We start from the raw sequence: 139,870 nt of genomic DNA on the forward strand, positions 1-139,870 counted from the left end.
TCCTCCGACCAGGCTGGCCGCTGCTTTTGGTGCACCGGCAATGCGAAGACCATCCCCTTCTGCTGCTCGGCTGTGTTCTAATATTTTGACTACGGAGCTAAATGTGGTTTTGGAAAAAGCAAGCAAGCATTCTGGGTATGCATACATACGCTGCTCAGAGTGGGCTCGCATGTTTGATCTTTATCTTCTTCTGCAACAGATCAAGCAGAAGAAATGCATAAAACGTACATTTCTAATTCAGCACATTTTGGAATAGAGCAGCATTTACATGTGGCGAGCCCCAGTGATTTTCTGCTTTCACTTGCTTTGTAAAATCCATGCTGGCATTGCTGTATGGACATCACAGTAATTGGATGACTCTAGGAGCTTCATGCATTTTTAATTTTCTTCTTTTAATTCCTTTTATCTAAAATTAAGTTCATTAAACATGAGATTTTCTTTCGAAGGGAGAAACCAGGGGACATATTAAAAAAAAATCTGTTCATAATTACGATAAGTTCAAAAGCAAAAAACAGCACCCCAATTAAACTCTGCTGCAAAGCAGGACTGCATCTTTGAATACAGGCACCAATCTTTGGACCCAGTCCATCAAAAACAATTTTAAAATGGTAACAATATTCAATTTAATAAAAAGAGCCTGTAGTCTGAGACAAGCTCGAGAATATGAAATAAAGGCTCGCAGAAGGCTTGAAAATGAGAAGAAACCCTTAGTACAGATGTCTGCTGGCTCGCTTAATCTCCCGGTTTTCAGTCTTGACGCTGGCAAGGTGCAGCGTTGAATGCTCCAACAGTTGGAAAATCAGCTGCACGAAGGACGGAGCGGGGTGAGTGCGTGAGCAGGGCTGATGTCATGTCAGACAGCTGGACTCGACTAAAGGACTAGAGCTGGGCTTCACTGAAGGCTTTAATGTCCTTCCCCCACTGTGCCGGGGTTTCTGTGCCCGTTCGACCGCAGGCTATTTTGGATTAAGGCTCCTGCGATCCCTCCCTTCAGAGGCTGGCAAGCTGATACAGCCTTGGCCAGAAAAAAAGCAAAGATCCCTCTGCCCTTCCCAATTTTTACCACGCTGGCTCCCCGTGTCCTGTGGGACCACTGTCCCGCAGAGAAGCCCCTGTGCTGTGTGATGGGCAATTTAGTCAAGGGATTGGAGGTGTGCTGAGAGGAGAAGGCAGCCCACGGGGACAACAGGAGGTCCCCGGCTTCCCAAAGCAGCAATTCCCACGTGCCAGGCGATGGCGGGGGCCGTGCCGGGCTGCCGGAGAGGGTGGCGCAGCTCCCAGCTCTTCATTGCTATGGCCAACCTCAGTCAGCGCTTGGATATCAAAGCCTCGGGGCAGGGGGGGTGCGGGAAATCGCAGGACTGTCCTGCAAATCGTGACAACTTGAAAACAAACTCTGCAATGTGACAGCAATACGACCAGAAGGGCTAGCACCCCGTCATGCTGCTGCTCTTGGGGGACCACCAGGTAGGTCGAGGGGCTTCTCGGTAGTCTTCTCCTAGCAGCATGTTGGAGGCTTATCGTCCTGTGGGGACTGCAGGCTCAGTGTCACCCAGGAGACCTGTATCGGAACCAATGTCTGCACCCACCATCCGAGGGCTGGTGCCTGGGTCATCGCTCCTTGCTGCTTTTTTCTGGGTCATCGCTCCTTGCTGCTTTTTTCTGATCATCCCTAAGCCGTGGTAATTCATTCCTGATGGTGCTGGCTATCTGCTAAACGTAAGCCCACCAGTACGTCACGCCACAGACAGACTATTGCTGCGTGATTTTTCAGCGGATGTCAGACCAAGGCTCGTCTGGAAAAACTCTCTCTAGCAGCCTGCGCTGCTAAGTAACATTGCATCAAATCCGCAGCGCCTTTGTAGTTTTAAGCTCTTCCTGAGTGATTCCGGGTTCTTGATGTCAGCCCGCTTTATATCTCCCTGCATGATACACGGCGCCCATCACCAGTCTTTGGTGCTTTCCATTCCCTCAGCCCAGCTCAGCCACAGACAGGCAACTCGTGACAGGTGACAGATGCCTTCGGGAGCTTCTGCTAAGGCAGTATCTCTCTTTTGGTGTTTAAGCGATAGCCGAGTTCCTCCGGAGCGTTATTTATTATACTCTTATTGTGCACAGACTCATTAGATGCAAACATTCTGCCAGTCAACTTTATTCTGCTCCTTCACAGCTGTCATACTGGCAGCCCGAAGACGATGACAGATGATGGTGATGGACAGGGGGACTGTAATCAATACAGCCTTAACAGATTTAAATCAGCATGCCACTCATCTATGGAAAATACTGTAACGAAAAGTCTTCATGTATTCCTGCTGTGTATGTGCGACGCCTTGGCGCTGCGTTTTTTTTCGCGTGTCACGTGCGCGCAGTTGCGAGGCGAAACTTCGGCTCGTGCCCCTGTACGTCCGCTGACAAAAAAATGACGAGCGCCGTTACCTGGCGAGCCGAAATGGGAGTCTGCGTGGGCAGGCAGCCCTGACTCCGAGACCCCGCAGAGAGAAGCCGAGACGGAGCGGCGGTCGCTTCCCAGGAGAGAAGGTCGCGCCGAGAGAGGAGCTCATCCCCGCTCCAAATAGGACGTTAGGCAGAAACTGCTGTTTGGGTTTTGTTGTTGTGGGTTTGGGGTTTTTTTTTTCGCAAAATATAGATTGACCTTTCAAGGAAATGTTTGTTGCAGTATTAATTTTTTCAGCGCTTGTTTACGCAAGTAATTATAAGATAAGATGATCATATTTCATTTGCATTTGCTAGTGCCGCTGTCTTCTGTTTTCTTTAGCATTATCAGAAAAACAACCGATTGCCCATCAATACAAACAAAATGTTAATACTAAGCTGTCTTACTCTATACTAAATTCCAGGAGGAGAAGCACTACAATAGGAAACTTCAATCAGGGTACATTTTGCAAGGAACAGATAAAGGACAATCTTTAGCTGATACCACAGACGTGGTGCCAATAGAAAGTTGCTGGGGAAATTTATTCAAGTCACAGATTGTATTAAGAGGAGCAACAACAGAAAACGGTTTAACAACAGCTAAGTGAGGCTAAGAATAATGAGAAATACAGTATTGGGTTAATTGGTTCTACAGCAAATTAGCAAGGTATCAAAGTTCCTCCCCCCTCCCCAAATCAGCGGCATTGACTCCATAAGCACTGCTGAGATTTTGTTATTTTTGTTAATGATTCCCAGGCTGCTTTTTCATGTCCTCGCCCCCATCACTGCCCTCCTAATGAAGTTTGTGTACAGTGACAGGACACAGCGGAGCACAAAACCTTCCCCGTGTTAATCCCGCTTAATACCTGAAGGTTTAATTCCATTTCAACATCGTCAAACGGCTAACTTAATCATATTTGCTTATGCAACGGGCAAAGCGATGGGACGGGGTTTCTTTACGCTGCCTCTTGCGACTGTCACCCATCGCACCCATTTTACACGCGCTGCTTCTGGCAACGTCCCCTCAGCTTCTGCTGCTCTTCTGCCCTCCTGCCGCTGCCCCAACCGCTGCCAACAGCTCCCTCTCTCCTTCCGAAGGGGAAAAGGCCTCTTCCAGAGCCTCACCCTTCAGTCTGATCTCCTTATTGCTGAGGCAGGCTCACCAGAACTGAAAACAGCCCCACATCATTAACTTTGACTAAACTAGTGCTGTCACTGTTGTCATGTGTCTTCTGCCTAAACCATCCCACGATGGCAAGCTACTTCTCTTTTTTTTTTTTTTTCAAAACAAGGCTGTTAATCGAGGGCAAGTTTTCACACAGAGCCTTGTCTGAGAGCAAGGCCGGCACGCGGCGCCGCCTCACACGTCCGCCTGGCCTCAGGCTTTTCCTTTCTGCCGGCTCTTCCCTTCTGCCTGTCATCTTTGTGCCTACGGAGCTTCACCCACGGACAAATTTCGGGCCGCGGTGACGCCGCGGGCCCCTCAGGCAGGGGCGAGCCCGGACCGCCGTCGCCCGCCTCAGCTCTTCCCTCAGCCCGCCATCGCCGCCCTCAGCCCGCCATCGCCGCCCTCAGCCCCGCGCCTGCGCACTCTGGCGCGCCCGCCTCTAAGATGGCGGCCCCCGCCGCGTGCGCCTCACGTGACCTCCCCACACGCGCGCGCGCGCGCGCACATACCCACCCCCCCCCTCCCTCCCTCCCTCCTCCCCGCCGCCGTGGGCGGGCGCGCGCGCTCCCCCATGGTGCTCCGCGCTGCCCTTTGCCCCCGGAAGCGCTGTTCGCCGCCTCACCCGGCGCCGCCGCTGCCGAGAGCCGCGGTCCGGCCGCTCCGCCATGGGAGTCCCGGCCTTCTTCCGCTGGCTCAGCCGCAAGTACCCCTCCATCATCGTCAACTGCGTGGAGGAGAAGGTGAGGCGGGCCGTCGTCATCCCCCCCCTTCCCCCGGCCTCCTGTCCCGGGACGGGCCCTCTGACGGCCGCCCCTCACGGGGCTCAAGGAGCGCTGTGGGTCGGGGGGAGGCTGAGGGGGCTCAGGGCGGTCTGGGAAGCATTACCTGCCGGTACTTAGCGCCTGCCCGTACTGTGCTGCCTCCAGCCCCTCTTTGCTCTCTCGGGCGCTCCGGGTGCCTTTTCAACGGGTTTTGGGGTTTTTTTGTTTGTTTGTTTGTTTTTTGGACTGGGTGCTTTTAATGTCGGTGAAAGCGGCCGGTTGTCGCGGAGAAGTTACCGCGCCTGCTTGGTTTTCGCTCGCGTGCGTGAGCGGTTCAGCGGCTTGGGAGGAACGGGGTTTTGGAGCGGGGAATTGGGTTTCTCCTAGGATTTTCTGGTCTTCAGGCGGTTCATTGAAATGCGAGCCCTTCCCGGCGTGGTTGGCCTCTGCCTTTGGGTTGCTTCGGGGGGAAAAAAAAAAAAAGTGGGGTTTATGAAAGTGTTTGGCAAAACTTACGGTGAATAGTGAGTAGTGGGGATGCTTCGTGCTGCTTCTTGTTTTGTTTCTGTGTGGGTTCTTCATAGTGCCTGCTTTTCAACGACTTTTTTTGTAAATCACAAGCTGCAGCAAGCTTTAGGACTTGTTGAAAACACACGTGAAGCTGCCTGTCTTGAAAAGAGTAAGGAAATGCAAGCGTAAATGGTTAAACGTAGCTTGTGGGTCTGGAAACTCATCTGTCTCCATGAGACCACCCTGTTTTCAAGCGGATCAGTTCCATCATCCTGCTTGTGATGTGGGCTCAGGAAAGCCGGTGCCAGCACAAGAGTGAGGGCAGGAATGAGGCGTTTGAGAAGAAAGTGGGCTGTCTTATTTATAGCTGCACAGGTTTTATGTGAGATTAAAACAATATCTTGGTGTATGTATGGTCATACACTTCCTTGGGCTCTCATTCTCCTAGCATTTGAATACTTCACAATTGTATCATTATTAATTATTTTTGTCAGTATTTTCTTTCACATATTAGTCTTTCTGCAGCTTCCTACTTTGTTCTGATATTTATGTGTTTTTTTAATGCGTCCACCAACACAGGATATCGTGCTTGAACCCAAGACTTAAGTCTGTAGTTGTACTCTTTAACTTTGAGCAGCTTCAGCTTTTTTCTTGTCTCATTGCTGGTATTTTCTAGTATAGGAGAAGTATCTCCTGCCCAAACAGGGAGTTGATTTTTCCAAACGCATCCTCTAAAAATCTGGCTTTTCAGAGCAACAGGAGATGCTTTTTGGTGAAGACTTAGTCCCAACCTAGCTGCTGGACTCCACAGGTGGTCTTCACTTTACCTGCAACTCGTAGTAGGTACGGTGTGTTGATTGCTTTAAGCTGGCTGGTCACTGCCTTCAGCTGATGGCTTGTGTGTGTCCTCTCCCTTGCACCTCACGGAGGTCGGTATGGTTATCTGGGGAGCGCTTTCTGGGAAGTAACGCAGCTGAAATAACGTTTGTTTATATGTTTTTGCTAGGCAGGTTCTCAGATAGGCTGGTTCCTTTGTGAGCCTCACTGCGGCCACGTGAATGCTTGTGCCATCCTAAGGGACACGGTAGGAGGTGGAAGGTGACGGGGAGGATGGGGTGGCTCCCCTCAGCGACAGCACAGACTTGCATTGGATTTGAATAGCTGCACTGTGGTAGCTTTAGGGTGCAGTGGACACAGCAAGTTATTCTCTTCAGGGCTAACTTAGCCAAAGTGTTTCTGAGAAGACGAACTCTTCAGTTCATGCTTCCCCAACCGTTTTTCCTGTACGCTTTTCCAAATTGCATCGTCTTTTGTCAGGCTGTACTAGCTGCGTTCTGCTCTTCTTCGTAATACTGTGTTTGAAAGTTCACGTCCCTGCTGCTGAGCGTGTGCTGTGGCTTCTGCCCTTTGGCTACCTCCTATCCTTCCCTGGGAAAGAGGTGCCTCACATTTGGGAAACACTGTACTGTGAAGGAGATAGAAATGTGTGGACGAGGTAGAGAAGATAAGGGAAAAGAGAGTAAAGTGATTGAATTATGTATTGACGCTGGGTTTTTTTGACTGCATGTGTTACCTGCAAGATTTCAGTGTATGCGAATGACAGGCAGATCAGTTTTAGTATTCAGTTCTTGTTACAGTCAAGGTGTTTCTGCATTGAGATTCAGGCAGTGAAACAGAATCATAGATTTGGATTAATCAAATGTTGCACAGTTAAAACTGTGAGTTACTCTTTTGTTTTTATTACAATTGTGGTTTCAGTTAGCGCCTCTCAGTATGATGTGTGAAGTTTATTTTGCCTGTAGCTGCAGGAAGTGGATTTTTTACTCCAGTGGATAGGTAAGATTTTGAGGATTTGTCTGCCTGGGGGAACTATTGTAGAAAAAGGTGCTTTGTGGGTTTACAAGTATAGCTTAATAGCCGCGCATATGAGTGCTTACTCTGGAATAAGCTGTTGGCAGCTAGCAGTGGTTGTTCTGGTTGCGTTACCAAACTCTTGGTTTTTGTGTCATCTCGGATGTGATCTTTTCTGAGGATCTGGGTAACCCTCAGTTTAGAGGGCTGTCAGGTACATGTGTCCTGTTGTGTGTGCTGGAGAAAAGTGGGTGGCAAGGGGAATTGGGGGGAATTGGAGAACGATGTGTCTCTACCAGCTACACCTATCGAGCATATGACTGTTGACATGGCATTCGCTTTCTCCCAGCTGGGGCTGTGGGTCTTTGGAGTACTAACATCTGAACTAGCTAATGTCGTAACTAACACTAACATACTAACACCACACGTACGTGTGTGTGTGTATCCTACTTGTTGTCTTCAACTCACGCTGGTTGATTTGCTTTCCCCTTTTCACCAAAGCGGGGAACTCACAAAGGTGAACAGTTTGTTCTTTTGCTTAGTCAGCACCACAGCTGGCTGTACAGTCCAAGCCTTTCATTCACCAAATCCCCCTTTCCTTCATTACGTCGAAAGTTCACTTGCGTGAATGAACACCCATTTCAGCAGTAAAGTTAGACTGCGGAGACAGCAGCTTTAATAGTTATCTGTCGTATTTATAACCATGCTGGCAAGATAGCCTCGGCGCTCGGTAACCACGAGGTGAAGTTTTGTTGTGATGTTTTGAAGCAGCGTCCTTCTGATCAAGAGGATGCGGATAGAGGTTTGACAAGATAAAGTAGATTCTTTTACAGGTTTGTCTTTACTACGAATGGGTGTTTTATGTTTTTGCCTTACAAGCTTGTCCAGCTGTTTCTGGATAATGCTTTAAGATCTGTGTATTTAAAAGCAGTCACAATTTAAACAGCAAATATATCTGCAATCTGTAACAATTAAGTACAGTTTTCTCTAAGAGCAGAAGACTTATCTTTTTCATCACATTTGTAAACATTTAGATTAATCTTTATGTAATCAGAACTGCTCTAATATTTAGGTAAAGTGAAGGTTTGTATAGTCTTGGTTTTACTGAGTTTGTGATTGTATGTCCTGTTTTTTTGTCTTTAATAATTGAGCTTGTAACAGCAAATGTTCTTTATTAAAAGAAATGGAAAGGTACGACAAATTCCATTGGGCCAAGTTAGATTTACCATAACTGAAGTGTCAGATCTTGATGTCCTCATCCATGTTGCTTTGTTGCAACTTAAGAGCACGTTGCAATTACAGTAAGGACAGCACATGGATAAATCATATTAGTTAAATTTTTTTATATTCAAATCTGGTCATAAATTTGAGAGCGGACTAGGACAGTAGTGAGAAGCTGTAGTTTGTCTTACTGTAGATTAATTTAAACTTCTCTTACGATGTAATCAGCTCTATGTGTATTTTAGGATTGCTATAAATCTCTCTAATCAGAAATTTTGTATCTCCCGGTAGCTTGTCTCTTTGAAATATTAAAAAAGTTGATCCTTGTTCTCTTACCTTGCTAGATTATTTCTTTTTCTTCAATCTGATTAATCTTCTTCTTAAGCTGAGCAGGAAGAATAAGAGGAAGATCTTGAAGATAATGTAAAATTCAGGAGAGAATATTCTTAATCAAATTCATACGAATTAATAAAGCTGCAACTAAAGTATCATATTTGAAGATCCATTTTCAATGGTTTCAAAAGAGGCTGTAGATTAAAAGTGAACAGTTTAGTTATATCACAAGAGATATCACTCCCAGATACTTAAACCTTTTACAAGGCTGTTGCATTAAAAATCTGATAGGTTTATGAGGATGTAAGGGTAAAGTTGCTGACATAGCAGTATGCAGATGAAAACTGAATGGCTTTCGAAACCTTCTGAAAGAGATCATACTTATTTTGCTTTACCTTCAAGACTGAAAATAAGATCTGTGACAGGGGCAATTTTATTTTCCATATCACATAGCTGTAAGCCTTTGATATCTTCTGAGTTACAGTTAGCTCTGGCAAGAGGTTTGATGAAAGATCAAGTAGAACACAAGGCAAGCTTCTCGTCCCATTATCTGATGTAAACCAGAATGAATACTCTTCTTTTAAAATTGTAGGTCTTGGTTGCCCAGAGTAACTTTATTAGAACTGCAAGCTACAGTACGGTGTTTGCACCTGACAATTAGTTTCTGCTAAAACCATGTGACTTTTGTGCGTACGTTCTAGAAAGTTCAGTAAAGGAAGCAAACAGTGGTCTAGATTTCATCTGTTAGGATTTGACTAGTTTGGATGAATAGTATAAGGAAGATGTGAATTAGCAGAAATTTCACCTGTTTTAAAGAAGTGAAATGGAGGGACTTGGTGTTCAGTTATTTAAAAATGACTTCACAAAATTGCCCTGAAAGAATTCCATACACTTATAACTTGAAAAATATAAATGCCGAATAAATACTTATTTTGCTTTAGAGGTTTTAATTTTTGCCTTTTAAGACTGGCATAAGTTCAGCTAGTTCTGCTGCTACTCTAACCAGGAAAACTGTAATAAGGTCGATGGTGTGATCTGTAAGTTGTTTTTTTTTGTTTTTTGGTTGGTGGGTTTTTTTTTTCCTTTTGACTCTGATAGTTTGAGCTCTGTATTAGAGAAGTGGGAAACTCATTTAATGAGTAGCGGGCAGCAAGTCTGCAAATAGAAGTTCAGAGAAGTGCTTGATGTTGGTTCATCAGCTACCGATAAGTATCACGTGAATGAGAGAACCAGCAGTACCACATTCTTCCCTCCTGTCTCATGCAATCCTGTGATCATAGCCTTTAAGTAATAACACAACGTTCACTTTTTTAATTTCGCTTTATGCCAAGCTATTCAAGAGTACACTTCATTCCAACTTTGCGATACGTTATAATCCTTTCCAGTCATCATTTCTCTGAAAATCCTTTGACTTGTTCTTGATCAGCTCACGTGTCTTCCATCACTGATGCTATTGGTGTTTAATTCAGTGGTTTACATGTTTGGCTGGTGGTACTGCTTTGAAAGGGAGAATGCTGAGTTGCTCACAATCGCTGTGAGAGTGTTGCTGATTGCCTTTTGACCAAACTAAAAAAAAAAAAAAACAACCAAACCCAACAACAAAAGCCCAAACAGAACAAACAAAAAACCCCAAACATGGTGAGGAAACAAAATTGGACATGGTTGCTGATCCACCTTGTAGAGGAGCCACTCTTTGAAACACTCACCAGTGTTTCAGAACTGCTTGCTTTGACAGCTTGGGAGAAGGGGATGGGGTTTTTTATGTAGGTGTTATAGTGCCAACTCCAGTCTCTGCTCTGGGGCTGATTAGAGAGACTGTTTTCTTCACCTAGATAGTTACTTGTCACTGACATGACAGCATATGCAAAATAACGTGGGATTACTTATTACTTACAATTCAGCTGAGATTTGTTTGCTTTATACTTCTGGGCTTACCTTGTGTAGCTTGTTGTAAGTGTTCGAGAACATCGGAGTAGTAGAGGAGCATAGGTGGCTATAGGTAGTTTCGGGCGATTGTAAGTTTGCATCAAGCTTACCATCTGCACGGTGGCCTGAGCTTCATCTTCATTAGGCAGCAGCCTGGCAGTAGAAAAAGCACTGATGTAGAGGAAGTGAAGCATTAGAGTCAAAAGTTTACCTGTTTTCGGAAGTGGAAGGGTAGGGACTGGATTTTATTTAGCTTTTCAAATATATCCACAGACAAGCTCAGAGGCAGGAGTTGAAGAGTTCAGGGGTTTGAGCATTTCGGGGCATTTGATAGTCATGAGGTAAAGTTAGACATATATACCCAAAGTGGAGATGTGGCTGGTGGGATCTGAAAGGATCTCCTTTCTTTGTGTAGAGGAATCTGGGAAAAGTCCTCTTTCTAGTTAAATCTCACCATCCTTTGCTCACCAGGATGTGCTGATATACTTTGGGAAGCTTGTCATGTCATCAGCTGGGCTCCAATATGTCATCAGCCATAGGTGAATCACTTCTACTGCCCTGCCTCCCCCAGTTGTGTGTGTGACTTAAATATTGGATTGCAGTGAGAAAAGGCAGAGGTGCAAGTTTGTTTGGGTGTGTCAATCTGGGGAGCTAAGTGTTTAAAGTAGAAAGATTTTGATTCTTCTTGGTTATCGTGTTAAAGTTATAACATCATATCATAAACCTTGAAGTCCCTTTGCTAAATTTTGAGGGACTCAGTATGGTCCTGGCAGTAAAAGGAATTGATTTCTTGAATAATGAGAGATATGGAAACTTCTTGTTTATAATACATGCCGATCAGCAGAAATGAACCAACTCTGCTGTAACACATCATAATATCTTCTAGTTGTGCTAGTTTATAAACATCTTTTAAAAAACAGAAGCAGCACTGTTTTAATAGTGTAAGCACGCATCTTCAGGTGATTATGTGGGTAGCTTGCTGCTATCTTTTTTTCCTACTGCCCTTGAAAAAAATAAACTTTTATGAGTCTGTACATTAATACATCTGTTGGTTATTTGTGATACTTCTCTGATCAAGTACTGAAATATTTGTTTCAACTGCATTCACAGGCTAAAGAGTGCAATGGCGTCAAGGCTCCCATTGATACAAGCAAACCTAACCCTAATGAGGTGGAGTTTGATAACCTGTATTTGGATATGAATGGTATAATTCACCCTTGTACACACCCAGAAGACAAGTAAGGCAATTTTTTGTCTCTTTACAAATAGGATTTATTGATAGCATTTCAGATGTTAAATTCAATACTCTACGTTTTAGGCCAGCGCCCAAAAATGAAGATGAAATGATGGTTGCGATTTTTGAGTATATTGACAGGATCTTCAACATTGTAAGACCAAGGCGACTTCTATACATGGCTATAGATGGAGTAGTAAGTATTGATATACTTATCTCCCAGTAATGGCTGTTTGTAAAATTAGGGTAGATGCCATCTGCTCTCGTAAGGTCCTTTGGGAAATAGTTTTCTAGCATGAAAAACTACAGGTAAAATATACTGTTAATTTAATTTTGGTGAGGGTAATTTAAAGTATTCATGGGTTTTGTTGTCCACGAGGTTGTATGCGCTGGCTAATGTAGTCTACTGCAGTCTGAACTTGGCTTCTGAAAAGCAGGAAACTTCTGTAAGACAGTATAACACTCTGAAACTACTTATGCTCTTCCATTCTGTGGCTTTAGTAATAACTTACGCCGCAGGCTGGGAAAGACCAGAAAACCATGTAAGCAGATGCACTTAAAATGGGCGGTGACTTAGTTGTGGTCTGGAATATTTCTCAGGCTAGCCTCAAGGGACCCTTGAGGCTGAAAGCTTGTCTTTCTCCATACCTGATACCTGGTACATCAGTTGGTCTAATGAAAGATACCACCTTTTCTTAATAACTTTGCTTTACTGAGTATTTTTCTATCCAGATTGCATAGTCTCACTTCAAGATGCCAAAATGGCCTGGCAGAGACTGCTGGTAGGCCTCTTAAGCTTTGGCTGTTTTTCTAGGCTTTTCAGTTTCTCAAAGGCAAAATAAGTGTCATTAAGTAAAAAGATTTTTAACCTGAATTCAAGTGCAGGAATTCCTAACGGACGTGTGTATATAGAAGTAATCCCAACTAAATGTAGCCTTTTAAAAACCCCAACATACCTGCCATAAGTAGTAGCTAACTACTGTCTGCCATAGTCTTTTATTTTCAAGAGAGTTACAAATAGAATTGTAGGAGTTTCTTGTTGGAGAAAGGGTATGTAATAAATAATGGTTTCAGATAGACGTCGCTGTAAGTTTCATTTATTTGGCAAGGGAAACTTTGAATCCTTGAGCATTGTGGATTTCTGAGATGGGGGTACAGCTGTGCATGCTGCTGGCTTACCTCACGGAGAAGCTTAAGAGACCTGTTCAGAAACGTGTCCAGCTCCCTGTGCTGCCCTAGGAGAGCTAGTGGTGACGCGAGGGAGGGACAACAGAAATCCCTGTTTCAGTTACAGTTTAGACTGATGTCTTGTTAAATGCTTGTATAATTACAGACTGGCCAATTTCGAAAGACTTGTCTTGGCTACCAAAAACAACTAGCAGAAAGGAAGCGATTGTCCAGATGCAATAACTGAACCAAGCATTATGATACCTTTTTTAGGCTCCACGTGCAAAAATGAATCAACAGCGGTCAAGAAGATTCAGAGCATCAAAGGAGGGCATGGAAGCTGCTGAAGAGAAGCAAAAAATAAGACAAGAAATTCTGGCAAAAGGTAGAACATTTTTGGTGACCGTATCTGAGGTTTTTCAAGTGAGAGTCACCTTGTTTGTTTTGAACACTTCAGTAAGGTTTAGAAAAGGGTTATCTTGCTTAGTGGATATTTGTGTGTGCATTAAGGAGGGGATAGCAAGCCTACAGAAGGATGGATCTGTGTTTTCCAAAGTTAAGAACTAAGATAAAACAAAATGTCACTCTTCTCTTCTTCTGTCTCCTGCCTGAAATGGATTTGTGTTGAGTACTCTTAATTCCTTTAGAAAAAAATTGAACAGAAGAGCAGGGATAAATGTAATAGTGGGAAACTAACCAAAACTCTTATGGAAGGAAGTACAAATTTGTAGGGCTTGAGGAAAGGAGAGTTGAGGCTTAAAAGCAGGGATCAAATGAAAATACTACTGCACAGGAATAATGAACTGCGAGCAAGGGTAGTTACTTGACAGTGGAAACTCTAAACTCAGTGAGGAAACAAAGTCAGTGCAACTTTCTAAGGGCGACAGTGACATGACTTGAGTGAAAGGAGTGTGTGTAGCTGAAGCATGCTGTCTGGGCTGGAGCAATTAATTCAGGTGACTGTGTAGCAGGAATGAATGCTGTAGCCCAAGTGAGAGGGCCATTGTGTAACCTAGTTAGAGATTAAAAGAGGGAGGACAAAGACTTTTTTAACATTTCTTCCTGTAGCATTTCTAGACTGTGAAGACCCTTTATGAAGCTCAGAGATGAGAGAAGTTGGTGTAACCCTGTGTTTGAGCCCAAGTGAATAGATAGTGGAAACATAGGGGAGAATATGTAAGAAAATAATTATTTCCTAATGTTTTATCTCATTTAGAAAGCTTAGTTTCTTTGAGATTTCTTTCTCAGTCTTTTGACAGAATAGGTAGTGAAATCACTTTTCTGAAGTAACAACATTTGTAAATGTACTAACACCTTATTTTAAGATGGAGATAATATAATGGTAAGAGCAGTTTTAGTTTTGTTATTTTGGGTTTGGGTTTTTTTAACAAACTAATTTTTAGTAAGTGTTAATTGTTATCAGGGGAACCATCTGGGGTTTTATCATGCAAAAATGGTTTTAATGTTCCATTTTGATTTACTTCTGTTGAATGTTTTTATTGCTCTAGGTGGCATTCTTCCTCCAGAAGAAGTGAAAGAGAGATTTGACAGCAACTGTATTACCCCGGTAAGTAATCTTGCACTTTAACCAGCAATTGCCGGTGTCTGAATGAAGGCTCAATTTATTTTCTTCCGTCACTTTTTAGGGAACTGAGTTTATGGACAATCTTGCTAAATGTCTCCGCTATTACATTGCTGACCGTTTGAACAGTGACCCAGGGTGGAAAAATTTGACAGTAAGTTTCACAGTTTCATACTTCAGGAAAATTAAGGTGATCTGCTAGGCTGGGTTGAGATATGATTGAAGAGTATAAATTTAACAGATTTGTCTCATCTTCTGGCACTGTGCTGTCATTAATAATGGACCGACTTGCACGTTCTGCTGGGACTTCAGAGATACATTTCATCCTAATAACACAATCTAACAGCACCATTTGTTTTGACTTCATTTAAGAGCAATGAGAAGATTTGATAGTAGAAGCCACAATTTGATATAATGGGAGACAGGGTTTTAGGAATACTTTTTCTTCTTTTGGGGAGAAGTGTCAAGATACATTGTATATGTATTCTTTTCACTATTTCTTTTTTAACTCGTTTGCTACCTCAGGTAGGCTGCATTTTCTCCGTTACTCTGATGATGGATGACGATAGATGACAGGCAACGAAAATAATACGTATCAGCTTTCTTGCCTTTCTGGACTTTGAAATTTCTCTCCTCCTGTACCTCAACCACTCCACTCCCACTGAGTTTTGTTTCTGACAACCCTGTGTTTGCTCTGTACAAGAGGGCAGAATAGTCAGTCTTCTCAGATGCAGCTGCCTGTTTTATTTTCCATAAGTTGACTGTTAAAGTGGTCTAATTGGAGGGCAGTTGACTCTGCTTAATTCCCTCCATCAGACATGAGTTTTAGAAACGCTAATGCTCATCTGGACATCGGTGTAAGGAAGTGTATAATGTGATAATGTATCAGTGTATCTACGAGTTTAGAAGATCTAAAGGGAAGCGGGCATATGTCTGCTTTATCTGTTAGTTCTCTAGTGCGTATTTTGATTGCCCTGATAATTTATCAGGAAACTTCAAATATGTTAGTTAATGACGTGATAATTTCAGTGGTATTTGAATCAATATGTCAGCTTCATCCTACAATTAGTAGAGAAAAATGAAAATCTACTCATTGGTTCCAGACTCTTAAATAATTTAATTTTGAATCATAATATTTTAGTTAAAACTACAAATTAGAATTTCAAGTATTCATAAGTCAGATTCAGTATTCAGTAAATGAACTACCTAAGTTGTTGTTTTTTTTAATGTGGCGGCATAAATTGTTTACATAATTTAAATGTTTCACAGGTTATTTTGTCTGATGCTAGTGCTCCTGGTGAAGGTGAACACAAAATCATGGATTACATTAGAAGACAAAGAGGTATAATTCAAATAAATGTGGACGTTTTGTTTTAAATTAAGGTATGGTCAGTAATAACTTATTTTACGTGACTTTGCTTGACTAAATGTAACTTTCTTTTGTATAGCTCAACCAAACCATGACCCAAACACTCATCATTGTCTGTGTGGGGCTGATGGTGAGTTCTTTTTTGCTAACAATATGACCTGTTAAGTTTTCTTGTGCTGTTTTGTGATTGAGTTGGGCTGTAGTTTTTAGGCTTTCACTTGTATTTGTGTAAATAATCCAGTGTATTTGTTAGTTTTTGAAAGCTCTGTGTAATATATGGGGAAAGATCTAGCACTGTCCATAGCTGAAGGGCTAACTTTCACTTAGTTGTGCTGTCTGGGTAGTTTGTGGGTAAGCACATCTGTGTGTTCACACTTGCTTAAGGTAGAATGTACTTCGCTTTTAAACTTTTTTTTTTTTTAAAAAAGCTTAATAATGTTTATCCTTCATTACGTTTTATTCTTCTCTTTTGATTGGTAGCTGATCTGATTATGCTTGGGTTAGCTACACATGAACCAAACTTCACTATAATTAGGGAAGAGTTTAAACCAAATAAACCCAAGCCATGTGCTCTTTGTAACCAGATGGGTCATGAGGTTAAGGATTGCCAAGGTTTGCCCAGAGAAAAACAAGGCAAGGTAAGAATTTTTGCTATTTCTAGAAATTCTTTTTACCTATAAGCTCATTTATGTTTTAATGAGATGCTCAAATTGTTCTTGCAGTTGGTTTTGGCTGCAACGTAATGCAAATTATATTATTGGAAATACCTAGCTTTCCTCTTAAATTAATAAGTAAAAATTGTACTTCCATAGCACAAAAATATTATGCCAAACCTAATGTCCTCATTTGTGGTGTTTTGTTGATTTATGTTTTTTTTCACTGGTGAGAGAAAATGATCAGTAACTTAACAGACATGCAAAGTAGCAAAATGCATGCTTGGCATAAGAACTTGAGAAACTGTACTTATATACCTCTTAACTCCTCTCAAAGTAAGCCTTTAAAATTAAGCTGGAGAAACATTATGGTGAGCTTGGATGTCATGCAACTCTTTCCTTTTATTTTAGCACGATCAGTTCGCAGACTGTCTTCCTGTCGCTGAACAAGAATTTATCTTCATCCGATTATGTGTTTTGCGAGAGGTATGTTGAAGCAGTTACTGTATCTGCTTTATATAAATAATATTTTTAAACTCCATACACAGTGTTTTCTAATGTCCCTTTTTCTTTTGTGTGTGTGTTGCAGTATTTGGAAAGAGAACTCACTATGGCCAGTTTGCCTTTCACTTTTGATTTTGAAAGAAGTGTTGATGACTGGGTCTTTATGTGCTTCTTTGTGGGAAATGACTTTCTTCCTCATCTGCCATCTTTGGAGATCAGGTAGATGAGAATATATGTTTTCTTCTCTTGCAAGTATACCTACTGTGGTTTTAAATGATAAGAATCTCGTGCTTTTGTTTGTTTTTAGGGAGGGAGCAATCGATCGCTTGGTTAACATATATAAAAATGTGGTGCACAAAACTGGGGTAAATATTTTTGCTTTTTCTTTAAAAATATCTGGGTGTTCGCTACAAAAATAGGCTTGTTTTTCAACTATATTATTTTCTAATTTGCAGGGGTACCTCACAGAAAGTGGTTTTGTCAACCTACAGCGGGTCCAGATGATCATGTTAGCTGTTGGAGAAGTTGAAGATAGTATTTTCAAAAAGAGAAAAGATGACGATGTAATTTTTTTTGTTACATTCTTGGAGTTTGGTTTTAATCACGTGTTACTGTTAGACTGTGACATTCCTTTAACAGAATAAGAGAAAAAAAACAAACTTTGTATTTTTTTTGTTATAATCTCTAGTGAATTCCTCCATGCTCAAAAAAGAATTGCATGCTTCCAGTTGGTTGTCTTTTCCTGGACTGCAAGGCCTGTTTTTCTGATTGTTATCCCAAGTAACAGCAAAATGAAGACTGTATGTGAATTCTGTTACTGCCTGCAGCTTTTGGAATAGCTGCTATGAAAACTGAAGAAGGAATTCTTTTGTAATTTGCCGCAACCTGTGGAAGTGCAAGCCATGAGCAGGGGTGAAATACTAAATTTGGATTCCAAGTGCATTCTTGCCTCGCCGTACCTCCTGCCATTTGAAATATGTCCATAAATCGTTGTTCTTTTGGTCTGTCTCTGCAGTTTGTGCAGTTTTTTGCAGACGTATTCCAGTTTATTCATTAAGTACAGGCGATAAAACTCCCTGTGAATGAAAGAGCAGAATTGTATTTACTTTCCAGTCAAAAAATACTGTGCCAGTGCTGGCAAAATGTTTTGTTTATAATTGCCCCAGCCTGCACCTCTCTTGAAGTGGAAATACCAATTTGATGTTCAAGTTTTCGGTTTCCATGGCCCAACAATAAGAAATATCTTTCCCTGAGCCTCTTCTTTTCCTGTTTCTAGGACTTTAATGCCTCTCCTACTTTTTTTTTTTTTTGGCGGCTGTTCCAGTGCCGGCAAGGAGCTTGTGTCCTTTGACACTGCTGTCACCTTGAAGTAAGGCTATAGCTAAACTTAGTGGATGATATAAGCCATTACCAAAATTGTGGGGCTTTGAATACACAGCTACTTTTTTCCCCACAGGTTTTCAGGGTAGGGTAGAAAATTCTATCCCATTTCCGTTGGATTTTCAGACACAAGAATTGGCCTGTGTCTTATTCAGAACATTATGTAAAAACCTTATGGCCTTCTGGTCAGTAGAGGATTATAACAAAGTATTTTTCCAAGAAATCTGTATGCTTGACTGACTTTATTTCTCTTTATTCTCTATTTAGGATAACTTTAAAAGACGGCAAAAAGAAAAAAGAAAAAGAATGAAGGTAAATTAATTCCTTTCACAGTGCAAAAACTAGCAAGAATTAAAATGTATGCTATAGCTTTCAGCAGATATGTTGGTTGAAACTGCGGTTGTAATAACGGTATATTCTGGCCTGCGTGTAAACTACTTTAAAGGGTTCTTTCATGGCTTTTTGTAGACTGGAGCTTTGAAAGAAGGAATTGCATATTAAAGGTTTCTTAAAAGAGAAAGGAGGGAGAGTGTTGAATGCGCTGGATGATAGCTGTGTGTTGTGTCCTTCAAATCTACACAAATCTGCACTTTAATGATTATTTAGTGATGCTTCAGCATGGTCACTGTACAGGAATTGCTTTTCCATGCATTGACACAAGTCTTCACAGCAATTGTATTGCTGAGGGCAACGGAGTTTAGCATAAGAGTTTAGGTTTAAATATGAATATCAGTTTGCATTAAATGGATTTGCTTGATTAGAGGCATGTTCTAAAAAAGCAAGGAAGGCTTACCCCAAACTATAGTTATCTCGCATTCTGCCTGCAAGCAAGTCAGTGTTGCCAAATAGCTCTCAAATGTAATAGAGAAGCATTAGCCGTTGTGGGAACGTGTTTGCCCTTTCTGATCCATGTAAGCCGAATTCTTTAAAATTATGTTACTGGAACGATATTGAGTTTTCTTCTGTTCACAAAATATTCTGATATTTTAAAAGTGGGCTCTTGTATGTTCATTCCAGCATAGCTTTGTTCTTGGTTAGGACATTCAGGTAAGTGTAGCTTCTGAAACTTTCAGGGCATATGATATCCCCACTCTGAGTACTATCTAGATCTTGTGTTTATTTTTTAAATTACGTATTTTCTGACTATCCCTATTAGAGTGGAAGAGGTTATTCACTTTGCTTACAAAGAATACGTTCTTCCCGGTAAATTAGGTGAACTCTCAGTTCCCCAAAAAACTGCCTTTCAACCCACGTAGAAAGAACATGGGTACAAAATGCAGAGTTTGGTTGGATTTTTTTTTAAAAGAGCTTAATAAATTATAGGAATATAAGGGTCTCACTTGCAAGTGTCATCTTATGTCTGGCTGAGATTGCTAAACGTAACTAATTTAGGCTGAACTGAGTGAGTGAGTAAATTATGTGTGTTTTATATGACATGTTAATCTGGAAATTGTGAGAGCGCATCATCACACTGCTGTGGAGATTACACAGCTTTTTCAGTATACTTGTATATATTTATCTTTTAGAGGGATCAGCCTTCTTTTATTCCTGGTGGACAGTTTTCCCCTCAAGCTCTGGGAAATCGATCTAGTCCTCAGGCAATCAGTAACCCTAGACAAGCCGCCTTTGAGATGAGAATGCATGACAGACAGAATTCTGTAAGTAGATGTTAAAAGGTATTTACACATAGAAGGGGAAATAATGACATCCTGTGTTACTCCGGACACCTTTTTCTCTACTCCATCAAGCTTTCTTGAAAAGCAGACACCAAAAAATATATTTTTCAAGGAAGTGGCTTTTAATAACCAATTTTTGTGAGACTACTTGAATAAAATTGTGTTCTTTATTTTAATGTTCGGTATGATACTGCTTGTTAAATAGCTCTGGGAGGGCAAGTGTGAGGTGAATGCATCCGAGTCAAATACAGTGGCTCTTCTCCTCAAACTTGTTTGGCACTTGTGGAGTCAAACCTCCTTGTGAGTACCGGTTTAGGAACTTCCTCGGTAGGTTTGTGAGACAGACAAACCGAATACCTGAGCTGGAGGTCTTTTAATATTTTTTTTTTGGAATCTGTATACACACAGACATAGATATCTGTATTTTGGAAATTAGTGATTTGCATAGCTACGTGTTTGTCAGCTGCTTTTACTTTCCAAAGCATTGCTTTTCACTGGGAAGAGGAGAAACTTAGATGAAGCTTTTGGAAAGGTATTAGAAAGTGGGGGAAAACTGGAAATAAATTGAGTGCTCTGTTAGAAGTCTTGATTGTTAACTTTAAGTAACAAGTATGACAAATACTTTCTTTTTGGGCATAAATCTTCATCCAAACAGTGAACTAATTAAAGGTCTTTTTCAGCGTAAAGATGTGTGTTCTCTTAAGTCTAAATAAATACAATATGCTTTTTCAAAGTATAATTTCTGCTATTCTTCCCTTTTAATCTTGAAACTTTTGCACAGGGGTTAAGCAAATCAGTTCCTTTATGGAATGGGAGAAGTTTATTTTAGACTCTCTAATATTAAAACAGATAAATTTGAAAGGAGTTTAAAAGATCAGTTGTGAAGAAACTTAGAGTATTTCTGCCAGTTCTGAATTACATGCAGCATTTTTACGGTAGTCTGCATATGCGTTTTTCACTGTTGCTGTAAAATGAAGTTGTAACATAAGCAGTAGCACTAGAGAAAACAGTTGTATTCCAAAATTGGAATATATAAAAAATGGCATGTTTTATCAATTTATACTGTCTTGTTTATTGCATCTTTTTCTTTCTCAAATACAATGAACTTTTTGCCTGTATGTATCCCTGCCTGCCTTTTAATACAAAGATGTGTTCTTCTTTTCTTTTGCTACTTGACTTAATAGCTTAAGGATTGTGTAGCTTTTTGAGTTTTTGGGGAGCTAAAAATAATGTATGTGATTATCACAAAGCTGTTAAAATTAACTTGAATTTAAAATGCCTAATAAATCCTTCCCCCCCCCTCCCCATTTATCTGTAATAATTCTGACCCTAGACAACTTCGTCATCTCCAAATACCAGCCTCACTTCTGATGGCAGCCCATCCCTGGCAGGAGGAATTAAGCGAAAAGCTGAAGACAGTGACAGTGAACCTGAGCCAGAGGATAATATCAGGTGAAGCCATTTTTTGTAGCACTTTGTTAGCAAATTGCTGAAATAGATGCAGTCTAATTAATGCCATTTAGCTTAGAGCAGCAGTGCCTTCAGATGCTTTTCTATGATCTCTTTATCCACCGGTAATTAATGTGGAGGGTTAGAATATTCAGTAAATTCCAGTGAGATGTGTAAGCTATAGCTGTTAAATCTAAGTATCTAGATTAGTATGCGTGCAGGTTTTCATCCTCCAAGCCACTACTCCCTTTGAGACCAAGCACTAGATTGGCTAGACATTCACTGTTCAGCTTTGATTATGTGAGCTGAATGCCGCTGTTTTACAGTTGAATTTTTGAGCTATTTAACCCATAAAATTCAGTTACATTCACGTGTGCAGCATTATTTATCTTGACTATCACAATATGTTTTCCTCCGTCTTTGATTTGTAGCAGGCCCTGTTTTGTCTATGGCGAGTTCTTTAAATGTCTTAGGACGGCTGATCCCTAGATGATTAAGGGATAGGAATTTTATGAGAATTAACTGACAGTGAATTACCAGTGAGTCTGCATTTATCAAAGGTTTAAATCAAGCTATCGCCCTTTGAAGTCGAGGGTGAAGGCTCTTATAATTTTTTGTTAAAGGTTCTGCCCTGATAAATGCAACAAGTAGGTTTTTGTTTTCTGTAGAGTCAGAGGATGTAGGTGGACATGGGAAAACAATAAGGGTTACTTCATTGTGAAGTAATGATCACTGGTGTCCAGCGCTGTTGTTGTGACATATTTGTGACATCTAGCCCATCAGATCTTCCAGTGTCAGATATTCTAGCTCTCATTCTTATTTTCTTTCCTGTGTGTGCAGATCTGAATGGATTGATTTTCTTTTTTTTAATCGAGCAAGCAGAATTTTTATCTAAAATCAGGTTAAATTTTAATGTTGCTTTCCATTTGAATTTTAGCAGAGCTTCTAAAAGAAGCTTTAACAGTTTTATAGCAACTAATGTGAATGAACCGTAGTGATTTATGAGTAGCAATAGTTTTGACGGGGTTGGTATTGTCAAGCAAAAGGATATGCTACATTCGTCTGCAGTTATTTAAGCTCTTTTGTAGCTCAGAATATTTATTCAGATCCTTTTCTGAGTGGAAAATAATTCTGTGCTTCTCATTGTAAGTAAAAACAACTGCATAAATGTACTAGATGCAACAAAATTGTTTGCGAAAATATATTTTGTATTTAGAATGACTTTAAAACTAGAACAAATAGTTTAGTCAGCTAGCAGATGGGTTTTTGTTATCTTACAGAAAAGGTTTTTGAAATTTATGCAAGTGTCTAGCTGCCAGGGAGCTCCTAGAGTCAGATGCTCATAGACTGCAGATGTTCTTGACTCTGTCCTTCAAGACTTTAGCGCAAGTAGCTCTGTCCTTGCTCACCTGGCTTTCTTAAAGTCTTGAAAACCTCTCTTGGTTTCTCTACCTCCTCATCAGTTTGAATCATCTTTGAACTAGCTCAGGTCAGATGTTAAAAAGTATCCCTGTACTGGGCAACTAACTTGAAACAGAAGCAAGGGAAGATCCTTTTTGCAAAACCAAAAGGATATGCATCATGTAAAAAAGCATAAATTGATCTTTGCTCTCTCTTAAAGCCCTAATATGCTATATTTATTGCTCTGTGAGATTCTGACAAGTGTAAGTTTGAGTTGACCTCGCAGGTTACTTGTGTGCTTCAGATTCTGTATGTAACTTAAAGTGGTCACAGCCTTTGTGGAAAGGGATCTTGCATGATGGTTTTCAGATGTGATAATCAATGCCAAGTTTTGAATTGCTGAGAATAAAATTCTGTTTAAAAAAAAAAAATCATTATGAAGGGATTATCTGATTTAACAGTTTCTAAATCAGATTTGTAATTTGCTTTACTCTAGTTCGCTTGAATACCAAAATTCATGTGAACTTTGAGATACGTGTGTGTAAAATGCACGCGCTATGGTGAATAATAGGTTTAAATTAAAAGAAAAACCAACAACAAAACAAACAAAAAAAGCCCAAAAAACAACCCACATAGTTTTGTGAGGGAGGCCAGTTCTGAAGCGTGATATCATGATTGAACCAAATGTTAACTAGAGCTTAATCTTCCCATTATTTAAACTGCCTTTTTAGATGGCAGTCGCTGAATTGAACCGTAATTTCCCCCAAGATTACATCGTGTCTGTTAGGACTAAGAACTTCAAGTTTTATGTGCATGTTAATATATGGCTTGCTTGTGGCACAACTGTTCTCTCAAAATTGACACGTCATGTATTGAATGACAGGGAACACAGCAGATGTAGTGAGCGGATAAAATGTCCGAGGAAGAAAAGCTCTGGAGTCTGTAGGCAGTGATTCCTGTTGCTGCCCATGCCCACTGCAGCTGTATTCCCCCTGCCTTTTCAGTTTTTCGAGGAGCCTATGGTCTGTGCTTACTGTTAATCTTCACAGAATATTCTTGCTTGAAATGTGGCACAATATAGCACATTATTCACTTTTTTCCGAACATTATACAGTAGAGCTGAGGGATTCAGATGCTTGTCTGTCAAAGATGAGCAAGTGGTTGTTTTCCCCTGCCCCATCTGTAGACAGACATAAGGGGGAGCTGTGTGAAGTAAGGATAAATGGTGTCTGAGACTGCTCTTCTGACTCCAATATCCATCTCCGGCATGAAAGATTGAAAATCCCTGTCTAAAAGGGAATTTGTCTGATGTGAGTCAGCAAGCATGGGATTCCTGAGTTGCAGATAATTCTGCTGGTAATCATAGCTTGTCTGAACAGCAATAGAATGTAAAAATCAAGCTGCTGCTGCTTCTTATTATTTATTTGTTTACTTTTTATTTTGAGTAGCAGGGAAATTGTATCACTTTTCTGCTTGAGAGGGGCATTAAGAATAGAGGAATGAACTTGATGTGAGAAGATAATCCAGTAAGATAAAGATTTTGGCCTAGGGTAGATTAAACAAAATAAGGAAGAGGAAGAGTTTGTTCTCTTTCTAGTGGTTGGAAGAGTTAAAGAACAAAGTTCAAATGGCAGTTTTGGTAGTAGATTCCTGATAAGAAAGATGAAATTGCCAGCTAGGAGCAATACTGTTCTGAAAAATCCTGACAGCAGCAGGCACGTGTTTGAAAATCTACCCTGGTCCTAACAAGTACTTTGAAGACATGTTTATCAGGATGGTAGCTTCAGAATTTCATCTGGATTTTCTGTGATGCCAACCATCAAATTTTATTCTCTTGCTGTTGAGTGTCAGTTTTTATGCCTTCATTTAAACTGTATAAAAATGGGAATTGAAGTAGCAAGTGACTTTGGCTTATATTTTAATTCAGACATGTAAATGTGCATATATTAACATGTATTGACATCTATTTGTGTGTGTTATGCAGGTTATGGGAAACTGGTTGGAAACAGCGCTACTATAAAAACAAATTTGATGTTGATGCATCTGATGAGAAATTCCGTCGTAAAGTTGTACAGTCCTATGTGGAAGGGCTTTGCTGGGTTCTCAGATATTATTATCAGGTACTTAAAAATTTCTTCTCTGAAACTTCAGTTTTCTTTTGTGTCTGCACCCTATTTCTTTTCAGGAAATAATAATTATCCATTGCTCATTTTTGAAAAGCAGTGCTTTTTTTTGAAGATATAAAATAAGTGGGTGCCCATTCTATTTGACGCTCAAGATATGAATGCAGTTTTTGTTTCTCACATACAGTAACGGCACTTGTTAGTTTATTAAGGACTGATGCATATTTTTCCTTTGCAATACATAGCCATGCATAGTGACATTGCAGATGACTAAATGAGTGAACAAAGGACAAAGCCTGTGAAATGCTAGTAAGAATTTGAAAGGAACAGAGTTGTCAGTCTCCTCCATAGATTGTAATGATGTTCTATGAAGTGTATTGTGATTGAGGTAATCTGTATTTGATTTAAATCTTTTGATAATTGAGATGTCAGATTGGCAAGAGATTAGTTAGACATATTGGGGTTTGTTGTACCGATGGTTAATAACTAGCTTCGTGCCCTGAAGACAAAGTAAGTTACATTTTGCGTGTGACCTGGGAACAGAATGTGTTCGAGCCGATGGAGTTTATCTGTCTCAGCAGGGCTTTGTAGCTTGAATGCAGTGCCACGTTGATAAAACTGCACGTTTCTCATAGGTGGCTCACACCTGTCCAACGTAGAGCACAGGCAGGGCAAATACCTCGCATGCCTGCAAAAAACTGTGCAGTCTTAAAATTAGTTTATTTTAACGTGTACTCCTCCCCCTTGGAACAAAAAGGGAGTGTGTTCCCTTCCCTTGCACTATATTAATTAGTTGAGTTTGGGCTCCAACTTGCATGTTATGGTGGATGAAAATCATAGAGTTTAAGGTTTGCAAGTCTGTTGTAGTTGATCTGCAGGAGAGCTGAGTTCTCCACTTGCTTGAGTAGCTCCGTTTGCAAAGGACAAATGTCACCTTTATAGGCAGAAATTCCCATGATCCGGCACACAGTTAAGGTCTGCTGCAAGCAAACCGTGTTCCTGTTAACCGTGGCAAGATATATTCCTAGAGCTCTATACGTGCCCATATGTCTCCAAAGTGTGTAAATGGATCTTCAGATTAGCTGTAGGTGTGTACTTGCTGGAAAACTGTCGGTGTGACCTTCAGTGATGCAGTGGTACAAAACCACTGCACAAGGCAGTCTGGATTTTAAGGGACCCTGAGGGGCTTAGAGGAAGGGAGTATACGGCAAAACTGAGATAATATTTGAGGTGACTGAAATATTTATACTCGTTTGAAGACTGTAAAATTAAGTTTGTTTTATTCAAAGAACTGTGCATGGGGTGTGCGTTCATTGCTTTGTGATCAGTGGCCATGGCTTGTGCAGACGTCATCGTATGCTTTTATAACTGTTCAAACCGGGGTTGCATTTGCATGTGCACTGTTGAGAGACTTGTGGCTTTAAATGTATAGGAGCTGGAAGACAGGCGTATACCAAACTTAAAACAATATGGGCAAGTCCCTATGCAACACTCGCTAGTTTAGCTTATAGAACCAATTCACTTATTGAGATGTATGTAGGTGACTCCTTGTCCTTCTGAGTTTGTAAATGTTCTGGCTGAAGTGACTGATGCATATAAAAGTGATAGATGATTACAGTTGCAAAGAAAATAAATCAGCGAGGTTGACAACAACTTCAGACTTCAGGCAGGACCATAGTGCCCTCAAGAAAATTGAGAAGGAGTGCCAGTAAGACCTCAAGGAAGAGTAACTGTGCAGAAAATATTATCTGGTTTAGAAATGTTCCAAAGGAAAACTTGATGAAAGTACGCCAGTGTTCAGGGCTTTGTTTTTGCTGTTTTGCTTTGTACTCAGATGACTCAAAAAGAAGGGAAGTCTCTCTCTAGACTTTATAAAAATTACATTGCAGGCTTAAAATAGTGCAGCAATGAAATACTTGGTGTGCTGCTGTTTGTACTTGCATAACAGAACTGTGTAGGCAAGATACTGTAACCTGCTGTACATGGGCAGTCTGTTGGATCGGTATGGAGCAGCAGTCACATCGCTTTCTGCCCATATGGAAGTTAGGTTAGGAAGCTGTTGGACTGGGGGAATGTCAAAACAGGTTTGCTTGAGGGTTTTTGTTTGTTTTTTTTCTTTTTACCATAATAAGAATTGCTTCCAATAACTACTGCTCATTGTCCATAAAACTTCTGACAGAATACATTACATGCTTTTCTATTCTTATAAAAAGCTAATAATGCAGAGCATGTTACACTAGCGGGAACATCTGTTTGGAGAGAAAAAAAAAGAAAAGAAAAGAAAGAAACCAATCCACCTGGCTTTTGAAACATACTGAAACCATCTGAAGAATTGCATCTAATAATTATAGTCTGTAATTTTATACCAAAAATATTGCTGGAGGAGCCTCATTGACATTTACTTATTCAGAATTGGAAGTCAAAATAGTAGGCTTTTGTTTCAAGTGGTACTGCTAAGAAAAATAGCTGAGGAGGGGAAAACTTGACTTAGACCTTATAGAGCCACGTTTCCTTTACAAAGTGCATTGTGTTCTGATGTGTTTTGAGTTTACTTTATTTTCTCTTTTTTGAGGATTGTTTTGCCTCTTTCAAGTGAATCCATCTTATATTTCCCAGAATTCAAGACAGAAGAATGAGGGGAAAAACAAAATGTTACTCAAAGTCTGTATTAGTGCTTGTACTGAATAGAAAAGTAACAGTTAAAAGCAGAATACTTTTCAACCTGCAACAAATATTGTTCACATTTTCACACCTTGTAGAGTGTATCATATCAGGGTTCTTTGGTCCACCATATTCCCAAGTTAGCGGTGGGATTTTGCATTGAAAAACAGTAGTGCAAACTGTGTGCTGCCAGAAAAACACTTCTTCCATTCTTGTTGAGACCTCTGTAATGGCTTTCTGACTGGCACGGTTCTGCCGTTTATACAATTACAGAGAACTTTGGAAATTCCTCCTCTGTGTCATCTGCGTGTATTTCCCTGTTCGAGATGTGGTAGCAACTCTACGCAAGTTGAAAATGTGTCCAGTTGTTACAGGCTCCTCAGCTTAGCCCCAGGGACTGGTTAACTGTACGGATAGACTGTGATTTCCTACTCTTTGCAAGAAACTTTTGCGCTTGGCTTTATTGGACTTCGTGCACGTGCTCGTGTGTTTTTTCTCGAGGGGGAGGAAAAAGGCATGAGGTACATTACAGTGTCCTGAAGCTAAGGTTAAGATTCTGCTGTAAGGTCTTTTGTGTCGTTCTGGTGCTAGGTCCTGTCTCTTTGGCTGTCTCCCTTAGTGACTCAAACCTAGCACATAGCAAGAGTACTTTGGCATAGAAGTCTATCTGCTGTTCTGTGCTGCCGAGGAAATGCCCGAGGTCTCCATTCACTGTCCAGTGAACTCACTCGCTCTAGTCTGGCTATGAAAATTTAAGTCCCAACCTGAAGTCCAGAGTACCTTTAGAGGCAAGAGCTCTTTCTTTTCTAATCATGGGGACTCCTCTTTCTCCTGGTTGATGCTGGGCTAAACTTTGTCATCTTTAGTGACTGGGCTACGTGATTTTTATTTTTTTTCTTTAACTTTTCTGATTTGTCTGATTTTGTTTCTCTGTCCTAGGGCTGTGCATCCTGGAACTGGTATTACCCTTTTCACTATGCTCCGTTTGCTTCTGACTTTGAGGGTATTGCAGACATGCCTTCAGATTTTGAGAAAGGCTCAAAACCGGTAGGGCATCTTTATTTATTTACTTCTGATTTAACAGCTCATTAGAAGTGTCCTACATCTGCTTGTTTAATTTCAACAGTTTAAGCCTCTCGAACAACTTATGGGAGTATTTCCAGCTGCAAGTGGAAATTTTCTGCCACCAACGTGGAGGAAGCTCATGACAGACCCGGTAAGAATCCTTGTTGTATTCCTCTCTGCAAGGTTATGTCATCTTGCAGTTGTGTGAGCATGACTTGCTGCTTCTTACTTCAGGCAGAAGAGTAATGGAGACCAGGAGGGAACTTTTTTGGTAGGCTGCAGAGATTCTTCAAAGATTCTTAACAGTGATTCTTTGAATTCAGATGTTTCAATGAGAAAAATTATTTCCTGACTCTTTTACACTTTAGTAAGATTGTTTACTTTCTTATAGAAACCTTGCAAAACTTAATTGGGGAGCAGATACCTTAACCCGGTTATCTAGAATTATTCTATCCTGCTTAGTTTCTTGTTTTGATACTCGAAGTAGTGGAAGTGTCCTACCACACTTCATGTTTAAATGGCATTTAATAAAAGATGTTTCTGTTAGTCAAAGTTCTTGGCATCCTCCTTAGCTTTGTGTTTGCTCACCCTCTGCGAAGTACATACTAGACAGCATTCTGAATCAATTTCATAATTGGCTTTAATGATTGTTTTATTTTCTCAAATACAGGAATCAAGCATAATTGACTTCTACCCTGAAGATTTTGCTATTGACTTAAATGGGAAGAAATACGCTTGGCAAGGTGAAATTTCAACTTTTTTTTTTTTTTGAGCTATAGTGTACTGACCTTAGTTTTAAGAAGCTATGTAAAAATAGGAAGAAAACGGAAAATTATCTTAGTGAGATAATAACGCACCAAGTCACACAGGTAACTTGTGTTACTTGGCGGGGGGGGAAGTATTTTGCAGCAGGTATATTTTTGAAAAGAAATTACCATGAAGAACAAATTATGGTTCAGTAACTGATTTAGGATTGGCAATGATTATTAGTAATTTCAGCAGTCATTCTAGATTTGTTAATTTGTCCTGAACTAGATTAATCATATTTCTATTTTTATCAGCCTTACTATGTAATTGTCTTTTGTCTCTTTTGCATTTAATTAATGGATCTTGTTCTGTTCAATCAGTGGCTCATTAGTACTTTGCAAAAAATGCTTTGGGGAATATAGAAATATTTGGATGCATACAAAGAATGAAAAAACAGCTACAGTATTTAATGCAGCTTCTTCTTTCTTTAGAGAATATTAATTTTAAAGGTCTGCCAAATTTTGTGGCTGGTTACGCTACTCAGCCAATAGTGTGACATCTCAATTATAGGTATAAATAATTATTTGGGCGCAAAATGAAACACATGAAATTCCACCTGAGCATAAGAAAGCACATTTTTACTCCGAGGCTGGTCAGACACTGGAACACTTACCCAGAGAGGTTGTGGAGTCTCCGTCCTTGGAGATATTCCAAACCCAGCTGGACATGGTCCAGGGCAACCTGAGCAGCCCATGACCATGCTGGAGCAGAGGAGGTGGACTAGATGATCTCCAGAGGTTCCTGCTGACATCAATGGTTCTGCGATTCTTCCCCCAAGGCAGCTCACTTATGTTTTGAAATAGCCATGGTTAGACACACGAGTATCTTACTCAGGACAGTGTTCCAAAATTGAAGAGAATATTCCTGGGTATTATGAGAAGTGCTGCATAGCAGGTTTTCCCTCTAACTTGAAGCCCTTTCTTACCCCTGTCGTAATTCTGGCAACTTTCTGTAGTCCTTTTGTGTCCAGTTATCAAATCTACAGTCTAAAACAGTAATGTTTTAAGTAGCTCCCACATGCTTTCTGCAGCCTGTAACATTACTTTTGATTCATTTAATGCTTAATTGCATTATAAACTCTCTGTTCTGGATTAACATCTGAGAATTCTCAGATGTTGAAGAGGCAGTTGTGAAACAATAAATATTTTCCAAGCTGGAAGTACAAACTGTCTCGGTTAAAAAGCATCTAGTATACCTTGTCCTCTTAATGAAATGTTTGAAGATCTTCCTTTTAGAGATGTGATTATGCTTCTGAAAGCTCAGCATTGATCCTTTTTGCAATCTCCTGGGTTACGAACATTTCCCATTTTGTTGTCATTCCACCAGTGTGCTGTGAAGGTGAAAATAAATTGTTTTCCAGGATAGGCTTATCACTGTTTCCCTTCACAAGTAGTTATGTTCCAGCTGAAATTTGAACATGGCTGAGGTCTGGTGCTGTCTTGTCCGGTCTTGTCTGGTGCTTTCCTTTTCAACTTGCACTACCCCTGAACTATTTTTCTCTAAACAGCCTGCAGGGTCACAACCTCTGAAAACGTAGGGTTTTCTTTTGTGACTGATGCAACAGTTGTTTCTTGGGTAAAGAATCTATTGGAGCTTTCCATGCTAGTGGTTTTTTTGTTTGGTTTGGTTTGGTGTTTTTTTCCCCCCAGCAAGTGTGAAAAAATAATGTTTTGGTTTTACTAGGTGTTGCGTTATTGCCGTTTGTTGATGAGCGACGCCTTAGAGCAGCCCTGGAAGAAGTCTACCCTGACCTCACTCCTGAAGAAAGTAAGAATTGTGATATTTTGTTACAACTTGTTGTTACTACTGTGTTTCACCCTAAATGAGCAAGGTATAATAGATGTTTGGTTGGATTGAACTACAGCAGGCTGTAGCCGCCTCTTCATGGATGGTGCTGGTAATTAGAATGATCCTCAATGGGTTTGTTTTTGCAGCTTTCGCTTACTTTTCTTGTACTCAAGTAGACCTGCATAAGACTTAACCTGAAAATTAGATGGCAGCTTAATCATATGAAAAGCTTCTACCGGTATACACTGTCAAAGTACTTGTTAGATGAGTATGTTGCAATCAAAAGAATAAACTCTGTTTCCAAGGTTAGAGTTGATGGTAAAACTTGATAGGTGTATTGGCTGTTCTGACCAGTAGGCTGGCTGTGTCCAGTGACGATATGTGAAGCTTCGTGTACGTTTGCCTACACACGCTGAACGTGTTACTTTCTCCATTGTACAAAAATAATAGCTGGTTCTTGTAGGTAAACTGCTTGGGAGGTATGGGGGGTTTGGGGGGTTTTTGGTTTGTTTTGGTTTTTTTTACGCAGCCTCTCTGTGTCTTCAACATTACTCTGTTCTAATTTCAACATGCCTCCCATTGAACGTGAGATTCCCGTTGTTTTACTGTCTGCCAACTACCCTTGTGACCAGAGACATCCTGTTCTGGGCAGAGACACTGTCTTTCCAACACTCTCAAGGAATGTTCAAAGCTTTCTCCTAAATCACAATGAAGCTTTCCTTTTGCGGAGATGTCAACGGGACGGTGTGCTGGTCTGCTGTGTTCCTTCGTTCCCTCTTTGCTCTGAACTCTTATCCCATTCTTTTAATCTTTTCTAGGCAGAAGAAATAGCCTTGGTGGTGATGTTCTTTTTGTTGGAAAACACCATCCGCTTTGTGACTTTATTGTAGAACAGTACAAGACCAAAAATACAGAGGTAGGTTGCGCTTGTTCTTAAGGGATTGTGTAAATGGTGAGGTGGAGGTCTAACCAAGTGCTTCAGCTGAAAAATTTTTTTTTCCATAGCCGGTGGATATGCCCCCAGAGCTGTGCCATGGAATCCAGGGAAAACTTACACTGAATGAAAATGCTGTTCTTCCAGATCAGTGAGTATGGCTTTTGGTATGGGTTGTTTGATGCTAAAGGACACTTCCTTCAGTTATGTCTGCATTTAAATAAAAATGTCTTTGTGCCCACAATGAGAAACCTAAAACTCCTGAGAAGGCAATGCATTTAGTTCTGAGGCTAAACATGCTTTCCGCTAGGTTTCATACTAGGTGTGTATTATCAGCATGTAAAAAAAAAAAAAGGCAAGTAAAACTTTCATTCTACGATCCTATTTTGTTTTAATTTCAGAACTAGGCTTTTAAAGCAGCATCAGAAATCTTTAAAGCAGTCTGTGTGTGTTTAATTGCTGATGAATCTTTTATTTTTGTTGTTTGTCATTTCATCTGTGGAAGACTGATTTTTATGTATTTAGTACTGTTTGAACTTTAATAGGTAAACAGGGCCTACATAATAAAAGTAGTAGTGATCAGCGGCCTTATGCAGTAAGGTCATGTTGTTTTGGCCTCTTTGCTTTTGTATGAATGTTAATTTAACGCAGTCTGATGTAACTTCCAATAGTGCATGCTGTTTAAAAAAAAAAAAAAAAACAACTCCTCTGCTTTTTATATGCTAATCTCAATTGCATTAAACAAAAATCCAGATAGAGCGATATTGGATATATTTCGCTGGTTTCCATTTAGGCTATAGTACTAAATTCAGGACTGTTACCAGCTACACATACAAAAAATGCTAATATTTTTTGTTTTCTAGATAATGCATTTAGTTTGAGAAATTATCAGTGTAATCTTTGCATTGTAGGATATGCATTCATTTATCTAACTTTGCTTAGAGGCATAAGCAGGTGTTCAGTAACTCATTTGCATTAAATGCACAAACACTCTGATTTTGTTGGACAGATAATGTATCCTAGGTCACACTCACTAATATACATTTCTCTATTCTTGTCATGGCTTGTGAAGAATACGAGCAAGTCGGAGCTGTTCTTGGAGGGAATAGCAAAGCAGGAGAAAGAAAACTCTTCTGGCATTGTCTGCCCTAGATAGGGCGTGAGAAATGGGTGGTTTTTTACCTAGAGAAGTAGTTTGCTAGGAATTCTGTGAAGATGAGCAGGCTTTTATATTGCCACTTCAAAATAGACTTATTTTGCTAAAAAGATTTGGATCAAATTCAGCCAGCATGTGTGCGGTTTGTGACCTCTGTGTGTAACATGGGTCTGTGACGGTTGTGCGCAGTAGGGTGAACAAAGAAATCTGGTTTCTGATGGGTAAGAGTAATTTTCTCGAGCGTGTTGTTTGTCTGCTTGAATTGAAAGGGTAAAGTTTTCTGGAGGAAAGAAGGAAAAGGTTAAGATGCAACTGCATGTCAGCCTATTAAATCTCAGTTAGAAAAGAGACTCTTTAAGTGCTGTGTAAAACAGCTGCTAAAATTTTTTTTTTTTTTTACTTCAATGCCTTTTTCTTCCTAGTGAAGCAGATTTGTGTCTTCGTGGTGTCTGCGTGTGTGTCTGTCTCCCTGGCCGCCTTCTGCCCTCTTAGAACCTGTTGGCTTGTAATAATCAAACCCTAGCAGTACAGGGAGGTTTCCAAGGTGCAGAATAGTACTAAAGTTTGTAAACGGGCTGCTGGGTAGTGGGAAGTCTGTGAACCCACTGTTAGACACTGGAGAATCCACACAGATCAGCTGCAAAAGTAATGACATTAAGAAATAAGGATTCAGTAATTCCATTGCTTATAGAGGTATTTGATTTAGGGGAAAGGCAAGTTAACTTTGAAATCCCTTTCATGTGTCGCAGGCTTAATTGACAGAGGAACGGGAATGGTAGCAACAGAGAAAGCGGAGCAAATGGTGAGAAATGTGTTACATGGCGTTTTGACAGAGGTTTTTCTCTTTACCAGGACAGTGGAGTCTCCTGTTCCAATGCTGCGTGATCTTGCACAAAATTCTGCAGTCAGGTAAGTAAACTCTGGGCTTTAATGCAATGGTGTACAAAATACAGCAATCAAAACTCATTTTATTCTGGTGTTTTGTGTTGTTGAATTTGCAACAGAATTCATCTCTTAATAAAATTGAAGCTTTTACTTTAAACGCTTCTGGTTTTCTGTGAGAATCGAATCCAAGATACTACGTTGTAACACAGCGGGCTTGGGTTAGGGTGGTTAAGCAGAGTGTGTGTCGTGGCATGCCCTGCAGGGATGTCCAAAATAGTCGTTTCTCCGCACATCAAACCCAGTGTGTTTCGTCCCTTCAGAAATACCTCATCTTTCCTGCTGTTGCTTTTCTGCTTGCTCTCTGTTGGGACTTCTGGGTCTTTGGCAAGCAAAGAGCAACACCTACAGAACTTGATAGTCTGTATCAAGCCTTTTAAATTAAAGAAAACCAAACGTTCATGAGAGCAAGCCTCCGAGACAGAATTGGGTATTGATTGAAAGCCCTCCAGCTGTTGATTTTTGCCTCTTGGGTTTTTATTCATTTTTCTTCCTAGCAATTCCCAGGGGATGCCTGAGAATATAAGCTTCATGTCTTTAAGAAGTAAAGGATTAATACTAACTTTGCCTGAATGTGATGTTTGGGAGAATAATCAGAAACTTCATAATGAATGAAAAACAATGCAGAGTTTCCAAGAGTAAATCTTGTGGTCGCAGAAGATTTTAATTACTCTCGCACTTGACAGCAAATTTCTGTAGGTCTAGTGTGTTGTATGTCATTCTCACTTAATTTGGCACAGTATAATAGGTAGGTAATGCTTGAGCCTATAACCTTTCACTTGAGCCACATAAGATACTTGAGACACTGAAAATCACTTGTGATCTGTCTGCATAATTTTTTTTCCTCCAAGGAGGCATAACTTGGTTCAACTAGAACAACTATCTACAGGCAGTAAGAAATGCTAAGTTGTGGCTTGTCAGGATATTGTAGAAAGGATGTTCTGAAATGGGGATTTAGTTACTTTGAGTAATGAGTTAAAGGTAGGTTTTGGCTTTCCATCTGCCACTGTCAGGAGGTTTGAATTGCTTTACGCTTCTGTCCATTCCTCTATTGCAAGGATTTTTCTTCCTGTCTTTTGAGATAGTATGAGCAGTCATGATTCTGCTCTTCAGTTCTTGTGACTTTGGCCGAATTTTCCAAGGGACCATTATTCTCTTTCCTTCGAGTCTCATTCATTCTCTGTGCTGAAAAACAGATGTATTTCAGCTGGAAGAGTGAGATTATTCTGCTTAGTTGTTTGCTTTTATCTTTCTTGGCATCCCGAGCATTCTTCTTTATCAAATGGTAGGTAGCGAGAGAGCAGGAAGCAGGTTGGTGCCGTGTACTTCAAACACGTCCCTGGTGGGACCTACCTGAGGCCTGGATACTTACACCAGGAGACTGGAACTACTAGGAGCGTGGATGAATTTTCCTAGAGCAAACCCAAACTGCTATATAATGCATTGTACCAGCAGAAATTAAGCTGTCAGCCACTTTTTGCTCTATTACTATTTAGTTTGTCTAATGCTAGACAGCTCAAAATGCAGGGTCTGTGAGATGTCACTGAAAATAGGTGTATATCCCTCCACGGGAACTGCATGCAACTGCAAAGCCGCCTTTCAGCATAAAAACTCCTTGGCCCAGGAAATCCCACTTGAAGTTTTGTACACTTTTGACTAGACTGCATAGCAAGCTGATACCCTTCCTGTCTATACTGTGGCAGCCTTTGAACTTAATCAAGTACAATCGGTGCTTTGACTAGAGGATATGTACTCAAGGGTCTGCAGAAGATACTTTCATTACCGTACATAGGACTAACTGTTTTTTAGACATTAAACTTTCTTTTGGGCTGGCTACTGATACAGGGGAGGAAAAAGGTCACCCTGTGGAAAATAATGGAGACATCCAAGTCCAATATAGTCAGTATATCCATGTGCAAGAATTGCACTTTGCAGTTTGTTGTGGGTTCTTGAATCTTTTCTGTTGTGTGCATCACTGTTAATAAAGCAGCAGTTACTTTTTAATCTTGCTTGTCTTAATTATCAAGGAAACCTAATCCTCAAATACTTTCTCCTAGTATCTCTTTCAAAGATCCACAATTTGATGAAGACTTTGTTTTCAAGGCTATAGTGTTACCTGGTGCAAAGTAAGTATCAGTTGTCAGTTTTCAAATAATTCCGTTTTGTTTTCATTAATCTGAGCATTTGCTCTGATAAGTATTTATGGAACTATTTTTAATATTAAGGAAACCTGCTCCAGTTCTGAAGCCAGGAGACTGGGAAAAAACCAACAATGATGGCAGGCCTTGGAGACCGCAGCTTGGTTTTAACCGAGACAGAAAACCAGTCCATTTGGACCAGTCAGCGTTTAGAACTTTAGGGTAAGATTGGCGGCATTGTTATCGACTGCCTTGCTGAAACAACTATACTCGTGTATTGCTTTTTTAATTTAAAAAAAAAAAAGAAAAAACAGAAACAAAGGGGGTGGGGATGGTCTGTCGGAGATTAGGTGCTGGTGTTCCATGTTGGAAACTTTGGCATATTTGGTGATATTTAAATTCAGTATTGATGAAAACTGTATATTACTATAATTTTGCAGTAATGCATTGCATTCTTCTTGATTTGGGGAGAGGTTCTACTAAATATTTCTAACTAGCTTTCCCACTGTTATTTTTCAACTTGTTTGGTGGTTACTTGCTTGAAGTACAGAAGGTACAGTGAGAATATTGCACACAAGTGATAATTAAGACTATTATGAAGACAGGAATGTCTTTTATGCTTTTAAAAATGAAGAAGTTTTAAAACCCCTTGTATGAAGCATATGTTACACCGTACAATCCGTTTGATTGTTACTTTTCAAGGCATTGCCACTGTCAGTTTTTATTAGTTCTCCAAAAGTCCAAGTAACTTTCTCAGGTGCTGCAGTGTAGTACGAGAATGCTTCTGAGTGCAGGATGAGAGAATGAGCTGGGGTTATGTATTACAGATAAAATGAAATGTTTCTCCTTACTGGGGAGTGCAAGGAGCCATACGTTTATCAGGGCCAGAAAAGAGAATGTTTTAAAGGAGACTGTATTACTAGCAAATAAAAGTAACCTCTGAGCAACTGAACATGAGTTTCTCTTTAGGAAGAGAAAATACTTTCTTCTTCATCTTATGGCTCTGGAGGAGCTGGAAGGAGAAAAAGCAACACCCTTCCCTTCATTCGTGTGTTGGAAAGCATAATTGTTCCAGTGCTACACTTGTGAACAGTCTTCTGTTTTTCCATGTCATAGTTATAAAAAAAAAAAGTATAGCTGTGTTATTGATTGCATACGATGTCTCATTAAACTGCTGCCCAGGGTGGCAGACACCACAAGCATCAAAGTCTTAATGTGAATGTAGTTCCGTACAGGAAAAACACCAAAGGCCTGGCAAACATTGACGCACCAATGTTTGCAGATCCCTCGTCTCTATGAACTCTCACTTCTTAGGAAACATGACAGCAGTTCAGTTTTGCTGAACTCTTACACAGTTTGCAGGAAATACACGTTTTTCTGCTTATTGTGGCTTGCTATAGAAACTTCAGAATTTTTGCTGGGACCAGCTCACAAAACATGTGCTTTGGTGGTGGCGTGCCTGGGACCCTGATCTGTAAGCGAGTCATCTGTAAGCAGCTGTAAGCATGTTTCTGCACATCTCCAGTGACGCACTGGAGAGAGCTGGGGTGTTTGATGGGCTGGGTAGCAGCTGTGCTGTGAGGTGGCGTTCAAAAAAAAATCTTATTCTTTTTCCTTTCCATTTCTTACACGTAATAGCCATACGATGCCAAGGGAAAGAGGGATGCCAGGAATGTATGCCAATGCAGTACCTCTTGGAACTTACGGGAGCCCATACACCAGGCCGCTTCTGAGTGGGCAGCAGCAGATTCCTAAATTGTTGTCAAGTAAGTGGGTTCTGCTTTCTACATTTCCGAGTTTGAAAAATATTTCGGTTTCGTTTTGGTCTGTTGCACTATTACAAAGAAAAAATGGATTCAGGCATCTGTCTTCATTAACCTTGTGTTTCTCTTCTCTATTTCTCTTCCTTTATGGAATTGCTGTAGTGAAATGTACTAAAATGTAATTATGTGCCTGTAAGCGGGATCCCATTTTTAATACTGCGCCCTGTATTCAAATGCAAGAGGAAAAATAGCACTTTGTCTACTAAGGGTTCCCAGTGTTTGTTATCCGGAACGTTTTCAGTATGCGGCTGAATCTCAACATCACCAGCATCAGCAGACTTAGTAGAAGCTTGGTGCTTTGTGTCTGAAGAGAAGAACAAGAGGAGGATGCTGGCCACAGAAAATAATTAACGCACAAGGAATGGTGGCTGATCAGGAGAGACTGTAGGACTGACAGAAGAGCTGTGATTGGTGCTGAGATGCCAAACTGAACCGAAATTGCTAATTCACAGTCCTGTATTGGCTTCTGCCTGCCTGCAGTAGGTGTTGCAACTTCTGGCAAAGAGGTGGTAGGAGATGGTCAGGAGGTCAGGGATGCCACTGCTGTTGGCTTGGTGAACAAGTGGGTCACTGGAAGTGGTAAGATAAATCCTGTGTGGCCTAAAGTGGAGTTCTTCATCCTGGGAAGGAATTGCTTGTGCAAAGGGCTCCCAAAAAGCACACTAGTTAAGAGTCCTGTCTCTTCGCCTGTGATCAAGAGCTGCGTTTCTGTAACGATGGGATTGAGACAGGAGGAAGCTTGGCTAAACTGCCTAAAAAGGTGCTTTAAAGTAAGAAGTTCTCACTGTTCAGCTGAATTCTTGCAATATTGAATTATGCAAGTGTTTGAAGTTTAAACAGCTGACACAGATAAAGTTTGAACTCCAACATTTTGTCACATACAGAAGACCAGATTACTGCATAGTGAAGCTGTCAGCCTTTTTATGCTTGACTTGCATTTTTGCTGCACTTGAAACAGAGAATAAATAATATTGATGGCCATTCTGAATTAAACTTATTGTCCAGTCCCAAAGTAGATGAAGTGTAGTTGAGTAGTGGGTGCAGAAGCTTTCTTGTGCGAGGAGTCAGGTTGGCTTAAGTGGAGAGACGGATTGAATATGAGATCCTGCAGCTATTAACTTTGATTAAAGGAAAACAAGTGATTTTTATTTTTTTTTTTTAAACAAACAAGAAATATGATCTAAAAAGAAGAGTGGGGAATGGGGAGGCAGAACTAACAGACAGGCATCACATTTTTGTATTAATCTCCAAAAAGAGAAAGTCTGTGTGGTTTTGGGGAGAGAGAAAGTATTCGTGAGCCCATCAGTCCCTATACTGCTGTTCAAGTCTTCTGAAGTTTGAGTCTTAACGCTTTGTGGGAAATACTTGTTTCAAAGCAGTTTTCTCTTCCTTACGTACGTGGAGCTGATCTTGCCAATCAGGTACTTAGAAAACTCTTATCCTCGTGGCGTCTGAGCACCTTGCGTTGTATAGGAAGCACTCCACATGCAAATATGCCCCGATGCCATCATTCTCTCAAATTGAGGAGGCTTGAATCCACTGATCGATATGAAATCCCAGTCCATCTGTTGGCCTCGGAAAAACTGGTGGCTTTCTTTCACGCATCCCTTCCTCTCCTCATCTGCCCCTTTCTGCAGGTGTGCCTGGCAAATCTGAAAGCAAGGCTTTCTTTTTTTTTTTTGGCTGGTTTTTTTTTTTTTTCCCTCCTTTCTCTCATTGTGCCACTCTTCTTAACGCTGCTTTTTCCATTAGGCAGAGGTTGATCTCGTGCTTTCCTGTTGGTGCAGCAAAAAGAGATGCCAGGTCAACCTGCTGGTCCCTCCAGCCGCCGTTGTGGCGCGCTGCTCCGCACGCTGCCAGCAGTCGTCATACAAAGGCTTTTTCACAAAGCAGGGGTTGTGCGCCTGCCGTTGCTCTCCGAGGCTCTTCATCCCAGAGTCGAGAAGCTGGTTCCTGGCACTCTCTGTTTTCGTGGGAGACCGCAGTGCAACATGCTGCAAAAGTATTCTTTGTCAGTTCATTTTGTTGTGTTTCTCCTCCTCTTCTACTAATGATACCAAGCTGTCCTAGGAGATTAGTCTTAAACTCTAATTAACTTCTGATTTAAACTGACTGCAATGTGAAGTCTTTACAACTAACTACAGCAGCAGTTGACTTAATTGAAGCCAAGTGGCCGCATGTGTCTTAACTCCTCCTTTACTGGATAGAGACCCTGCTAAAAGGGTTAAACCCTTGCTTAAAGCCTTCTTAGAAGAATACCTCCAAGTGTCATAGCCCAAAATTTCTGCTGAGATCAGTCTTTTTCACATTCACACTGAAGGATGCTTTTGCAAATGGGACCACACCCGGACACCGTAACACATCCTGGATTATGGATTGTGTGGGTTGAGTGTGAAGCAAACCCGTCAAGATGGGAGCGTGTCAGCAACTCTCTGAACCTCACTGCAGTAGGTGGTGGTCATCTTATTGAACAGGAACAGTCTGCATGGACAGTGTGTTTGCTCCGATGGAAATTTGTGGTCAGAATTGAGCACACGGGCCAATGTCACCCAGGCGGCCTTCTGTCTAGGAGTACCAAAAGGTGTTCCTAGAGCTGACAGCACAGCTATCTTCTTGCCTTTTGCAGTCGCCCCCTTCAGTTCAAGCACAAATGTCTCTGTCAAAGCACAGGTATCTTCAACTAGAAAATCAAATTAGAAGGAATGGGAAGGCATATGCTGAGTTTTCTTAATGGGGCAGGTTATCTCTTGTGTCAAAGTTGTGTTCATCAGCTATGTAATTGTGAGAGAACAGCTGTATGTTGTGGCATAATTGGATTGGGAAGCATCCAGAACCCACATGTTCCTGAAAAACTGGAGCTGATGTGGTTAAAACTCCCACATTTTGTGGGATTGATGCCGAGCAACTTTTCATTTTATGTATTATGTTTTTATATGTATGATGAAGTAAAATTAGACTCTAGAAGGGCAATGCGGTCAACCAAAGTGCCATCTCTTCCTCAAGAGCCTGCTGTGGGTGTTCCTTACTGTTGTTCTCTGATTTGACTTTGATGTGCCAATTTTCGGTTGATGAATAATTGTCTGTGCTGATAACTTGGGGAGTCAAGTGCAGTATGGCAGTACCCTGTGAATGGCATATTTGGTTTCTGCAGCACAGGATATCTGATTTATGACTTTCATTTCAGTCAGTAAACTTGTCAATTAGCTGCATTTGAAAAGTGATTTTGATTAGTGCAATCAGTAAACACAAAATCTCGTCTTTGATTGCCACACTGATTAGATAAATTGTTACTTGAGGAGCTGCTAGAGAAGGCAGTTTATTTGGCCTTATAGCTCTAGGAAATGCCTAAGTTTTGAAGACCAAAGAAAATATTAATTGTCATTTCTTCTCCAATTTTGTACCTTTTTGAAGTGCGATTCACTGCTCCAAGCTTTTTCCCTCAAAGATTGTTCTCTGTCAGAGCCATAGAAATGAATAGTAATAAGGTGGCTTTAAATGTTTTTATGATGATTTCATTAAACTCTTTCTTAAACTGTTCCCTAGAGCTGCAAAAAAAAATCTGGTTACAGCAGAAGAGCTGGGTCCTTTATTTTTCAGGTGGGGGGGAAAAAGCGATTAAATAGGACACATGTTTTTAACTAGCCCTTAAGCAGGGGTCTGTATGAATGGGAAACACTGTACCAGGGCGAGACCAGCATCATCTCACTGGGTTTCTCACTAGAGCACCATTTGACCCTGGCAGTGGAATGGAAAACGTGTTAATAAACGTCAATTAAAATGTGAAGTTCTGACCAGGGAGGGTCAGGGAGGGAGAGACTGTATCCGTCTGTAAAATTGTCTGGATACTTGGCAGGGGGAAACATGGCCATTATTCTTCCTGGAATATAGAGGGGGTTTTTTTCTGGAAGTTTGTGTCTCCCAGCAAGCCACAGGAGAACTGAGCCAGGCCTAGGAGACCTGCAGGTCTGGTTGTGGTGATGGAGCCAAAACCTAGCCCTCATCCTGGCGGCTGCAGGCGAAGAACTACTGGTGTTAGTAATGACAGATAAGGAGGGGTTTGTACATCTGAAAACATTTGTAGCAGAACTCAGTTCTTTTGTATTGCATGTATTTCTGTGGTGCTGGTGTCTGAAACTTTGAAATTGTTAGAACTGAAGTCTTCTTACGATAATTTTTTTATTGAAAACAATGACACTCTTGGGCTTTACCAAATTTTTTTAAATTTTAAAATGTTTTTCTTTTTAGCAATTTCATCTTTGTACTTTTTTTTTTATTTTAAAGCTTCAGTTTAACGTTGTGTCTTAATTGCTCATTTCCCCCAAAGTAGCTGAAGACAGCATTACGGGCCTGGGTTTTCTTGTGTTGCGCTAATCTTGTATTCAAAAGCAAACACAGCATCACTAAAGCATCGTGTTAGCACAGCCTGTTTATGCATGTAAAAGTCCTTGTAATTCACAGGCTGATCAGTATAAAAGTGCCACATATCCCTCTTTAGACCTTGTGATGCTTTAGACTGGTTTGGTTACACTGTATATGGAATAACCAATTATACCTGATCATGAGCATCAGTTGGTAACAGTATATATGTGTCTCTGTGTGTGTGTGTATATATATATAAAAAGACAGAGAGGTTTATATATTGGTTGGGGCGGGGGGGGGGTGTATACATGTAATGTTTAATAAATAAATAAAATATAGTGTGTACCCCTCTGCAGCTCAGGCCGTTGCTGGGTTGGGTGGGCTGGATTAGCTCTGCCCAGAGGAGGCCCAGGCGGGAACAGCGGAGCTGCTGGGGATCAGAATTTATTTCCCCTGACGAAGCTGTGTTTATCTTCAACGGGGACTGCCCGCACCCTCCCCTGCGTGCTCGAGTGCTGCCGTGAAAGGTTTCTGTCCGGGTCAGACTATTACAGCCTGCTGACAATCCAGCCAGAGTTAGGAGAGAGGTGCAGATTTTCCTTCTGTCCTTTTGGGTTTTTTCCCCCCTTTTCTTTCAAATTATTGCAAAGCTTTAGCGTACCTGAATATTGGTAGCTTAACAGGGCGTTGCTGTCCCATCGCAGTACGTCCATTAGACAGCTTCTGGAGCCAGCTGTTGAAATTAGGTCACACTTAAACACCATTGAAAATAATCAAAGGTGTCACTGAAACTGAAGCTTTTGATTGATGCACAATTTGAGTGTTGTGGACTGACCGGGGAGCTATTGATTAGCTGTTTCTTTTATCCTGTTTACTGACCAGTTTATTTAGAAGAACAGCAAGCGTTTAATTGCATGTCCTGTTAAAGCGATGTTGTTACTGCTACGTCTTTGTAAAGAGTTAGTTTGGGTAGAAGAAACAATTGAGAAGTGGGTGGTCTTTTTCCACTGCAGTTTCTTATAACTGCAGTGCTAGGTCTCTGGCCAAGTTTTTACCCGAAAAGGTTTAATTCAGTCTGATTACATTATCTGAGAGATCATTAATAGATTTTTATTATTATATTATCATTGTCTAGGTTAACTTTTAAATATATTTTTACTATCTTTAAATATATCCTAAATATAACTATAGTATATATATTTAAACGTGAATAAAGTGGAACTGTTAGCTTTATTACATGCTCTAGTCATTCTTTTAGTTTGCTTTATAGAATAACTTAGCCTAATCAGAGGGAAACTTGCACATATTTTGAGTATTAAGTATTTGTTGCTCACAAACATAGTGTGTTGTGATGATGACACAGCGGTGTGCGTATGTGTATATCTGTATTTTTTCATATAGTGTAGCGATGAATGTACTTGTAAGAAATGTAAACGTTAAATGAAGTCTCCCGTTGTTACGGTAACAGACATGGGTTTGCATTTTTAAAAATTCAAGAGAAGATACCTGTGAAGTGTCCAAGCACTAACCAATGCTACTTCTAGCAATTAAAATTCATTCTTCTTATAACTTGGAGCTTATTGGACATATTTAAAAAAAAAAAGTTGCCTTTAATTAATACTGAGCTTGCCACTGATGGACATAAGGGCTCTATCAAAATCAGCAATAGTAGCCAACGACTTAGTGGAATGTATTTGGTGGTATATCCAGTTTGAGCTTTTCTGTTTGACTTTCAAAAACAAGTTCTTGGGCACGTGTGAGAGTAAGTGGAGCACAGTTCTTTAAGTATACTTGCTCTTTTTTATTTTAACACTTTGTTTTACCCTCTAGATCTAAGACCCCAGGAGTCTTGGCGAGGTCCTACGCCCTTGTTTCAACAGACACCACAAAGGTAAGGCGAAGGGATTGAAGTTTTGTAAAATGTGGCCAGGAGGATGTACTTGGTTCTGCCAGGCTTCGCAGCTTTTTTTTTTCCTCTTTGTTTTGAACTTTGTGGCTTAAATTTGTTGAAATCATGCTGTACAGCAGGTTTTTTAAGTTAATTAATGTCCATGATTTATTTATATTTTGTGAGTGCACTATGTGGTGTTCATCCTTTAAAAGGCTCGAGTACTTTGTATTAAAAAAAGAAGGCAAAAACACTTTCCATTAAAACTCAGACTTCAAAATTAACTTTACTGTTGGTGCTTTGGTACCGTTCTTGGTTCTTTGGCCTTTATCTTATTGAAGCTTTTGAGATACTATGAAATTGAACACAGAGAGCTTAAAACTGCATTAGATTTTGGACAGGCTAAACAAATTTCTTTTTAGGAGGGCTGTGGAGCTTAATGAGGCATAACTAATGGTGTTCCACTTTTATCATTTCTGTGCCGCAGCCGCAGCATTAGTACAGACTAGCCATTGATTCTTGCTACAAACCTCTTGAAGTCCTAATCAGCTTCTTTGGTACAAGTTTTTCAGGCCTGACAAGCCTATTGTAGGGCAGTGTCACTGTAGGTCAGTAGTTATTAGTTGCCACTGAAAACAGTTTCTTTAACTACTTAAGACTGAACTGAATTAAATGCAGAAGGGACTCAGGGAAGGATTATGGAATCTGCAGTGCAATAAGTGCCATCGAATAGAAGGAATGTGACATGGTTTGATAATAAGGGATGTTTTACATGCGTTCCTTCATTGATAGGTTGTATGTCCTTAAGTCAGATGGACTTTATAAACTCCAGCGTACCTGTGAAAGCTATGAATAATGATAGTTATTTATATTTATGGAGGAATGAGAGCATATGTGAGATCTTTGAAGTTTCTGCTCTGAGGCACAACTTTTTTTTTTTTCCCCATGGTTTTATTTGCAAATGTTAACCATTGAAAATATGAGCTTTGGGAGAATTTATTGAGCTCTCTGCAATCACGCTTTCCATGGCAACCATTTTGATCCCTATTGAAATAAGTCCGGCTCCCTTGTCCTGTGCCACATCAATGTGGAATATTGCATTATAAATGAATCTTGCATTACAAACTTTAATATTAACTTTGTCCATGGGAGTTGCTATTCCCACACCTTAATTAAATCCAATTTATATAGGACCATTTTGTGAAATATTGCTACAGGTCTGTAACTTGTCGTTACTTTTACAATGCTATACTTTTATCATTTTACCAGGCTGTTTATTTTTGCAAAGTGGAAGAGTTTATCAATTCACATATAAACAACTTCTTTCAACCAGAAATTCTGTTTGTTTCTCACTTGAAATACACATTTTTATTACAATTGTAATAATCGACTGTCTCTCTAATCAGAATCCTATCAGAAGGTTACTGAGCTTGGTTTGTTCTAATATTTTTAGAAGCGACTGCACACCGCCCAGGTACTTCCGAGCATTTTTGCAGATAGACGGTGTTCGTGGTTCGATCTGCTAACTTGTCCAGCATGCTTCTAGTGTTGCAGTATTGACCTCACTATTCAGTTCCCAAACTTGAGGAAACTGGTGTCCTCTGAGGTGACTTTAAATTGAAGATGTATCATCTTCACCTGGAAAATAAGCTTTAGAGAAGCTTGGAGAATGCCGTTCTAGCTTTCAAGTGACAACAGGATATTTACAATGCTTTCCCTCCCTGATGGTGCTTTGTTATACCTCTGATGGTTCATGAAAGTCTCTAACTTGCCAGTTTCAGTGCTGAGGAGAAGTAATTTTGCCATGTTCTTGGAAGGTGTTTGATTTGGGAAACAAGTCAAACAGATGCTTAGGGCTGATGTTGAGTTAGTTGCCATACAGAGATATGCATGGAGACTTAAGCAAAAGTTTCACCAGAAACGTAAAGATAGATAGGCTTGGTGCAGGAAAAAATGGCTGAACCTGTTGAACTGAAACCCTCCCCAGAGGTTTTCAATTTCCCAATTAATTCCCTGGGAGCTGCCAGTTTCCCGTACTGCTAGCCCCAAGGCTGTCCCCGCTTGCTGCTGCGGCTTCAGGTGCTCCAGGAGCAACAAGGTGCCGCCGGGGAGAGCAGCGAGGAATTTCTGTTCTCCGTCACCTCTGCTCCCAGGAAGAAAGTAATCGAGGGAGAGGCCAGCCCCTGCTCCAGCCTTTTCAGATGAAGTGGGTTGGCAGGAGGCTACGGTATCCTTGATTTGTGACGTCAAGCAAGGGATAAGCAAGGAGCCCTGTCCCTGCCAGGAAAGCTTTGAGCCTTTGTGCCATTTCGGGGACAGAGTATTGCAGTGGGGGCTAAAGTAGCTCTTGCTTCACTGGCCTGGGTGGAAAAAACCCAGTAGTGTAAAGCTGCATGTTCATAGTCCAGATGATCTTGTCTCCTGCGTAAGATTTCTTACTTATAAATTTAGTGATGCAATTCAGCGTGCAGCAAGTAAACTAAAATTGGTGAGTTGCCATTGAACAGGACACCTTTCAGCGTGTCCTGTTCAGGCCCTGGTCTGACTGGGCTGCGTTACTGGAGATTGCAGAAGATTATTTCGTGCTCTTATCTTCAGTGCTGGTGATCTGATATGTTTCAGAGGTTATATATGTATTTGCTACCTGGTTTCCTGGCTGATGGAAATTTGTAATCTGGTTAAGCAAAAGGATTTGCTTAACCTGCTGATAGAAGAGATTTCCAAAGAAGCTGAGGTTGGAACACACAAATGCTTTACTGTATAAAGTTTCCTGAAGTTGTGTTTTAGCTATCCTGTATGTATATGCTTTAGTTTAATCGTAAGTTGACTTAACTCTGGATAGTGGATTTGAGTAACTCTGCCAATGTGAACTCATGTGATATTCCAAGTGGCACAATTCTTTTTTTGTTACCCGTGAGGCACAGCTTTGTTGCATACAAATCTCCACCCTCAGCTAATTTGAATCGCCAATTAATACATCCACTAGACGAACATGAAGTCAAGTGCTGCGAGGACTATAATTTCCTGATTTCTGTTTACCGGATGAAAATCTAAAATCTTGTTTTTTTTAAAAATAGTACATAGTTCTGTGAATTAAGAGCAGCAAAAGGTGTAAGCTGCTTTTCTGGCTTTAAGATCAGAAAATGCATTGCAGCTTTTTTCTTTTCCTACTGGATTTGTCCTCTAGAATATGTAGTGTTTCTAACTGAAAATCACCAATGTCACTCTTTGAGATGGCCTCGAAGCAAAAATGCCCCAACATAATAGTGATGTTAGTGTTAATGTGTTTCATTTGTTAAATATCCCAACTTTTCACTAAGCAGCACTTCATTGAAATAAAAAGTTTAAACTCTGTGCCAAATACATATTAAAGTCAAATGAAATTTGTGTCAAACTTTCCCGTTCCAGGCATGTAACAAGTGTTGGCCTGTGATCATCAGTCGCTGAGGGTATTTATCACAAGCACGTTAGCAAAGTTGTGGAGACAGAGTGACTGTTGATGAAAGCCCTAGAGCTGGGGCTGTATAGGTAATTCCCTGTAGTTTTCCCTAAGGCTGGGCAGTGTATTCTTCCTGGAGAGTCTGCTGTTTTCTAGGAATAATGGGGGGGAAAAAAAGTTAGTACTCAAAACACTTAATGAAAAGGAATATCAGACTTAGAATACTGATTTTGAGTGTTTAGCCCCTGAAAGTGTAATGTGCTATTAACTTTAAATACAATATTGCTCCTCCTAATGAATGATTCAGATAACATTGTGCATTTCTAGACATACCTCTGAAGCTAAAAATAAAACCGCACAGTTCGGTGTTACCACTTAGCTTTTGTGTGTTCATTTTTACTACATGTATTGCACATCATATTTATCAATTGCGTATTTATCAGGTAAGACTCATACGTTTATAAACAGGAATCAAGTTGTTTATTTGTGGTGATGGTAGGAGTTTCTCTTGCCTTTCTAAAATTCAGGCAGGTCTTAATCTGACCAGGTGGAGCAGCTCTCATGCAGGCTTTAGTGCGAAACCAAAAGCAATTTGCATCCAAAAGCAGAAAGCCTTCACGTCCAAAATTCCTGTTTTCATTTCTTTTAATCTTACGTTTACCTGTCTTGATTCCAACTTTGCCTCTGTTCCGGTGGGTGAAATGTGTGTTTAAAAGCCCTTCCTCTCCCAGCATCGCTTCCTCAGTCGCTCAAAACTCAGTTTGCCCAACATTGTACAGCTGGCTGTGAATCCTCCCTTGGTCATGAAAGTCATACCTCCTCCCTGAACTGCATGGGCGTTTGAAAGAATCTGTCAGCCTCTGGGTAGGGTTACTCCTCCAAGGCTGAAGTCCTGCCAATTTAATCCAGCAAATCTAGGCAGAGGCTCTTTGAAGACGTACAGAGTAACTTTCGGTTCAGCGGTGCGGCAGGTAAATAGGAAACGCAGTGCTCATGCTCTCTGCTATTCCTGCCTGTCTCTCTCAGCAGGCTGGCTGCGCACTGTTCAACTGACTCTCTCTTAAACAGGGGTCAGAAAAGATTAACTGTCTCGACTATCCAATGTTTTTCCTTTTACAGCAACATATTGTACTGCAAAACATAACTGCCATGAATTCCGTAAGGAATTGTACCCTTACCAGTGCTCAGCTTTAAAGACAATATCATGGCTATATCATTTTTCTAAATATTTTTAATCAAACAATGATTTGATGTATTATACCTGTTGCTTTATAATTGTAATGTTAGAATAGGTACTTGAAGGCAATTAAAACATTTCTTGCTGTTAGTAATCTAGGGTGGCAAACTAGGTTATAATGGATGTTAAATTTGCGTTCCCATATAAACTGTACACCAAATGTCAGTCAGTCCATGCCAATTAGTGCTTATGTTGCTAGGTCACCGTGGTCAATTGAAAACGACATCAATAGAACTTGAAAAGGTTTCTTCCCGATCAGACCTTCTGACATATTGAGCAGAATAATGGATGGGAAAAAGCAGCCAAGGCCCCTACCCTAGATTCAGAATACTCGCAGTAAGAATTCATTTGCAACCTGCAATTAACTAGAAAGAATGGACTCCCAGAAAGAGTCTGGACATTTAGAAAAGAAAGCCTCATTCTCCTGTATCGCACATGTTTACTCTTTGGATGGTGTGTTACATTTAGCTAGCTTGGTGATATCTGGGTTTTAATCTACGTTCAAGATCGGTGTGGATGAATTGGCAAATTTGCCCCTAAAATAAAAGATGGACAGAATCCTTCCAAGGAATTTGAAAAATCTCTGATCTGTAAAACGGAATTTGCTGCTTGTGGTAGTACCTGGTTCTGTAGCTTTCAAGCTGTGATGAAGGAAGCAGTAAGCAAACGTGGCCTTTTGGTAGGAGAATCTTGGAAGATATTCCCCCCTCCCCGATTTATCTCTAACGACTTGGCCGTCTGCAGTACCACTGCAGGCATAGCTGGATGTGACGGTGTTTAACTCTGAGACAAATCGAATCATTTATGATACGAGACTATAGAAACTTGGATTTTGTGGTGTGAAACTCTCTCTAGGAGCTAAGTTCATGCTGCAGTGTGTTTCTTCTTTACACAGAACTGCTGGGGCTGCTCCTCTTCTTGCCTGGAACCGCATGCTGCAATCTCAAAATCAGTACCAGCCAAGTCAGTACCAGGGGCTGGGCGGACCAATGAGTTACCCACAGAGACCTGAAGATCGGATGGACAGGGGAAGACAGGTATGAAGACGTTGCCCCTTTTTTGCGCGTTTTGTTCTCTTCCCGAGTAAGGCTTCCTCCATGTGTGGCTGTGGAGAGTGAATGCAGCATGGGTAGGCATTCCTGAGCTGGTTTTAGCCCAGTAGCTGTGTCACCAGTGAAAGCACTGACAGGTAAGCTTCCCAGCCTTGTCCAGCCCCTCCGTGTGTACCCCCTGGCAAAAGGCCCATGACATGCCTATGCTGCCACTGCTTTTCATTAAAAGTAGATCCAACCTGCTACCAAGTCACACACTTGTAGCCTGAGAAAACATAATCTGAAGGCAAGCGTTTCAATCAGAGTCTTCCTCTTCTGTAAGGAAATCTGTCAGCTACACATTTTGCGGATAGAAGGGTTTCTCCCCAGTATGTTTAAAACGTAGCTTCTTACGACTTCATTATTTTTTCCCCTCGAATGTTTATTGGCTTTCTCTTAGCTGAAAAACTACTTAAATGCAAACGTTAGATTCTAGTAGCCAGAGAAATAAACGTGTCTGTGAAAGTACACGTGAAAATAGCTTTGTGTGGTTAAATGAAAACAAGTGAACGTGATAGGAGAACCTCATCCAAAATTATAGGTGACTTTGTCATCAGTTTATGAAAATGCCACAGAATGAAAATGCTTCTTGAAAGCAGCAGGTGACTTTGCTTATGTGATATTTTTTTTCTGTGTGTGTTCCCAGTAAAAACATAATCTGCATATACTCTTGTACTAGAAATTTGAGTATTTACAATGCTGTATGCTAGTTTAATATAGATACCTGAAATTTTATTTTAAAGTTTAAGCTCTGTTGCTGTTTTGGTAAGTCAGAACTATTACTCAGCTGTGGGAAGGTTACTGACCGGTAATGGGGAAAGAGGAGGAAGAGTGCTCAGCTGCTTGGTAACAGCACTGTTTCCCAATCCTTTATATGGAAACTAAGGCACAAACTGTTTGAAATTTGCCTTCTGTTGGGACCTGGTTCAGCTGCCTCTCAGAAACGTGCTCAAGATAAGTCACTTCTTAGTGTATGCTCTTAGTTTTTCTTTTCTTCCCAGTCTGCCCATCTCCCCAGTACGCAAACAGTTGTGTTACACGGTACAGCACCAACACAGTCAGATTTGGTGTTTGATTTCTGGGACTGTTTCTCCATGCTATTGGCAGCATGTAGTCATTTTCACGTAGATACAAATTCTGTCCTGCAGTGTGTGTATTGGATAATATCCCAGTCTCCTTTGCTTAGACAGCAGGGACTGCAAGTACAACCCATTTAAATTGTAATGTCCTACAGCGTATGTGAAAGTCTTCTTACAGCATTTTTACCACTTCTCTGATTCTTTGTCTGCTCTATGTTTTTCTTTTCTGTTGTGGTTGGGAGACTCAGGTAGCGCTATCTACCACAACCCCTTTTGCACCATGACGTTGTTATGGTGTGGGGGTTTTGAGGCAGCTAATACAATAAAAACAGGTACTGTCAAACCAAGTTTGTAAGAGAAGAGCCTTTGGCCTTTGCTGGGGAAGCTTTTTGCAGAGTGCCGTGTGCTTCTCCGTCTGGTTCAGCTTGTCAGGACCGAAGCCCAGCAGAAACAGCCTGTGAGCTGCTAATACCGTCCTCAGCATTGTCTGCCGGCTGCAGGATTACATGGTGCTGCTGAAAAGATCTATAGCCAGCAAGCAGTCTGCCCCAGCGCTCCCAACTCTTAAACTCTTGTTCAGCTGAACCCTTGTTAGCAGCAGTGAGACTCCCTTCTCCACACACAGCCCACACCCCCCCCCAACTCCTACCCTGAAGCATTTTTAGTACGGAGGTGGCTTTTAAGTCTGGAGTAAGAATTGTCTTTAGCTCATTCAGTTGCCTTATTGGTGTTGCAGCAAGAAACAGGGGAAAAAGAGAGGCAAGTATGCCACCGTGCACTCTTGCTCCAAGTACAGCGGGGAGGCATTACCAGTACAAATCCTTCCAGGACTGGTTTTGGCTATAAGCAAAACTAGACAGCGTGGGTTATGATCACATTGGGCTTAATGGGGAAACGGTGGGGCTTGAATCCTGGCTGTGCTGCCCAACTAGTCCCCAATGGTTTTTAAGTATATTTCAAATTTGGGTGAGGTGTATGATAGGATCAGTTTTCAAAAATCTTTCATTTTGTGTTAACACAGGTTTACCCAAAACACTGGAGACAAAGGAATAAATGTGGGATTGCACTAATCCGTAACAGGGGCTGCTGTAATAATGTAGAAAAATCAGTGGCGGATTTTGATGCTGGTGGAGTCTGGGTGGTATTTAATTAGGGCTGGAAAAGAGATACTTGAAAAAAGTCTGTCTGCTACGCCATACTCTGCCCTACCCTTTACCCTGGGTAGCATAGGTGGATAAATTTGCAAAAGGAATCGGTGCTTAAACTAGTTCGTTCCCGACCTTAAATCTTCATGCATAACAGCTACAGCTGGAATCACAAAGGTGAACAGGAATTGTCTTCCAGAAGTGGTTGCAGTGTGGGCTCAGGGAGGGCATCCCCTGCTAGTTCACGTTTGGAAAGCTCTCTCGTAACTGTGGGGTCTCCGAGCATCGTGGACATCTGCAGCCTGGCAGCGGCAGAAAACCTCTGCCCTCGCCGCTCTCCAGCTGTTTGCCACCTGAGTGATTAAATAGGAGGCATATTGCTGCTTGGTAATATTGCAGTCTTGCCCAAAAGGTAAATCACCTGTCACTAGCACGGGACGTGCCTGCTGGATCATGAAATCACGTTTAAACTGGGTGGTGACAACGGTTTTATTTGTATTCACGTACGTGATGGTTATTAAGGACAAATCTTTCAGCTCAAGTAAATTTGCTTCCTGAAAAAATTTCCTTTGCAGTTGTATCGCTTTCTGACTGGTTTTTATCTCCTTGTAAATTTTTGTTGCCTTTTTGCCTTTTTTCCCTTTTTTTTTTTTTTGTTATTTTAAAATGAACTTTCAGATTTCATTATTTCCTCAGGGCTGACAGCACTGGAGTAAAATTAGAAGCTACCTTAAAGGGTTTAGGGTGCAAAACCAATAATTGAATCCTAGCATTGCTGCCTGTAAATTTCAAAGCTTTAAAGCCTTGAAAAGGGATTCAAGTGGAAGTGGTGACACATAGCAGCATAAATAATTATCTTTGGTCCCTTTCACCTCTGAATTCTTTTTTTACAGCATACAGAACATGGTCTGAAGAGGTTAATAAATGTGCTGCTACAAAGTGCTTACAAAATTAATGCAACTGCCATGGATATGGGTTGCGCTGTGGTAGTGGGTATTTGTTGGTGCCTTCCAGCTGTTCCAGACAACTAAAGAATCAACTTGATCGTGTTGTGCAGGTGTTTTGACACTTTTATTGTAGCCTGTAGTAATACACAGCTGAATGTCCAGATAAACGTCTTGGTGCAGCTCTTACAAGACCTCTAAATTGTAGTTGTGTAGCAAGATTGCTGCTGCTTCTGTAACTGGCAGGATTGTTTTGAGGGATATAGTCAACTTGTTTCTTTTTTTTACTTGATGGCAATCAAAACCGAAAACAAACGTAAAACCTTCCCGATAGCGGAAACAGTGTATTCTGCACGTCGCTTTCAGAGTCCTTTAACAACGGGGTGTAGCAAATCGGGTTTCTGTTCAGAAAGTCTTTTTTTGATTGCCTGACACAAGCTGGCTGAAGCGCACCTCCCCTCTCACAGGTTCGCTCGCTGTCTCTCTTCCGTTTCAGCCCTTGTCTCTGAGCCCCCGTAGGACAGGGTAAAGATGGATTTCTCTTTTAAAGAAATGAAAGGAAGCCCCTCTTCCCCTACCCACCAAAAAAGAAAAACCCAAAACAAAACCCTCCAAGTAAGAAACAAACAAAGCCCTATAGCTGTCGTTAGTGCATCACATTTAATTAACCTTCTGGTCTCTGCGGTCTGCCAGGCTTTGAAATAATTTTAAATGTTTCAAGGGGACTTCTTATGAAATTTTCCAACAGATTTTTCACTGGATAGTTGATGTACAGCATGCCTCATCTAAATTTAAATACAAAAATATGTCTAATTTGGAGTGATTTCCAAGGTGGGGATTTAGGCATCTTTCACCTATTAATTAAAATGAATGAGTGCTGGAAAATGCTGCTTCTGTAACAAATACAATTTTTCCCCCCCCCCCCTTAAAATACATATCTGTAAAAATGTCTGCCTTGCTTTAGCTTAAGATTCTTACAGCTAAAACAGAAAGCTGGTAGTTGAGGGAATTTTTTTTTTTTCCTCTGAAAAAATAAACCTGGCTAATCCTGCTAACAGCATACAGGCATCGCGCATCTCAAATTGATACTTTAGTCCACAAAAATGACATTTATGTCATTACTCTGTGTAAAGCGTAAACGTACAGCCCACGTTTCGGTAGGAATTAAAAATCGGCGTTTCGGATCTGCCCATCAGGTGTGCGCGTGTGAATGTGTGTATGTGTGTGGCTTTAACGGTTTGCGCTCTCTGCTTCCAGCACTGCTGAAAGCAAAGAACGTGCGGAGGTCTTGGAGGTAACTTGTCCTCAGTGCCGTCTTTTGGCCAATTTGTCTCTGGTTTAGAAGCGTCGCTCCTCCACGGCGCGGCTGGAAGCTGAGGCCGGTGCTGTACGGAACCGCTCTCCCGTGGTGGAAGTTTTTAAAGCTTGTGTTTTCAGGAGAGCATCTGCGAGAGGCGTTCGGCTCTGCCTGCGGTACCTTTCTGTGCGAAGGATGTATTGTTTCATTTTTGTGTGGCGCCCGAAGCTCGCCTAGCTTGTTTACTGTGATGTTAATCCAAAAAATAAATGCTTGCTTTTGTTTGTTTGTAGGCATATGGCCCCGGGAGGCCCTACCCGCTACCACCTCCCTCAGGAAGATACAGCTGGAATTAGCTCTTGACTTTTTTTTTTTTTTTTTTAAAGTATAGAAAATGTCCGGGTTTTTTGTTTTTGTTCTTTTATTATTTGGGAGGGGAAAAATGGAATCCTTAAGAAACATCCCTGTAGTTTTTAAACTATGATACTTATTTTAAATGTGCACATTTCTTACTGAACTGATTTTTTTTGGGGGGGTGGGTGGGCTATGTCGCTTGGAAATAGCGTCTTGCAAATTACGAGTAAACTAGACTTGCTAATTTGCCTGTGAGACATTTGATGAGGTAGGAGTGCTGTTTTGTCTTTATTACATATACAAGCTGTGCTTAGCTGTGCCTGTCAATCTGAACTCCAAACATCCTTTACTTCACACATAAGAGCCTGAAAACAGACACGGAGTTTTAAAGAATGCATAGAAATCGGATTTTATGAACTCTTGGGGAAGACACAGCAGGCAGCCTGCGGAGCACGGTGTTTAAAGACACGTCTGTCGGTATTCCTTGTCAGATGCTTCCTTGAATTTCTCACAAAGAGAGGAGATTTTTTTCCGACTTTGGAGCTAAACATTTCAACTTTTACAACTTGTGCCTGTTTTTGACTTTGTTATTGTAACATAAACAAGCACGGAAGGTGTATTTGTCTGTTTTGATATATAATTTAAAATAGCTGCCAAGTACAGAGTTTCCATTCATTTTTAGCACTCTTTCTAGGGATTTCTCCGTGTGAGTGTACCAAATCCAGTAAATATTTTTATTTGCTTTATAAAGTGGCTTTTGAAATTCTGAGCAGTATCGAGTGGTTTATTTCCAACCCCCTCCTGAACACATTTGTGTCTTTTATCTATACCTGTGTGCACACATTTATATTAACTTCTTGGAAAATAATTCCACACAGCCTCTACGCTAGCCTTTAAAATCCTTGTTTAATCAAAAAAAGGCGAGAGCATCCAGTTAAATGAGCAGCATTAATGCGAACGTAACATCTTTCTGTTGTGCCACGCGTGGACTTTTCCATTAAAGACATCTATCAGATACATCAGTAAACTTCAAAGCTTTGCTGTCGCCCCTACGCAAGGTTGCAAGGCACGGTGCTCCCGGGAGTAGTGTTTTCAGCCCCTTCCTTCGAGGGCCCAGATGTTAATCACCAGCAACGAGGAAAAAGACCGGACCAATGTAACCTTGGGAGGAAGAAATCATGAAACCGGATTCATTATTTTCAAGTGATTGAGGGTGGAGCAGAATCCTTCATTGTAATGCAAAGAGTTGCCATCCTGCCCGGAGCTGGGAAACGCCGTCGGCCTTCACCAATGGCCGTCTCCCTCAGCCGGGAAAATATTTGGGTCTCAAAAAAGTAATTTTGCTTTTTCGAGCAGAACAAAACCAGCAGCGAACGTGAATTTTCATGCAAATGCGGCGGTTGAGTGCAAGGCTGGAGGAAGGAGCCGGGTGCCTCATCCTCGGAGGTGCCCCCCTCCTCCCGGGGATGAACCCGGGTGTGAGTGGGCTTTTGTCCCTCGCTCCCCGTGTTTGGAGGGCGGGGGGGGGGGTACGAAAATGGGGTGGGATTAAATATTCTAGGGGGCCGCTTCGGGAAGGGCTTGTCCCTGCGGGTTCCCCCTTACCCAGCTCTTCACCCCGAGTCTCAAAGCCGGCTGACGTTCCCAAGCGGAGCCTCCCCTCGGCCCTAGGAGATGCGGTGCCCGCCCGGACCCTCGGCGCGGTGCTTGGAGCGACGCCTTGGCCGGGGGCTTCGGTTCCTCTGCTCCATCACGCAGGGGTGGGATGCAGGGCCTGACGCTGGAGCATCCCCCCTCCTCTGACTCTTTGCTTCGGCTGCCTGTGCATCCCCCTGCCCAGGTGTGTGGCCCTGCTGCATCCCAGCGTTCTCCGGGATCCGGAGCTGCTGGGGTATTTGGGGATGGCCCTTAGGGACAGGATCCCCGGGGCAGTCCTGAAGCTGTTTTACTTTTCTATATATAATGTTTTCCAAGCTGGAGCAGAGCCTGATGCCAACCCCTTTAGCAGGGTGGGGAGGGGGGGGCTCACCCCACCAGGCTCAGACCCATCCCATTCCCAAAGGTCATCCCGGCTGCTCCCAGCCACATCCTGCAAGCTGTCCCATGTGGGAGCCAGCAGGGAGAAACCCTGGCTGGAAGCAGGGGGGGGGAGAGAGCTGTGGGGGTCCCTGCGCATCGCCCCGTCCCCCGAGGGAGCGATCCCGTGCAGCGGCCGCCGAGAGGGGAAAGGGAGGGGGGGGATCCCCGCCGTTCCCCACCCGGGTGGGGAACGGCGGGGATCCCCCCCTCCCTTTCCCCTCCCGGCCCCCGGGATAGCGCTCGGAAAAAGGACCGGGAGTCGGTCCGTGGGCTCGCAGAGACCGAAATCCCTATTTTCCGCCCCAAAATCGTTCCTTCACGGCGCAGCCCCGGCGGTCCCCGAGGCTGGGGAACACCCCGCGCCCCCCGAGGATGGCAGAGGCGGGGGGAGCGCGGAACGAAATCGTCTTCGCGGCTGAGAAAAACGGGGCGGGGGGGAGTTTGGGGTTGTCCAGGGGCGGTCAAACCGCATCCGTCGGTACGCCGAGAACGAAGCAGCCAACTCTTGAGAACAACGTTTCCTTTTATTGTGTTAAAAAAAAAAAAGAAAAAATAAAAATTAAAAATTAAAAATAAAAGAAAGAAAAATTGCCGGCAACTTCCGAGAAGCGTTTCCCGATGTGCTGGATTTCCTCGGGGAAGAGGCGAGGGGACAAACCCCCGCCGCCCCGATCCGTCCCACCGCTCTCCGTCGTTCCTCTTCCAGCCCGGCGGCCCCGGCCGCTGCGGGGCCCGATCCTCTCTTTTCCCGGTGGGGAAGCGATGCCCGGCCCCGGGAATTACTGGGGGGTCACCGTGATCTCTGTGCACCTCGTCGTGAAGCTGAGCGAAGTGCCGGGGTTTGCGGCGCCGTCTTCGCGCCCCGTGTCCAGGCGCGTACATTCATTTACTATGCAATATGTAATAATAACGATAAAAAAAAAACAAAAAAACCAAAAAAACCGGCAAAAAAACGTTTTTCCCCCTTCAAGCTGAGCACCGGCGTTCGAGAGCTCTGCCGCCAAAACACCTTCTGCCGCTGCCAGGCTTGGATTTGTTTTATTTTCTTGCTCCAGCCGCTCCCCGTCCTCCAAAAGGCAGCGGCTGCCCGCCGCTCGCCCCGCTCGCCGCCTCCTCGACCTTGAGTTACAATTCGATTTACCTTCAATCAAATCATAATGAAATTGCACTTCAGGGGCACCCTTATAAAATTAATTCTGCCGAGATAAGTTGCACTTCAGAAGGTTTATTGTTCGCCTTCAATGGGTCTCTGTAAGGTATACGCGCACCGGGTGCGTTCGGGTTTGGCTGCCGGTGCCCGGCGGCGGGAGAGCGGGGCCGGGCCGGGAGCGGAGTCCCGAGTGTCCCCCCTCTTTTCCCGGCCGCCCCCCGCCCCGGTTCCCCGCCCCCGCCGCCGGCCGGGCGCCCCGTCGGGGCCGGCTTTCCCGGGCGGGTCCCCGGCGGCCGCGCACAGCGGCACGAAGGCGGACGGGACACGGAGCCACGAACACGCGCGTACACACACACACACACACACACTCCCCCCCACACACACACACGCAAGTAGCGGCGCAGACACACGCCCGCAGGCCTGCGCCCACGCGTGTGCGCGCACTCGGCCGCCCGCCCCGCTGCGGCTCTGCCTTCGGGTCCAAGTTTCCAAAACCCCGGAGAATCTAAAAAAAACCGAAGCGACGCGGGGGGGCAGGGGGAGAGCGGGGGGCTCGGACGAGGCGTGGGCCCACGGGTGGCCGTCGGGGCTCCCCCCCCGCAGGTGCCTCGCCGGGCCGGGGCGGCCGTCGGAGCCGGGAGGGTCCGGTCCCGGAGGGAGGGGGCGACGCCGGGGCGGGACGGGGGTGTGTGTGTGTGTGTGGACGGACGGACGGACGGGGGACGGGACGACACACACAGGGATTACCACGTCCTGCCGTAGAGCAGGTTGGGGCTGACCATGCCGCCGTTGTAGTCGACGCCGGCCGAGTCCATGGGGGCCAGGGGGGGCACCTGGCCGTGCAGCGCCGGCGGGCTGGGGGAGAGCTCCTCCAGGTCGGCCGCCTGCCCCAGCGAGCCGGGGTGCGGGTGGGCGGCGGGGGGGGCGGCGGTGGCGGCGGCGGGCAGCGCCCCGGCGGAGGCGGCGGAGGGCGGGGGGGCGGGCTGGCCGGGGGCCGGGGTGCCGCTGCCCGGCGGCGGACAGGGCTTGCCGTCCTTCACCAGCACGGGCACGGCGACGCGGCGCGGGGAGTGCTGCTGGCAGAGGCCGCCGCCGCCGCCGCCGTCGGGGTGCAGCTGCTGGGCGGCCGCCTTGTCCTTGGCCTGGCGCTTCATCTTGTAGCGGTGGTTCTGGAACCAGATCTTCACCTGGGTGGGGGTGAGGTGGATCAGGCTGGCCAGGTGCTCCCGCTCCGGCGCCGACAGGTACTTCTGCTGCTTGAAGCGCCGCTCCAGCTCGTAGACCTGCGCCTGGGAGAAGAGCACCCTCCTCTTCCTCCGCGGGGCCGCGTGGAGCGGCACGATGGCCTTGGCGCCCTCGGCGATGCCGCTCAGGCCGCCCATCCCGGCCACGTTCATCCCCGCCGACGGGCCCATGAACCTGGAGACTGAGCGGGACAGGCGGCTCAGCGCCGGCGGCCGCCCCGTCGGGGGCAGCGGCTCCCCCCGCCCGCCCGCCGCCCCTCGCCCGCCGCCCCCCGCCGCCCCGCGCCCGCACTTACTGCTGGAGTAGCGGGGGTCGCCGCCGGCCCCGTACCAGCCGCCGCCCGCCGCCGCCCCGCTCCGCATCCCCTCGGGGTAGGCGGGCAGCTCGCCCATGTTGCCCAGCCCGCCGTTGCAGTAGCCCCCGACGGCGCCGTGCGGGAACTGGGAGACGCCGTGGGGCATGTGGTAAGCGGCCGCCCCGGTGGGGCCCGCCACGACGTGCTGCGGCACGGCGGCGGCGGCGGCGGCGGGCACCGGCGGCTGGCGGTAGGGCCCGAGGGGCGCGCCCAGCCCGCCCGCCCCGTCCATGCCGCCGAACTTCTTGTAGCTCTCCTCCATCGGGCTGAGGATGTCGGTGACCGAGAAGGGCGTCGTGTGCTTGGGGCTCAGCGACATGGCGCGGCGGGACGGGACGGGACGGGATGAGCCGGACCGGGCCGGGCCGGGCCGGGCCGGGCCGGGCCGGGCGCTGCCGCCGGCACCGGCGAGCCGTGCGCGGGCGAGGCGCGGCGGCCACCAGCCCCGGGCTCCGGTAGCTCGCCGTTTCTTTTAGCCCGGCGCCGGGTTTACGCCAGACGCGGGGGGGCGGAGCGAGCGCGCCCGGCGGCGGGGGAGAGCGGCGGCGGGCGGCCCCGTCCCCTCCCCGCCTCCCGCCGCCCTCCCCGGCCCCCTCCTCCCGGCCATTGTCCTGCGCCCGCCGGACGGCTCTTAAGCCCGGTCGCCCCGGGGCAGCGCCGGAGCGGCTCCGGAGCGGCCCCGGGCCGAGCCCCGCGGCCCTCACCCGTAAGTACCTGCCCGCTCCCCCCCGCCCGCCGCCCCCGCCCCGCGGTGCGGTGTGTGAGTGTGTGTGAGTGTGAGTGTGTGTGCGTGTGTCCCGAAATAAACCGCCCCCGGGGCAGCGCGACGGCTGAGGCGCGGACCCGAACCCGACGGCGCGGACCCGACGGCAAGAGCCGGGGAAAGCCCTCTCCCGATCCGGTTTCCCGGAGGTGTGCGGTTCCGAGCCGGGGGCGAGGCAGTGGGCTGGCCCCGGCCCCTCGGAGCGGCGGGACGGAGACCCGGGGCCGCCGCTCCCCGGAGCCGCTCCCGCCGGGGTGCGGGCCCGGGCGGGGACCGGCGCAGCGCCCGCCGCCCTTTTCAGGCTGATGCTTCGTTTGCGGTTTGGCTCGAGGTTTCTTTTTTGGTCGTTGTTCGTTCGTTCGTCGGTTTTGCGACAACGAAATGCTCCCTCGGGGCTGCCCGTGCCCTCGGCTGGGGGCCGGGGGGGATGCGGGACGCGCTCCCCCCGCCCCGGCTGCGGAGACTCCAGCGGCGGGACCCGGCGGCCGTCGTGGGGGGGGACACAGCGGCCGGGGCTGCCGCCTGCCCGTCCCCTGCCGCTCCCGGCGGGCAGGAGGGAGCTGAGGGGTCTCTTGGACGGCCCTTTGCAGGCTGAGAGGACGGGACGCAGCCGGATCCCGCGGCCAAATATTCCCCCTGCTCCCCCCCACCTACCCCCCCCCCCGGGACGGGACGGGGCACCGGGGCTCCGCACCCCCGGGGCTGTGCGAAGCGGGGGCGGGCCGGGCTCTTGCCCACTTCGGGGTGGGTGCCGTGGGGTGCTGCAGGCGGTCTCTGCTTTTTCTACCCCGGGGCGCCCAGAGCTCCGCGCATCTCTGCGCGGATACAGGCGCTCCGCCTATACACCGCTATATGTCTGCGCACCCGGGCGGGGCGGCGAGCTCCGCAGCAGCGAGCTGCTCCCGCACAAACGCCGCAGGAGCCGGCGGGTTCGGCTCGCTGGGTAGATGCGCTCTCCCAAACGGCCGCACGCTGGCCCCGACCTGCTCGCACCCACTGGGTGCTCTGGCGCTGCCTGCACCCTCTGGCGCTGCCTGCACCCTCTGGCGCTGCCTGCTCCGCCCCACGGTGCGGGCCGGGGGTGCCGCGGGGTGCCAGCCCACCCGCACAGGCTGGTGCACCCATCCGCGCACGGCCCTTGCGAGTGGGGACCAGCAGAGCTGCGATTTCCGTACAAAGAGATAAAACTTGGTGCGTGCGATAGGCAGCACCGGTGCTGCACCCCACGGGTGTCCGTCTGTCCGTCCGTCCGCTCCCAGTGTGTGTCCCCGGGCCGGCCCCGGAGGCACTGGCCGCCCTCCCCATGCCCTGCTCCGGGAGGGGCTGAGCCCTATTTTGGGGAGCTGGGGGTGTCCCGCACCTCGGGACCGAACCCTTCCCTTCCCCTCCCACCCCCTCTCCAAACCCCATCCTTTCCCTGATCCCTTTGGTGAGAACTGCTGGGCAAAGCCCCTCCAGCGCTGGGGTGATGGCCAAAGAAAAAATAAAAGAGAAAAAATCAGAGAGAGGACAGTTCTGCTTCTTAAAGCTTGGGCTCCCCGCTTTGAACTCTGAAGACCCCCGGTACAGGGCAGTTGTTCAACACGCTCAGACCTCTGCGTGCGCTGCTGCTCTCGCTGCTCGCCTGTCCGCAACTCCCACTCCCCGCCAATTTTACCTGCAGCGCTTTATTCAGTCGCAGTTTTCCCACCGTTCAGGCAGAATTCCTGGCACCTGCGCTGTTTTTTCCTGCGCCTGTTTTCCCCCTCCCTGCTTCAAAAAAAAAAACCAAACCACCCCCCCCACCACCACGTTTTAAAACCCCCTCCGTCACTGCCGCGCTGGTGGGAGCAGCACGGGGCGGCCTGCGGCTGGAGGTGACCCACCGGTGAGACCCGCCTGCCCGTCAGGGCACCCCTGGGCCGGGGTGGGGGGGCACCCACAGCTCTGCCCGCTTGCCCTGAGGGACGGGGCCCTGCAGCAGAGCCCCCCGTGCCCGTGCCCACCATCCCGGGCATTTCCAGTCACCGGCAGTAGAGCTGCGCTGTGCTCCGTGCTGCTGAGCGTCGTCTGAGCTCAGCTCTTCCTTTGCCAGAGTCTTCCTCAAAAGGCTGACAGTTATGCTTGTATTTTATTTTATTTTATTTTTTTCCTGACGGGAGTTTTCTGTCCCTTTTGGGGCACGTCCCCTCCTTTCTGGGAGTCACGCTCCAGGAAGGAGCTGCTGAAAACTCCGTCCTCCCCAGACTTCGAGGTGCCCTTTTGTTGTCGGAGCAGGTGGCATCGCCCCGGCGGATGGGGATCGGGGGCCTGAGCCCCCACCCCGGCCAGCCGGGAGGAGGGAGGGGGACCCCGGTCAGCCCTGCGGGGAAACAGCCCTGGGGTTAACCTGCAGCTTGGCAAAGCAAGGACCCCGCCGCAGCCCCGGCTCTGTGCAGCGAGACCCCTGGGGAGGTGGATGGATGGAGATTGGCGGGGAGAGGCGGTGAGCGGTGTTCCTGCTCCTCTGCGAGGAGGGGAGAGGCTGCTCCTGGTGCTCCGGGGATGATGCCCTGCAAGCCGCTGGGGCAGGGAGGAGGTTTGGGATCTCACTGAGGCCTCAGTGCTGCTTTGGTAACAAACCGGACAGAAAGAAGGCGAAGGGATGAGCAGGACGTGAGCCTGGCTGGTGTGACCTGGGTTTTCGGGATCTGGCACAAACGAGGTGGCCCGTAAGGACTCGAGCGATGGGGCACGGTTCCAGCCCCTGCGGCCTCCGCCTCCGCACCGAGGCGTTTAACTGGGGACCTTGTGCACAAGGAGTGAAATACAGCCGGAGAGCAGCCCAGGAAGGGTGAGCCGGTAGGAAAACGACCCTGAACACAACAGCCACGGCCAAACTCCGGTTAGAGGAGCTGGGATGAGGAGCGATGCGGGGTGTTTCACCAGTGACAGGGCTGGGATGGGCTCTCGAGGTCCATGGCGGATCCTGGGGGCGCAGCAGGGACTGACCCGGGTCTCCTGCCCGCGGGCTCCTCCAGAGACCCGGGGGACACCCCTCGCCCCGATTCCCTGGGGGCAGAGGCCGCTCCTCCCTGCATCCCCTTACAAAGCCAGAGGGGAAGCCCAGCCTGGGGGGGAGCTGAAAAAAATGCAGCCAACAAAATCCCTCATGTTTCTTTTGCACTGAGAACACCCCAGAATTTTTTCCCGCATCACTAGCATGTTGGCTTTTTATAAAATGCGTAACATTGCGACGAAGGCTTTCATCATTTCTTAAAGCAGGCGTTGTAACTTCCCTGAAAGGGAGCCTTTTGGCAGGGCCAGTAGCAAATATTTGGCCCCCGTTGAGATGAAGTATCGAGGGGATTTTTCCCTTTGCTGTCTTACTTTAGCAGAAACCCAATGCACTCCTTTGTTCCAGTTCAACTTCAGTGGCTGGATTTTCTGACAGGGAGAAGATGTTTCATTTCGTTAGGATGTGCTGGACTGGTGGTAAAGAAAATCCTGTGGATATGGCAAACGTTTCACAGAAAAAAAAAATCCCTTAAAATCATCCTCATTTACGGAACGTGTATTTTTCTAACTTAATCAGTCATTACCTGGAAGCGCCATGTGAAAATGGACCGTGTCCTTCCATAGCCTGGGAAGATCAAGCTGCAGATTTCAAGCAAAGTAGTTTCAAAAGCAGATTTTCAAAAAAGACGCAATGAAATGCAATAAGGCTGACAGCGATAGGAAAGAACCTACCGAGAAGTCCAACTATTACGTTTTAATTTTTTGAATTATTTTCCTAGCTTCTTGATTACACACCTTCCACAGAAGGTCACCTTTATTTAAAGCTGTGGGAGTGCAGATGTTATTTCAGAGATCAGTTTGTCTTTCTGATAATAATGACATATTTTGGCCGTACGGGGCTCATTTCCACACCTAAGTTGTTCTTGCTATTTGAGACCGTGCCTGTTACAGTCAAGATATCGACCTTGGCAAGACACAATTGACATACAGATAGAGGCTGATTTGGGGGGGGGGGGAGGCATTTTTCAATAATCCAGTATAAATGCTAATTTATTTCTGTGGCAGCTTGCCTAAAAGCAATAGTTTCTTCTAAATAATCAGCGATAGTCGCTCATTGCCCAGTTACAGTGTGGTGATCACAGTTGATGGCAGTTTGCCTTGATTCGGCTCTTACCAATAATTTGCAGAGATTAAAAGGGTCTTGGAAATGGAGGCTTAAAGAATTGCTTTCTAAAGACGTTGTTAGATTGAAAAAGGAACCTGGGGTTTCCAGTGCACTCTAAAATCATTTCCACATAAACCCCAGATTTAGTAGTTTTAAGTGTCGCTAAATGGTCCGTTCACAGGGAAAGAAAGATATTTATACGGCATAAAGAGATCTCTGCTCCTGCTGCAGATGTTGGCCTCGCTGCCTGCGTCTGGGTGGGTGCGCGTCTCCCTTTCCCGGGGAAATCGAGCACTTAGAAAGTAATTGTGGGCAGGAATTAATGGCCGGGGTGTTTGCTCGGGGGGGATCGGCGCTTGCCGGCAGGAACGCCTGGCGGTGCCGCCGCGGGGGGGCACGGCCGCTGCAGGAGACGTTGTCGCAGATTTTGGGGGGGTTGCTTATACTAAAGTCCATGGCAGACTTAAGGGTGTGTGTGTGTGTGTGTGTGTTATTCTCTGTGCACCTGACATCTACCCACCCTTAGGGTTCCCTTCATCCTGCCTCTCTACGCGGTGACAATTCCCATCAGACAGTTACCCTTTACAGTATTTTTCCTTGGGACTGCAGGTTTTCCTCATGCTACTTTTCGGGGTAAAAAACCCCACTAAACATACGGGACTTCTCAAATCCTTCCCTGAAAGTCCTGCTCGCTAGATGGATTTTTTTTTTTTCCCCTCTTGGGGCTTTTTTCCCGAGGAGCCTCTCTCACCCTTTTCCCAGCGCCCACAGTGGGCAGGGTCTCTGCAGTGCCCCACGGATGCTGCGTGTTGGGCTGAAATCACTTCCCAAGCCTCCAACTATCCGTCCCGTCACCTGCTGCTCCCGGGAGGCGCAGCCTGGCAGAGGAAGGACACATTTATCTGGTTGTCTGTGCCTGCCCCGTCCTCGCTGCCGGCTCGGGGCAGTGCCTAGCCCATCACCCGGGGGGATGGCTGGCTGTGGCCCTCGAGAGAGCCCACCAGGGTTCATCCCTCCTCTGCCCTTGATGCCCAGGCGCGCGGACGCCGCGTTTGGGTGCATTAAACCCACGGCGTGCAACCACAGCTGGGTGCTGCGCGGCTCCGAGCGCTTTTTGGAAGTAAACTCTTCCTGGAGCCGTTTACCATGCTGTTAGTGGGGGGGGGGGGGCGCTGAAAATATGAGCATTCCTTTCAGATTTTCTTCCGAACCACTGGAGAAGATGCTGAGCAGCACAAGACCCCTCTAGAAACACCCTGCGGGTTGGCGGCGGGTGCAGCTATCGCCCGAGATCGGTTGCTGATCCCGTTGACGAGGGTTACATGGATTTCATCCGGCGCCGCTTCTCTATTCAGTGAATCCCTTGGGCCTGGGTGAGATGATATCAGCGGTTACCTCCGCTAAGCGTGTTCTCCTCTCGTTGAAATAATGACAAGATTGTTCACCCCGAGGCTTTCTGCGCATTAACGGGCACCGACTCTGCTGCCAGCTCCCGATCCTTGCGTTTCTTGCCAGTGGTTCGTGCCCTGCCGAACTGGCAGCCCGCAGGGACGAGCCCCGGCAGGCGGCTGCTTGGGGCTCGCAGAGATGTGGGCTGTTATCGGGAGCCTCGACTGACTCCTGCGTGGAGACACGCGAGTTTTATTAAGGCCCCGTGGGCAGGCGAGGTGCTCCCCAGGAGCTGCCGTGGGCTCTGCCCGGCTTCTGCTTTGCCTGGAGCGGGGCTCGGGTGGCAGCTTCTGCGGCCGTGGGAGTACAAGCCAGTTTTCCTCCTGCCTGTGGAAGGGGATGTTTCCAGCTGCAGAGGTCCCAGGTAAATGTCTTGTGTCCTCGGATCTGGCTGGGACAAGTTTCTGGCAAGAGAAACGTGGTGGTGTGTGGTGATGTGAGCGGAGCCATCTCCTGTGGGGCTCTCAGGTGCGGGGAACATTGGTCCTCCCGGTTACGTGAAATACCCAAGAGCTGCTTTTAACGTTTTCCTAATTTATTGATGCAGGAGAACATACTCCAATGCTGTGTGACAGCGGCGTCTCGTCCAGCTCTTCCTCAAATAACAGAACGTAAATATTTATTTGGCATCCCAGCCTTTTCTGCAAGGTTCACTGAACCCTGCGCCGCTTCTGGCTAGCAGCGGGCTTGTGCTGCTGTTGGCTCCTTTGTGCTGTGCCGCAGCCTCCTGGCCAACTTCCCCTTCTCTCTTTGTTGATATAGTGTTCTTTTATTCCATATTGTTTTCCCTTCCTTTTTAATTAGCAGGGTTGAATAACGAGGCTGGCTCTCCTCGTTACTGCACCGTGTGGGGCTCGATGATTTCTCTGCTAGGGAACGCCGGCAAAATCCGGGCTCCTGAGTTACTGCTCAGGTTATTTTCTGTCTCTCTTTAAAATTTCCTCCCGATGCATGTTGCTCATAACTGCTTCTGGCTTTGGAAGAGGAGCCCTTTCACACGGGACGCGCCTGTTTGTCTGTCCACACGTGGTAGCTGGCCTGGGCTGTGCTTAGGGCTGGCAGAGGGATTATCAAACCTCTTCATGCTCCTTGGCAGCTCGATTAGACGCGTGCACGGGATGCCGGGGCTCTGTTATACTTCTGTGGGGCTGGGGGATTTAAATGACGCCTCTCCTGTCCGGCTCTTGTCATCCAGGAGAGATCTTTCTGCTGATGCGGAGGCTACCCAAATCCGTGTGGCTTCTTCCCTCTGTCGAAGAAGGCTCAGTGTTTCCCCTAAGCCCCCTTACTTAAGTATTTTACTAATTTAACACTGAGTTTTTGCCTCCCTGTACCCATCCTCTCCCATGCCCAGGTCAGGGAGCCGAGCTGAGCTCCTTGTCAGGTCTGACATCATTGCCGGTTTGCAAAACTCTGACCCCCAGTTTGTACTGGTGTTGGCTGTAGCTGCTGGGTCCTCACCTGCCCGAGGGTTTCACCGCTGTGTGTTGCTTTCCCTTCAGGAGGCCAAACTCTTCTGGAGGGCAGGAAGGCCCTCAGACACGGGTCTCTATGCACGTTCAGGAGTCCAAGCTGCAAACAGTTGTTTAGCAAACTGTACAAAATGTTCTGCGTTAACGGGGAGGATTAAAGAGTTAAAGGGTGCCCGTATCCAGCCTGGATAGTAGGTTGGGAAGTTAGACACTCTTCAGACACGGGGTTGGCTCTACGCAAAACCCCGGACAGGCATTTAGCAACACATGGGTTTTCTTTGGAAAGGAAAGAAAAAAAAAGATGAAAAAACCTCCGTACTCATTTGGTCATAGAATCATAGAATGGTTTGGGTTGGAAGGGACCTTAAAGATCATCTAGTTCCAACCCCCCTGCCACGGGCAGGGACACCTTCCACTAGACCAGGTTGCTCAAAGCCCCATCCAACCCGCCTTGAATACTTCCAGGGATGAGACATCCACAACCTCTCCGGGCAACCTGTGCCAGTGCCTCACCACCCTCACAGGGAAGATGACATCTCCTGATTTCTTTTGTTGGCATCCTTATGTCAGCGCGCGGTCAAGGTGACTCTTTGGGTTAGGTTTGGATATGGCGCGAGGAAATCGCAAAGTAGAGAGACTTCCTGAAGGATCCTCTCCATCACCTTTGAAGTCAGAATAATATTCCTTGTACAATTAGAAGTAACCATAGTTACTCGGAGCCCTGGCTCCGGGAGGCTGAGCAGAGCAAGGTGGCAACCAGACCGGGGAGAAAACACCTCTTTTGGAGGGCGAGTTTCTGTGCAAGCCCTACGGAGTAGGAGCGTGTCCGATGGGCAGCGTGGGTGCAAGACCCGGCACAGGCTGGGGCACGGGGGAACGGTTCGTTTCCCGGTGATGCAGAGAGTGAGGGAAGCCGGTGCGTGGGGCTTCGTTCATCAGCCGTGCGGGTGTGGGTGTGGGTGCTGGTGTTAAACGGCACTCAACTGTGAAGCTGGGCTTTAAGGGTGTTTATCCGCCCCCCCTGCCAGTTGCCTGTGAGGGGAGGGCTCGCCTCGTCTGGTCCGATGAAGGGAAGGGGAGCTGAGGAGCAGCTCCTGCTCGTCCCACCTAGGAGAGGAGGACGAGGCCATTTCCACGGGGCAGCGCGGGTGCGTGAGGTGAGGCTGCCTCCCCTGTGGCAACGGGGATTTGGGTGTTTGGGGAGGTGAGGATTGTAGCGGGGTCACCACTGACTGCCAAAGCTGTGGGTAAGCGGGTAGAAACGTTGTCCTCTCTCTTCCCTCCCTCAGTGGGTGTTTACCCTGGAGGGGGGACGCGGTGGGGTTTGCACGCCGTAGAGCAGTACCCAGCTCCCCTGTCCCCTGGCATGGAAGGGGGCAGAGAGCAGCCACGGCAGAGCTTTCTCGCTGGGCTAGACCTGCGGGAGCTGCGATGTGACAGCCGGCTCTGCCGCCGGATCGCCTCCAGTCAGGACCTTGGGAAGGGCACCTGAGCTGGCGTGTGGCGTGCTGGCACCCCAGTCGGCTTTTCCGACTCGGCTGCCTGCGGCTTTTGCGTGCAGGTCCCCGGGGTCGCTGGCGTTGGGCAATTACTGGCGGTGATGCTCCCTGCGATGGGAGAACTGGAATATGCAGAATAAAAGAACAGATACTCTCAGGAAATCCGAAGGGGATAATGGAGCCACCAGAAAGACAGTTTCCTAAAGAAGAAATCATGTCTGAGCTTTTTTCTTTTAGTTAAATTACACTGAGGGAAGCCAATGCATGTAAGATGACTTACGGTATTGGCTATCGGGAATCAAGAGGCAACATTTGAAATTAATTAACCGAAGTGAGCTTGGGTCCGAATGCTGTCACACGGACTGAGCAGAGCCGAGCTGGCATGGGAGGGGGCGGCTGGTGGTGGGGTGCAAGGTGGTCTTTGGCTGGGAGAGGGAGTCTCTGTGCCCTGGTTGCCTCATTTCTCTGCCCTTTTGTGCAGAGGGAGGTTTCCCTTTAGGCTACCCGGCGCCTGCTCGGGGGTGTCCAGGCTGTCCGACGGTTCGTGTGATGTGAGTGGGGTCTTTCAGACCTCATGAAGGACCATAAACCCTGGTGAAAAAAACCAGTGGGAGTCATGCTCCTAACTGGGAGGTAGTTTCTGCAAGGGCATCGGGCGCTTCAGGCTGCCATCTCCTGCTGCTGGACCGCTCCAGCGCACCCAGAGCATCCGTGCACTCTGCAGTTGGGTACCGACTCGTCTTTGTCTTGCCTGTCAGCATCTCCAGGTACGGAAATAACTTTATGAATCCCACTGGGGCGAAGCCAGCTCTGGTTTGAGCACTGGGCAGCCACGTTACCGTCTCGCCATTCTCTGCTGTGCTGCCCTGCTTGGCTCAGCCAGGATTAGTAGCTCGATTCCGGCACCGCGCCGTTCCTGTAAAGGGTCAGCCTCTTGCGCAGGGCTGGCAAGGGCCACGTAGACATTCTTTAAATCTGATTTGTATATCCAGTGAGCCTGTAGTTTAGCATCTTGTGGCTCTCAATGCATACGAGAGTTTGTGGGACAGCCTGGTAAGGAGGTGATCCGAATCCAGGGGAGCAGAGCGGTGCAGTGAACGACCGGAGCTGGAAATAACACGCCAGGTGAAGGCTGAGTCAGGAGGAGTTGGTTAAACTGGTTTTATGAATGATGTGAACCTGGAGGAGACTAGCTCTGCTCTCAGATGAGCAAGTGGTGGTAAAAGGCACTCTGGAAAGGCATCTCCCAGATTCCCTCCACAGAAATCCCCATCGCTGTAGCCACCTTTGCCTAGATCCAAAGCTGTTGCACAGGGAAATTACCTTTGGGGTTTGGAAGGCTGTAGGGGGGTGAGTGCCCTCCTGATGCCTTCCCAGCTTCTGGAATAGGCCGCTGCATCCCGAGGAGTGGCGTTCACAGGCTGAGCTCCATGGTGCCTGGTACCCTAATGACTGATGAACGTAACTGAGCCATTATTTCACTGCTCTCACCTGCAGGAGGCAGCACTTTGGGGGGAAAAAAACCTGGAAACGTCACATTTTTGAAGTGCTGGAATACGCCATTGATGGGCCAGGCACGTTAAAACAGCGGAGGCGAAGGAAAGAGAAGTTTGATACTTGAACAAAGCACCCAAGCAGATGTTTAAGAGGTGCTGGCCTCTTCCAGATTGTGTCAATAAAAGATTTCATTAGGTTAAAAAAAGAGGAAACTTAAGTTAAGGACCTTCTCTTCTCTGCTATGTGTTTTCTCATCCTCAAGGCTATCCTCTTTTTCATACCCTGGGTTACTGCTCCACTTCATTGTTTTCTTCCCTTGCTGCCGCATGTGCTGTGCAGGCTCTGACCCGCGAGTGTCACAGGTTTCCCAGTGGTGCTTGTCACCATGGAGTTGCAGCCTGCAAAGCGATAGTGGCATTTAAAAAAAAAAAAGAAAGAAAAAAGACTTCAAAAGCAGCATTGCCTTCCATAACCAGCAAAGCAGAGCAGATGGCAGCGATGGCACCGCTGCCCGGGATGCTCTGGAGACGGGTGCCTGGCAGGGTGGCTTCATTTATCTGTTTACTCTTTACCCCTAAAGATCTCCCGCGGGTGGGTGGGGAAGAGAGTGGAGCTGAGGGAGCCGTGGGTGCCTGGGCACCACGTGTGAAAGGAGCCACGGACACCTGTAAGTTCCCCCCTCTTAGGTTTGGGTTTTTTTTTTCCCTGCAGGAGCCTGCTCTGCTCCAGAGACCTTGGGCCACTCAGGGTGGGAACCGTGCCTGAGCCACAGGGGCATTTATTTTTAGGGTGGGAAGCGTGCCTGGGCTGCTCCATCATGCCTTGTGGGCTTATGAGCCCACAGCAGGGTGCAAGGTGTCCCACGCAGAGCTGTCCTGGGCTCCAAGTATGGGTGAGTATGCTCCCCAGTGCCTGCAAGCGCTGGGCATATCTGCTCAAGGGGCAAGGGTAGGGCTGAGTGTCTTCTCGGGGGGGGGGGGGGTTCTTGGGTTTTTGCTCTTGCCGAGAGTCAATCTTGATGATTTTTTAAATTATTTTTTTTTTAATTCGCATTGCATGCCTGGCGTAAGGCGCTGGGTTTGACCCAGATCTAAAACCCTCTCTCCGCGTTGGTCCACGGGGAAGCTGGTAACTCTGCGCGCCGATGTGCTCCTTTGCTCTCTGCGGGATGGGATTGCGACCCGCGTGAGGTGCTTGAAGGCTTCAGGTCTACGTGCAAAAAATGGCTGTGTCTTCATATCTACCCCACGCAAGGTGAGAACTGTGTTGCGAGAGGTGCTGGGAAGCTGGCTGATCTCCGCTGTCATGACTGTGCTCACTAAAAATACGGAAAGAAAACGTCCCGATGGGTGGGGGGAGAGGTAGGACCGACCTTACCTCTCTGGAAAGCAGCGGGGTTTGGGGCTGTGCAAACCAGCCTGAGCCCTGGGACTCACCGGGGCAGAAGCCTGCAGCGGCGTAGGGGGTCCAAGCAGCGAGATCGCTGCCTGGCGTGAGCTTCCCCTGCACGGCTCCTCAGGGGAAGACGGCCAACAGCACCAGGGTGGGAGATGACAGGTTATTCCTCATTCCTCTGCGATTCCAGCTGAGCTTACTGCTCAGGGAATGGCGATTTGGGGCCCCAGCATGTGGGCCCCGGCATACGAAGTCCCCAACAACATCCTCGCTGGGGCAGGCTTGCTTAGCCAGCGCACGCTGGTGTGGAGGTCCTGTCGCTTGAATATTTATAGCGCCTTTGCTATGTTCATTCTAGCATTAAACTGCTAATTAATTATGACATTTGTACTACTTCATTTTTCACTGTGAATCTGCAGAACCTGGCAGGCAGTTAATTAGCTCTCTCTATGCAAAGGATACCAAGGAAAAATAATTGCTTGAGGAATCATCATCGCATTCTTTCAGAAAGGTCTTACCTATGAGCTGGCTTAAAGCTTGCTAGATTTGCACTTTCAAAGATGCCTCTGTCAAAGGCCAATCCTTTGGAAGAGAGATTTGAAGGAAAAGGTTATCTCAGAGATGTGGCTCAGTGGGTGTTATTTAGTGCTTGTAAGTCCAAGGGAAATCAATTATCTAAACAACTCCCGTTCTGGAATGGATTTCTTTATTCTTTTCTAAATATGTACTCATCTTTGTCTTCGTATTGATGTGTACAGCCAGCAAACCTGAGATTGCAGGAGAGGCGACCCGTCCCCCTCCAGGCTTCTCGCAGCTATTGCCTGCAAAAGGGTGAGGGTCTTCCCCATCATGTTTCTATTTATTTAAAAATAGGGTTTTTTTTTAAAAAAGGAGCTGTGGGGGAATGGTCCTTACAAACAGCCCCTGGTTTCATACACCCGTCTTCTCTTCCCAAATGTATCCTGACCTCAGGAACACACAAACCTGTCTCAGCCATGTCACTGAACCCCTCGAGGGGCTTAAAGTGCTCGTGGGCTGATGGTTCCTGCCTGTAGGGTTGCCCAGGCTTTCAGATCTTACTGGTTTTGGGGGGCATTTGCCTGGGGCAGGTCCCTCAGAAGGTTTGGCAGCACATCGGGGGGTCTCCTAGCTGAAGCAGGACCCTGGGGCAGCTGGTCCTCTATTTCTCCCATCTTTGCTGCTGTCTAATGCAGCTTTTTTTTATGGCCTCGCCGGCATGCCGGGCATCGCTCGTCATATTTTCTGGCTTCTCCTATAAAAAGAACAGGTCTGTGCCCACTGCGGGTTCCTTAGGATATGGAGCAGGTTTTTATTTTGGGGCGACAAAGGCAACCAGGAAAACGGAACAATGAAAATGGTATTTGTGTCTACAGGGATAAACAGGCATTTTCTTAAACAGATTGAAACCCACGGCGGGTATGCCTGCCCTCAGCACTCCCTTTGAGAAACTTGTTTTATTAGCAGATAGTTACATGCTGAGGTTACAGAAGGAGCATTACAGTAATGGAGTTGACATCTATATAATGGAGTTGACATTTTATTGAAAAGGAAAAAGAAAAAACCTTAACAAACAGAGTTCCCCTCCCTCTCCCTTCCTTTATTTCCTTATTTTGCTGTCATCAATTGCAATAAGGCACACAAACTTTGAACAGCCGTCGATGCTGGCAATTTAATAAAATTTCATACAACGGTAGGTGCTTCAGGAATGTTAGCGGGACTAATCAGTCTGCTGTAAACTTGAACTTTGCTGAGAAATCAAGGCAATAGCTTGTTCAACAGCAAATCATAACAATTTGAATCAGTTCTTGGCAGCACACTCTTGTTATTAACCGTTACACACAGTCTTGGCTTCCAGTTTGTGTTAGATGCTTTTAGCAAGAAGTTCAGCATAGAGATCTCTTCCTGGAGGACAATGCTTCATTTCTGAACTAGTTAATAGATGGGCCTTGCTCCGTTGGGGCCGCTGGTTAGACTCTGCATCGTTTTTGCATTGAATTGGGCTGAGGCGTGAAGAAAATTCTTTGCATGCCAGATTCATTAGAGCGGGTTTAGGATAAGCGGGACAAACAAGCCCATCTGGGCTTACAAAGATGAAAGAAGATGCCAGAGAAAGACGCCAACTGGATTGGGAGGGGAAAAAAAAAAGATAAGGAATGGAAACACAAAAGCATCTTTGGTGTTTCAGCCCATGAGAAGTGTTGACGAAGCATTGCTCAGACCTCGATCTCCAGGAGTGTATTTTGGGATTCCCGTGTTAACTCATGACAACTGAGTAGGTGGCTACAGCTACACTGTCACTAAATGGCTATAAAACGTGGATCTCCCTCGCCATGGAAGATCCGCCGTTCGGGTCTTCATAGCTCTGATTTAGGTGATCAAGAAACAGAAATGATCCGCAGTTCTCCTTTCTGGCTGCACCATCCTGGCCTTCGCCTGTTCTGGGTGTAGCAAAAGGGTCATTTAGGAAAAACAAAAGCTCTCGGCTCCTGAAATGGTTTTCAGAAGTAACATCTTTTTAATTAACAGAAGTTACAAATCCCTCGTTGGCTTCTGCTCTTCCCTCTGTACTGTAATTTAAGTAACACATCTCTTTTTTTTTTTTTCCTTCTGATAACTTAGGTTACTACAGCCCATTGACATTTGTATTTCTAATGTAATAATCAAATGCTAAAATACAGAGATTACATTTGGATCAACACATTCAGTTCTTAAACCCTGAAAGTAATTACCTTTTCTCATGTACAACGAAATGAAAATATTATTGTATTAACCATTAGTGGCTCTACTGTCTGAACGTCGGCCGGTGGCACCACTTGCAATTGTCATCCACTGCTGCTGTAGATGTAAACCTCACAAGTTTTCCCGCAGCCGGAAACTTTTTGGGGAGCTGCGGGTGATCCTCGTTCAGGAACCACGGCGTACGAGATGCACGGCTCTTCTGAGCAGGTGGTAATTGGCTCAAGTGTAATGAAGTGCTCGTGAAGTGATGAGGCTCTTCAAGACTTCATGGCTGAACAGGTAGCTGAGGTCCAGTGAGCTCCATTCCTGACACCTAATTTATGGAAAACTCCTCAGAGCTGTGCAGCTGAACTGAGCCCCTTGAGACACCCCGGGGTGCCCGGAGTGAGACTTGATCTTCACTGGCGCAGCTTCTTGACCCACTAAATTCAAAACCGCAGTGCGGAGGAGCCATTAAACCTTTCAAGAGCTTTCTGCAAATTCACATAAAATGGCGAGAAGGCAATTAATTGCGTGGCGAGGCTGGAGCTGTTCCCAGCCCTTGCGTGCCTGTCCGCACGCTGTTGCTCATGCGATGATGCGAGGAGCAGCCTGTCCCCGGCCGAGGTGGAGCTCAGGTAGGTACACCCCGGCCATCGCTACAGCGTGAGCCCGACGCTGCAGAGATCCGACGTCTTGCTCTGGGCTGTGAGTAGCTGTTGTATTTCCACATATTAACGGCGTCTTAGTTCCTGAGGCAGAGCCCATCTAAACGAGCAGAAAATCCGTCACCGGTCCTTGCTGGCCACTGGCGCGGGCAAGCGTTCAGTTTCCCTTGGCAATCGCAGCCATTGCTCGTGCAAACCGGAGGCACAGGACTGAGCTTAAACAAGGGTTTAAGTTCTGGCCGTGCGAGGCTTGACCCTGTCATGTGTTCCCGAGCGCTCCTGTGCGTTGACAGCTTTCACGCTGCTTGAAAGCAAAAAGCCGACAGGCTTTATGCTGTGTTTGAAATAGATGTGAGTACTGGCTTTCGTGGTGGGTAAATAACCTGACCGATTTCTTGCCGAAGAGGTCCCGTGTCCTGCGAGTTACTGGGGGGAGATGAGGAGCTGCTTTCGCTTCTCTCAGTTGCGAGGGGATTGCTCAAATGCCCGGAGGTAAGGGGCTGGGCTGATTTGCAATACACTTGCCCAAACGTAAGTATTTCTAAACTGTGCTGAGATATTCTTTGGTTTTAAGGCCTGGCATGTTTCAGCCAATATGTGTGTTTTACCACATAGCTGTGAAAACTACCAGGCTGGAAACCTTGTGGGAGTTTCACCCCAGCAGTAATCCACACTTGGTATTCAGAGCGGTACCATACACAATCGAAGTTTTAAAACGCGACAGTGATCCGCGGAGGCCGAATGCAAGGTTTCTAGAAAGGACTTCAAACGCCACGTTCCATTTCCTCGAGCTGTGAAGCTGGAAATTCAAACCCTCCATCAGCGTGTTCCCACGGCCTCGGAAGGGGCAGGGATAAAGTTGTGACTCCTTGTTGGCACCTACCGATGCGCAGCGGTGATTAGGTCCCGTCAAAGGGACCCTGCGTCAGTGCCTGTTGATGCAGCCTGGCACGGGAGCGGGTGCCGTTCGGCGAGCGGCTGTGACTTGTCTTTGCCGTGGAGGAGGGCATCCACAGCGCCAAAACGTAGGAACAACGTCGGTGCAACCCAGTGGTGACCAGTCCATCGTGCTCCAGCTGGTGTTTAGGATATCACCCTGAAAGGCTGGTGCGAACCAGACTTTGCTGCTTGGGCAGCTCTCCTGCGTGCTTCATCTAGATCGTCCTCGGCTGCGGACGTGGGACAGCAGGACTTGTACGTAGTGCAGGGAGCAAACAGCCCCGGGAGCAGCACCCTGAGGCAAATGCCACCTTCCCTATTCTCTTCCGTTAGTCTGGAACTGAAATCCCTGGAAAAAAACGTGACCGCTTCTCTTGGGAGGGGCTCTGAGGTGAGGGATTACCCATGCCCTTGTCCCAAGGGCACTCCGAGCCCGTGCAGACCTTTTGGAGCAGGCGGCTGGAGATTGGGCTCGCTGGGCATCTGCAAAAGCTCCCACACCGCGAGGAACTGACAGTATTAACTGGTCACCTGCTTCAGAATTGAGGAAAAAAGGGGGTTTAGCCCTTATACTTCCTAATTTAGAGCAAGGTCTTAAAACTAGGGGAATGCTTTCAGCCCTGCATCCGTAGACTTCCACTAAGCACTTCATCCGTAGACTTCATCCCCTGTTAGCCTGTTATTTCCCGGTTTAACAATCACGGTTAAATTCCTTTGGTTTCCTGGCGAATCCAGCTAAATAGTTGGGATGCAGCTGCTGCCGCTCCGGGTGCGGAGGGCAGGCAAGGGGGTCAGTGCACGGCGCGATCCCGTGGTGGGTGCCGGGCAGGCAGCGTTTCAGGCAGCTGCCTGCCGATTCCGCCCCGGCATCCCGGGGTGAAGTGCAACTCTGCCACTTCAGACGAGAAAGGGCCTTGAAGGAAGGTAGGAAAACGTCTTGCTGGAGCCCGAGCTAGCGAGCGCTGTCCGGCTCTCCGGGCATCTGGCTCTCCACTTGAGTCCCCGCGAAACAGGGATGCGATCAAGGCCCAGCAAGTATACTTCAGAAAGCATTTGATGCAGGGAAATTGTGCGAGTTGATAAAGAAGTCGATAACGGTGTGCGTCTGAAGTGGAACTTAAGCTAACTGCTGAAAATACTTTGAAAAGCACTGACCACAATTAAGCACTTAATCAGGAGAGAGCTGCAATTTTCTGAGGCTCAAAGTACAAAAATCATGAAGTACAGATCCAGAGATATGAAGGAAAATGTCTCTTTGACAATTAAGATCCATTCTGCTCAAAGGCTGAAAATGGTATCATTGAATTACTTTTGTTGCACAGTTGATACACTGAATTATCTAAAATGTAAACCATTGTGCCTAAAATGCCACTCAGTAAGTAAAACAGCTTCTGTTCAGCTCTTACTCAGCTCAGCGAATTGGCTTCTGATGGTATCTCCTTTCCCTTCTGTAAAATAACATTTTAAATTGTCGCTTTTTTCCTCCCCCGGGAAATAAAGTGCTGGTTGGAAGGACCCATGCAAGCATACCACGGGTAAGAGGTTTTCCAGGAACTTTCCTACCTGCCCATAGATGCAATGCCCACCCCAGAGCCGATGGGCAAAGCCCCTGAGGAAGGGGTTGGCGGTCCCACAGGAGAAAGTACCGGGGTACCTGCCCCACTGTTTCTTTGCGCCTGCGGTTTGGAGGCTGGTTCATCCTCTGTACTTCACCCAACAGATGGATGTGGGGTGGCTTTCTCCCCCTTTTATCAGGTGTACATCCATGCAACGCAATGGCCAATGCAGTCGTCCAAGCCAGTGACGTGGGTGGGTGAAGAAGCCAAATCCCCATCCGTACGGTGCTGAGAGGTTGGAGGGGAAGCTTGGGTGGGTGCAGCCTCCTGACCTATAGTCCCCTGCTTGGGGGTGCAGGTAAAGGAGGGTGGTCGCTACTGCCCGCCACTGGAGCCCAGCAATCCTCCACAGATCGCCCCGGATCGCACGGTAAAGGAAAGGGAGCCTGTGCGTGGCCCGTGGAGACGTGCACGGTGTCTCCCCGCCTGCGGTTTCGGAAAGGCTGGACTGCTCTGGCACGTGCAGGGGTTGACCGGCTGCATGGAAAGCTGCCGCGTTTATCTTGCAGGAGTCTGCCCATGGTCTGCTAGAAGGAAGGGTCCTAGCCTCTACGGGGGGCTGCAGTCCAAGTCCCAGGCTCGACTTCACACTTGAGGAGCCTCTTTGGTGGGAGGCGTGAGCCGATGCTAGGAGGAAGATGCTATCCAAAGTACTCCGCACCCGTGCTGCTCGCAGGTATCAGCAGGAGGAGCCTGCCTTACAAACCCACCTTGGCAGGAGTTGGAGAGAAGAGACATCCGTGCTGCTCCAGACCTGACGGCAAACGCCGTGGTTCTCTGGCCAGCAACGGGAGAGGATGACATGATGCCTTCAAGTGGCACCGGAGTGCTGTCACAGGTAGGTCGGTCCCAGTCACGTGTGTGTTACGGTGGTGGAGGAAAGCGCCCTGCAAGCGCACTCTGCTAGCATCAGAGATGTGGTAAGTGCTGCCACCGGTCGGAAGAGAACTGGCTTGAAGGGACACCGTGCTAAAATGGCCTCTGGGTGTCTGTCCTCTCCTGCTAATGATGGGTACACGGGGAAGAACGGCCCTGCTAAAAACAGGGACATGTACCCCTCGCCCTCAGGTCACGCGGAGTTTGAAGGGCCTTGGGAGGATGGTTTTGGAGGAGCCTCTGTTTGGCAACACGAGTGGCAGCCGGCCAGCTGGGTGTTGGTAGCAAGTCGCGCTGGGGACCCAGGGAGCTGGCTGCAGGGCATCGGTCAGGAGTGGCACGTAGGATTACCGGGAAGGCACGTTCCCTCCACTCTGGTTATGTTTTTTCCCTCCCAGAGGAGCCGTTGCAATGACTGAATCATTGCAAACCCAGCTCTGTTGTGTGAGAGTCTCTGCTCTTATCCTTTGTAACCCCAACGTGTTGATAGCAGATCTGCAACAAGTACCGCTGGAAGTACTTTGTGCTGCAACTGCTGCTATTTCCACTTATTTTACACTTGATTATAGATGATGTTGTAGAGTTTTATTGTTGATTTTTTTTTTTTTACATCTGTGACTTGTCAGAACTCCTTGTTACATCTCCAAGTGCCGATAAATGTGAAGCCTATATCCATCAGTCACTTCTTGTAGCTTGTCTTCCTTTGAGAGCCTGATTCAGTGTCTCCTGAAGTCAATGTGAGTCTTTCCATTGATTCCAGTGGATGTCAAGTCAAGCTCTTCTTTAGACTGAGATGGCAGGCACTGTCTTTGAATCGGCTTTGAGTGTCATACACCTAGTACGATGGGACCCTTATTCATCTTGGGGCCCCGAAGAGCTATTTTAACGGTGACAGGGAAATCATCCTAAATAAATTCAGATGAAAGCCTTGTATCACACCACATCTTATATTTTGTTTTTGGAGGGCGCAGACAAAACTAGGATTACTATAACCACAAGTTACCTCTTCGAGAGCTGTGCAGAGCGTGGGCCTGCATGCGTATTTTTGTGGGCGCAATTTAGGAGGTGGGAGAAGTCTCAAGTGGCATGTATTATTTAGTAAAGGCTGATAAGGTTGGTGAACAGTGTGGCAAACTAGATAGTCATATGTATTTTCAGTTACTCCGTTCTGGTGTTGATTTCCAAAGCTTCCTGAAGCAGCGCAGTGTTACACTAACCCAGCCTATAGAGGAGTTAAGGGTAGCTTTTATCCTCTGACGACTAACATGCTGCAGCCAGATGGAACAGCATAAATCTCTTCTCACACGCAACGAAGCCAAAACAAATATTATGCAATGATTAAGTGGCAACCCAAACAGAAGCAGGCGTCCTGTGGGCTGGAACAGGAAATCTTGGGTTACAAAACTCAAGACATGTTAATTTAATTTGATTATATATTTGATGGCTATCTGAAGTGGCCCATGAATAATTGATGAAAACTAGAAAAGCTGTTGTTTGCCTTTAAAATCAGGCTGAAGAAAGTAGAAACTGAATGTTTAGGAGCATGATTACTGTTTGCATGGGTCACGTGAGAGGTCCCCGCAGCCCACCACTGTCCCTGGCGGTCACCAGTAGCAGGAGCTGATGGAAGAGCGTATGTGGGATCTCCCCCAGCCTGGCTCCATTAACGGCTTATCGTAAGTTAAGGAAGGATACTCGCACTGAGTCTAGCCAAGTTCTGTAAATAACTGACTCTCTCACTGTATAGTGCCGTTCTCCTCTGCAGTGGGCTTGACTAAGATGTTTCTTGTTAAGGAGAGGGCTGTTTTTCCTGATTGCTTTTTAATATGTTCTACAGGCTTTGAGAAAAATGTTTTAAAGATGGATATAGGTGCGGGGGGTAAACGTACACAGATCATCTTTATCCTGAGAAGGTTGCTTATCCTGTTCTTGTGGTGCCGAGGGACACGGTGAGAGCCACAGTCGCATCAGCGCAGCGACAGCCAAGAAACCAAGCTCTCGAGGGTGAACCGGAGCCCTGCTCTGCTTTGCCATCGCTCTGGAGGAGGAACAGCAAAGTTCTTCAGCTCCTCTTTGGCTGAGGTGGAACAGGAACCTCCCGAAACCCAGGTAGGTGCTGCTTTCTGCATTTACCTGATGTAGCCGGAGTGTGAGCAGAGGATGACATCAGGACTAAACTACTTCTCATGCTTTGCGTAGCCAAGTGTCTCCTCAGAAAACGCAATGACCTAAACGCTAGCGGTGGTGCTACTGAAAACCAGGTCCTTCACATTTCCGAAACTTTTGTTTCAAATATCTGCAAAGACCCATTTGCTTCGGTTTCTGAATTGTGTTAATATTTTCTCTCGCATGAAGCACACCCAAAGAACGACCACGTGAGCGAGAGCTGCGGCGGCAGAGCTGCGCTCACCTGATGAAGTTCTTAGTCCGAGCTGGTCCCGGATCCCCAACCAGCACCTCCAGCCCTGCATCCCAGGTGGCTGGTCACCTCCACCGCCAGCACGAAGCTGGCCCCTGGCCAGCCACCTTCCCCCTGCCCGATGACGGATGTTCGGCAAGTAACGAGTCCTGACCGGTGTACGCGGTGAATATGATTTTTTTTTTTTTTTTTAAGGGTATAGAAGGCAGATCAAACCCAACAGAAAGCCGGAGGCATGACAAGGGTCAGATGTCAGCACTTTACCTGGAGAATCGAAGGAAGCGTGGCATATTTCCCTCGCAGCGAAACCGCGTTGCTCAGCTGCAGAGCAAGCAGCGCGACCGAAGGCTACGCATCCTTACTTACCAAGGAGAGGGCTGAAATGCAAGGGGTTACCTGGCAGTGACTTCTTGCTATTGTAAGAGGTAGTAAACAAGACAAAGGTAGAATAGGGAAGATGGGTAAATAGTCAAAATAAAATAAACATCAAACTTTTATTTGCCTGGGCCTTTGAAGGAGCACAATAACCAAAGGCGCATGGGGAGGGCAGAAAGCATTATTTACTCCAGAAGCGATCATGAATTATACAGAAACTTGTCCAGGAGCTCCTCCGGAGCTGTGACCTGTGGTGATTTGTGAAGAAGAGAGCACATTCGTAGCAGTTTGCTCTCAGCTGAAGCAAGTGTTACACCCCACGGGCTCTAATGGAGAGACGCTGGTTTCCACTAGCTGAAGATCTGACCTCAGTAGTAAGTGAGAGGTAAAAGCAAGTAGATGGAGAACAAAAGCCTATCTTTAGCGTACTTTAAAGTCCTTAACCCAGAGGCAAAGCATGACTATAAATGAAAAGGCAGCCCTAGAATTTTAGTTTACGCCGAACAAAATTGACTGGTTATGGAAAAACAGTCTTATCTTGTTTACTGCCAAGCTTCAGCTTTACATGTGACCTGAAAGGGGCATAAAGTTTAACAATGGTTACTTTTAGGTTCCTGTTTGAATACTTGCACAATGGTTTTGGCTGAATGGAAAGTCTACACTTAGGTTTTTTTATGACAGTGGTAAAAACCTGATGATATGTTAGGCCAGATGGCTTAAAACATGCCGTTGCGTTGATTTATTCCTTTACAGATGCTGGGGTGTCCAGAAAAAATCCTTTCCAAAGTCTAAGTCTTCCAACAGCAAAAGCGTTCTTCAATGAGGTTAATAGGTGTCTTCAGACTTAGGCGGGCTTGGGATCAGCGGGAGACGGACCCATACACATCAGTATAGATGGAGCTTCATGTTCATACGCTTCTTGCTGAAGCATTTTCCCAGAGCTGATATGCCACTGCCATAATCCTTTTCGTCTTTAAATCCCTTCTGAAAATTTATGCTCACACTGAGGACAGCGATGTCATGGTTTTGTGATCGTGTGTACCAGCTGGCAGTCACTAATTTGCTACTCATTTGTTCCAGAGCAAGTTTGGACAGACCAAATTTTGACCAGGTTTCTGTCAAATTGGACCACTGCAGTTTCATAGTCAGGCTGTTGTTATTTACAGGTTGCAAACACAAAAGTACTTGGTTCGAGAAGAATGGAGAAGAAGAACAAAAAAAATCCTGAATGTCCTGGACTGCAAAAAAGGCAAAATTACTTTCAATATTACCATTCCTCTGTCATTTTAGGTTAATTTTTGTAATCCATCTAGCTTCATTGATTTATTTTTCCCAAATCTTTTTACTGGGGGTGGGGGGTCATAGTTACTGTATATGGGCAGTACCCAGCACAAAATGCAAAAAGAGTGGTCGGGTGCCTGCTGGTACAGACTGGGTGACCATACCTTCTTCGCTTCTCCTTCCCTCCTCATCTTAATTGGCTTGATTTGTTCTTTGTTGACTCTGGGTCGAGTTTTATTTTTGCCTCATTCTGAAACACTTACCTTAAGAGAGCCAAAATACAAAAAGCTGGGGATGTTTCAGTTGCTGTTTTTTCCGTAATATGGAGTTTTAAGTGGCCTCACTTGAGAGGGGCAAATCAAGTAGTCTTCTGAAAAATGCAGCAAACAGCTGCTATCCAAAGTCACCGCTGATGATAACGTCGAATTCTCTTTTGGAGTGGATTTTCACCCAGCTGTTACCTAACTCTGAAAGGAACCATCAAAGGCTAGTTCCACGTTTATCCATTACTTCAAAAAGCATCCCATAAGCCATGAGTGAGGTTTTTCTTTTGACCTTTAAAGCCTTTGTCTTTGGAAATTGGTGGTAAGAATCGCATGAACCTAACGTATTTTCATCCTGGCCGAAATGCTGCTGTGGCAGGAGTAAATTAATGAGACGTCTGGCACCGCCAGCACCACTTCCCTTGCCTGCCTTACACGTGTATGTGAATTCATGCATGTCGGATACAGAAGCGCATACAGATGATTGGCGGTGTCCTGGTTTCGGCTGGCTCGTGATGGACGAGCGGGTGAAGGCAGCATCGGTGGGGCAAAAGGATCTGTGAGGGTGGAATTGGATGGCACTGAAGGCACAGCACCGTTTTCCCCTTTTCTGAGCCCATTTTGGTGGGTTTGGGGACACCCTTTCCCACCTCCTGCCTGGGAGGGTGTGCTTGGCTCTCCAGGGGCTTCAGGCCGCTGCGGGGGATGTTGAGTCGAGCGTGGGGATGCGGGGCGAGGTGAGAGTGTTAGCCAGTGCCCTCTTCCCGCTGGCTGTCCCACGCGCCCAGGAGACGGGTTGAAGGAAGGAAGGAGATCTCAGCTCTGCAAAACTTGGGCTGGTTTCTGGCAGAGCCAGGGTGTTTCCCCCCAAACGTCTCTAACGGCTTGCTGGAAGGCGCTGAAGATGCGGTTACCTGGCACGCCAGCGTCAGCAGTGTGCCAGAGGGGAAGGGCTGGTGCGACATTGCCTTGTTCTGGGCTCTGTGGCAACCTCTAAAATCACCAGTAATTCCCTTTTTCCCTCCTCGCCTGTCGTCACGGCACTTGAGCGCGGAAGTGACGGCGCTGACGTGTAGCCCCTGCCTCTCTCCACCTGGGAGGAAGGCAGCGTGGGGATTCCAGAAATCTCTGGATACGCACGGCGCGTGCTGAGCTCTGCGTGCATCTCGGCAAAGGCGATGTCTCATCTCGCTCCCGGGGCAAAGTAAGGTCAGGTTAGAAGTCACACGTGTTGTACACAAATGGGTCTTCTAGGATTGCTCCGTGGGCTCTGATTTACACCCAGTTCAGTCGAGGGGGCTACAATATACTTCTAAGCAGGCTCTTACGGCTGTTGCTGACCTGTGTGAATATACCTGGGGGGAAAAAAAACCTCAAGGGTTGCTTCGCTGCAGCTTTACGTGAAAGCACGTGTTGCGGGCTGATTCCTGGCGTATTTTCTGAACTAAGCATATTCCTGCTTGTGCATAGGTTGTGGCAGGAAAGCTGCACCACGGACGGGACTCTCTCAACCGCTGGAGCGATTACGGAAGCGCAAAGGGGAGGAAGAGGAAGAAGCAAACCCACCAGCCGCTGCACGACATGAGCTTCCTTTATCTGACAAGCCGGGGGAGTCATCACTGCAGATGCAGTGGGGAGCCGCGCGCCCCGATGCCACGGCTCTCTCGGGAGCGGGTCCGGCCTGCGCCCAGGCAGCCGCGGAGATGTTTTTAAAGAGCGTGCCTCTCCCGTTGCGTGCGTCGCAGGCGCCTCTCCTGTCCCGCGCCATTGCGGTCGCATCCCCTCGTTGGCAGGGTTATCTGGCTCTGCGCTCCCCCGGGGAGCAGCACCGCGCCGTACCCCTTCGGCTCGCCGAAGGCGGAGCGGAGCAAGCCATCCCTGCACCAAAGAGGGGCAGGAATTTGTTTTACCCTGCGAGATACGGTGCCGAGTCCTTCTCCATGGTGTAGCAGAGGATGAAGACCGGGCTGAGGCTCGGACAGAGGATACGAGGGATTTAAGGCCGTTTTTATCAAAAGTGTATCGAAGCTGAATTACTTGGCCTGATCTTGGGTAACAAATCATGTGTGTGTTTATCTTTTTTAGGAGTCAGTGACTTTCAGGCTTTTGTGGGACAACTGAAGTGGGGGGGGAAATGTCTGAATAAGGAAATAGCTGGAAAGCTCCACGACTGGGGAAGTTTTCCAGGGATTTTTTTTTTTTTACAGTCTTGGACAACAGGAGGTGAACTCTTCTCCTGCAAATGCCTCCTTCCTGCAAGATGTGTACAACACATCCCCCAGGCCACGGGGAGAGAGAAGCTCTCCTGTGTGCTGTTTGCAACCCGCACGTCTCCATCAGCCTCGGTGAGCGCTCATCGTCGGCGGTGTGACCGCACGGCAGGGGACTGGGGGACACGGCCCCTGCCACGACCACGGGGACGGCACTGAAACGATGCTCCGGTAACCTGGGGAAGAGGCAGGGACTCTCCTGGCAGTTTGGTGCTGTGGAGCACACTGTTCCCAGGAATGCTCGCCAGCACCGTTTAGTTTACTGGTATAGATAGAGCCTTAGATACTAAAAGGATCCTGTGCTTCAAGTCCCCCAAACTTCCCCCATCCTATATGTTCCATGTGGTCAGAGTAGGGTTTAGTACGTTAAGATGCTCGAATTCTTTGTGTGTTTGTTTCTGGGAGTTAGACTGGAATACTTTTTGTGTGTGTGTGTGTTCTTTGCACTAAAAAAAAAAGAAAATTCGGAATACACATACACTTTTAAAACCTGTTATTTCCTTAAATAGTTGAAATAGTTCAGCCTGCTCGACCAGACCCAAGCTGCGGTGGTGATAATACGATTTTACACAATTTATTCGGAGCAGCTTTGCTTGCAGTTTTTATCTCACGGATAACTTTCTCCCTGAAATGGTGCTAAACCCCATGAAATACAGCAGATCTCTATGCAGAATCAAGGGACTGTTTGTTTAAGTGAATCTGCAACAATTCAAGGCAAGTTTCTCTGAGCTCTCAGATTTTTACATCGCATTTTGAATGTTTTCTATTGAGAGCATTGACATGATTTCTAGCAGTTAAATCCCAAATATGTAAGTGGAACTAGGGCCTGTTATATGTACCCCACTTACCTCCAAACTCCTCAGACCTTGTTTGTGTAAAACAATAAAATATGTTAAACATCAAAATGGAGATGCAGTGACTCGTATTTTATTGTTGCCTGATGTACAAAACTATTTTTTTAAAGACTTTATCGTCAGATTTGCATGCCAGTATGTTCTTGCAGCGCCTAGAGGGAGCTGCACGTTGATGCTTATTTTTTTTATCCATGGGCCAGACTTTAATTTTTGTGGGGGACCAGACTTGCAGAGCACCATGGAGCATGTGCTGAGCCTGCAGGATGCTGCACCCAAACTACACCCCACTCTTCTGGCTTAAATCCTTTGTTTTCCAACCAAATGCTTGTCCTTTGCACCTGGAGCATCCCAGGTGCTCTGAACCTGCTGGTCATTCAAATGTTTTTTGGAGGGGGGAACCAACCAGTCCCAGCCATGGGTATGGCCGGGGAGGGAGGAGGGAAAGGGCCATGGGAGGAGGAGCCGAAGGCGGGGTAAGCTACCAAAAGTTTAGCTATGAATCACCTGGTGAGAAATAAGCACAGAATGGATAAGCCTGTGAAGAAAAAAAGATCTCTCCAGGGCTGGAAACGGGTTATCTCCTGGGGAAGAGAATGGGCAGCTCTGGTTTGGAGAGCGCTCGTCGTGCTGTATGCTGGAGAGAATGGCAGACCAACTCTGGCTGTGGTACGGAGGTGAGCAGTGCCAGGCCTTTATTCTCACAGTTTACTCAAGCGAGGGCTGTATCTGTTTCTCCTGAAGCATTTCCTAATGGGGTCAGCCTGGGGAGGTCACTGTAAGGAGGGGTGAGCATGCAACGCTGCTCTCGGGAATGGGAGCTGATGCTGAATTTTGTTTGTTGTTGTTATTGCGAAGGTGTCCTAACTTGCTTGCTATGAGCTTCAACCTGCTGCTCAGGTACTTCCAAATGCCAGCAGTGGGGACAAAACCATAGCTTGGACTCTTGTTTTTGACACACAAAGTGAGTACTGACAGTCTTTTAAAGCTTGTTTTGGCTAATACAACAAGCCGAATGGCACATGGAGGAAAAAAAGCTCAGCTGAGCATCCCTGCAGCTGTCGCACAGTGCGGTGGGCTATCTGCCGGTGGGGGGGAGACTCGCTGAAGGCACAGCGAGGTGAGCCAGAGGCTACCATTTCTTCGGCCTTTCCCCAAAGCACTTGTGAGTTGGGTCATTCAAAAAAAGGGACGTCCTTAAGCACCTGCCTGCCGTGCTTAGATGCCTCGTTGCCTTTGCGCGCGCGAGCTGTCAGTGCCCCCCGTGCACGCAAAAGCAGTAAGGCAGCCGCAGCCATCCCCGCGGCTGCCAACGCTCTGACTTCATGCAGGGGTGAGAAGAGACGGGAGTGCTGGGAGGAAACCGCGCGTGCGCTCTCGCTTCGTCTTCAGCTCTCTGGAACGCTGCGATATCCTCACGGGTTGGTTGGTTTGTTCTTCTGGGGTGGTTGATATACTCGTAATTGTATGAAACAGGTGAATGCTTTGCACCAAACCCCGCCTAGGACTTGGAGACGTGCTGTTTGCCCAAAAGATGGGTTCCTAGGTCTTGTGGGTCTGCTTGAGCCCTGGGGCAGAAGGGGCAGCAGCACCACCAGCGTGGGTAGCAGAGGTTCCCCACTTCCGTGGTGGATTACGTAGCCCCACGTAAGGATTAAGGGAGAGGTTATTTTCACACCTTGAGCTCTGCGCTGTATTTCAAAGCGATGGCTTGGGGACCCATCGGCGTAGGCCCCAAGACGCTTCCCTCCGACAGCCGGGAGAGGCAGGGTGCTGGTGGGACCTTTCCCGTTCACCCCCCCGGGGAGCGCTCCCCGTCCCGTCCATCTGTCTTCTCCGTGCCACTCCCGTGTCACCGGGCGGCTGTGAAGGCCTCTTCCCCTTGCTGTCAGCAAGCTCCCGGCCGCCATCGGGACCCCCACCGAGGCGGGGGGGGGGGGTCCCAGGGTGGGTGGGGGGGTGGGGGGATGGGGGTCCCCCCGACGGCGCGTCCCTTATCCGGCAGCTCCCCCGTGCGGCCGCCCACGGCCTCGCCCCGACGGGACGGGGGCGCGGGGGGGGGGGGTCGGGGGCCGGTGCCCACCGCCTCGGCTCCCCCGGGTTCCCCCCCCCGGCCCCGGCCCCGGGGGAGCGCGGAGGGGTAGCGGGCCTCCGCCTCGTCCTCCGCCGGGCTGCGCGGGGTTCTGCTGCCTCCCTGCGGCCGCACCGTGGGGGGGGGGGGGGGGATATATGGATGTGTGTATGTGCGGGGTGATAATATCCAAGGCATCCCTGCCGCTGCAGAAAAGCAATAAACCCCTCAGTTGTTCCCTTTTCGGGAACAACTTCGCTGGGGGGGGTTGGGGGGGGGCGCTGGGGAAGGGCTGCGGGGGTTTATTTGCTAGATGCGGGGATAACGGGAGGTGATGCATCGCGCTCCTGAAGGCACAAGCGCACATTTCCAGGGCCGTATCCCGCCGCTCCGGCCGCAACCGGGCACGTCGCGGGGGGGCGGTCCCCCCCCGCAGCCCTTCACCCACCGGCCCCTTAATAAACACCGCCGAGAATTGCCCTTATACTTTGTAAATATTGGATTAGCTTTTCATTGACCGGCTCTCTTGAAAAGACCCGAAAAATCCACACCGGTTCCAAACTAAGCCAAACAGTCAATAGGTGACGAAAGTAAGTTATTTCCAGGGCTTAAGGGGGCTTCCCGCTCATTATCAGGTTATCTGAGGCGCCTGAAGAGTTTCCTCCCTACAAGAGGGTGGAGGAAGGAGAAAAGGGGGGAAAAATAAGGGGGGAGGAAAGGGAGCGGGGCGAAGAGGGGCCTGAAGCCCGGCTCAGGTTCTCCCCCGCCCCGAGCAAGCGCCCGGTTGTGCCCCAAATCGCGATCCGCGGAGCGTGTCGCGATCCAAACCCGACGGGCGACTCTCGCGGCGTGCGGCTCCCGGGGGTGGAGGAGAGGGGCGCACAGCGCGGGCGGGACACACGGGCAGCGGGGTAAACTGGGGGGCTGCTGCCAAAACTGCAGGCAGGAGGGGTGTCGGGGGGGGGGGCCGGAGGTGCCGGACCCCCCTAGGTGAAGCCTGGTCTCTGCGCTGCGGGCCCGCTCCGACACCGGGTCGACTCCAGGGCACAGCAACGCCCCCGCGCAGCGCTGCGCAGCCCCTCTGCCTCGGCCTGGGGTGCTGAAAATGCCAAGGAGGGTTGGGTTGGGGGTTTCCCCCTCCTGCTCTTTTTTTTTCTTTTTTTCTTTTTTTTTTCTTTTTTATTTTTTCTTTTTCCTTTTTCCTTTTTCTTTTTTCTTTTTTTCTTTTTCCTTTTTCGTTCTTTTTTCTCTTTTTCTTTTTTCCTTTTTCCTTTTTCTCTTTTTATTTTTCTTTTTTCTTTATTCGTTTTTTCTTTTTTCTTTATTTCTTTATTCGTTTTTTCTTTTTTCGTTCTTTCTTTTTTTCGTTATTACTTTTTCCTTTTTTCCTTTTTTCCTTTTTTCTTTTTTCTTTCTTCTTTTTTCTTTTTTTCTTCTTCGTTATTTCTTTCTTCTTTTTTCTTCTTCGTTATTTCTTTCTTCTTTTTTCTTCTTCGTTATTTCTTTCTTCTTTTTTCTTTTCCCCCCCCTTTTTTCTTTTTTTTCCCTTTCTTTTTTCTTTTTCTTTTTTTTTTTTTTTAAACATTTTGGCCTCCCTTTTTCTCTCTCTCCCCCTCTGACGGCCTGCCTTGCACAACGAGGACCTACGACAAGAAAGAGCCGTTTCTCCGGCGGAGAAGCGGGACGTGCCAGCCCGCCGCGCGGTACGGCCGGGCCGCGCAGGGAGGCAGCCTGCATAACATTACCGGCCCTGAATGCAGCCTTGTTCTGCTGCCCGCCGCAGCCTCCGCGCAGCCTCCGCGCAGCGCGGGTAGCGCAGCTCCGCTGGCGGGCTGGAGGCGCAGGAGCGGGCATCGCCTTGTGTTTTACGGGGGAGATGCGCTTGGGTCTTGGGGGGGCTGGGGGGGGGGGAGAGGTCTAATTTCCTGTGAAATGAGAGAGAAACTTGTCAGCGGGAACTGGGAGAAGAGGAGGGCCTCTGTTAGTCTTCAAAGAGAGAGGGAGAGAGGGGAGAGAGGGAGAGAAAGAGAGAGGGATTCTTTTTCCTTGTCCCCCCCTCTTTTTTTTTTTTTTTTTTCCAGAATAGATATAGCACGAATTTTTAATTCGTCTTCCTTTCACAGACAACAATGCTGGTTTTGAAAGCTGGGCACAATTTGGGTTTTGTGAGGGGTCCCCCGGCCCAGCTGGCCATATGGGATACAACATGTAGAACATGCCTAACAATGAGCACGAGTGACAGCCCTAACAAAACGCAAAGGACACTGCTCCCTGACTCCGAGATGGACTGCCTCCCATAAATGAATTGAATGGCCCTAAAAAGAAGGGGGGGGGGGGGAGAAGAAGGGATTGAAGGCACAGGGAGGGGGCCCACCCCCCCCAAACTGTCTCTCCTTTTTTTTTTTTTTTTTTTTTTTCCTGCCCCCCTCCCCTCCCCGGCCCAGCCCTGGCTGCCTTTGCCTCCGTCTCTTTAATATGCACGCCTCTAACATGCTCACCTCCCTGCCTCCCCCATTGTGCTGTTTTGTGAAGTCTACTGTATATTGTGCAAAGATAGACTGCCCGGAGCTGGCCCGGCAGCATGGGAGATATAAGGCCACGGAGGTTAGGGCCACACAACTGGTTTTATAGACTTAGCAGAGCCTGGGGGGAAAAAAAAAAGGAAAAAAAAAAAAAAGAAGAAGAAGAAAAAAGTGACAATTTTCCTTCTCTCCCGCTCCTGGCTCGTACGCTGGAGAAGGGGAAAAACTGCCCGTGTCCGTGTACCCCCGCAGCTGGGGTGCGGGTCCGGGACCCCGTCGGAGCCTCCCCGGGCTGGAAAGCCGGCTCCTCCGTTTGCTCGGCTGGCTCTGCCCCCCGGTAAATCAGCCCGGGGCTGCTCCGCCGGTGCGCAGGCAGGTTGCGGGCACCGTCCCCGCCGCGAAGCCGAGCAGCTCCGCGGCCTCGGGTGGTTTGGATAAGGGCTCTCCCGGCGGGGGGGGGGAAGGAGGAACAAGAAAAGAGGGGGAAGGGGGGGGGGGGGGGGAAGAGAGGAAAAAGGGAAAAACCCCAGCCGCAGCACAGAGGCTGTGCCGGCGGCTTCGTGGCCGGCGGAGGCTACGCCGGGGTGGAGAGGCGCGCAGGGGCACGGTGGGGCCGGGGGTCCTGCGGGACGGTACCGATCGGTACTTTTGCTTCGGGCATTGAACTGAACCGGTTGGGCTCGGCCCGGCTTAGCCCCGGCGGGACGGGGCGGGCGCTGCCCCCGGCCCCATCACACCGGACAACAAGCCCCCGTTTGTTTTTTGGTTTGGGGTTTTTTTTGTGTTTGGGTTTTGGGTTTTTTTTTTTTGTAAAAAAAAGCATCTTTACCGGCCAGAAAACCGCAGGGGAGGGCGAGGGAGCACACAGCGGGCCCGGCTCTGCCCAAACCCGCTCCGAGCCGGGGCTGCTCCTGCCAGAAACCGGCCCGAACTTCACCCGGGCCGGGCTCGGTCCCCGTTTCACCCCGGCTGAGCCGCCCAGCCTGCCCCAGCTCCGCCTCGCCTCTCTCTTCTCCCTTATCTCCCCTCTCCCGGTTGGTTTTTTTTTTGGGGGGGGGGGGTGCCCCAGGTGTTAACCCCTTCCCCCGACCTGCCTGAGCCGCCGGCGCATCCCCGAAGGCTGAACCCCAAGTTTCCGAGATCCCCCCCCCGTACAAACGGCCCCCAGCCCGGGGACGGGGGCGTTGAGGTGATGCTGGTACCCAAAACTCCGCAGCCGGAGGACCCCAGCAGCACGGGGTGTGTGTGTGTGTGTGTGTATAAAAGCATAATCACAGATATAAAATAATTCTCTTTCTCCCCCCCTGCCCCGTTTTTCTCCAGCTCCGGGTGTAGCGGAGGAGCCGGGCTGAAGCCGATTGCTCCGAAAAAAAAGCCGCTTTCCCCTGAAAAAAGAAGTTGCGGGGGCGGCGGGCATGGAGGGGGGGTGGTGGTGGTGGGGGGTGCATGGGGCCCTGCGCGGCCGTGTCTCCCCGCGGGGGCCCGCCCGGCCCCGCTGGCCCCCACGCCGGGCTGAGCGGCGGCCGCAGGCGCCGGCCGCACCGAGAAGTCGAACAAAAAAACCGGTTCGTCGTTGTTAGCGGTTCCTTCTCTTTTTTTTCCCTTTTTTTTTTTTTCCCCTTTCCTTTCCCTCTCGAAACAGGGCTTTTTTAAAAACCCAAATTCTTATTAAAACATCGAAAGCCGGGGTCTGGTGCACAAACGAGTCCGCTTTGCTGCGGCGGTGAGCGGAGAGGGTTTCATCTGCGCTTTCTCCCCCCCCCCCCCTCCGCTGGTGGTTATTCGGGAATAGCCGTGCGCAGACCACCCCCCCACCCCCCCCACCCCCCCAAAACCAAGGTAAAAAACAAAATGAGGGCCCCGGCTGCTACTCGCGGCCGCGGTAATCACAACGAGATATAAAAATACGCCCGCCAAGAGCTGTCGGGGGTTACACCCGGACGAAAATTGTCCTCGAAGGGGAGCAATCGCGATCTCCGTGTCGGGGTGCCCTGCACGGCTTTACGGCGGGCGCACGTTCCTCACAAAACCACAGGAGCAGCCGGGGGGGGGATGTTTTATTCTTTATTTTTGGGGTTTTTATTTTTTTTGTTTGGTTTTTTTTTTTTTTAAATTCGGACGATCATTTCCCCCCCCCACCTCCCCTTTTATTTTAGTTGTAGGTAGACAGGACCACTCTGAATGGCGCAAAAATTTCTGTAAACAATGACGCACAAAAACACCTCCCCTCCCTTTCCCCCCCCCGCCTCCCCCCGAAATGAAACCGAGCCCCCCCCCCCCAAAAAAAATGGAGGGGAAAAGAAGCGGGAGAGGGAAGAAAACCCATAATAATAATAATAATAATAGCAATAATAATAATAATAATAATAATAGCGTTTCCCTCTCCATTCCTTCCCCCGCAGTTTTGATTTTATTTTTGGAGCATCAGTCTGTCTCTTTCTCTCTCTCTCTTTATTATTTTTGTTTTTCCTCCTTTTTTTGTGTGGGCGTGCGCGGGTGCGGGCAGCGTGTGCGGGTGTGTGCGCGCTTCCCCTCCAGCGCTCACCAAGTCCATTGCTGAGCTTGTACCAAATGGTGTGCTGTGGGGTACTGGGGGTTGCTGGTAGCGCTGTACTGGGCGTTGTATTGCATATGCTGTAGAGACTGGGCGCTATAGGCGGAGAAGGGGATTCCCGTCTGGAAAGTCGCGGCTGCCAAGTCCTGAGCTTTGAGCGTGTGGCAGGGCTTGCCGTCCCTGACTAAGACCGGCACGGCCACCCGCCGCGGGGAGGGAAGAGGAGTCACTTCCATACCTTTCTCGGCCCGGGCCCGCTTCATCTTGTAGCGGTGGTTTTGGAACCAGATCTTCACCTGGGTGGGGGTGAGGCGGATCAGGCTGGCCAGGTGCTCCCGCTCCGGCGCCGACAGGTACCGCTGCTGCCGGAACCGCCGCTCCAGCTCGTAGGTCTGCGCCTTGGAGAAGAGCACCCTCCTCTTCCTCTTCTTCCCCGCGTCCCCGCCGCCCGCCGCCTCCTTCTCGTTATCGGGAGATTCGTCGGCCGACGGCTCCGGCGATTTGGCCGAGGGGTCCTGGCCGCCGCCGCCGCCGGCCGTCAGCCCGTGCACTGCGGAGAGTCCGGCCGAGAGCGCTCCGTCAGCGGGGGCGGCGGGGGGGGGGGGGGGACGGGGACGAGACACGGGGTCCTCCGCGCTGCGTACCCCCCGCCGCCCCCCGCATCCCTCCCCGCCGCGCGGGGCAGCGCGGTTCTCCCCCACCGTGGGGGTGGGAGGGGGGTGGGGGGTGATGGAGGCACCGGCGGGGGCTCAGCCAGCCGTGGCGAGCGGTTAAACAACACCCCCCCCACACCCCCCACACCCCTCCCTCCATCCTCCGCCCCACCGCCGGGGGAAGCCCCCGCGGGCGCCGGGGCAGCTCGGCGCGGTTCTGCCCCGTCCCCGCCGCGCTGCTCGGTACTCACGGGAGTATTGGATGCCCTCGGCGCTCGCCAGCCAGCGCGTGTAGGGATTATCGCTATTATCATAGAAAGGGTTCTTCAAAGGCAGCGTCTGAACAGTGTCCAAGGGGGTTTGTCCCAAAACTCCCGCTTTCTTGGGCGGCTCCGGCGCCTCGCTCTCTTCCTCGCCGCCCTCCGCGGCGGAGCCGTCCTCATCGTTGGTGTCGGGGAGGTCCAAAATGTCCTTCACCGAAAAGCCCGTCTTTGTGTTGGTCAGAGACATGTTCCGGCCAAATTGAGGCAGGAAAGTTGGAGGAGCAGCTTCGCCGAGCGCGCCGCGTCACGGGCGGACACGCGGGGAGCGGCGGACACCGCCGCCGCCACACGCACACGGCAGCCGGGGGAGGAGGCGGCGGGGCGGCGGCACGCGTGGAGGAGGGAAAAAAAAAAAAAACCAACCCCACGCCAAAAAACCCACCAAAAAAAAAAAAAAGAAAAAGAAAAGATAGAATAATATAGATTTGTAGAAAAATAACCGAAGGGTTTTGTGCAAAAGAAGAAGCGGAGCCCCGGCCGCAGCGGTGGATCTCTGCGGTGGTGGTTTCTACGGGCTTGTTGTGCCACGGGGGGAAATTCAGAGAGCGGGAGCAGCAGCTGGCTTCGGAAATAGTTTGTAACTCCAGGGGAAAGGGGGAAAGACACGCCAAAAAAAAAAAAAAAAAAAAGGGGGGGGGGGGAGGAAAAAAAAAAAAAAAAAGATCACTTCTGGATCTTGCTTAAACACCCCGAACCCGTGCCTGCCGCTTGAAAAAACCGAGCCATTGCTGGAGCGAACAGTCCATATAAGGCTGGTCCCCACACATGAACCTGCCGAGAGGAGGGAGAAAAAAAATACATTAAACCCGGGAAAGGTTGGCCACGTGTGGGCGGGTCTTGGAAGTCAAGTGGATGAAGACAGTGTTTGCAGATGTGAAATTGCGGGTTTTGGGCGAGCTCCGAGCTTCCACCATTGGTGATGAGTGGTATAACGTGTCAGTTAATTACCGGCGTGGGGAGGGCCCTTCCGCGCGTGTGTGTGTGTGTGTGTGTCAGCGAGAGAGGGAGGGTGTGATTTTCCTTTTTTTTTTAAAACACAGTATTTACATACAAAGAGCCTCGCACCAGACCGATATTCCGCACACTCCAAAGCGTGTTTTCCACCGATTGCCTTGAAAAGCAGGGAGGAAAAAAAGAAATAATAATTTGGAGTCGGGGCGGCGGGGGGGGGGGGGGGGCGTGATAAGGAGGGAGGGAGGCTGCGTGCGCGGTTTCCCACCCCTCCCGCGCAGCCTGCGCGCCCACGCAAGCCCGGGGGCAGCGCTTTTGCGCGGGGACGCGCTCAAAGCCCCGCGCGGGACCGAAACGAGAGGCGGCTCAGATGGCAAGAGACCAACTTATCTAAACCGCCTAGGTCAATATTTTGGTTGAGGCTTAGGGATGAACGCTGGAAATTAAACAGCAAGTAATTGATTCTAGTTTGCTCCGAAATTAAGCGAACTGGCAAAATGCGATCGTCAGTCACGACCCGGGGAGATCCGGGAGGTGATTACTTGGGGGGGGGCTTTATTTGAAGAGGTCTCATTGATTTTGCCTCCTTCTTCCAGGGGAATAAAACCCAGCCCGTTTAGGTAATTTCATGGGCTGGAGCCCAGCGGACTTTCAACTATGACTGAATTATTTTTTTTCTTTTCTTTTCTTTTTTTTCTTTTCTTTTTTTCCTTTCTTTTTCAGGATCTGGGGAAAGGGGGGGGATAAAGAAGGGGTTGCTTTCCAAAAGGGCGTTTTGGAAGGCCGGATCTCCAGGTGTCACACCCGGCGCCGGCAGCCGCGGAGCCCCGCAGCATCCCCGGCCGCGGGTCCCGGCGGAGCGGCGCGGAGCGGAGCAGCGCTGCGCGGCCGCGGAGGCTCCCCCTGCCCGGCGCGGGGACTGCAGACCTCCCCCCTCCCCAACTTCTTCCCTCTCTATCTGTCTGCCACCAACTTTTATTTTCATTTTTCCTTCTTCCCCCCCTTTCCTGCGCCCGCCGAGGACCCTTGGCCGTGCGTATACTCGCCGGGCACGGCCCGGACTTTCCCCTTCCCCTTCTTTCCCCTTCCCTTTCCCCTTCCCTTTCCCCTTCCCTTTCCCCTTCGCCTTCTTTCCCCTTCCCTTTCTCCTTCCCCTTCCCCGAACTGCTCCGCAGCCGGACCCCGGCCCGGGACGGGCTTGTCCGCGGGGATGATGGTGGTGTGCGGGGCGGGGGGGGGCCCTACAATCTGGGAAGGGGCTTCTCACCACCACCTTTATTTCTGGGAAAGAAAAGTTGACTGAGTTTCTCTTCCAGGAGGAGGGAGCGGGAATGGGGCTGCTGGCGGTGGGAAGAGGAGGAAGACGGTCCCTCAGACATCCTCCTATTTGCCGATCAATGTATTCGCACCTTCCCCTCCTCTCCCTCCCCGCTCCCCCATCTTTCCTCCCCAGCCCCCAGCCTGCCTCCCATAAAGTATGTGATGTGGCTGACAATGCCCAGGGATTTTTTTTTTTTTTTTTTTTTTTTTTTTAAGCGAGCCCCTGAGCACATCCTGGGTGGTCGGACCCGCGCAAACACAAATACAACCCTATGGCTAAGCTGGAAACAATGTCCGCAATGTAGACAAATGTCCGGCTTCTGTTGGAACCCTTTGTCTCGGCGCAGTTTTTGCATTTATTTCAGTGGCGAAATAATACGTGATTGACGCCCTCTTTCAGTGTGTCCTAACTGTTGGGAATAAATCTGAGGTTGTTCCTAGTTGTCATGGTATTCAACCGCGCTCAATGGCTATCTCTTCATCCATTTCGGAGTCCTTCCTCGATATCGAGGGAACCCCCTTCGGGCGGGCGCTCCCCCGCTCCGCTTCCCTTTCCCCGGGGGGGGGGGGGGGGAAGGAGGGGGGGGGGAGGGGCTTGGGACACGCACCAGGCCCAGAGCTGTAATTTCCAGCAAATCTCGGGCTTATCGATTGATTTATTCCCCTCGGCTCGACCTGCCCGGAGCCGGGGAAGCAGCGGCTTTTCGCTCGGATGGGGCAGGATTGGGGGTTTCAATTCCTTCCCGCCGCGGCGAGCGAGGGGGCGGAGGGGGGGGGGGGGGGAGAAAGAGCCGGAATAAGGGTGACAATCGCGACAGCGGCAGGACGACGATACGACGTCTCGAATTAAAGAACCCCGGCAGAAGCCAAGCCGGCGAGCCCCGGGGAGGGACGGGCAGAGCATCTCCCGGGAGGCGTGTGCCGGGGGCGGCGGGGCTGGCCGCCCGTTTCGTTTGGGCAGCTCCACTCCTGCGGCCGGGGTGAAGAGCCGGACTTAATAATAATAATAAATAATAATAATAAATAATAATAATAATAATAAAAATAACACGCCCACCCAAGCCCAAACAGGCGCGCAAATGCCACAGCACGGACAAGAGCGTTCCCGCGAACCCCTCGCGACGTGGGGGCCCGACGGCGGTGGGAGCGGGGGATGCCCACGGGAGGAGGCCAGGCACGGCCCCCACGGATCGCTGCGGGCTGGACTGGCCCGGCCCAATCCGACCCCGCACGCCGCCCCCCGGGGCGTGTGGGGGGGGGACTTTGGCCGGGCCCCGGCACCACCGGAGAGGCGAAGGGAGAGCCGGCGCTGGCGGCCCGTTAAACCCGCGGGGAACAATGGTCTCTGGTGGGCACACAAAGCCCCGGCGGCCGCGGCCCCCTCCCCACGCTTCCCCGCGGTCCGGCAAGCGGGGGGGGGGGGGGGTGTGGGGGTGCGTGTGGGTGTCCCACGCGCGGGCAACGCTGCGGTCCGAGGCCTCTCTCCCTCCGCACCGAGCGAGCGGCCCGGACCGCCGTGACGTCACCGGCGGGGGGCTGACGTGAGAGCCGCTCGGGCCCTTTGACGTCAAGAGGGGTCGCGGGACCGGGAACGCAGCCCCGCGCCGCCCGTGCCCGGAGCCGCGCTGCGTTGGGAGGGAAAACCCGACGGCAGGCCGGCGGCTATCGCGACAGAGCCGGGGGGGACGGGGGGACGGGGCGCTCCCCGCCACCCTTCGTGCCTTTCCCCACCCCACCCCGCTGCGTCCCCCTCCCGGCGACCCAGGCCCTCCCCACGCGCGGGACCAGCCGGGTGGGGAAAGATGCTGCAGCGTTAGGGCGAGGGGTGGCGGTAGAGAAGAAGGGGGGGGGGGGCCTGCCGAGGGGGCAGGGGGCGGTGGGGTGCCCTCCCAGCCCGCTCCCCCCCCCCGTGGGCTCGCCCCGGCGGGGTTATTTGCGGAGGCCCGTGGGAGGCCGGCGGCGCGGTGCGTGTACACAGGCTGAGTGGCGGCACTTCAGGACAAGTGCCTCTGCCAGCGGGGGAGTGTTTACCTGTTTACTTTCACAGGTAGCTCAAACACCCGCCATTACACACACCCCCCCCGCCCCGACCTGCGTGGGGAGCTCCCCCACCTCCCCACGGGCGGCGGGTGTTGATTTTAGCGGCGTTACAGCTTGCTTTGCTTTTTTTTTTTTTAAGACGGGGAAAGAGGCACTCGGTGAGGGAAAGAACCCTTCTGAGCGGCTCTCCGCGGCTGCGCTGCCCCGCGGAGGCAGCGGCGTGTGCGGGCCGCTGGCCGGCCGGCTCTCCACGGTCACGCGTGGAGGGGGAGACCCGGCCCCGCCGCCCTGTAAATCCGCAAAGCCAGCAGGCGACCCGGGGAGCGGAGGGCAGCTCCTGCGGCCCGGGCGGGCAGGCGGAGCGGGGTTTCCCCACGCCACGGGCGGCCCGTGGGTTGCGTTTTTAAGCGGCGTGGTGCCTTCGCTTGCCCCATCGCGTTTCTCTTTGCGAGCGCTCCCGCTCCCCGCAAAGCGCCGGGTCTCTCTCCCTCTGTTTTAAGCCACCGACGCCCCTGACTTCATTCCCTCCTCTGTCGAGCGATATCGTATACTTCTGTTATATATAATAGTATACAATGTATATCCAAATGAACGAAAGGGGGTTTGGCGGGAGCCTCCCGCTATTCCTCCCCTCCCTGTGCGGTTCACTCGCACTGACCTCTAACCCATCCCCGCACCGCACCCCCGATAACAGCCGTCAAGTGGATTAGTTTATTGTTTGATTAGCCCAAAGGTGCGAGCTATTGTTTTCCTTCGCTCCAGACCACAAATAAACAAACAAAAAGGACTGCACCTTGCCGCTCGGTGCGGATTAGCGAAGCCCACACAAAGGCTTTGTTAGGGGGACAGGTTTATTTTATCTCTTAGAATGAGCTACACTTGAAATAAATAGGGAGAGGGAAGCGCAGCCCGTGTCGCTCCTGATAATTGTTATTAGGAGCTTCACCTCAGGAGCATCCCCTGTAAGCAACACCCTCTTTGTTTTAAAGTGTGGCGGGGGAAAGGAGAGCCGCGTCATTAAAGAAGACATCTTTTGTCGGCGATAAAAAAAACAACAAACAAAACAAAACCAAAAGAAAAAATCAAAATAAAACTATCGCTTCTAAATAGCCCCGCACAGAGGGTTTTAAATTGCATTTTCCAGCGATAAAGCGGCAGCTCCGCAGAGATGCTGCCGGCTCGGCGGCGGCTCCGGCTCGGAGGGGACGCGGCCACGCCAGGCCGTGGGAAAGGGAGCGGGGACGGGGAACCCACGCCACCGGGTTACTTTGCACACCGGCATCCTGGCCGGGGGAGGGAGGGAGCGTAAAATAAAATAAAATAAAATAAAATAAAATAAAAATATCGTATTTCCTGAAATCAGGGGGAAACAGAGCCCTCTGAATCCTCCGTCGCTTTCACGAACTTAATTGTAACGTGCGGGGGTCGGAGTTTCTGCGGGGCGAAATTCCCGTCTCTTTTCACGGCTGGAAAAATGCCATTAACAAAGGCGCTAAGGATGTTTTTGGGGGAAAAAGAAAAAAAAAAAGGGGGGGGGTGGGAGGAAAGGGGAAGATTCTCCCGCACACAGAAAGGGAGCCGGCACCAGCCTTCCCTATCGAGGCTCAACAGAAAGCCCCTGCCACCCCCCAAAATCCCGGCGCCGGCCTGCCTTTCTCCCGCAGACAATTAAATCTTCTCCAGGACATAGGAATCTAAATGAGCTTTCCTATTCTCACGATTACTCTATCTCCTTCCCCCCGAAGCTTCAAAGGCGGAGAAATCCTTCCAATTCACCGATATTACTTATAAATTTGTAGATCTAGATCTAGCCTGCCCCGCAACCAACCTCCCGAGGTGGTGAATTGTAATAGAAATTGGGATTCCCCCCCCCTCACCCTCTCCTCCCTGGGGGCTAACGGGGTTATGTCAGAGCCGGAGGGCACATGTTAGGGCTTTGATAAATGCACTTTAATGAGATCTTTGAAAATATTGCCAATAGTGGCGGAGGCAGTTTGTTAAGGCCGTGCAGGCGAGCACAAAGCCGGGAGCCCGCAGCCCCCCGACCCAGATATTTATTTGTCTTATTTAATTCCCCCCCCCTTCCCCGGCGAAAGCTATAAGCCCGGCCCGGGGCCTTCTTTCCCCTTCCAGTCTATTATAAACTGTTTTATTTGCCGGGCAAACGTTTTCCCCCCACACACCACCCCCTTCCAGCGAGCCCCCCGGCTGTATTCGTTCCCGTCTCTCTAATGATTAAACGTGTCCCAATGAGATTAAGCTTTGTCAGAAATGTTTCTCCTCGGGAAGGCAAACCCGGCCCGTTCCGCCGAGGGCGACCGGGATGCGGGGGGATTTACGGCTAAGGGAGCACTTTCTTATCTGAATTTACTTCTCACACCCGCCCGCACAACATGGAGGGCTTAGCGGGGAGCCCGGGTGTGCGGGCAGGTAGCTGGTGGGTGTGCGTCGCGAGTGGGGGGGGGTGTGTGTGCCGGGGATCCACGTTAAGCTTTCAGAGGAAGACTCCGGTGCCCGCACGCCCTGCGCAGGGCGAGGGAGGAAGAGGAGGAGGAGGAGGTGGTGGTGGTGGGGGTGTCAGGCTCTTTTCGGGAGAAGGATGGGGAAGGGTCCACGCGGGGGGGACCCGACCCAAGTACTGGGGCCCGAGTCGGGGCGCACACGCGCGGCGTGGGCAACAGCGGGGAAACGAAGGGAAGAAGTAAAGGAGGAGGGAGAGGCGCGGCGGGCAGAGCCGGGGCCGGCGGGCCGGGCGGGGGGCCGGGGCCATTCTCGGTCCTCTGGCGTACTCTGCCGTCGCAGCCGAGAAGTGTCCCGCCGCCGGGGCAGGCCGGGGGTGGGGGGAGCGCCCCCGGCTCCCCCCCGCCCCCGGCTTCCCCCCCTCCCGGGCCAGGCGGGCGGAGGTCGCGCTTTCCCCCCGGTCCCGCCGCGCAACGGGGGGCGGCGGGGAGCTCACTCGGGGCCGGGGGCGGGCCGGGGCGGCGGAGCCCCGCCGTCGGGGCAGGGGGACGCACCACCTTCCCCCCACTCCCCCCCCCCACCCCTCCATCGCTCCTCCGGCGGCCTCTCAGCATCAACTTCTACCTGCGCCGCCGCCCGACCCGCGTCCCCCACGGGACCCCCCCTCCCCACGCGAGCCCCTTCCCACCTGCTGCTCCCGAGCCCCGGCTTCCCGCCGGGTTGTTGTTTTGGTGGGTTCCCCCCCCCCCCCCCGGGCTTTTTTTTCCCCCGTTCCCCCCTCGCTGTCACCGGCGCGGATACCCCCGGCAGCCCCCGCCTCCCCCCCCCCCCCCCCTTGCCCATCGCGGCGGGGCTCACCTGGGGGTCGGGGATCGGGGGTGGGGATGGGGTTGGGGGGGGGGGGGGGGCCGGTCCCTAGGCGGGGGGGTGCTGAGCGCGGCAGCGGCGGCGGCGGCTCCGCGCCTCTCGCATTGTCTCCGCCGTGTGCAGGGCGGCCGCTCCTTCCTCCGGCTTTACATCGCGCGGTCTGTTTGCTTTCCTCCCCGGCGGGTGACGCCAGGCGAAATACTGGCCATATGTTCAGCGGTAATAAATTGGTTATAAGCGCAAACACGCCGGTTCCTGGATGGCTCTTTTAAGCCTGCCCCGGCCCTGCCGCTGAGCCGGCCCCCTCTTCCCCCCGGGGGCAGAGCCCTCCCTCCCTCCCCGGTCGTCCCCCCCCCCCTTCCCCAAAGATGCGGAGAAGCCGCTTTGCTGCCCCCCCCCCCGCCGGGGCTGCCCAAAGCCTCCCTCGCCCACCGCTCCCACCTCGCTCCTTCACACCTCCCACCCCGCTCCGCCTCGGGGCAGCCCCGCAACTTCCCCCGGCCGAGCCCGGGCTGCTCTTTAACAAGCTCGCCCTCTATAAATCGCTCGGTAGCTAAGACGCTATAAAAACCGAATAGCCAGATGTGGCACGTTATTTATGTGTGAAAGCTCGTTTACATTAGATATGCTGATCCAAGCTTTGATAGCGGGGGTTTGCCAGAGATTAGAGCTGGGCTGCCAGAGACGGCTCCAGCTGCAGCCCCCCTCCCCTGCCCCTTCTTGGTTTTCTCTCTTTTAGTTGTTTTTTTTTAATGGTAATTTTATTTATTTATGTGGGGTTTTTTTTGAAAGGGGAGGGGAAGAAAAGGTGATGGAGTTGGGGGGTGTGTTGGGGAGAGGAGAGTGGTGCTGCCCGACTTTCCTGAAGCTGGGGATGAAAAGTGGTACCCGGTTGCAAGAGGCTCCTGCAAAAGGTACGACCCCCTGCCAATCCAGACAGAAATATGAAGAGGTTACAGCTGGCCAGAGGGGCTTTCTGGGCATCCCAGCCTGGTAGTCCATCTCCCTTCCAAAGCTGTGGCTTAGGTAAACACCACCAGCGCGGCCCCGCCGCCGAGGTGAGCCCTGCGGCCGCTGCCCACCCCGAGCAGCCGTCCACGCCGTCGCCGGGCCCGGGTGAAATCAGGGCAGCTCCTCGGGAGTCAAGCCCCACGCAGCAAAAGGTTTGTCCTGCCTCGTTTGAAAGGGGTCTGCGAACGGCGTAACCCTTCAGGCACGCTTCAGACTTTTTCAGGAAAGCTTCCCCCCCCTGCTCCGCCATGTCTCTCTAGGAAGAAGCACAAAGTCCTCTTGAAAAGGGGGGGTTACTGGTGGCTGCTGGGGCTAGAAGGAAGGTCACAGGGGCCCTTCTCCATCTCACCTCATCTGAATTCTCTCCACCACCTGCCGTATTTTTAAAAGCACTGGAGAGACCTTGGACTCCTCTGTGAAACTCCCCAGGGCCCAGGACAGATATCTCTTAGCGAAATACCCTGGTCACAGGCAGCTCTAACAGAGCTGCCCGCAGATAAAGTGATTGATCCTTACACTAATCAATAAAGATCTTGTTCTGAGCAATTAATAACTTTGCCTAGCTTGTTTTGTTTGGATAAAGAAGTGCCCAGATTGCTGACCGAGGGAGTGGAATTCGGGAAAAAAATACCCAGTTGCCCACATAAAAATACGAATGTAAATAGTTAGCTCTTTATTTACATACCTGCGAAGTCTTCAGCTTTCATAACAAGAAATTCAGTCTGGATGTCCGGGACGTGTCTTACTACATCCCCAGGTAAAGCTGCGCAGAGGGGTCTGAGCTTGAGCTTCTATACATTCGGTTATAAACCTGTGTAAGAGGCGGGTGCAGGTCCCCCCGCGGCAGAGCCTGCAGGGCCCCCGGGGCTGCGGGAGTGGGTCCCACCACCCCCCGGCCCGCGGCTCCTGCCTCCCTGGCATCCACACGGCACAGCAGGAGGAGGAGCGTGGGAGAAAGGCAAGGGTGCAACAGCTGGATTTGGGGCAGGCGATGGAGGGTCAACGGGGAGCAAACCGGGACCCGAGGAAGGAAGGAGCAGCTGGATGAGGAGATGGAGCTGGAGGTGGGGAGAGGAGAAGGATGGTCCATAGCTACCGGAGCAGCAAGCTGTGCCTTCAGGAGGCTGATTCGAACCTGGGGCTGCTGCCCCTGCCCGGTCACCGACAGCAAACCTCCGGGCAAGGTACGGCTCTTAGCCCCAGCCCGATGCTGGGTGACACGGGACCTGCCTACCGACCGTGTTCCAGTGGCAAAGCAGGGGTCTGGGCCCTGCAGATGTCCCCTGTGACAGCGACAAGCTGTCTCTCGGGCTGTATCGTAAAACGTGCAGTTACCACTTTATTAATAAAACCATTTTGTATTCAGTACTGGAAGCAAACCTTTTTGGGGGCTTTTTGGCACCTGATGCGTGCGGCCCACCATCCCCTAGACCTGCTGAAAGCCAAACCGTCAGGCCCTGGGAAGGAGGGTAAAGCGGATGATGCGGATTTCCACGCCGAACCCACCTGGCCTCGTTTCGCCCAGTCGTGGAAATTAAGTCTTTACTGGTGAGTAAAAACAGGCTGGGAGGTTTTATCGGAGGGTATGTTTCACAGGTCGAGGAGGCTTTTTGGATATTTATTTGTTTGTAGGATCGTCAGGAAACGTTGCTTCAGGAAAGAAGGTGGAAGAGCAGAGGTCAGGATACCTTTTCTAGGCGGTTTGTTCTCTCTTCGTTAAGCAGCCCTAATAATTCTAATGGTTTTGTTGGAGGAGGCTGGACTCTCAAAGCATGAGGAAGCATTGGGAAGAGCTGCCGGATCCCTTCCAGCTCCAGGGAGAGAATAAATGACACAGCCAGTGGTCTGGTGCCTGCCCCATCTCCTCCTCCTTCAGCAGCTCTGTGGGACAGCAGACGTCTGCTTCCCCATCCATCCCCGTCGCCCTCCTTCCCAGCACCCAATACACTGCCCATCTCGAAGAGGTGAGAGTGGAAAACCCTGCTCCTAAAATACCCTGCCCAGAGTGCCTCGGAGAGATGGGTGTGCAAGGTGGACAGCCTGGACCCCATTTTGGAGAGCTTGGCATGGGCTCCACCTTGTTACAGCATGGTTATTTCCAAGTATCTACAGTCACAGCCTCAACTTCTCTCGTGCAGAGCCCGCCGACACTTCTTTGTGCCCCTGGCTCTGGATGGGACTGTGAGTTACGAGTCTCCGTGTGCCCCAGAGGAGAGGAAAGGGCTTTTCCCATTTCAAGGCTCAGCCAGCTTCTCAGCAGGCTCTTCCAGCAGCAAGGGGTGGCAGAGCTGCCTGCCCTCCTGCTCGTGGCTCAAAGGGTAAGGTGACAACCCTTGGCTACTGCTGGTGCTGGTTTTGAGCCAGTTCAGGCTACCTTGGCCCTGTTAATAACCCCCTTCCAGCATTTCACGTGCACGATCCCCAGTGTTCCCGGGAAGCAACGTCTGGAGGCTGGGTTGAAGCAGTCGGGGCATGGCACTGGCACAACACGCAGGATGGGCTTGTGCTCCTGCGGGCCCGTTCCCAGCATTTCTGAGCCAGCCCATGTTGCTTCGGCCTGTCCAGAGCCTGGCCCGATGGTGCACGGCGGGGGGGGAAGCCTCAGGTACGGCCAAGGGGGCCTGAAGACGCGTGGGCTGCTGTCATGCAACCACTGGCTCCGGGGAGACCCCTTCTCAGGAGCTGAGCTTCGGGCTGCGGTCCCCAGAAAGTGCGGGCGTCTGTGCCAGTTAAGACCAGATCCGGAACCTGGGCTGGCTGCACAAGCTGGGGCAGACGTGAGCCTAAGCGTTCCCAAGAGGTCCCTAAATCCTGGGAGAAATCTTTTCTTGCAAATCAAAGGGAAACGCTAAGGGTTTGGGATGCTCAGGGCTGAGCAGGTAGGGTGAAATAAACCCGAGATTTCCCTGGCCGAAGGAATGTATTTCCACTTTTCACACACACACACGCCCGCTCCTTTCACAGTCGTGAAGGAATTCAAAATGACCAGAAGGACCTTCTCCCCTGGAGAGGACGAGAGCTCGGGGAAGGTGCTCGCACGGCACCGCGTGTCAGGACACGCCACGTTTCGGTGAAGAGCAGGAACAGTTTCTCTGAAGTCTGGACTGAGCCGTCCCTTGTTCCAGCCTGTTTTTTTACAATGAATAGGAAAGACAACCTGTTCACCACCTAAGCCTTTGACGCCGGGGACAGCGACGGAGGAGACGGCAGAGGGGATGGGGGAGCACACCCGCACGCCGCTTTAACAACCCCCACGCACGCCGAGTCGGGCGACCGGTGTGTTTGAGGAGCCGGGAGAAGACTATCTCTGCCGGCAGAGCCGCGGCGTGTACACACCTGGGATTAACAGATGGCCGCGGGTTGTCTCTGCGGGTCTGAGCACACAGCGCAATCTGGCAGCAGCAAAGCCCGCTCTCCGGGACGGGGGTTCGCTCTGGCTCGTGTGCGTAGTGGAAGAGGGGAGGGGGAAGATGAAGCCTATGGAGAGGTAGATGTGAATTGCCCCCTTTCGGCCAGGTTTGATTTGGGAGTGGGCATCCATCCTTCATTTTCTTGGTTTATTTTGTTTCGTCCTTGGGGGTTGCAACGGGGAGGAGTGTTGGTGGGAGCTGGTGCTGGGGGGGCTGATGGGGATGCAGCAGCCTCCAGTCACAACGCTCGTGCTCAGACACCAGCCCGTGCCCGTGGGGGGGCTGGTGGGGAGCCGAGGGGTCCCGTAACGTTGCCAGTTTGACACAAGCTCTGAGGACACAAGCTTCTCCTGGTCTCACCCGCCTGGCAAAGCCAGTGCCGTTCATAGCACATACAGGAGGGAAGTTTCCCAGTGCTTTCAAGCGAAGGTCCATGTCCCTGGGGAAGTGGGGCTGTCCACCCAGAAAGGGGGAGAGGGAGGGATCTGCCGGCGATACCAAAGACGCTCCCGCTCAGACTGACTTTCTTCTCCCCTCTTCACGAAGCCTGTCCATCCACTTCTCTTTCTCCGTAGCTAACCTTGGTCTTTCTATGCGCACCCAAGTTTTTGCGTGATATTTGCCATCGCGACAGTTGACTAAGAATTCCTATGGAAGTTGCTTAGATGGATTTAGCTCTCGGCGGACCTGCCGTGAAAAATAGGCACCCGTCTGTTCAAACCCGCCTGTCTCCCATGCACGGCTGGGAAAGATGAGTCTTGCCCAGGATAGTTTGTCCAGTTTTGCTAATCCTGAAGATGAAACAGAGTCGCTGAGGTACGTGAATAGGCGTGAAAGAACCAAAGCAGGTTCAAAAAAAAAAAAAGAAAACCAAAGGGAAAGAGAGCGACATTGATGCCGTAAACCCCGCGAGCGACATGGGAACCAACTGGGAAGCCACAGATAAGGAGCGCATCGTGGCGTATCGCGGGCGCCCCATCAATCACTCGTCCATCTCCAGGCGCCTGGACCCCGGCACGGCAGGAGCGGATGGGAGCGTGGCTGCGGCATCACTGTCAGTAGGGATCAGCGAGGCTGTTGGTGGGGATGCTGCCGACACGGGTTGCCGTGCTGGCTGGCATGAAGATTGCAGGAGTGGCTGGTAAGATGGGGGTGGCGTCACCCGTTTCAGTGGCTTCCCGGGAAGTGTCCAGGGAGGATTTGACCTAATATCATCCCCCATATGCTGCTGGAGATGGGACTCACTGGCTACGGGAGATCCGGGAGCTGAAATAAAGTTCTGCTTAGCTCATTTTTCACCTGTTTTCAACACTTTCCAGCTGAACTTGCCCACCACTAATGATGTTACCTGGGGTTCCCTAGGGAAAACCTCAGTGACAGTGGAAGCACCGACTGCCGACCCTCCCAGGTACGTCCGGCGCTCGGGCACGCTGGCGTGCAGCGGCGAAACCCCAGCCAGAGCAGGTCAACGGTGTCATGTGCTCCAAGGACTTCCCTGGGAAAAACGTGACACATCCAAAGCGACAGCGTGACAGAGAATACTGCAAGGGTTGTTCAAAGTTGGGTTGGGAGGGGGCTTACCGCCCGGTTTCTTTCGTTTCCATGGAAACGGGGTACAAATCTAGTGATAAGGAAAGTCGAGCTCTGTCGCCAGTGGAACAGGGCAGCTCTGGTGGGGGCTGCCCCGACGGTGGGATGGACAAACGCTGTTCCCTACGGCTCTGCACCTTGAAGCCCGAGACTAACGCCAGTGCTCTGGGGGCCACGGTGGGAATTCCTGCCACAGCCTTTCTGCCGGGAAAAGGAGGATGTGAGGATGAGGAGGAGGAGGAGAACAGCTGTCCATCCCTGCTGCTGAGGAAGTGTGAAAGGGAACGGGACATCAGCGTGCAGGGAGGAAGGGTGATCTGGGGAGGGGACGGGGAGCAGGAGGGCCTGTGAACAGGGGGCAGAGGAAGAGGGGGGGCTCCGAGCTCCATGACAGCCCCAGCAGGCGTTTGCACAGTCAGGACCACCTTGAGAAGAGCACCCGAGGGACCGTTCCTGAGAGCAAACTTCCCCAGGCCTCCCCATCAAGGCCCCTCCTGAGCTCTGGGGGCAAGGGTCCTCCTCGCAGGCAGGGGCACGGCCAGGTGCCAAACGAGGCCGCCCAGCCCTCCCTCACCCCCTGCCCTGCCCTCTGCCCACCCACGCACCCCCTCCCTCCCCGCCCCGAGGGATATAAGCCCTGCCTGGGGCTTTGCTCAGGCTTTGCTGCCCCGGGGGGCTGCTCTCTCCCTGGGGTTTCTGGCAGATTCTGACACCCAAAAGCAGGAGGCAAGGTAAAGGTGGCACGAACGTTATACATTAACAGTGTGACCGACTGCTTTTCCCTTCTGTCTCGTAACCGTTCCTATTCCGGGGACCTTGGTGCGGCCGCTCTGGCTAATGTGTAATCCCAGATATTTGCTGCTCTCTTCCACGAGGATGTCCCAGTAGCTAGGGTGGCTCAGTGAGGTGGGGGCTGTGCCCGTGGAGGTGGGTGGCGTGTGCTGGGGAGAGTATTTGATGTTCTTGATCTTTACGGTTAAATATTTTTCCGGTGCCCCTAAATGCTTCCTTGTGGGCATGAGGCAGCCCTGGGGAGCTCTTGCGCCAAAGTCAGCTTACACTGAGTCTGTTTTCCTGCTAAAACCTGGCTAACAAGACACCAGTGTTTCCCCTGCCTGCTTGGCTGGGCTGCCTGAGACGTCGTGGCTGCTGCTGCCTGGTCCAGGGGCTCACGTCTCGGGGGAATTGCAAACGTTGAGCTGCTGGAGTTGTGAGCGGCGCGGTGAACTTGTGCTGCTTCCTCTGGATGCTCAGGCTTAAGGTGCTGCGTGGTTACGGTTTACACATACGTTGAAACTAACGGAGCTGCTGCAGCTATTGCTAATCATAGCCTTGCCACAGCAGTAATTAGAAAATATATTGATGGGTCCTTCTCCTTGGTGTAACTCTGACTTGTCCTGCTGTAGAGATGCCTTTATTGATTTGCACTTTTTATTCCCCCCAAGACTTAAGTATCTGGGACTTCAAGCCCAGGACAAAGCAGGACAAGCCACTGGCTGGCAGGTCTCGGGCAGGTGACAAGTTGCGATGTGATCCTCCTTTTCTTTGAAGCAAGATGGGAAGGAGAAAGTCCCATTTTGGTTGGGTTTTTCCCCCCTTTTTTAAGTAGTTATGTTAGATAATGATTCTCAAGGGTTTGTTTGTTTGGTTTTTTTTTCTCTTAGTACAACTAAGTAAACTCTTTTGCTTATGAGCTAGTGCTACATACCCCATTTATTCCAATAGTAGGTCACATTTTGTACTAATCAGGATGCTAAATGCTGTCTGTAAACCAAAGTTTTTCATCAAAGGAAGAGACCTGAGTGAACAGCTGAGTCAAGTAATGAATATCAGGAGGGTTCTGCTCTTCAAAGGCAGAGAAACGTTGATTCTTTTTAAGATAAAAGCCTGACGTTTAAAAAAAACCCTGAAAGATTTACTTATCACAAAATATTATTCACGCCAATAGCAGCAGTCTGATTTCCTCCCCCACGGCAGCCTGCAAGGTATTCTGCGGTCTCAAAAAACCCCGATTCAAGTGAGAGGCAGAGAGGAGCGAGACCTCTGTTGGGTAGAAATCGGCCAGATTGGGGACTTTGGTTTGGGGGTTCTTCAGAAAATCGGGTACCTTTCAAATGCTCCTCGCTGGGTGTGTGGAGGTGCTGCTTGCTCAGCTCTGCCGGGAGGAGAGCAGCGTTGGCAAGCCCAGCTTCATCTCCAGGGCTTACCAAATCCGTTTGCCGCAACTATTTGGGGGTGTAGGGGGAAACTGGGAATTATGTCCTACTTTGACTGCTAAGTGTGCAAAGAAAATCAGCAGGCAGGCCTGAAAAATGAGGAGATTAACTGAAAAAGGAGGGAGGGGGGGAAAAAAAAAACAACACACCACTCTGTGAGCTATACAAGAGCGATTCTACTCTAGTCCTCTACAAAAGCCAAGCTCTTCCATGGAGCAGAGATGCAGGCAAGCTGATAAAGCTTTTGACTAGTGGTTTAGTTGAATGCTGAATGCCTGACCCACATTATAATCTGAGGGTAATTAATAGGCTGTGATGTAGGTGGAGAGACGCCTGGGCTTTTTCTCATCGTACCTAACCAATTTGGGATTTTTTTTTTTCCTCCCGCTCTCAGATAACACTCAAATGTAGTGGAATGAAACCAAATGAGCTTCTTGGAGTCATTTTTGTATTTTGTCTCTGTAATCTCTGGGTTTATTTAAATGCTCGCGTTCCAGTTATTTTCTGAGACTCTTTTTTCATGTCGAACATCTCCTGTTGAATAACTCCTCAGACACTATAATTTCAGGATCAGCAATGATGCTGACAATGGAGGAAAAAATTACATTGTGAGGCACAGAAAAATGAGTCCATATCCCCATCTTTATTCTGCTGTTCACAGAGCATCTATGTATCCATACTCCAAATTAATACAATGATCAACTTTCGCTTGGGCTACGTTTGCTCAGATTTTTACAAAAGACAGAAGTACATGGTCACATTAAATAATTGGAAGCACCGTGGGACTCGTGACCTCAGGTAGGATGGCACACGATTTCAAGTGTATAAAGCAGAGGCTGGGAAAGGGGATGCTTCAGGCAGTAGCAGAAAACAGTCGGCGTTTCTAAAGCCCAGGACTGAAAAATCAGGCTCTTTGGTTCCCATTTCTCCAGCCACTCTTGCTCTGACTTCCAGGAGGCTGGAGCTGCTGGTGGCTTCAGCTGAAGCTGTGAGTGGAGGGAAGTCTGTAGGCATCAGCGTGAATGTCCTTGGAAGCGCCACTTTTCTTGGCTATAAAAGCTGGTCCAAGCTCAAAGATGTTCAGGCACGGTTTCATCCAGCGCATCCCTAGTGGGGACACCCGGGGGGATGTAGGTGCTTGTTCGGGAGGTTTCTTTACCCTCCTGGCTGTTACCAAACTCATAAACAGGATCGGGATCCTTACTTAAAAAAAAAAAAATCCAAAACCCAAACAAAGAAACCCCACCAAACCCCCAAGAAAGGGCATCACTTCCCTCGCCCCTCTGCAGAGCCGCCACTCAAGGCTTGCCTCGTGTCTGCAGGGCTCGGAGCTGCTGACTGAAGCACCACCACCCAAAATTGGCCTCCTCCTTCTTGCAATACCTACATTTCGGGTGACCACGCTCGTAGATCTACTAGGATAGTCCTCGGGGAGCCTGGCCGTTTGCTTCCCACCCCATCCCGGCATCCCAGCCTCCCCGGGTAGGTACCTCATTATGTGGTGTGGTCTCTCCGCCTCAGGAGAAACGGGCTTACGTGAGTCCACGGCAAACTGCTCGCCTGATGTGCGCTACCTGACCAACCCAATAGTAATTAGCGTGGCGTGCCGAGCCGGCAGCCTTCCCCTTGCTACCTGGCTCTCGCTCCCTCCTCTTCCCGGGGTTTTGCTGCCGGCCTCGGGATGCATCCCCCATCTCTGGTTCCCGGGGTGCTTCATTTTGTGCCGGCCCTAAAAGCAAGCCAAAGCTAAAGGTAAGCCGTCCATCGGGTAAAGCTCCAGCGCGGCTGACTCCCACCCGTGGCCAGGAAGCTCAGGCTGCCTCTTGAAGAGATTTGGAAGAATCGAGCCAACCCGAAGCGCTGATTTTCATGCAGAACGTCAGCTGTCGTGTGCGGCGGGGTAAGAAAGAGAGGCGGTTTCTTCGTCGTTATAAATCCCTATGGTTTCACTGGGCAACTTGCCTCAGTGAGCACCAGAGGAGAATTTGGGCCACAGGCGTTATTTTATTTTATTTTTAAAGCAGCAGCCCCCATCACTCCGGTGCACGGGGCTGGCGTTCGGCAGACTAAAGGCTTCGGTGCTGTTAATCATTATTCACTAAGGCAGAAGCCTGTCTGGAACCGGGGGTGCAGCGCGCAAGCCGGAGGAAGAGATGACAGCTCAATGAAAGAGGTTCAATGACTTGTTCTTCATGTCCTGGACACCTGGAATATTTTCCTTGAACTTCCTGCATTCAGTCAAAAGCCCTACATTATTTTCTGAAGGACATGAGAGATAATTTTATTCATAACAGAATAAATTCTGTGACTGTCTGTAAAAGAATAAATGAAGAGACTTAACACAGCGGAGGATATGGAACATGTCACAACTGTGGCATTTCATTGAATATGCAGCATGTCTTTCTCGACTTAAGTGAATTGAAGAGCTTTAAATATATTCACCAACTCTTGTAACTACAAAAAAAGTAAAGCAAGTGCATTACTGGGGTGGCAGGTGTCAAGTGACTTAGCATTTTAACATTTTCATTATGCTTGGGAACAGTAAACAGAAAAGCAAGCCAAGGTTTTTTTCCCTATAAATTGCATTAGGCTTCTAGGCGATACGTGGTGAACCCAAAACCAGCAGAAGACTCCGGTGAATTGAAAGAGAAAGCGATAGGAAATCGTCGGGGTTTTGTTGTCCGGGTGACAAGTGCGCAGACGCAGGCAGATGGATTTGTCACAGCCGAAGCTTTCCTGTCCCCTCCCCAGCCCCTGCCAAAGGAAGGGCTGATCCCGGTGCCCGACATCCCTGCCTTTGGAAAGCGCCTGGGGAGACTTCCCAGCTTTTTGGGGCCTCTTGGTGACTCTGTGCTCTCAGGGAACGTAGCAGCAAACGACCGAAATCCTGGCGGATTTGGCCTGGGTGCCGACGCGGGCGCTGCTGCCGCCGAGGGGGCTGGGTGCCTGGGGCCGTACCGGCTGCCTCAGCGGGATGGGGGGGGAACTGCTGGATGTCGGGGCACCGGTGAGGCCGTGGCATCACGCTTGGGGCTGCTCCCGCCTGGGACCAGTCCGGCATGGGACTTGGGTTCCTCTTGTCACTGGGAAGTACTGGGCAATAGAAGGAGAGGCTTGGGGAAAGGGGTCCTTTCTTGAGACGAACGTATCGCAAGGATGCAACACTACGGATCGGGCTCTCCAAGGCTGCGGGAGAGATCCGTGGCACCGCATCGAAGCCCCAGTCTTACAGCCCTCCAGCTGCGGAGGTCCTGCACCTCCTCGCCCGGCTCCCGCTGTGCTGGAGCTCGCCCTCGCCGGCTGCTCCGCCGGCACGGCCCAGCCTCGAAACGCCCGCTCCCGCCGAGCCAAGCCGCGCGGTTCGCAACCTCTGCCGAGGTGCCGGCGCCGGCGCGATGAATAACACGGGGCTCGGTGTGCCTCGGCGCCCGCGGCACAATGTGCCGGCTCTTTTGTGACTCCCTGACTCGGGAGCTCTCTGCATCTGTTCGAGGCTGAAGTGGCTCTTGGGCTGTTTAAAGGTTGAGTGCTACTGCTCCAAACGACGGAAGACAGATTCAGTTAAATAAACACAGGGGCTTAGAAATAAATTGAAGGTTACGTGAAGAGCTGGATCAGAATATAATGTTGTCAGACACATTACAACACGCCGATCTGAATGCGGCTCTCCAGCCGTATCGCTCTGAAATGTGCTTCGACGCATTCCCCATAAGTCCCCGCTGCCGGGAAGGCGGTGGGGAAAGGGGGGACGGTGGGGGGGCTCAGACGTGGGCCAGGGGTGGGAGGAAGAGGCGGATGGCATGCGACCAGGAGCCCGCTCGTTTAGACAGAAGGAAACCGATAGTAGTCCTGCCGCCTGTTAATTACTGCACATTTAAATTTTTCCCTCTAGTACATGCGTAACTGCTCTGGAAGCAGCTATACGGGGTCCGTGAAGATGGCATGCATCTCCTGCCATCAGCTCCGACCGTCTCCTAGCCCCAGCGCCCTGTCGTACAACATAGGCTTTATAAAGCTATATTCTTTCTTAATAACTGAAGATACTGGTTTACTGTCTGGGAGATTGTTTGGGTTTAATTCCAGGACCTCAACAGCTTTCTGCAAGGCGAAGGCAGCGCGCTTTGATTTAATTCTTGCCCCCTATAAACAGGTATATGTTCTGGATGTTGCTTTTGTAGTGCTATAACAATTTTGATTGGGAGAGCACTTTTTTTTGGGGGCCAAAATGGCCACAATAACATAACTCCTATCACACCAGCCTGCCTTAACACGGGTGCAGCTTGTTTCCACGCTCACTGGGGTAAACGCTTTCCTCCTGGTTGGCTCAGTAGTAAGCCAGAGCCGTAACTTTTGTGTTGAAGCAGCGCCGGCGGCAGCGGGGAGCGGCGCTGACCCGCGTTCAGCAATCCTCGGCGCGCTGTGCCGGCGGAGGTTAGGGTTCAGCGTGCTGTTTGTTCGAGGTGTCTCATTGCGGAGCAGACCTCCCCTTTATGCCTGCGCGAGCGCACCGATAATCTTCTGGCTGAGAACAGCATTACGTGAAGTGTGTTTATGCTGGCGTCGGAGAGGAGAGAGTCCCAGTGGATAGGCGGAAAGATTATTCTGCTGCGGCTTAGCCCGGTTTTCCACTCGTCTCCCTTTGCAGCTTTTCACACCATCCCGACTGCTCGTCTGCCCCGAGGTGAAAATTCCAATTTAGCCCATCAGATTTTTGTGTGGCGAGAACTTTCCGACCAAAAAAAAAATCATATATATATATATTTTTTCTTTTTTTCTTGAAACAGGATTGGTTTTCTGCAAAACATCTCCTCTTTGTTCTGGAAAGATATACAGACCTCTTCCTTTCAGTTGCTAGCGAATGTTTCAAAGCAAACCGGTCACCTTTCCCTCTGCCCTTAGGTGGGGAGCCCTTGGTAGCACGGAGCTGCTGGCCCCGTGTGACTCCCCCGGGCCCGTGCATCGCCCTGCTCTCCCATCCCCGCTGGCGAGGCGGGAGGAGAGCCGGCTAACCCACCAGCGCTCCGAGCCGGCCGCTTAAAATGCCGCTCAGAGCGGAGCAGCCGGCAAGAACATCGGCAGGAGGGAAATCCTGGCGGAGCCCATCTCTGCGTTCGGTGGTTGTGTGGTGGGTCTCGGTCCGTAACGGAGTTCCCCAGGGGATGGTTAGGCCAGCAGTAATGCGGGGGAAACGGCTGACGGAGTCTGATGTGAGAGGGCACCCATGTTTTGTGCCCAGCACCCTTTAGTGGCCTGGCCTCTCCCAGGCTGATGAAGGGTGGGCCGAAATCTCAGCGTTTCGCTCCGCCACGGAGCACTTCGGGTCCCTTTTGCAGGAAAACAGTGTTTTGGCCAACACCAGGCTCCAAAAATGACTGGAGCGCAGCGGAAGGCAGCTGGCAGGGAAAGGGAAGTTTGGATAGAAGGAAAACTCCAAACTTCCAAGAAAAGTTCACGGAATGCTCCTACCTGGTGTAAATGTGCGCTGCGTCGCTATAGGCAAGTGCAGGGTTATGCTGCTGGTTGCTGTTTGTCACCGTGTTTGCTCTAATGGCTTTTGTATTTGTCAATGCTTGGGAACCCAGCTACAAACTGGGAACCTTGCTGGGCTGGAAGTGGTGCAGTTCTGGCCAAAGGGAGCAATTGCCTTGACTTAATCTCTGAGATTGTCCTTAGTAATTGGCTCTCTCTGATTGCAAAGTGCCTGTTCAGATGCCCCCGCTGAACAAGTTTTGTATTCCAGAAGGCCATAAAATCATACTTGGGGCTTATCGATCTCTTTTATTGGAAACCCCAGAATAGACATCTAGTTTTAGAGCCTCATTTGTTGGATTCTCGCTGTTACATTCTTGTGAGGTCTCTGCTCTGGTTTAAAGGGGGAGAAAAATTGCTAGCTCTGCCGCCTGTAGTGGAAAAACTGAAGTGGGTGCATTCAAAGGGCACGGACACCTGAAGATGAGTGTAGAGAAGTCTCCTGCATTTTAAAAATTGCGTTACGTTTGAAGCAGGACTCATTATTTTTCAGGGCTTTCTATTACTCGCTTGGAGAAGAGCGGGATGGGAAAGGCAGCAGCCACTGCCTGGCCCGCGGCAAGGGCTGGCTGTGCAAAGCCAAAGGAGGCTGCGAACGCAGGCCAGCCTCGGCTGGCGTGGGGCTCCTCGGAGCATCTCCCCCGGCAGCAGAGGAGCACGGAAGGAGGGGACCTGGCTGTCACCGCTTCCTGGAGGCCAGGGCAGGATTTGGCACCTTGTGAGGGATGAAGCTGGAGTGGTGTTGAAAGCACCGGCAGTCCAGGCGCTCGCGTGGTTTCGGCGCTCAGCCTCCCTCGCTCCGCGCACCGGGACCGGCTCCGTTCGCTTCAGTGGGTCAGGGAAATACGTGGGGCTGATTTTGGAGGTGGCCTCAGTCGTGGTGCCTGTTACTAAGGCAGGAGTCTGGTGAGGAGCTGCCAAGGGGAAATCCCTCGCTGGTGTGAGCAGGACTCTCTCCTTGGCTGAGATGGATGATGTTCCCAGTGCTCAGCAGTGAGCGTGACCCACCTCGGTGAGGGTGCTGGACCGCGGGAGTCAGACCAGCCTCGGTGAGGGTGCTGGCCCGCAGGAGTCAGACCACGCTGACAGCACAGCTGGCCTTAAGCCGGGTATGGATTTTTGGATGTTGGCATTGGGAGAGTATTCCTGCGGGCTGCTGTGAGTCAGTGCTTGTAGTAGTCGACGCTCAGTGCTACTAAAAATCTCACTGAAGGAAAATAGCCACTGAAACCCACGTCGCCAGCTGCGTAGTCTCTTCTGCCTAGAGAAAAGTATCGTGGCACCATTTGACCTTCTCTCTTAACGCTGCCTTGGTGGTGCCAGAATAAAGCCAGTGTCTAAAGTGACACTTTGCTTGAAAAGTTCTGTCCATTTGGTAGCATCTCTCACGGTTTCTCAATGTGGGGTTGGCAAGGATAAATACTGGGAAGTTATATTTCAAGCCTATATTTCCACGCAGTCCTGCAGCAAGCAAATCAGTAATGATACAAACAGAGGGCTACATCTTTAGCACTCACCATACCGGTGTAGCACCATTAGAATAGGCTCAATAATCTAACTGACCAGCCAGCTTAAAATAAGTACCCAAGAATTAAAATATAAACACTGAAGTAAGACTGCCCAGCAAGTAAACAGCCCATGCTGTGCCGTGTGGGCTGTGTCCCCATGCTGAGGAGCTTTTGGGGCATGAAGGGAAGGCCAGGGCTGGGGATGCTCTGGGGATGCTGGCAGAGGAAGATGGGTGGAACAAGAAGTACGGAGGAGAAGGGATGAACAGAAAGAAGTGGGCAGAAAAAGGGAAAGGGTGGGGAAAAAAAACCATCAGGGAGGAGGCGATACTAGCAGAGGTTATCTGCGCATTGCTAAGTGCCCGTTACCTGATTTGGGGCCGGTTGGCCCCAGTCCGTGTCACTGGTGTGGCACAGGCTGGGGCCGAAAAGCTCTGTCTGGGACAGCCTGGCTGGTCCCTTACCCTTTCCAGTTTGGGGCTCCCTGGGACAGGGCACTGCCTGGGGCAGGACCAGGCACCGGGAAGCTGCCAGAAGCATCTGCCTCCGGACACCGGCAAAGGACGGCGGTGGGACGATGCCGAAGGGACCAGGGAGAAAAGAGACCAGGAGGTAGGGTCGGGAGGCTCATCGGGAGCGCGGAAACAAAGCGAAACCCCTCTGGCACCCTCCCGCCGGTGTCCCCTGGGGCTCCGGGTGCGGAGGGCTGAGGCGGCAGCCGGTGCGGGCCCGGTGCGGGGCCGGTGGATGCGGCGATCTCCGCTGACACCGTGTGGCAGGTCCCCGCATCTCCGCCCCGGCGGCAGCTGCCCAACGACGACAACCACCAAAAAAAAACACCCCAACCCCGAAACAAAACGAAAAAAACGCCTTGAATCTTCTCCAAATACCTTCTGAGCACAGACGAATGTCATTCAGTGGAGGGACAAAGCGTGCAGTGCTGGATGCAGGCTGCAGATCTCCTTTTTTTTTTTTCTTTCTTTCTTTTTTTTCCCCCTCCCCGCTCCCCCGCAGCCGTAGGGAAAACAGCTCTACCGGATTCCCGAGTCCCTTGAAATGAATCGGATTCAGGCGTTTCCCAGAAAGGCTTGCCCGCATCATCTCAGCTGCTGCGAGGTATTTTTATTTCCCCCTCCTTGCAGTAACCACAAGTGCCTCATTCTCGCAAGCAAGCTGATTTCTGAAGGACAGCGACCTTTTATCTCTGATTTCGGCAGGCGCGAGGCTCTGGAGAGGAACCATGCCTAACGCGTTCAACTACGTGTATTCTTAGAAAAAGCTCTTTCTCCTTCGTCCCTTCCAGTCGCAAGGGTTTGGCGCCGTAAAGCTCAGCTCTGCCTGTTTTGGGGCCTGAGGAGCCGAGCAATTCCCCGGCAGCCCTGCTGCCACCAGCCTGCCTTGGTTTGCAGGCGGATGGCAGGGCTGGGGGGCAGCAAGGCAGGTAGGGAGTCACCCAGCCCGCTGCCGAAATAGGCTCCTTATTCTTCCTGGGGAGGGTGAGGGGGAAAAAAAAAAAGCTGTTCATTATTGCTGCAACACCAAACCATTAATAAAGGGAAGGAGACCTTTATACGGCCCTCGCAGATGGGACAGAAAATGTATTTAGGAGGACAAATCCCCTCTCGCTCAGAGCAACGCCAGCACCCTGCGAAGGCACTTGCTGTGTTTGGAGGGTGCCTCTCCTCTTAGGGCCCTCGGACAGGCGGAGAGCAGAGCTAAAGGAAGATTTAGAGCTCAGGAAAGAGCCCCAACAATAGACAATGGAGCCATTTAAGGGACAACAAACAACTTTATGCCCTGTGAGTTTGTCCCATTGAAGTCACGGGGTGAGCGCCGCGGCGGAGGGGAATGAATGGGTGTTTTACTCTCCGTTTCAAGGCAGCCAGGATTTTACCCACTGTGCAGCCACTTCAGATGCTGTGGCATTTTTTTAATTCATTTTTTTTTCCACAGGATCAGGGAACAAAAGCATCACACTTGCTGTCAAAAAGGAAGGAAGGGAGAGAAAGGGCTTTAAAATAAGGCATCGATGGGAAAATATGACTGTTCTGCCTAAGAAAGCCAAGCAGAAAGGGACTGAACCTCTCCCAGAAATGGTTCTGAGACCAGTCTGAAGCCGGAGAGCTGGGGGAGCCCCTCTCCCGGAGCATCGGGGGCTTGGGAGGGACGTGGTGGAGTCAGCGCAGGCTGGAAAGCTGAAATCTGTGCCCAGCACTGTTTGCAGAGTGCCTTGCCCCACGGGCTGGGGTGTGCGGGGGGGTACCTGTGTCTCAGGCACCCCTGGATTAAGAGCGTTTGGCTGGAGCAAATCCTGCGACTGTGTGCCGCGAGTGAATTAAGGCTGGTAGCGCAAGCAAGGGCCAGAAAGTTTGGGATGGAATTGTTACGGGCTCTCTCGTTCCCTTTCCGTGCTGTTCTGCTGCCTGCTACAACTCAGCGTGGTGGGTTTTGGTAGCAGTTTCGTGCAGAAGCAATAACGAGGTGACATAAAGACAGATTCTTCTGGAGTCAGGAAAAATTAGAAAAGGTTTCCTTCTCCTCTAATTCCCACCCCGACTGCCAGATGAAATAGGGCTGTGCTCTCACTCGAAGCACAACGGCTGCTTTACCGAGAGAGGTGCTTGGGCTCTTGGCCTCCCTGACTTTCGTTTGTTGTCTTTTTATTGTGTTGTGTACTCTGGGAATGAGCTGTGAGAATTGGAGAGCCTACAGGAAAGTTAAAGGATTTTCCTGGAGTTCAGGAAGTTAAAAATAGAAACAATTTGAGAGAAATTAAAAAAACAAAACAAAACAAGCAAACCAAAATTGAATGAGAGCAAAGCTAGGAAGGGAGAGCTGAAGATGTCGGGTGTCTGACGGGGCGGGTGTGCTGGATGGAGATACGCTGCCCTGCTCCGCTTCCTCTGGGCCTCGCTTTCTGTAAGGACTCCAGAATCGTAGGCCTGAGTTTGTTTCCACAAATAATGGCTTTTAATCGAACTGTCATGGGCAAGAGTTCATTTTCCCCGTGCAACCAATGATGGCAAAATCACCCGGCCATAACACGCATCAAAATCCGTCTCACTCACCTTCCCCATATCCCCAGCTTTATTATTTGTGCAACTGGGGGAAGACGCTGCCGTCGCTCTCCGCGGGCTGGGATGGCCCTGCGTGGCAGCAGGATGCTTCGGGGAGCTTTGCTCCGCGATGCTCCTAGCCCCGGTGCACCGTGTTGCTGCTGCCGGCTGGGGAAACTCCCCGGAGCCGCTTCTCCCTTGCGCCCGCTCCAGCAGCTGCTCCGTGCGCGAGGTTAATTAGCGCGATTAATAGTGAATGCTCTAATTGCAGACATTTAGTGGGAGACTTTATGATTATTGTTTTCTGCCGCAATTGTGCCGAACGCTTGGGTGTCTCTTTATTAAAGGAAATAAAGCCGTAATTAGTCACAGTCTAATCCCAGTGCCGGCAGGAGACCTGCGGGGACGTAACGACTCGGTCTGGAGCAAGGGGCTCCTTGACAGATCCTGTCATTCCCTCACTCGCCGCCTAAATGGCGTGGGGTTTGGGGCGGACCGATGTAATTTTGAGCCCAAACTGGTGGGTTTGACAGGGAAGTTTGCACTAAGCGAGGCTCCCAGGGTGTGCACACCAACACGGGCTGTGGTGTGCATCAAAAGCAAACAAAGCCTTAATAACGCGCCTGGAAAGCCCCGGCTGGGTCAGCTCTCCCTCTGTAAGAGATATGGCAATGAATTTCTCTTCTAAGTGAAATTAATGCACAGATTGTATAAGTATAGTAGTCCTACACTACGTTATACGATATGAAGATGTGTCTGAGAGTTTCGTCTATACTCTGGGTGACACTATTCATACAAGTTTATCGCTTTTATGGATTTGAAGCTTTTTCAGATACATATCAAAAACCTTTCCGTGCTTCCAACATGAATAATATATGTTGGCACAGCTTATAATAAATCATCTCGGTTCCCTGTGCAACGGCGAGTGAGCGGGGGCTATTTTAAGTACAGCCATCTTGCCTTACAGACCACGTCTGACACCGTACAAACCGTTTCCCACCCTCCTCCCGGCGCGACCCACCGGCTCTGAGCGCGGTGCACGAGCCGGGCTGCAGCCGGCTGCCTCCAGACCCGCCGTGCTGGGGTCAGCCCATCGGCCTGGCAGAGGATGCTCGAGGGAAGGAGAAATCCTTCAATCCCGTTCTTTGGGTTTCTCTGCCTTCGAGACTGAAGAGCGTGGGCTCCCGGCGCTGGCCGGGAGCAGCCAGGAGGGTCCATCACCGGTGGGGAGTCAGGGATGTGGCTGCGTTTGGCTTTTCCCCGGCGCTGGGGCACACCGTGGCCTGGGAGCATCCCGGCGCTGCCAAGGGAGCCCTGCCATGCCCACCTGCCCAGCCGATGCCCGAGATGATGCTGGAAAGCTTTAGGGAGCTGGGAAGCTCTTTAACCTTAAAAGCCTGTGAAGCCTAATGGCTTTCAGCGATTTGAGGGTAGGTTAGAGCTGTGTTGGGGGTCTGGGGGGCCCTGGGCTGAGAAGGGGCTGGTAGATGCCTAAACCACGCTTTCCTCCTTGCTCGCAGGTCTAGCCTTCGCCCTCGGGCTCTTCCTCACAGAGCCCCAGAGCTCCCAGCTCAGCGCCAGCTCGGGCCGGGGGCTCGGTGGCCCAGCAGAAATGCATCCGCTCCCATCCACGGGAGCGGGCGAAGCCCGCCGGGCAGCCAGCGCACGTACACGTCCGTACCCTGATTTGACTGACTTACATAAAAGATTTTCCAAGGAAAAGCTTGCCGTGTATAAGGTGCGATAGCATTCTCTTTAAAATCAATTATTTTGAGTTTATAGAGTGCATTTTCTATTACCTAATGTGCTGCAGCCAGTATATCTGTTGATTTCAAGGATTTTTTTTTTTTTTTTTATTTCACCTTGGCATGTCTTTTATCAGAAATCATTTTGAAACTTTTTAATTTATGGGCTTTTATTGCAATACTCAATTCATCCTGAGTAGTCTATTATTAAGTGTTCTAGAGGCTCTTATTGTCCTTTATCAGAGGATTGTATCTCTGTGCAATTCATCTGTAGTCATTCTTCATAGAGAAAATCTTTCATATTAGGTTTCTTTCATCATTCGATGACAACTCTTGAATACATCATTATTCAGCAATGGGTTTAGAAATTATAATCATTAGGCAATTTTTCATATAATCTGATTTTATAAACTGTTTCTTCTTATTATCTTTTGATGGAAAACAGTAAATGCATCTGTCTGTTTTGATCCTTTCTGATAACAGTAATAGAAAAACTAAGTAAGGACATCTTATTGAGGAAACAGCCCGGCTGCATTTCTTACGTGCACAGAACCAAAGGTTATTTAGTGCGGAGTAAAACTCACTACTCTATCTGCTGCGACGCACCGAGCGCAAGTACCCAAAGAGTCATGCTGCGCTTCTCGTGCGTGGTTGTCACCGCTCAGTTGACTTCGTTCTCCAGGTGGCCTTTGGGGTCATGGACCGGCATTTATACAATTAAAAGAAAAAAAAAATATAAAAAGAGTAGGAAGGAGGAAAGGAAAATCACACCAACATGTCTGGGACCAGGTTTTTGGGAACAAGTATCCCCTTTCCCCTCGCCAGCCAGGTAAGGAAGATGTAACTTTTATTTGCAACCGCCGTTAAGTCTCATTTTGCTGGGCGGGAGATACTCTGGCTGCAAGGCAGTGGGCTACCAAATTCCTCCTGGGACTCGAACGTGGGGAAAGCGAGGGGGCTGCCCTGGCTGGGTGTGGGGACAGGCAGGGGAGAGCTGGGGTCTCACCGAGGCGGGTGTCGTGCTGTGAATGAAGCATCGTTCGCCCTCTTTGGGCCTCAAAACGGGACCAGCGTGGCGCAGGAGGGAGGAAGGGCACCTCCAGTTGGAATCAGCACCGGAACGATGGCAGCTCTGCCAGGTTACTGGGGCAGTCGGGCACATCTCCTTCCTCACTCTTCATTTTCCCTCTTCCTCTTTTTTTTTGTCATGATCCATTCGTTTTCCTTTCCCAAACATCCTCAGTCCCTTTTCCTGCTGTGCTGCAGCCATCAGCTCTGGGAGCCGCTAGGAAAAATGGAACTGAAAAGTAGAAATGGTCCCAAACACGCCACCGGCTTTTGTCACGTGCAAAGGTGGGCTGTGTCCGCCAGAGCTGTAAATCCAATTTCTTTTAGAGCATCATAGGAATTAGCATCGGACAGCAGTCCAGCTAGGGGCTGCTGGGGGGTGGAATTTGGGGCTCCCCCATAGAGATGTTGTTTCCTTTTTTAAAAAACTTGTGCTTTTGCTTTATGATTATGGAAAATCCAATCTCCACATTTCTTTTCCCCTCAGAAACTTGGGAGAGGCCGCCAAGCCTCCCTGCCGCTCAAACAGGGCCGAATAAAGCAAACACGCTGCTTTGTCGCTTCCCCGCTCCCGGACTGTGAGGTCCGTGCGGCACCAGTGGAGCCATGATGCCCGAGGTATTTATCCCAGCCTCAGCCCTCGCTGCCCTTTTTGGGCCATCTCCCCGTTTCTGGGCAGTCAGAAACGCTCATTTAAAACCAGCAGGACTTCGTTCCCTGGAGAAAAGGAGCCTGCCTAGGAGCTGCACTTGCTGAAGGTAAGTCAGGGCTGGTGCCTCCTCAGGGATGACCCTTTCAGCATCTTCTTTAAAAAAAAAAAAAAAAAAAAAGGCCGAATCTTGCTCTGAATTGAGCAGGGTGAGGAAGACCGGCTTGCCACGTGGCCCTGGGCTTCGGCAGACTGGCTCCTGCTGGTCCTGCTGGCTGCCAATGGTCAGAGAGATCTCCAGAGCCCGCAAAACCCATCCCTTTGCCCTCCCGTTTTGCTGTGGTCACTGGCTGCAACGTATCCCTCTCCTCCAGAGGCGAGAGGGACCCGGCGTGATGGGGACCTCTCAAAGGCGGGGTGCAGATTCCCAGGTTGCTGCCCTTTTTTTTTTTTTTTTTTTTTTTAATTTAAGTCTATTTCTAGAAACACGACAGTGAAACAGAAAAGCTGAAGCTTTTTCAGCCTGGCGATGGCAGTTGCAAGCGCGCCGTGGCCATCCCCTTCTCGCTCCCTGCGAGGGGAAGCGCCGTCTGCTCTTTCGGCCCCTGCGGAAGGGAGGGAATGCTGGAAATTGCGGTGCAATCCCCTTTCTCCTCTCTTCTCCCCCAAAAGAGGAGCAGCGGTCGCCCGCACGAGCATCCGCAGTGCTTCAGCCCGGGCTGCGGGCAGGAGGGAGAGAGGCTTGATGTCTCATTTAGCTCGGTCGTAACCAGCCTTTAGTGACATGAACCAATAAAACATTGTTGATTCAAAGCTTAGTTCATGACGCCTCTAATCCTACCGCAGATAGCAAACAGATAACAGAGACACTCTAATTTTCTGTAGTTTATTCGAGAATATAGAGGGAGATAATGCGCTGCAGGGCAAATACACGTTATTGCCTTAAATACAAAAATAAATCCCCGTTCGTTTAAAAATGTTTAAGAGGGGGTTTCCCTGCGCAGGACTTATCTGCGAGGCTGTTGAGTTTAATAGCTTTATTCCCTGTGTGTTTCGGTAGCAGGCCTGCAGCTCCCTTCCCAGGCGGAGGGAGAGGGAAGATGAAGATTGCCATCTCCCGGCACGCCGCGAAGCTGCACGGTGCTGCTGCGGCATCGCCGGCGGGTGAAGCACCCTTGCAGGGCCCACGTCCCACGGGGGCACCCATCTTCCCCACCCCATGGTCTGGGGAGACCCCGAGCGTCCCTCTCCCGTGTGTTTTCCCCCCCCATCACACGCAGTCGTGTTTATCTCGGCTCCCCTCCGTGATGTGAGGAGCTCTCTTGATGCCCGTCGTTTCTCACCTTGGCTTCACCTCCTGCCCACGAGCTTTCCCTGCTCCCGTGGATGCGGATGCCACCCGGGCTCAGCGGCAGAGGTCAGGAGGGCTTTTTTTGGAGCGGGCAAGGGTGGGGGCTCGTGACAGCGACCTCTCCATTTCAGTGCGGCATCCCTCGCTTAAACCTGCCACCAGCCTCCTGCAGAGCTGTGTCGTGCGGGGAGGGGGTAGAGGTGGCACCTACCGAGACAGCGTAAGGAGATTGACCCCGTAACGAGGCAGCACCCCGTGTTCCAGGAGCTCTGGGCTTCGGGCAGCCCTCGGCGCATGAGCAGCAGCCAGGGCACAGCGGGCTGAGGCCGCTTCTCACCGGGAAGGAGATGTAGGGTCTGGGGCAGCCTCCGACTTACTGGCCGAACACGATGCCTGTGGCCTGGAGGGCTCGTGCTTTAGTGCCTCACGCCATCCCTTGCTCCGAGACGACGGTCTCGGTGGGTGTAAAATTCGCCCTTGGAGGGGGCATTGATGGGACTGAAGAGGCTGCACGTGGAGCAGAGCAAAGCAGCCTGGCTTGCTTTTGCTGGGTGCTGGGTTTGCGTCTCGTCGAAGTAAATCAAGCCGAGCTGCGTTTGGGTTGGTTTTTTTTTTTGGTGCAGTCGTTGACTGCGGTTCATACGAACTGCACACGTGACCCCCTCTTATTTATTTCAGCTCCTCTTTGCAGATGAACTGAATCAGATTCCCTGGGCAAATATTTGATATGCAGCACTTCTGTGTGTGTTGGCAAGTACACAGGTATATAATAAGGTATGTAAACCGGGGCTTGGACCTCTCATTTCCTATGGTTTTTAACACTTTCTTGGAATCGCCACAGAAAGACCATGGCAGGGAGTAGATGCCAGACAAGAGATGCGCTGCCCGTCGCTCCTCGGGGTTGCCCGGAGGAGCTGCCCTGCGGACTCTAGTCCGGGTGATCTTGTTGCACCGGGTTGCAAACGGGTCAACGAAATGGTGTTTTGAGGGATGGAGCAGGTTACCAGCAGGGAATAGCAGTTGTGTCTGCCTGCACTTTGGGGTGAGCTCTGCGTACTGTCCCCCCAAAGAAAATTTTCCTCCTCCAAGATGCCAGATAAGAGCATCCCTCGGTGCCCGGCATCGCTCGGGGAGCGGCACTGCAGGGAGCCGCAGCCGGCCCCTCTGCCGGCACAGCCCCGGGCTGCGCAAGCCCCAGGCCAGGGTGTGAGCCCACTTCTTCCTTTTTTCTATTTTTTTTTCCTCCTCTTTTTCCAGTTCAGAAGACTTTCCGGTCGATTCTGACAACCGGCTCGGCGTGCCCTGACCTGCTCCGGAGGTGTGTGTGTGGGGAGACAACCTGGCTTGCAGAGCTGGTACCGTCCCAAAGACTCTCCGTAAACAACAACAACAAAACCTAAACAAAACAGCCCCAAGCTTTTTTTTCATCTGAGAAATTATTTTTTGAGAAAAATTACTTTTTTTCCCCTTACTTTAAAAGCTTAAAGCTTTGCCGAAAATGCACATGTGGGGGGTAGTGCTGACAATCGGTAAATGTTTCTAACTTTTGCCAAAGAAACCCTGCTGAACTTTATCTCCGTTTTCAAATTTCAGACCTTTGCGTTTCTAAAAATGATGGCTGATAAGATAAAGGTACCTCCTTCATCTCTGTTTTTCATTTCCCCTTAAATCCAGTATCATGGCCAACAAGAAAAAAGCTTTAATGTAAATACATATACTTTCTTTTTTTCCCCAGCGACTTTTGAGTGAGCGAGGGTTTAAAGAAATGAACAACTTTTTTTCTTTTTGCTCCTGTGGGCTTTTCCCTTGGCATTGCTCCCCTCCCTCGAGGGCTCGCTGTGGTCTTCAGCCGCTGTGAGCGGGTCCCCCTGGGACGTGGCTGCCTCCAGCCTCTGCTCTGCCTCTGAGATTAGCCGGGACGAAACGCAGGCAGGGTGCGAGCAGGACGAAGGCAGCACCCGTGACTCCTTGGAGACGCTTCCCGGGTAAATCTTGGTGGGAAAACCTGAAGGTCTGACAGTTCGTAAAATTCCTTCTTGCTCTGGGCACCAAGTTACGGCTAGTTTCACTCTGACCTTGTCACTAGGTGGCTAGCGCGGTTTCCCCTCTACCAGTGGACTAAATAGGCTGGGATCCAGCCGAGAGACGTGCTTTGCTGGGCCAAAGCCCTCCTCCGCGGATATATGGCCGTGGTGTACGCTGAGGTCGGCGCAAGACTTCAGATGTATAGCACATAGCCGTTGTCAGCCGTGGCTTTCCCAAGCTCCTGCAGGTACAGTCTGGGCTGTGGCTCCCTTAAAACTACCCAGATCTGTCCAACGAAGGAAGGTGCTGCAGCGTATGGGTGTTTTTGTTCCCGAACGGTCTCAAGCAGCACGTTAGAGCCTGTTTTTTTAGCGTACTGCAGTGTGTTTGGTGTACTGAAGGCTGCTTTTCCCTGGATAAGCTTTCTGCTACCTCTTTCTTTACGTGGATGCATTTGAACTTGCTGCGGCTTTTGCTTTTTGAAATGAAGGCTGCAGGCGCTGTCGGCGGGTTGAGCATCTGCCCCAGGGCCCTGCAAAGCACTTCCAAGGCAGCAGGATTTTCAAAGCTGTGGGCTTATTCTCTGTGCTCCACTGTATCAAAGAAAGGGGGTACTTTAAAGCATTTCATGTTAGAAATACCCTCGTGGAGCGGCTCAACGTCACCTGCCACTTCTCAGAGCCTTGGCCAGCCTGCAGCCGGGCTGGTTGGATTTGTGCGTGTATGCGATGAGAAATGCCCTTCCACAAAGCAAACCGCATGCCAAGCCCCAATATCGGGGCTGGGGGCTGGCTTTCCACGCAGACATCTCTTACAACAGCACTTCTGGTGCAACCGGTTCCTCTTGCCACAGAGATGGTATCAAGTTTGAAGTTCAGGCTATATTGACAGAGATTTTTGTCAACAAAAAGGTGTTGAAGGACGACGTGTTTGTGGAAGAAGTCACAAAGAGGTGAAAGATATTCCCTCCGGGAGTCCCTTTCCGACGAAATCAGCATTTGCTTGCTGTTATTTTTCGGAGGTGCGGGCGCGGTGGCTCTCATCTCCTCGTGCTCCCCCTGCCTGCGCCAGTCCGGCTTTGCAGACATCCGTCCTAGAAGCGATGATGGTGACAGCGAGAAGTGACGATGAAGGGCAGAAACCAGAGCCCTCACGTAACTGATCCACCCGGGAAAGCGGTCCAGGACAACGGGCAATTGCGGCTTCGCCAAATTGTATTTCGGGGCTCGAGCGTCCTAAATAAGAGACAACGGTGTTTGTGCCATGCAAGGCAGTCGCAGATGACCGTGGAGAAATAAGATGGGCTGGTGGAAAGGGAGTTTTCCCTGTCAGGAGACTTGATTTCTCTCTGTCTTGTTTCTTTTTCTCTAATAAATTATCCTGGGCCACTCGCTCACCCTTCCTGGGCTTCTGGTTCTCTGCTCGTCTTCCCTCTTTTGCTGACCAGGGCAAGCTCTTTGGCACGGAGCTGCCTCCTCGGTAGGGCTGTGGGTGGCACTCGCTGTCGGGAGGTTGTCTGAACCGGTCTGATGAAAATTACTGTAGACAGAGTAATAAGAAGCAGTTTGGGGGCCTTTTTCCGTGTCCTCGTGGCTGCTCAGGGGAGCCCCTTCCTTGGGGGCTGCATCCCTGCATCTCGCTGGTAGAAAAACGAATATTTCTGAGGCTGCTGTCGATGTTTGCCAGCGGATGGCAAAGCGTGTGGGTGGGCGCCGAGCAATAAGCATCAAAAGGATGGATGGATGGATGGATGGTCCCTGCCGGTCTCCTTCCCTCGGAAAGCTGAAAAAGCCGCTCAGGCTCCTAGAGGAGATGGGAAGGCGATCCTGAGTGATTTCAACTGTCGGGCTTTCCGAGGAAAATGAATCACTTTCAGGTCTATTAGAGGCCTTACTAAATACAGCGTCGCGAGTTTTCATCAGGAAAGCCAATTCATTGCAAGGAGGTGCGGAGGACGAGGTCTGTGCCCCCTGTGGTTGCTCGTTGCTCTCCGAAAGAATCGGGAGAATGAAATTAATTTTAAGTGTTGTTTTTCAGAGAGCTGTAATAGCAAGAAAAACAGGGCATTGTGTCTCCTCTTGAGATAATGATCAAAACAGGAGCGCGAGAGGCTGAATCCAGGCTGTTCTTACGTTGGGCCCAGCGCCGGGATCAGGTAACCCGGCACGAATGTTGTTTTAAGGCTTTTTTCGGTCTCTCCCAGCCCCGAGCGGGGCGAGCGGAGGGTGCTGCCTCCACGTTAGCCCCTGGGTTGCCCGGGATGCGGACAGCCTCCTCCTTCCGACGGAGGAGCAGGACACGGGTGTGAATACAAGGCCACCTTTGCCCAAGGAAGAGCCACATTCGACTTTCTCTTTTCCTCCAAATGTCACCCGTTTTCACCCAATTTTCTGCAAAGCCTCTGGGTGGCCCCAGGAGAAGGGAATGCCCCCCCCCAGGAGCCGTGCATCAGCACCCCCTCCTCCTGCAGCTCCCTGCTAGGGCAGGCCGAGTCCCACCATCGCCCACCAGCGATGGTTTCATACCTCCTGCGAGGCTCTCGGCTCCCCTCCATCCAACTACAGCATGTAACACTTAACCCAGAGTGTTCCTGCTGCATACTGGTTTGTCTCCTGCAGCAGGGAGGCCGGATCCTTGTCTCGTCTAATCAGGGTCGGGCGAGCAAACAGTAAAAAAAAAAAAAACCAACAAAAAAAAGTGGAAAAAAAAAAATAAAATCAACACAGCTTTGGCAGTTGAGAGTAGCTCAAGGTCTGGCCCATGATGTTTGAATTTTCACAAGGATGCACGTCAACTGGATGCGGTCCCAATATGCTAAATGCAACTCGCCTCTAATTGCATTGTTTCCGCCGATCTCTGATGAAATTATTTATATGTATAACAAGCGTGTTTGGCTGAAATAGTCTTTAGACTTTATGTGAATTTTCCATATGCTTGTTTGCTAAAAAGAGACCAAACACTAGCAGGTTTGAGTTATTTTTTCCCCCCAATTAATTTTGTTTTCTTTCACTCCCTCACATGTATTTTTACTCTCTCCCTCTCCTCTGGTAGTGCCAACAGCAGAACAGGAAGGGTGGCTGGAGAGAGGCCAAATTTCGCTTCAGATCATTTCTCTTCAACACACACTGGTCTCTGAAAAACCAGATTCTGTTTGTCATTTGCTTTGCTCTCCCAGCATTGTGTCATGGCGATGGTATTGCTGATGGATTTCAAGCTTGCCTCATAGAGCAGTGCACAAGGTTTTCATAAGCACATTAATCTTAAAAGAAAAACTGTCAGAAGCAAACAATACCCCTATGAATGATGTTGTAAAGACACATACTAACTCCAAACATCCATTACCAAAGAATATTAACTTATAGAGGAACTCCATTTCCTCTTACTCCTTTTTAATAGGTACCCGATACCCAAAGTACTTCCACATTGGAAAATTTGCTCTAAGATGTGAAATTGCCCGAGATAAAGCCCCTTAAGAGAATCTTTTCCAGCGAAGCCCCAGCAGAGCTTGTGTCGGGCCGAAGAGGGGGGGTCTGCCAAGGCTGACGGCTCCCCTCCGGGCTCTGCTCCCATTTTGGGGTCCTTCTATGCCCCCAGACCTTTCGCCTGGCGGCAGCTCGGCCATCGGCACGACCAAGTACCGCAGATCTGCTCCGGAGGAGGGAAAGCGGTTGTGGCTACCGAGCCTCATCCCAATTCTCTTCTGCCTGGAAGTTGTTTTTAATGCTCCCATGGTGGTGGCTTTAGGTAAACCCCCCCCCCCCGGCCCCAACGCGTGTGCGCCCTTTTTGTTCGTAAGCGAGCAGCCTGTGTGGCAGGAATAAAACATCTGAGATCGCTTTAAATGTCACTTGGAGCCAGGCCAGCAGCATAGGCAAGGAAAAGCTGGTAGCTTGTTTTAATTTAATGGTGTTGAAGTGTTCTACTGCAATTAAGCATCTGAAAATTAAACAGAAACAGTCATTAAGTCTGGTGATACAAACCCACTAGACCAGAGAATGTAAATTATTTCAAATGGTAAATGCCAAAGCAGTGTTTATGATAGGGATGCTTCCCCTTATTAGCCATTATCTGTTGTTTTAAATCAGAGGAACTTAATCCTGAGGAAATTAATCACTGCAGATGTTGAACCTTGGAGCCCGGAGCAGGTCGCTCGTTCAGCTGTGGGTTGCTAAAAGCCAGAGCGAGGGCTTGGGAAGGGGGAAAATAAATACACAGCAAAAGTGGACAAGGGGGATGTCCATCTCTCCAGAGGATTGCCCGCTCCTGTGCTCTCCCGGTCCCTCTGTCTCACCCCGCAGCCATCCCAGGGAATCCCCTCCTCTCCCTGCCCGAGCCGGAGACTCATTTTTTGACCTGCCAATGTTATTTGCTAGCGATAACGCACCCTTTCCCTGTGACCCGCTCGGCGGCGGCAGCTTGTACCCAAGGTGGGATGCAAAGCCCTCGGGCCGCCGTAGGGCTTGCATTTGCTCACTCGGAAATCTATCTGTGTGCGGGGGGGGCAGACAGCCTGGTCCAGACCGTTTCCCCGGGGAGGGGGCTGCGGCTTCCTCCAACCCCCCCATCCCCGGGCAAAGCCAGGCTGCTTCGGAGGAAGGCTTTTGGGGAGGAACCGGTGCTTTCACGCCGGCGAGGAGTGAATCCGTGACACCCAAGGGCTTGTTGGGGGAAGACAGAGGCGTCTTTCCCCCCGAAGTGACGGGGACACAAGGGGGGGGGTCTGTGCTCGGTGGCAGGTCAGCGGGGCCGTGCAAGGCGGCGGTGTTTACCCAGACAATTCTGGGCAATCGGAGCCCTGCCTTCGTCTGCGAAAGAGCCTTTCCCCCGCCACGCTGGCCGGGTAACGCAGACCGACAACCCGGACCCGTAAAACTTCAAATGTGTGCTATTCCTGTAGTATTTCTTTTACGAGCCTCAGCTTCGCTCCGCCGTGAGCGCGAGCCAAGCTCTGGTTCAGGTAAGCACGTAAATGCTTGTTTAAATTCCTCATCTTTCAGCAAAAGCGTACGCTTACATCTAATGGACTTCAGCGAGACTTAAGCCTGGCTTTAAAGTTAAGCATGTGTTTTAAGTGCATTCCTGAATCGGGGCTCTGAGATCCATTGACGTGAACAGAAAGATTCCCCATTGGCTTTAGTGGGATTTTTCATGCCTGAAATGGAGACCAGATCTCATGAAATAAATACCCATGTCTTTGTAGATGTGGAACCACATGGAGACTTATGAATACTTGTTCCCAGAAAAGGATCCAGCTTATTCATATGCCTACATCATGTGTATTAAATTCTCCTGACATCTACCACAATTCTAGCTTATAAATGGAAAACAGAATAGATACTGTGCCCTGAAAGCACTCAGCTATTGATGCCTTTGAACTAGTAGCAGGAAGCATTGCTTGTGTGCAGCCTTTACAAATTGTACTTCCATTTTCCTCCTGCGTTGTTTCATTCACATTTTGTGCGAACTACTGGCCCGTCCATCCACGACGCTCTCGCTCGCCCGGTCCCGGGCTGAGGGGGAAGCCCGCTCTGCGATGGCAAGGCTGAATCTCCTCGGGGTGGGGAGGAGAGGGCAGGATTGGGCACTCGGTCCTCATCACGGGGGCCAGGGCTGGCTTTGCCCATCCCGAGCCAGCGGCTGTCGGTCCAGATGGTGACGGGGGCAGCGAGGCTGGGGTGCTGTTAACCCCCCCCTCCCCTAAATCCTTTCGGGAGAAGGCGGAATGAACAAAGGCAGGGGGAGCACGGAGGGAAATAAGGTCTGTACCAGAAGACGGGACCGTACGTACTGCGCAAATAAATCCTAACGTCGAGAGCAGAGCTGTTCAGGTTAGATTCAGGAACAGCAAATGGCTACACTGCTGCAGCTTCTGGCATTGCATACGTCCAATAACACACAATAACTCAAATAACCTGTACCCTTTCCCTACAGGAGCGGCGTTTGATTTAGAGGGGGAATTCCAGAAAGGAGCCGCACTTTGTTTGCGGTCCGTGGTCCCCATCCCGACGATGGCAGCCAGGGATGCAGATGTTCCCGTTCCAACGTTCGCCGCTCCTTCCTGCCGCTGCCATTCCAGGAAAACTCCCGGAAAGCAGCGGCAGCATCCACGTAACGTACAACATGTTTCGTTTGTCATTTAAAATCTTTAGGAGCTGATACCACGGGCGCGGGTTCAACAGAAAGAAGGAGCTGCTGGGTCTGTGCAGGCTCCCTGGAAGATGCCTGTCTTCCCGCACGATGAAATTACTGCAAGTCCCAATCAGCTCCTGGTCGGGTCTGCTTTCATCTCCCAGCTCCCCCCCGCCCACCGATGCTCATAGGATTAGAAAAATTTACGTAGGTTAAACCCATTGGTGTGTTACGCAAAAAAAATCAGCAAGTCCCTCTATTGCGGAGCACGCTTGGGAGGGTATAGAGCAAGAAAGGTTTTTTTTACGCCCATTTCTGAGGACAGGGGGCTATGCATCTTTTATCTGACCTGCTGCAACAAGTCTCACCCAACACCTGATTTCAAATGACATCTGTATTAACTCCATCCCAACGCGCGCCAGTGAAACCAGGTCTGGGCTTGGGTTCTGCCTGGCAGGGATGAACACTGAGGCAGAGGCGAAGAGGGGCCAGGAGGAGATGGAAGGTTTCAGGGCAGGATAGAAAGCAAGGTCCTGGTTTGAAGAAGTGGCTGTGAAAACCCTATCACGTTATTCGGCAGCTCTTCTCCCACTCCATATGCCCTCACAGCTGCAGACCGGTGCCACGAGTATATTTTTTACAAGAGCTTACTGCAAAATGTTGTGTCTGTTTTCCAGGAGAAATCTGAAAGGAAACAAGCTAGGAGGTTTTTTCCCCTCTTTCAAAGCAGACTAACAGAGCACCTCCTGTCAAACCCAAACCAGAGAGATCAAAAAAGATTTTGGCTTTTCCCTGAAATGAAAAGAACAATTTTCCAGCCATGCAGGACTAGTCATTTTCTCTTATCTCATCTGTCAAAAAAACACAGCCAGAAAACCATCTTTTGCACCTCAAAACATTTCTACTCGGCCCCACACCCCTGCAAAAAAACCCCCCATTCTGCTCAAAGGACTTTTTTTTCCCCTGGAGAAAGACCTCGATGAAAACAATTTATAGGGACACAAATAACGTTTTTTTGGTTTATTTTCACCGTCTCTTGCCAGCCCTGTAGATTCAGGGAGACGAGGGGAACTGAGCAACCGCTTCCATTCCAAAATAATTCCTGCCCAAGCATGACCCCCTTTGGTACCGATGCTGTGCAGCACCCATCACTATCTGTGGGTGCTTCTATTAAGAGGGCAGGGCATAAAGCCAGTATCAGCCCGGGGCAAACACTGCCTTCACCAAGAAGGGTGGCAAAGCGTCTTACGCAGGCTCATCTTCTAATATCGGGCTCCAGCTCTTGCCAGTCGCGTTGGAGGTAGTTCCTCCAAAGCAGCATCGCCACCCACGTCACAGGCTTCCCCTCTTTTCTGTGGCGGGGGGAAAAGGACCACGGTCGTACCCCCCAGCCCCATCTTTGGCCACGGACCGCGATGTACAGCATGGCCCTCGGAGCAAAGGGGATGGGGGGAGCTGATGATGGTCCTTCCTCCCATCAGAGGGTTCTGGTTTCCCTCCCATCACCTGCAAGCTCATCCCTCCGGCCACGCCGTGGTTTCGGTGACGGAGCTGCACCAAAACGACCTGATGGAGAGCTCCCGGCTGAGACGAAGCCTTGAGAAAAATCCTGCTGCCCCCGAGAGCTTCGTGCCCAGGTCACGGTGCATTGCTGTGGCCAGGCGGCGGGGAGGGAGGATACGGGCAAACCTGGCAAATCAGCGCGAGGAGCTGGCGATATTTAATTAGGGATGTGGGAAGCAAATACTGTGGGACCGTGAGGGCATCGGCCCCGCAGATCTCTGGGCTGAACTGCAGGGTTTAGCTGCTGCGCCCATGGAAGGAGAAGGAGGAGGAGGAAGGGCTGTGCCTTCATGCAAGGCAGGCTGCTGCTCACAATGCCCGCTCCTAGTCTTTGCTCAGTTTCCAGGGCAGTGAAGATAAGGTATATTTTTTTCCCCTTCGTCTTTAATTTTCAGGGCCTTGTGTGAGGAGCACGCTGCCAGCACGTGCAGGCAGGAATGAGAAGCAAAGGGAGCATCACCGGACTGGTCCCCGGAGAGGTGCTTCAGGGCTGAAGGAGCCGGCTGGAATGGACAAGGCAGCTCTTCACAGCTTTACGTGCTGTAAATCCCATTTTATATCCCCCATGCCACATACAGGGAGAAATAAACAGAGTTTTGCGATGATTATTCAGAGTCTTTATGATGGTTATAATGTTCTCTGCTGCTCACCTCACTCGCGCCTTGCTACCTCGGTGCATTTTCATATTGATACAAGTTTTTCCTGTGAAATGATCCCTGAAAAGAGTTTACCTGCCACTAAATGGCTCTGAACTCCGTGAAATGCTTTGGTACGACACCGTGAAACGCAGCCCTTGGCTTGCTGGAACGACACGCTGAGCGCATACCTCATCCAGTGCCCCTGTTAAGAGCTACGAAGTGTGGCACCGGGGTCGTAAAGAGCTGCAGCAGATAGATCCGTTGTGTTCACAGCCCAGCGCTATAAAATTTAACCTGTCGCATCCTTCACCCCCCCCCACCGAAACGCCAAGCCGGAGGTTGAGCAAAACGCGTGAGGCAAACTAATGGGGAAGGTCCCTTCTTTTGCCACAGCTGCCAGCAAGGGGCCTGGGAGCCACGTCTTCGCAGCCGGTGGGGCAGGCGACGCGCGAGGTAGGGGCCAGGCTTGGCAATGCCCCCCCTGCCCCCCGAAGCCGCCCCGGCCGGCGTCGGCATCGGCTGCCCCTCGGCTGGCCGCGGCCGCTCGCACCAGGAGGAGAGCCTGGCCTCGGGTGAGACCTCGTCTTCAGGTTCGTGGAGCCCGTTGCCGACTGAAAGGCAGGGCAGGTTATTCCTCCGGAAGATCCGAGCCGATTATTTATCCTGCCTGTCTCCCAAACCACTGGCTCAGGTCACCCTGATGTACGTCCCCTCCTTTTTCCCCCGTGGCCCTTCTCCAGGACTCCCTAGGGATGAGAAGATCCTGCACGAAACCGATGTAGGACCGTCTCGGAGAGCCGGGGTGGGGGGGTGTGTGTGACGTGCCAGATGGACCCGTGCCATAAAGCCGGGCTGACTCAAGCATGAGTAAAGATACCCGAATCTCATCCAAAATATTTTCCACGAGGAGGAGATTCCCCGCTCTTCCCCCGGGGCCACATGCTCACCATTCAGCGTGCAGCCGCTCTCCCTACGCGCGATGCCAAATGCAACAAGCCGACCCGGTGCTATTTCAGCCTACGCGATGTGTTTTTCCGCCAGCACAACTTAACATCCGTTTCTTTGCCAAGCGTGCGGCCTTCCCACTTCATTATGGTCATGAGAAAACCATTTCAATAAGAAAACAAAGGAATAGGTTTAGCAGCCCTTCATCCCTTCTGTCGGCGAGCACGTGTGGCGTTTGTTTGCAAAAGTCGGGCATAAGCTAAGAAGCTGATCTTGCAGAGATTTACACTCAGGCAAAGACTTCCATATGGGCTTAACGTTAAGCAAGACCTTAATCTGAAGGAAAATATTTGGAGGGTTTGGGGTTTTTTTTTTGTGTGTGTTTCTCTTTCAGTGCACTGTAGGACCGGTGAAATATTCCCCAAAGCGAACAGAGAGACAGACGCTGACTGTAGCGGTCTCGGGGGCAGCTGGCCAGGCAGGAGGCAAGGACTTCGGCTGAGAAGGCGCTGGCCGTCTCTCACAGCACCTACAGCTCCCACCAAGGTCACAGGGATTGTCGGTTCTCAGCACCGCCGGGCTGGATGAGCGTTCGCAGGAGAGGGACGGCTGTTTGCCCTCGCCCTGGGAAGAGCACGGGAGGGGGCTGTGCAGACGACGTCTTCGGTGTCACAAAGACAGGACGGAAAGACGGGACCCGAACGCAGAAGCTGAAAGGTGTCTTTTTCCAACGGGCTCGGCAAACCGGGGAAATGGAAAAGCTGAGTGGCACCCTCGGCTCTGAATTCCCCCTGTGAAGGCTGTGTCACACAGAAGGACACCGGTATCTGCCTCCTGGCCTGCAGCCAGCGCGGCCGTGGCGCAAGACCTTGTTTCCTACCCACAGAAAAGCAGAGCGAGCGCTGCCGTACACCCCGGGGACCCGGGGACAAACGCACCGCCTGCGAGAATGGTACGGCACCTGCCCGGAGCCCCTGCAACGACGTGACGTGCTGGAGCACAGCTTCCACGATGGTTTGAATCTAAGCCCTGACAAATCCAGAAAAAGAGGTGCTCGGCTGCTGGTCTGGGGATTTTTTTGCCCCTGACGCCATGCTGCTGTGGCCAGCAGCGTGAGACGCTGCGTGGGGAGAGCGGTGCTGTCCTGTGCAGAGTTAGAGTTTCATAGCCGCTTTTTAAAGGATGCCCGCACGCTTTCATCCTCCCCAAACTCCTCCGCTCGGGAAGACAGCCTGGAGCTGCAATGCGGTGACGTGGTGGTGTTTCCCCAAGGCTCCTGTCCTGGGAGACCCCCGCCGCTGCAGCCTCCTCCCCTGCAGCGAGGAGCCGGGGCAGTCCAGCCCGGTCCATCCCCAGGCAGCTGAACTGAATTTCAATACCGACCCTGCCGTTTAATGAAGCTGCGAGCCAGTCCACCTCGCATACGTCTGACAGATGTCTTTTTCGCAGCGGTAAACCTTTGCGAGGCAGAGTCTTCGGTTCACCCCCTCCTTTGAGACCCAGCCAGCCAGAGCGGGCAGCCCCCCGTCCCGCTCGCCCGCTTCTACTGACAGCCCTCAAACCTCCCTTCCAGCGAGACCTCTGCGTGCCGTCAACGCTGAGAGTTCTTTAATATTGCTCTCAGATTGCTTTGTCTTTTTAAAATATCAGTCCCTAGCAAGGTAAGGTGATGGCCTGCAACTGTGCACCGCTACAGGTGACGGGAGGCAGGCGGAGGCAGGCTGCAGCTAAAAAAACCTCCCAGTGCCTACCCGCTTCTTAGGACATTAAAAGAGATTTCAAATCCACCCGCAGTGACTTAGAAGTCATCTGAAACGGTTTACAGGCAGAAAAGGAGGAGAGAATAACGATACAGTCAGTAAAAAGACAGGTAGGGTATATCCACTGCTATTTATTTAAGCAAAGGCAAAAAATTTTAAATGACCTGTATTGTCCTCAGATCAGCAATGTTTTACGCAAGAGCTGGACAGACTTTATTAAGGATCCGGGATCCCGCTATCATTTTCACTTTAAGAATCTGACTAGCACTGTGATCAAAATTTAGTCTTTAGAAAAAAAAATCCAAACCTAAAAATCCGGGGGTTTGGGGACTTTTTTTCCCTCTCCATGTGGAATTGAGGAGCCTGCTGGCTTGCAGTGGAGTACATTTTCTACAGCTAAATTGCTTTTGACAAATGAAACCGAGGTATTGTTAATTGCTCAACCTGTGGCCTTTACCAAACTGAAATATATGATTAAACAAAATGGCTCAGGCAGCACATGAAGCTTTGAAGAATGATTTTATTTTTCGAGCTCTCAAAGCCTTTTCTTCAGAAAACAGAAAGCATTTTTTGTCCTGACAGCGGGATTGTTCAACTGTCTATATTTAGCCGGCATCAAAATGCTCAGGAAAAAAAATTGTCAGAAGTAATCTTGTGATCCTTCTGACACAAAAAGCACACGCACAGGCACCCAGATAATATTGCACTCCGCTTTGCAAGGGAGAAACATTATGCTTTGCAGCGTGCCTTTCGTGAACAGGCGCTCGTTTTGAACCCGCCTCAATAGGATTTTCCAATTTTGATTGATCGTGACAGAAAATGAGCTCCATAACCGTGACTAAACTAAATATCCCCTCTAAGAGCCACGGCATTTCTGGCTCATTAATGAGTAGAGAATAAATAACGGGGAAACACACGGGAACCCCTACCTTTACCTATACTAGTTGACAGCTGCCGCAGCAGAGCAATATTCTTGACGTTTCCATTTAAAAAAATAAAGCAAGTTTTCAGAGCTACCTGCTTCACTGCTGAGGCGTATTTTTATTCAGCAAAACTAACGACGCAAAAACCTGCGCCTCTGCCACGGGAAGCTCCGCTCCTCGGAAGGCACGGCACAAAAATATCCACGACTGTCCAGCAGCTTTTGCAAATACGGTTAGAATAAGGGTTTTTTTTTTCCGAGCTTTCCGTCCCAGCGGTAGCAAGAAAAGAAAAGAAAAGAAGAGGGAAAAAAAGAAAAAAAAAAAGAAAAAAAAAAAGAAAAAAGAAAAGGGTATTTATCTGTTTCTGAGCCGAGGAGCCAAGCGCCGACGGAGACGTAGCGGCAGCGCATCTTCCCGAGCAGATTGCTCCCGGGAGCTGCTGCTCCCGCTCCGGGGGAAGGCTTTCCCGGCCCCGGGACAGCCTGTCCCTCACCCCGGGGCGGCGGGGAGGGGGGGGGGACACACACACAGGGACTTCTCTCCCCACCCTAAGCTTTAGCCCCAGCCTAGTATTTTCCATGCCGGACCATAAGCTCAAGACGCTAAATCAAAACCGGAGGCGGGAAGGGAGCAGCGATAAAGTGAGAGGGCCGAGAGAGGAGTGGAGCAAGAGGGGTTGGAAGGGGGAAAAAAAAAAAACAGAGCCGGAGCAAATTAAAACCATCTCAGGGCAAAGTCGGGGAGGGGCTCGGCCCCCGGGGAG

The 139,870-nt window shown here is 49.3% G+C and overlaps 3 protein-coding genes across 6 annotated transcripts; 1 reads left to right on the forward strand and 2 right to left on the reverse strand.

The window, feature by feature from the left end:
• The first annotated feature begins 4,251 nt into the window (after positions 1-4,251).
• Positions 4,252-55,059, forward strand: XRN2 (5'-3' exoribonuclease 2). 3 transcript variants are annotated; one of them, XM_050894501.1, is made up of 30 exons: positions 4,252-4,341; positions 11,314-11,441; positions 11,522-11,633; positions 12,878-12,989; positions 14,113-14,171; positions 14,251-14,340; positions 15,456-15,528; positions 15,635-15,685; positions 16,036-16,193; positions 16,620-16,694; positions 16,798-16,931; positions 17,020-17,077; positions 17,168-17,275; positions 18,360-18,404; positions 19,619-19,750; positions 21,102-21,220; positions 24,603-24,738; positions 28,342-28,449; positions 28,529-28,618; positions 29,138-29,210; positions 30,958-31,041; positions 31,881-31,978; positions 32,068-32,147; positions 34,005-34,061; positions 36,152-36,220; positions 36,320-36,454; positions 37,871-37,998; positions 44,245-44,305; positions 49,874-50,015; positions 54,828-55,059. In XM_050894501.1, the coding sequence occupies exons 1-30, from the start codon at positions 4,267-4,269 to the stop codon at positions 54,888-54,890; spliced, it is 2,853 nt and encodes a 950-aa protein (XP_050750458.1). In that variant the 5' UTR covers positions 4,252-4,266; the 3' UTR covers positions 54,891-55,059. The 3 variants fall into 3 exon arrangements, with proteins under 3 accessions (XP_050750458.1, XP_050750459.1, XP_050750460.1); XM_050894502.1 differs by lacking the exon at positions 4,252-4,341 and adding an exon at positions 5,665-5,715; XM_050894503.1 differs by lacking the exons at positions 4,252-4,341; positions 11,314-11,441; positions 11,522-11,633; positions 12,878-12,989 and adding an exon at positions 13,742-13,780.
• Positions 55,060-58,860: 3,801 nt separating this feature from the next.
• On the reverse strand, positions 58,861-60,039 carry NKX2-4 (NK2 homeobox 4). Of its 2 annotated transcripts, XM_050894505.1 has the most exons (3): positions 59,658-60,036; positions 59,059-59,543; positions 58,861-59,001 (listed from the first exon to the last, which is right to left on the reverse strand). In XM_050894505.1, exons 1-3 carry the CDS (start codon positions 60,034-60,036, stop codon positions 58,861-58,863), a joined length of 1,005 nt encoding a protein of 334 aa, XP_050750462.1. The 2 variants fall into 2 exon arrangements, with proteins under 2 accessions (XP_050750462.1, XP_050750463.1); XM_050894506.1 differs by having other exon boundaries at positions 58,861-59,543; positions 59,658-60,039.
• A 33,325-nt stretch (positions 60,040-93,364) lies between these two features.
• NKX2-2 (NK2 homeobox 2) lies at positions 93,365-94,540 on the reverse strand. Its single transcript, XM_050895078.1, has 2 exons — positions 94,282-94,540; positions 93,365-93,927 (listed from the first exon to the last, which is right to left on the reverse strand). Exons 1-2 carry the CDS (start codon positions 94,538-94,540, stop codon positions 93,365-93,367), a joined length of 822 nt encoding a protein of 273 aa, XP_050751035.1.
• Between the last annotated feature and the right edge of the window lie 45,330 nt (positions 94,541-139,870).

This window comes from Gymnogyps californianus, chromosome 3, assembly GCF_018139145.2.
Source record: "Gymnogyps californianus isolate 813 chromosome 3, ASM1813914v2, whole genome shotgun sequence".
NCBI lineage: Eukaryota > Metazoa > Chordata > Aves > Accipitriformes > Cathartidae > Gymnogyps > Gymnogyps californianus.

Excerpts from the sequence above, each read along its gene's own strand:
- XRN2 (XM_050894501.1), top strand. The coding sequence starts at position 4,267 with ATGGGAGTCCCGGCCTTCTTCCGCTGGCTCAGCCGCAAGTACCCCTCC. Across the intron at positions 17,276-18,359 it reads AAAAGAGAAAAGATGACGAT|GATAACTTTAAAAGACGGCA; the intron begins GTAATTTTTTTT and ends TTCTCTATTTAG. Across the intron at positions 31,979-32,067 it reads ACAAGACCAAAAATACAGAG|CCGGTGGATATGCCCCCAGA; the intron begins GTAGGTTGCGCT and ends TTTTTTCCATAG.
- NKX2-4 (XM_050894506.1), bottom strand. The coding sequence starts at position 60,036 with ATGTCGCTGAGCCCCAAGCACACGACGCCCTTCTCGGTCACCGACATC. Across the intron at positions 59,544-59,657 it reads CGACCCCCGCTACTCCAGCA|TCTCCAGGTTCATGGGCCCG; the intron begins GTAAGTGCGGGC and ends TGTCCCGCTCAG.
- NKX2-2 (XM_050895078.1), bottom strand. The coding sequence starts at position 94,540 with ATGTCTCTGACCAACACAAAGACGGGCTTTTCGGTGAAGGACATTTTG. Across the intron at positions 93,928-94,281 it reads CGAGGGCATCCAATACTCCC|TGCACGGGCTGACGGCCGGC; the intron begins GTGAGTACCGAG and ends GACTCTCCGCAG.